Source organism: Gadus morhua, chromosome 3, assembly GCF_902167405.1.
Source record: "Gadus morhua chromosome 3, gadMor3.0, whole genome shotgun sequence".
NCBI classification, from domain to species: domain Eukaryota; kingdom Metazoa; phylum Chordata; class Actinopteri; order Gadiformes; family Gadidae; genus Gadus; species Gadus morhua.
This window is the reverse complement of record NC_044050.1, coordinates 6678657-6805460: the sequence shown is the minus strand read 5'-3', so window position 1 is coordinate 6805460 and position 126804 is coordinate 6678657. Positions and strand designations below refer to the sequence as shown.

The window sequence follows — 126804 nt, the reverse complement described above, 5'->3', positions numbered from 1 at the left end:
GACTTGAAAGATAATGAAATCAAAAGATACGAATAACACCATGTTAATTCTGCATCTACAGACCTTTTGACTTGTCATTTGAAGGATTTATGCTATTAAGTTGATAGAAAAATGTGCAATGTATAAACCATTTAACCCTCTGAAGATCTTTGTTGTAAAATAAATGGTGTAAAGGATATTTGTTTTTCTTCGGTAGTGTCTTCGGAGGTAAATAAAACAAAAAGTAGAACATTCTCCTAATCCTTTTGTGCTGTTGATTCTAATTTATAAGAAAGTGAACACAGTTTTTGTGTATGCTATTAATACTGTATTTTGTAAGTAATTATTTATGTACCATTTATAAATGAAAACGTAATCATTTTTAAGTGTGCACAACATGTTTACATGTCAGCACTACCTTGTTTTGTTTTACCTTGTTTTGTTTATATCTCCCTTGCATTGCTTTACAATTTTAAATTTTACTATAATTCCATTATATTACATAAGTGTGATAAGCTTTGCTGTACTTGCTTCCCAACTATGCTTTCTAAATATAGTATTACAATTATGTGATGTAATAAAAATGTATATATTTTAATTAATAAGGCAATAATATATAAGACAATTAGACAACACTATTAAACATTATTTTGAAAAATGTTGCCCATTTTTGCCCATAAGAGAACCACCCACCCAATGTTAGTATGACCTTATTCTTGACGCAATGAAATTATCCAGCAATTCTGTCATTCTACATTGTCCTACCAATCTATTAAAGCATTGCATGGTTTGGTTTGGTTTCCATTCTAGGATAATGATAGTGCTTACTGACAGTTGGGCTTCAGTTGTCAGCTTGCACTTCTCCCGAGTTGATGCAAGTATGATGTACCCACTTTCCAATTAAGATGGAAATCTTTTTCCTCTCGATAGAATCCAACCAATGTACTGTAATAATATACTGTGTACAGCCACTCAAAAGAGTAAACATAGTTATAATGATATCATGATATATCAGAAAAAATAAAGTAATAACACTCTTAGTGAAGTCATTTATAATTACTAGAACATAGGAAATTAATAATTTTTTCACATCTTCTGAAATTGTTACTCAATGAACAATTATCACTCACAGAAAAAAACAACCTTTAAATGTTGCTTTACATATTGCAGTAATATTCTTTACATTGCAACGTACTGGAAATACTGCCAATAATTTTGTTTAATTGCAGTACCTTATTAATACAACTTTGTAGGGTGGCATCCTGTCATCCTGGTTGAGAAAATGGCATGCATAAAGGAGATTCAGCCTTCTTTGAGTTCCTAAAATACGTGAAAAAAACATTTGAGTACAAAATGTCTGCTGGCTGCTTCTGAGTATTGTGCCTGAGTGGATTGACCTTGCTCCATCGGTCTGTCTGTCTGTCTGTCTGTCTGTCTTTCTGAATGTCTGTCTGTCGGTCTGTCTGTCCGTCTCTCTCTCTCTCTATCTATCTATCTATCTATCTATCTATCTATCTATCTATCTATCTATCTATCTATCTATCTATCTATCTATCTATCTATCTATCTATCTATCTATCTATCTATCTATCCTTGAACACAGCCTATGAATCATTTCTGTGCAACAAGCCTGTAGGAAAAGGTTAACAATTATAAATAGTGGTGAACTAAGTTATGTTTTGTCACCTTGGCACAAAGTGGAATTTAACTTTTCTTGCATGTCACACCATTATCTACATGTTTGTCACACAAAGAGTGTGTGTGATGATAGCTGGTTTAACCTGTGCCCATTGGTGGTGAACCTGGTAGAGTAGTGAACCTGGTAGAGTGGTGAATCCGGTAGAGTGGTAGAGTAGTGAACCTGGTAGAGTAGTGAACCTGGTAGAGTAGTAAACCTGGAAGAGATGTGAACCTGGTAGAGTAGTGAACCTGGTAGAGTGGTGAACCTGGTAGAGGGTTGAACCTGGTGGAGTGGTAGTGAACCTGGTAGAGTGGTGAACCTGGTAGAGTGGTGAACCTGGTAGAGTGGTGAACCTGGTTGAGTAGTGAACCTGGTAGTATGGTAGTGAACCTGGTAGAGAAGTGAACCTGGTAGAGTAGTGAACCTGGTAGAGTGGTGTAACTGGTCGAGTAGTGAACCTGGTAGAGTAGTGAACCTGGTAGAGTGGTGAACCTGGTAGAGTAGTGAACCTGGTAGAGTGGTGAACCTGGTAGAGTAGTGAACCTGGTAGAGTAGTGAACCTGGTAGAGTAGTTAACTTGGTAGAGTAGTGAACCTGGTAGAGTGGTAGAGTAGTGAACTTGGTAGAGTGGTGAACATGGAAGAGTAGTGAACCTGGTGGAGTGGTAGAGTAGTGAACCTGGTAGAGTAGTGAACCTGGTAGAGTAGTGAATCTGGTAGAGTAGTGAACCTGGTAGAGTAGTGAACCTAGTAGAGTAGTGAACCTGGTATAGTGGTGAACCTGGTAGAGTGGTGAACCTGATAGAGTGGTGAACCTGGTAGAGTAGTGAACCTGGTAGAGTAGTAAACCTGAAGAGTAGTGAACCTGGTAGAGTGGCGAACTTAGAGTTGTGAACCTGGTAGTGTAGTGAACCTGATGGAGGAGTGAACTTGTTTGAGCAGTGAACCTGTTAGAGTGGTGAAACTGGTAGAGGAAAAGGCTGCAAACCAGCCAGCTATCACAACAAAAACCTTTTTATAACAAACTTGTAGGAATAAAGTTTAGCACATATAAATAATGGTAGAAGTTAAATTCCACTTTGTGCCAGAGTGACAAAACTAAGTTGGTTAGTATTATTGTTCTGATCCTTGACTGGCATAGACCTTTTCGGTTCACCACTACCAATCTACTGGCTGCACCACTCTACCAGGTTCACTACTCTACCAGGTTCACTACTCTACCAGGCAGAGGTGAGGGTAAGTCATCCATGTGCAAGTCACAAGCAAGTCTCAAGTCATAACCTTCAAGTCTCAAGCAAGTCCCAAGTCACTGTGGTGAGAATCAAGCAAGTCACAAGTCAAGTCATTGCTCAGGTCAAGCAAGTCACAAGTCAAGTCATACAAAAATCTGATGATCTAACCCAGTTTCCACATTTAAAAATCGGTAAAGAGAGTGGTTCATAAGTTGAGTTTTATTTCAACATTAACAATAACAATTTCTTAACAATAACAATAACTCAAACTATTCAAAACATTCCAAAACCATTATGTGCATAGTTTGAAAATGTTTTTATGATCATTACCTCCAACCTATGAACAGAATCAAATAGAACCTCTAGGTAGCTGTATACGAGAACAGTTCAAGTCAATCACTCAATCTTCCTACATGTTGTAGAATATTATTTGCAACGGCAAATAAAAATGTCATGGCATCAGACATGAAAAAAAGGAATATTTTAAAAGTAATATATCACACATACTGTAGGAAGGGGAAATAGTAATACACAAGCCTGAAAGCTGGCAGCAATCTTGCTGCCTCGAAACATACATCGACTTACAATGCATTGCATTTGCAAAAAAAATAATTAGACAGTACTTTGTCACTGAGTTCTGAATGATGCGGTCACATTATCACCCCACCATGGCTGAACACACGTTCAACAGGTGCACTTGATGCAGGGACTGCCATAACTCTTACCTCCACCTTGAACAAAAAGACACTTACAACCACTGAGTTAGAAGTAGCCTACTGACATGAAAATTAAACAAGTCAATCATCTGTGGAACGGGCAGGGCTCGAAAAACTCCAGCCAATGATTTTCAGAACCACCGAGTGGCATTGGACAGTACGTCAATCAAACGGTCGTACTGCACTCCCCTACCCCCGCTCGTGACCTCTTCGTGCACGTGCACGTACTCAAAGCTCGTGACCCAGAGCAAGCTTCTGTTTGTTGCTATCCTGTGGTAGCTACTGGAGCTAGTTTACTAGCTAATCCACATTTGGACCTAGCACTAGAATACAACCCTAAACTCCAACCTAGCTAGCCTGGCTCACTCTCGCGCATCTGTGTTCGCGATCGTGTGTGATTGCACGTCCATGTACTTGGAATGGGTGGAGTCAGAGTCAGCGTTGAAGGAGAGGGGGGAGGACCATTTGAGTTGCGTGTTTTCAAAATCTGCTGGCGTATCGCAAATCACATATCCAACCGTTAATCTAAAAAAGTCATTTTGAGTCATCTGTCTCAAGTCTAATTCAAGTCTCAAGTCATGAAGACCAAGTCAAAGTCAAGTCGAGTCTTTTATCAGTGTTATTCAAGCAAGTCTCAAGTCCTCAAATTTGCGACTCGAGTCTGACTCGAGTCAAGTCATGTGACTCGAGTCCCCCATGTCTGCTACCAGGTTCACGACTCTACCAGGTTCACTACTCTACCAGTTTCACCACTCTGCCAGGTTCACCTGTCTACCAGGTTCACCACTCATCCAGGTTCACCACTCTACCAGGTTCACTAATATACCAGTTTCACTACTCTACCAGGTTCAACACTCTACCAGGTTCAACACTCTACCATGTTCACTACTCTGCCAGGTTCACTACTCTACCGCTCTACGAAGGATCATTTATGAGCAAATAGATGGTATTTAGCAGAGCAGAACCTCTTATTCGGCAATTAGGCTTTAGAAAAGCCCATTACACTGATACCTGTCTGCTCTATCTTACAGACTTCCTCAGGAAAGAGGTGGATAAGGGGAATTTTTGTGGCATGGTTTTAATAGACCTTCAAAAGTCGTTTGAGACAGTCCAGTATGATATCCTCTTGAACAAACTCAAAGCTCTGGGATTTTCTGATACATCTCTCCAGTGGGTGAGTTCATACCTGGTTGGCAGAGAACAGGTGGTGGATGTGGATGGGACCTTGTCCACACCACTTAAATTAACATGTGGTGTTCCCCAGGGGAGTATTTTAGGGCCTCTCTTTTTTTTGTTATAGGTGAATGATATGCCGTCAGCCATAGATTACAATCTGTTTTTATTTGCAGATGACTGCTATTGTAGTCGCTTATAAAGAGAAATCAGAGGTGGAAAGGCTGCTTAGCGTAGAACTCTTTAACCTCAGTGCTTGATTGACAGATAACTAGCTGTCTCTCCACCTGGGCAAAACAGAGTCAATTCCTTTTGGGTCCAGAGACAAACTACTGTCTCTGGACCACTTACTTAGGCTGTAGATTAGACAACAAATTATCAGGGGCGTTTATGGCCCAAAGAGTTATCTCAAAGGTGAGCCAAAGGACTAAGCTCCTGGCAAGAATATCCAGCCTCTTGGATAGTGGGTCTGGATCATTGTGGCCCACGCCATATGCCGGCCGGCCGAAACGGCTACCGGCTTGCACAGCTGAAGGATGGCGCTGGAGAAGCGGGAAACCGCCAGCCATCTCGCGGCCTCCTCCGGGCCGTAAACCTCCCTGCCAGCCGACAAGGAGACCAGGGCAGGGGAGAGCAGGGCGATGTTGTTGACCGCCGCCGCAGACTGCAAGGCACAGATGAACACCCTGTCAGTCAGGCCAGCAATCTGCCTCTGGAGGCGGTCGGGGGGCAGCGGCTTCTCGATAGGACGCCATCCGGCGCCCGGACAGAGAAGCGCTGCCAGGGAAGGCTCCAGGTGAGGAATCCCCCTTGCCTGAGTATCAGCTCACCCTTCCACGTTGGTGAAGTCAGTGAAGGCCCTCACCGGGGCCTTCGAAGTAGAGGGGTCCCCACCCGCAGCTGTGAAAAGGTGCTGAACCGGTGGGAACAGGGGGCACTGGGTAACCCGCCGGGAGGAAGACAGGGAGCGAAAACCCTCGCCCTGCATGTCATCCGACATGGGGGCGAGGGGCGGGGCTGGCATAGGGATGCCCTTGATGGCCGCCGCCTCACCCATGATCTCACAGAAGAGATCGGCCATCTGGCGCGGTCTCTCTCTCGGGACGATAGTGGCTTCGGTGGAAGGCCCGGAGCGGGAGAACTCGGACGCAGAGCCAGGAAAGACGTCGTCCAAGGAGGCGACGTCGTCAACCTCGAAGCGCTCGTCGGCGTCCTGGGCGTCCGGAACTTCTGCCCCGAAGGTGTCGATGGCCTCAGCGAGATCCACCGACGGGGAGAAAAAGAGGTGCCTTGAGAGGAGCCCCTCTTCAGGCAGCGCGTGGCAGGCGGCGCAGGAGGCGGGGGCACCCAAGGCAGCCGCGGCATGTTCAGCGCCGGGCACCTGAAACACGCCCGGTGTCCGTCACCCGGAGCCAGGGAGGCGGGACAGGAGGCGCACTGAGGCACCAGCTCTTACAGGAGCGCTCTTCAGTGGCCCAGAAAAGGGCCGTTGGTCCGTGGCCTCGCCCACGCGGCCGCCACAGGTCATCTGAATGGAAGTCATCTTCGTTTCCCGTTGATCATTACAAAGGCTGAAAGAAAAGGGAGGATGGGCGGCAGTTTGCGCCGCCTTATATACACAGTGCCGTGGGAATGTGGGCGGTGCCCACGTTGATTGGTGCATAGTTGAAAATTGTCAGTGCGCGCAAGCACGCGCACGGGACAAGCCCATGAGGCGAAGCCTAGACGGAGTAGCCTACATGAAATAAAGCAAACCAAACACTGTGAGTGAAGATGTCCGTCAATGAGAGCTGACTTTAACGTCATTCTTCTCAGCCACTCCCTCTGTTCGCAGATTGGACACACAAAATTTAGACGGAGAAAACCCGCGAATATGCCACAAACCCAGACGTATTACTGAAGGGAAATGAAAATTAGAAAGTACTTAGTGTAACGGACCTATTGTGTATCCACATGTATTGCGCCCCGGAACCTTTTGTTTACGTTTCACCCGGTACCCTTTTAGAGGCGCACAGCAGCATTCACGGCAATGTGTGTCTCGCACGTAGTCGCGTCGAAAACGTAAGTTTAATATGTCTTAAAGCCTGTACTTTGGTTATATAAATGTTGGGTTCATATTGAAACAATTTGTATGTAAGTTTTATAGTTCGTGTGCCTTACACCGGTCGTATTCCTTCGTTTTATGTCCGTGAATAGTGTATGAAGCAAGCTAACAGCTGACCCATGAATGTCCGGTGAATGCAACTTTTCCCTCACAATTTTCCCTCGTCTTGCACCCTTGGCAAGCGGAGCGAGGTATGTTGGTTTATTGTAAGCCTTTAGTGTGATTATGTTTAATTTTGGTGTCTTTATGTAAGTGAAGCAAATAATGCACACGTTTAAGTTTTCTTTGTTGTGCTGAAATATGTTTTCTGTCATTCTTTTATTTCCTGTATTGGAATAATATTTGAATTCAAGTGAATATTGTACAGGTCTTTCAGAAGTTTATGCAGTTTGCACTCAAATGAATGTTATCTTAAAGGCCCACTATGCAACTTCGGGCATTTCTTCGCTGTTTTCTTGGTTTTGGCACACACATTTCTCTACACAGCGCCCCCTACAGCTTCGTAGTAGATATTTTACAACACTGTCGTAACAACTCGTTGACGACCCTTCCCCATGCACTTCTACGCGAGCCATGTGCATTTTTTTTCAAAGAAGCCGGCGAATGCGTGGAGCCATGTCCGAAGTAGATGTTCATGAAGTGTAGGCAAGGTTATACATTTTTAAAATGGTGTATTTGTATTGCAATAAACATATATCCATCCTTTTTTATAGTTGACGGGGAGAATTTATATCCTAGATTATAATTGTTTTATCTTAGGTTGAACAGAACAATCAGTAAGAGTGTTGGCCAACATAATAATCTAAATAAACAAGAACCTGGATTCGGGGATTCAGTCTGTATCTGCGGGACGAGACAGACGAACAGCAAAACACCCATGGAAACAAAGGTGTTTATATGGTTGCAACCAAGCAAGCTAAAAACATACAGGGCTCACAACAAAACGGTCGAGAAAACAATTTTTACAGGGCTCACAACAAAATGGTTGAGCAAACACATTTGTACAGAGACTATCAATATCAAGAATACCACGAAGACAAAGTTCACCCAAGGGTACTTTCAATTTCAAAAGCAACACGGCCAAGTCGGCGTCTGATTTGCAGTCTTCTTTTTCTTTAAGTTCACTCTATTCCTGAAAAACTTGCCCAACGTTTACTCGTGTCTGGCCTCTCTGTCGGTCAGTCTCCCTTTTCTCTTCTTCTGTTCCTTCGTCGGCTGATCTATGATGAATGTAACAATCCCTTAGTTACTTGTGTTTATATCGAGCCGGTTCCGTGTTTGGGGGTCTGTGCCGTAAAGCAATTTGTTACTTCGCGAGACCCGAGACTCCCGCGAGAGTGGGCGGCGGGTCGCCGGCAGAAACATATTCCTTTTCACCGCCAAGATGCGCAAGGGGGAGTCGAAACAACCAACAATCGAACAAAAATGTATAATTAGAACCATCGCAATGACTCTTAGCCTGTTATATTAAGGTAAATCAAGCCAAAAAAGTTGCATAGTTCCCCTTTCACTCGTGTCTGATCTCTTTTCTGGTCCATTCTTCTTTTGTTCCACCGACAGTCGCCTCTTGGGTCCCTTATCAGTTGATTGATCCATGATGAATGCAACAATTGCCTCGCAACTGGCTGTTTATATCTAGCCGGTGCCATGTTTGGGTGTGTGTCTGTGCCGTAAAGCATTTTCGAAACTACAATCTGACTACATTTTCGAGGCGCGATTGGATACTTCCGCTGCGTCACATCCGGATTGTGTCGGTCCGAACAGAGCAAGTTGCATGTGCGCTTTTTCCTTGGAGAGGTGACATGGGGCAATGACACACTAAACGACCCAGAAATGGTTGCAGAACCATCAGAATAACTCTCAACCAGCATAATTAATGTAATTTTGGCTAAAAAAGTTGCATAGTGGGCCTTTAAGAATAGTGTAACTTTCTTTTATTTGTGAACATGGAAATTGTACTGCACTGATGTTCATATATTTGTGTAAAAGTGCAACCATTTTGTGTTACTTTTTCTAGTTTCACGGTGCTACATCACAAAAAGAATTCTACAATAAAAGGTTGCACCCGTCAGAGACTCTCCGGTTCTTTTGTTGTCAAGGGCTGCTACACTTAGGCTACCCTTTTGGTAGGGCTGTTCTAAATTAGATTAATCATTAGCAAATGTACAGCAGGCCCACTTCTGGTTCCACCGCTGGCTCATTATCTCTGGAGATGTATATGTGTGTTTTGACAGTGCTTAGTGTCAGTGTTAGGTAACCACAAATGTCGGTGGTTGTTAAACAGGAGAAGGAAGGTGGATGTTAATCCATTATAGCATGTCAGTGAAAGGTCACCGGTTGGTGAATCATAGAGTTGCTAAATGGAGACAGTCAACACTGGTGGTTCTGAGGGGGGCAGTGCCCCATTTACTTGCTCCCATCCCCTTCCCCCTGTTACCCCCAATAAATGCAGATTTTGAAAGAATGATTACAGATAATTATTTGGCAAGCAATGATACATAGCTTGTATCATTGCAGAAAGAGGCCACCGACACATCTAGTGTGGTCTAGTCGTCCGGGTCTTTTGCAGTCTTCAGTGAATTGATGCCCTGATTGGGGCAGGAGCAGACGTAGACTGTGTCCTTTTCCATTCCATTCGACACACAAAGACTGTGAGTGCAGGCCTTTATAATGTACCAATCTCACTGCACTGATGCTTATGTGGCCACACACCTCTCCAAACACACACACACACACACACACACACACACACACACACACACACACACACACACACACACACACACACACACACACACACACACACGTTATGGCAGTCCATCGATTACGATGATGACGTTGCTCCAAATAGAAAGGAAGGACAATTATTGGGGTGTGTTGCGGCGATGCATAGCCAAGTAGCTGTGCAGGCCTATGCGGGATCCGCAGATTTTGCCACAAGAAAGACAAGGGTATGTGGCACTGGAGGGTGTGGGCACTGCAGCACGCTGATGCCTCAGTGCACGTCGCTGTATCCTCCTCTCTGTGGCTTGCTCCTGAAGGTGAGTAGTTCCCTGGTTGCAGGAGGAGCTCCAGGTGTTGCGATCAGCTTCCAGGGACTCGAGTGCAGTCGGTGGAATGTTGCACTGCTTCAGGAGGGTTTTGAGGTGATCCTTATAACGCTTTTTTGGACCCCCAGCAGATCTCTGGCCATCCAGAAGTTGGCCATAGAGGATTTGCCTGGGCAGGCGGTGGGAGCAGGGCGATGCTTTGTGTGTGGGTCCGGTCAAAGACCTCGGCATAGGGCACCCAGTCTTCCCAGGACACACCCAGGATCCTTTGCAGGCCACGGATGTGGAAGGCCTCTAGGGTTCGAAAATGCCTCTGGTAGGGTGTCCAGGTTTCCGAACCATACAGCAGTGTGGAAAGACAGACTGCCCTGTACACAGCTGCTTTGGTGGAGGTCGTGAGGTTCCTGTTCTGGAAAACCCTGGCGCTAAGCCTGCCAAAGGCGGAGGCCAGACCGATGTGGACCTGGACGTCATCATCGATGTTGCAGGAGGGGGACAGAATACTGCCTAGGTAGGTGAAGTGTGGGACGATGGCAAGGGGATGACCATCGAGGGTGAAGGTGGGCACACACGTTTGGGGGGTGAACTCCTGAGCAACTATTTGTGTTTTCTTGATGTTTATTTGGAGACCAATGGCGCAGTAGATGGATGCGACCACATTCAGCGCACGCTGTAGGGATTCTGGTGAGTGGGCGAGGAGAGCACAGTCATCTGCATACTGTAGCTCTAAGATGTGTTGGGTGGTGGTTTTGGTGAAGGCTTGGAGGCGCCTAATGTTGAAGAGCCATCCAGTCTGTACTGTATCTGTACCCCATCAGAAGGGTCCAGGAGTTTGTGGGAGAGGAGGGTGACTGTGGAGAGGAATAGGTTGAAGATGGTTGGGGCTAGGACACACCCTCGCTTGACCCCCACATCCACACTGAAGAATGGAGATTGTTGGCCACCAACACTCACACAGGCTTGCATTCCATCATGAAACTGCCGCAAGATGTTTCTGAACTTTGGTGGAACCCCCAGCTTCCCCAGCACTTCCCGCAGCAGTTCCACTTCGCTGTTGCCTAAAGCCGCACTGGGTCTCCGGTAGGATGTTATTGGTAGCATGAGATGCTAGTCGAAGTAGCATGATCCGTGCGAGCACCTTACCGGCAACTGACAAGAGGGAAATGCCTCTGCTATTACCGCAGTCTGCTTTGTCTCCTTTGCGCTTAAAGATTGTGATGATGTTGGCATCCTTCCAATCTTGCGGGATGACTTCAGATGACCAAATGTTAATGATCAGTTGGTGTAATCTGCGGGTGAGGAGGTATCCGCCATGCTTCAGGATTTCTGCCGGGACTCCATCAAGGCCTGGGCTCTTGTTCTCCTTCAGGCCAGCGATGGCTTTTCGTACCTCAGCAAAGCTGGGGGAGGAGTCCAGATCAGTGACGGTTGGCAGGCATGGGAGGTCGGCAAGTGTGTCCATCCTAGTTGGATATGAGGTGTTCAGCAAGGTGTTGAAATGCTCAGCCCATCTGTCCAGGATCTGTTGTTTGTCCTTGTACAGGATGGTACCATCTGCTGATCTGACCGGGGTTATGTTCTTCCTCTGTGGGCCATAAATAGCCTTGATGGAGTCATAGAAAGCGTGGGAGTTGTTGGTGTCCACGAGATGCTGTATCTCGTGGGCTTTCTTTGTCCACCAGTCATTCTTCATGGCTCTGAGGGTACGCTCGCTGTGTTTCAGCCCGGATGTTGTTGAAGCGGGCCTTCAGCGAGGTGGATTGGGGGTTTGAAAGGTGAGCTGCAAAGGCCTTGTGTTTTGCCTGAAGTAGGTTGTGGATACCTGGTGCACTGTTGTCGAACCAGTCTTGGTGTCTCCGTCTGGTGTACCCTACAGACTCTACTGCCGCCCGGTGAATAGCGGTGCGTAGGGTGCTCCAGGTGGTGTTCACGTCCGGATCAGCTGGTGTTTCAGGGATCTTGGACAGCTGTAAGGCGATCTGTTCCCTGAGCTGGTTGACTGAGCGCGGGGACTTCAATGCATCACAGTTGAGCTTCCTGCAGGGTGGTGTTTTCCTCAGTGGTGGACGGAGTTCCAGGGTGAATTTGGCTCTGATCAGGCGGTGATCAGTCCAACAGTCTGCTCCACGCATGGCTCTGGTAACTCGCACCTCCTTCCTGTCAGCTTGGCGGACAATGATGTAATCAAGGAGGTGCCAGTGTTTAGAGCGGGGGTGTTGCCAGGAGGTCTTAAATTTGTTCTTCAGTTGGAACAAGGTGTTGGTGATGACCAACTGATACTCAGAGCAGAGAGTGAGGAGGCGAAGACCATTTTCATTGAGTTTACCAACACCGTGCTGCCCAAGCACATCCTTCCATAACACACCGTCAGAGCCCACTCTCGCATTAAAGTCCCCGAGGAGAATGAGAGAGAGAGACACACACACACATACACACACACACACACACACACACACACACACACACACACACACACACACACACACACACACACACACACACACACACACACACACACACACACACACACACACCATTAATTCAATTCTTGATGTTCATTATAGATATCTACAATTGTCCATTCAATCTTCAATTCTTACTGTTCACGATCGAATTATGGAAAATTTGTAATTATTTTGGCCTGGAATTGTTATTAGTAATGTCATTTCAGATATCTAGAATTTAATTCCCGATATCTGAAATACTATAATAACTTGTCACTATAATTCCTTATATAGATATTCAGAATTTAACTGTAGATGTAAAAAAGGAATTTCCCTTTGAAATGTAATTACTACCTGCGGTTTTCTATTAACATGTGTTGAATGTAAATTGCACTTGTGAAAACGAAAGGGCAACTAGTCAGCCCTCCTAAGTAAATGTTAAAAGCGCTAAATCCCAGGGATTCTCTCGCTGTAGCCGACATCACAAGCATCACCTCTCTTTTTGTATTCACATTCAAAGGAAGGTTATTATCTTATAATCCCTTGCACATAGAGTAAGGGAAACATGATCAGACTGATAAGGTTAACAGCCTCTCTCATCCATAAGCTTTGTGTAGCACATTGGATTCATTTTGTGAATGAAAAGAATGTTGGTATTCAATCGATTTATTTTAGCTAGAGTTTCAGCGATATTGTGTTGACTTTTCATTTTGAGTTTGACAATAAGGCAAAGAAGCTAAAAAGCAATAAAAAAAAATAAGGAGAAGGTTATAATAAGCAATAGTTGTGTCAGTAGTCAGGGCTCTATGCGTCAAAACAGCCATGGGGTTCCATCTAATACAAACAAATGGATGTCTTTTAAAATTGAATTCTCTCGGTATCCGATGCACTTTCAGAACCGCAAAGTGACACTCTGATAGAAAATATTGAACACATAACATTCAGCTATGACACTTATGAGTCACTGCTACAGGTAAGCAGGCATGGACAAGGCAGGTTTATCACATGAGGCCTGTGTTTCCCCCAGCACTGTATGGTTAAGGCGGCTGCCTTAACAACAGTAGGGCCCTGCCTTGACTACCAATGTGTAAAAAAAAAAACAATAACAAAGTGCAAAACTCTCGTAGGGAAAGAAAACATACTTTCATCAACTACAAAAAATAAAGAAAAATATTTATTTAACTCCTTGACCACCTTGACTTTTTTGAATACATTTTCTGGGGGATACAGTGCATGAGGCATATGATAATGAGTCCAATGCAGTCCAAGGGATAATGGACTGCACTTACATGTATTGTCTTTAACTCCCAGCTTCTAACTTTTTCTATCACTACAGTGACAAGCCGAGAGCTTAATGTTTCAAAATTCTTGATAGGATAATTGGCTGTTATATTTGTCTGTTTTGAATTATTTTTTATAGGGAGTGCTGCCCGTTCATTTTGTCGCGCCACACATCATAATCTGTCGCTGTGCAAGTTTTGTTGAATTTGTCGCGCCACAACAAGATAACCACCATTGCATGTCTTTACCTTTTGTGGAAGAGGGAGAGATGTCGGAGGACCCGACGCAGTATATTCATAATATTGTAGAAGTAACAGTGTGGTTCCGGTGTTACACGGAATTCTGCGACCCACCGAAAAGTCTGACCCTAGGGGGCGCTGTTGCATATTTTCTGCAATTTGTTTTGAGTCTGAGTTTGAAGTGTAGACAGGCATGACAAAAAAATACATAAAACATAAGATCTCCCCCCAACCAATTACCTTTTTATTAAAGGTGCTTAATTAATACATTTGATTGATTTGATTAGCACTTTACAGACCAATACAATGGATAGGGCGTTTAGTACGGTCCTTCACCGTTGCTTCTTTACCCAGAAATAATGACAATGCCATCGCGAAAAAGTTAGCAATGGTTGTGGGATGAGTAGTTCCTCCACTCTTCACAAAAAGTAATGTACACAGTCTTATACCTTTAAAGGTATATTGCCTTTTCTCTGATTATTTTTTTGCCTAGAATAAGATGGTAACGACTACCTTGATGAACAATTGGCTTGATTCCAGGCATAAAACCCTTTAGGTAATGAATGAAAAGTCAATGGAGAAAATGCAAATCCATCCATGGTGATGTCGGACAGAAGTTGACAAGTAGGAGATAGGTGTGGGCGGTAAAACAACAATCTATATGCCCGCCCTGCAGGAGAGGGAAAAATGCATCTATAGTAACCTTTTGTATCCCCTACACCAGCTCAACCCAGTAACCGGATTCTTAAGGAGTGTTTTCGGCTGTCCCTTTCCTGTCTCATGCTTGAGGCAGCACATGCAAGTGGCATTGCATTGAGGACTAATTCTGGATTTCAGATTCTTCTTCACATTATGTTTATTGTATTTATTCTGATGTTCGGGGTATGGTGCCTGGATCTGCACTAACCAACGTCTCATCCGTCCCTATGTCCCCAGCCGCCCTTTGAGTTCCACTGTAATGAGGGTTCAGCCACTTGCCTCGATATAACTCCCAAACACCTGTCGCTGCAGAAAATATCGCTAGATTTACTTTTGAACTAGAAATGAACAAATGTATTTACATTTCGAGGACTCAGTCTTTTTGATTTGTATACTTAAAGCTATATCTAGCGTAGCTGCAGGCAACAAGGACGTTAGCATTAGAGCGGTGTATTGCAACCCTAACCCTAACTCTCAATTGTTCTGTGAGGCATGCAATCAATTCAAGATTTAACGCTTCAAAGACTTCACAAAATTCCTCGTAGGCCTACATGAAAAACTTAAATTTTTGTTAAACCAAAAGGCATGCCAATCAAAAGAGGATGACCCGAGCTGTCCATTGAGGTACAACACTTTAAATACAATCAGATAACTTATATTTCCATAGACCAAGAGGACCCTAGAGGTCGCATGCTAATGCAAACGTCCTCTTAGCTGCTTGCGGCTGTGTCGAACCCTAGTGACTCTGAATCCTGTCCAGTTATTCTAAGCGCTTGACTCTACAGACTCTGCGGTCTGGTTGTAGGCTTTGAATGCTCTCAAAAATTAAAGTTTGATTGGTATATTATTGCCTCAAATATTTAGGAGAATAGGAAAGGTCAGCTGCATCATTTTTCTGAAGAGTTACAAAAAGTTTGAGCATGCCTTCAGCACATCATTAATTAACAAATGTCAAAAAGCCAGAAGACCAACAATATTCACTACTAATCCATGGCGTGTGTAGGAGAATGCAATATATATTTATTTAAAGTAGAAGCTGCGCCTGCTCAGGATTAACTTTAATGACCTCTGATTGGCTGACATGGTTTCAGGGTGATTAAGCATTGATGCCACTGACTTGCCGGCATCACTGCCCTAGAAATAACGAAAACCGGAAAGCACTTTTACAAAGCAGGGTTGTTGTATGAATGCTCAAAATTCAATCTACATTAAGAAAAGTATTTTTAATGGGAAACAGTATCTCAAAATGTATAATTTTACATAATAAGAACGATGCCACACATTAATATGATAAAGCGTCACAAATCTCTTTGAATAAATCGTTTTTTAACAAAACCAATCAAGGCTATGAAAACCTTTATGGCAGAATGTTCCTGTTTGTCAACAGGTAGGTGAAAACCTATAGAGAGATTTGAATGCCCTTAAATTAAGCAAAATCAACCATTGGTACTGCATTCAAATGTTCAAATATTGCAGCAGTTTGATAAAAAACATGTTCATGGCCAAAGCTTGGAATTAACATGATATTGTGGTCACACTGACAGATCTGAAGACAAAGAACTGTTATGTTATTTTATCTGTTCAAGCATTATCAAACAGGAAGGTGTGATTTACCATTATTGGCATAACAGTGATGCGGTACGGAACGACGAGTTGTGTTAAACAAACCCTCATGTAATATCGCTTAATAATGAATTCCTAAATGCAGGTGGAACACATTAATGAATTAAATGAAACATCTCTTTTCAAACACAGGTTTACATTATAGCCTGCTATGAATTTCTATGGGCTTGTATGGCTTGGTATTTGCGAAAAGGAATGTGTGAAGGTGATGGTATTTCCTGAAAGCTGTTCTACTGTAGACTTCAGTGTCTATCCAACGATAAACAGTAAGATTTAGACATTCTTAAGACATTATTTTAGATAATTTGCTTGGATTATTTTTTTAATAAGATATTTTGATGAACAATATTGTCACTATCGATTCAAATTATTCACATTAAGCATACTAGCTTTCAACCATCAAAATACATGTCCTTTTCATATGCCAGAGTTGTAGACCAAATCATTGCATATCAAAATATACCCCAAATCCATAAAAAAAAGTTTATAGATTAATAAATAATACATTCTTCTATTTCATGCTGTGAACCGAGAACATTGAGTTTGTGTACAAAGCGGGGCAACGCAAACGTCTAACAAACATAGGTTATCAGCCTGACGTCTGAAGTATTGTCCCCTTCCTTGTATTAGTGAGAAGAGAGCCAAATCAATAGGTTTGATTATAGTGTCCATCACCGTTAAATTGCTTGAATACTAAACAAGGCACTTAAGAGGCACATTGAACCAGGAATGGGGGAGAAGAGGTGACAGCATAACAGTGTGAGAGAGGACGTGTGTCCTGCTGGCATTTCTGTGACAGCAAGATTCTGCATTTGCGCTATTATGCTTTCTGAGCTAATTATTCCTACAAAGAAACATTAAAATGCTTGCATGCCAAACGAGTCATCTTGAATCTGATGGGGAAGAGTGAATGATTTGTGACTATTTCAAACAAAAGCGTCGGAACCTTGACAGAGACAAAAAACGAAATATTGCAGTGATCATAACATGGCAAGATTTTAAAACAAATTCAAAAACAATTATGGGATGTAGTAGGACTGGTCAATGCACACTGTGTAGAGGGTGGATTAGGCATTTAGTGTAATTTGACAATTACTTCTGGTGCTGGACTGGGCGGTCCTGCTACATGAATTAAAAAAAACATAGCAGACCGACAATCATATATATTAACCATATCACCATATATCATATATACATTTAAAATAGTAGTAGACATCTGCCTGGGAAGGCACACTTCTTGAAGCTGCTCTGTGAGACTTTTAGAACAATATATTAATGTAGAGCATGAAGTTGCCAAAGAAACGCACGCATCAAAGATCTTAGCAGAGAGAAAGGACAAATCGAAAGTCGAGGAGTGCTCATACTCACACACGTTCACTCGGTGGCAAGAGTTATACTAAGACTGTCAGAACAGATTAAGGCACCAAACGTGACATATCATGTGAATGTGCTGAAGTCCTTGAAGCTGGCTGCTCTCCATCCTCACGTGAGACAGCCTCCTTCCTGTGAGCATTAGGCCACACGATCGGGAATCGAGTTGTATTGCTTTGATTATTCACCCTTTGCGTGATTGGTTTGGCGTAGGAGCGTGTGTGTTCACACGCATAATCATGGGTTCATGTGTGTGCGCAGTCGCACACGCATAAAGGGGTGCGTGCACCAGTGCTTTCATGTGCATAGGCTTGCAAGCACGTGTGTGCGTGTTCATGCTTAAATATTCAGTGTTGACTGTGTGGTATTTGGGCAGTTTTTATGGGATCTCTTCAAATCTTCCGGTATCGATGTTCCTCAACAATTCATTTGAAACAGTCAACCTCCTCTACAGTCCAGCAGAGACTGTCCACCTCAGAAAACCTCAGAAGCTAGACTCTGTCCACCTAAACCTCAGAAGCGAGACTCTGTCCACCTAAACCTCAGAAGCTAGACTCTGTCCACCTAAACCTCAGAAGCGAGACTCTGTCCACCTAAACCTCAGAAGCGAGACTCTGTCCACCTAAACCTCAGAAGCGAGACTCTGTCCACCTAAACCTCAGAAGCGAGACTCTGTCCACCTAAACCTCAGAAGCTGGACTCTGGCACTGTTTTCTTGCGCCCCAGGGAGTGGGTGCTGTGACGTGGCCTCTGCAGGGTGCCGTGGGACAGCTTGTCCGTGGGCTGGCCGTGGGGGGACGCGGTCGCATGGGGGATTCCGTTGCGGTGAAGTGAGGCCGTCCTGCGCATCGTCGCCTCTGTCTTAGAGGGGATATTGGAGGAGCTTTGGGAGCGCTTGATATCTGCTGTGCCGCGGGCCGCCTTCCCATTGGGCAGCTCAGCACCGGGATGGCCCGCACCATCCGAGCGCCGTCCTTCACTGGCGGTCGCAGTGCCTCCTGCCTCCCCATTGGACAGTGACAGCCTGGAGGAGCTGCTCCTCCCTGTGTCTGCGTCTGCATCCCCTGCCGGCCCGCAATGCCTCGTCCTCCTGACGTCCTTGTCCTTCTTCAGGAAGTTCCCCTTGAGGAACGAGAACATCCCGTCGTTGCCCTTGGCCTCCTCTTCCTTGCCGGGCTGGGGTTCCCCTCCGCGGGACCCCTGCTCCCCCCTCTGGGCGGCGGGCCGCTCTGCCCTCCCCGCCTGCTCTTTGGTCCTGCTCAGAGAACCCTGCCGGAGGCTGGGCGTGCTGACGCTGTGCTGGACCCCCGCGCTGGACCCCCACCTGGTCTCGACCTCCTCCGGGGGGCCCCTGGAGGACCCCTGCTTCCCGCTGTCCTTCCTGCGGGTCAAGGTGGCCCTGCCCAGGGTGGCGGTGCAGGCGGCCGTGCTCGTGGCGGGGCTCTCCCCCTTCCCCTGGCTGCTCTTCCCGCCGCGCCTCAGGCTTGAAGTCTTGCCGCCCGACGTGCGCCTCTGGCCCTCTGCCACCTGCGACCCCGGAGACTCTGGACAGCCGCCCTCCTCCGGCCTGCCCATGCAGTTGAGCCCGCCCACGCCGGGGTGGCCGTGGCGAGCTTTGTCCTTGGCGGCGGGCTGCCCCGCCATCAGACTGACGATGGGCTCCTTGGTACAGCGCGGCCGGCGCCCGGACTCCAGGTACTCCACCAGCTCGGCCGGCCCCGGCGGGGGCTCGGCGGGGGGCGCCGCGCTCTGGGGTTTCCGTCGGTCCTTGGAGCCGAAGGACCAGCGGAGGGGCAGGACTTTGTTCAGGGTGTCCCGGGCCTTGCTGGGGCTCCTCATGCTGACGCTGCGGCCCTTCAGACCCCTCTCAAACGGCCGGCTCTCAAACCTGCCTGATTGGTGGAAAATAAAAACAGGGAAAACCAGAAATAATTAAGAATTTAAAAAAGAAAAACATTGAGTATATCCGGCATTTCACAGTACAAATATTTGTAGGATTTTTTTGTGATAACTTAAGAGCATTTGAATTACTACTGTGTTTTGTTCCTTTTTGGAGCTTGTATAGGAAGCATTGTAGGAGTAGAGTTTAACGGGAAGAGTAGGCGGTTTCTATCCAAGAGACACGTTTGTTCACGTTTGTGTTTAAGAATATTGGTGATAAGTTGTGTTGTTATTAATATTTTTATACATGTGTCTAGTTGTGCTACCCCTACCCCTACCCCTATTTTTCTCTTTGTGTGGCTGCAGCCTTATTATCAAACTCAGGGAATTTCCAATGCAGTCTGTTTGGAACCACTGGCAGCAATGAACAGAGAGCGGGCAGTGGCATCACTTGTGAGGTAGTCTCCATGGCAGCGGTAAATAACAGTTTGGGCAGAGCTGACCACCTTGGTGAGTTGGAACGTAAAGGGATTAAATCATACTGTGAAGCGGAGCAAGGTATTTTCTTATTTAAGCAAATTAAAAACTGAAATTGTGTATTTACAGGAAACAAACGTATTAAATAAGGACCAACCAAAACTCTGAAGAGGAGGATTTACACAAATGTTCCACTCTGACTTTAATAGCAAAAGTAGAGGGGTGGCCATTCTCCTGCACCGAGTTCGCGAGAAGGGACAAAAATGGTCGCTATGCAATTGTTCAAGGGAAATTATTGAATAGGCCAACTGTGCTTGCGAATGTGTACACCCCAATTAGTACAAAGCTCCAGTACAAAGCTCACCACACATAATACATCTCCAAGCTCCCCCCCCCCCCCCCCCCGGTACACCAAACATACTCTGGAATTTAAAAAAAAATTGTCTACCAAAAATTCTGAATCGACCATTGATCATTGCTTTTGAAACTTCGGTTTTCTCTGAAAATTTGCTCCCTCAGCATACATGGCGTCTACTAAGACTTCTCTAGGTAAAGACTTTGTTACTTCATAAACACGCACATAGATCTATTTCTCGAAACTAACGAGTCTCCTGAGATAAGTTATCGAACGCTGTGGGAAACCATGAGGGCATATGTGAGGGGACAAGTGATATCCTATAACGCCGGTGAGAATAAGAGGAAAACCAAATGGGCTAGCGAGTTGATTGACAGGATTAAAGTAGGAACCAATTACCAATTAACCAATTGGACATCACCCTCTGAAAACTTGTACAGAGAGAGAATTTCCCTTCAGACAGAATTTGATTCCCTGACAAACAGTAACGCTATGGATCTTCATTTGAAATCGCGACATAAATTTTATGAATATGTGGAACCTGCCAGTAAGCTCTTGCTCAATCAACTTGGGAGGTCGGCAACAGCAGGTCTTATAGTTGCGATAAAATATAGAGAGGGTAATATTGTTACGGACCAAAGGGACATTAACGCTCAATTTAAATCTTTCTATGAGGACTTATATACATCAGAAGCGTACTACTTTAGTATATTGGAGATGCCAACTTTAGATGGAGAGGACAAATCACGATTGGAAAGGAATATAACCTTCACTGAGATTGATAGTGCATTTAAAAAAATGAAATCCGGAAAGGCTCCAGGCCGTGATTGGTATCCAATTTAGGTTTAAAAAAATTGCTCCCAAATTGCTACCATTATTGTTTTTGACGAAGTCTTGATTGAAAATACACTCCCCCGGACTATGATAACAGGCCTCCATCTCATTATTACAAAAGAAATATAAGGATCCCTTGCTATGCGAGTTGTACCATCCAGTCAGTCAGCTATGTGGAGACTAAAACATTTCAACAAAGGTGCTGGTAGGTAGACTGGAGAGAATCATGCCTAACTTGATACATCCTGATCAGACGTGTTCTGGAGTGGGTAGGCAGTTGTCGAGCAACCTTCAGCGTGTATTCAATGTTCAATGTTTATTCAGCATGTATCAACCTAACAATGTCAAGTCAGAGATTATAATAGCTTGAGATGCCGAAAAAAGCTTTTGACATGATTGAATACAGCTACCTGTTCAATGCACTAGAGAAGTTTGGCTTTGGCCCTACTCTCAAGATTTGATATGCGACACCGCAACCCTCAGCAAGAACAAATAAGATAATCTATTTTCCCCTTCTCCCAGGACGAGACAAGGGAATGCAATAATGCAATAATGTAAAAAAACACTTATCTCTAACAACCCCACAGAGTACCTGGATAGATGAATGTCTGAGCATGGATCCAGCTGGCAGGGTTCGCTGTCAAGGCTAAGGCAGGGCTCCAGAGTGCGACCAAAATATTTAAGGGTGCGACTAATAATTTTTCTAGATCGCACCGTTGCACCCAACGCTGCCCGGGGGAAAACATACATTACCTTCGCAATCGCCTCGTCTCTCTGTGTCTGTCTGTGACGGAACTCGCACTCGGTAGGATCATATACTGTTCTAAAACAACAAGGGAAAGTGCTCGGTCGGGTCCTTGGTTCTGATTGGCTGTGGTTCTTTTCACTGCTTGTGTTTTATTTTTATTTTTATCGAGAGCAACCTGAGTGCCAGAGTAACTGAATCGGAGAAAGAAAGTAAACGAGACAAAAGCCGAGTGAGGCGAGGTAAAAATATGTTTTTTCATTAAAAAAACTAGGCCTACTGTTCCAACCAGCCCTACTACTGGGAGTCTGGACCCCACGCGACACGCACAAACTTAAAAACGCAATAAACGGCAGGCGTGTTAAACAATCCATCTGTCCTAAAGGACAGGGCAGATCCGTCTTCCATCTAATAAGCCATTTCTTTTAAAACATGATCATTGCACACCAGGTTTATGTTTTGCACTATTGTTGGTAGGACCACATGAGTCTCATGCAGGCCTTTATTAATCTGTACCCTATATGTTTCAAAACCTTTAAAAACATATATGGAAGACAGACAGCGCGGGTCCGCCATCTCCTCTCCCGCTGTCAACCAAAGAGCGCTATCATTTTTAGTGTTGTAGTGCCGGAGGAAAAGGAGGACGTAGGCAACTTAATTATAACTGTTTAATCAAAAGAAACTGATCAGAACAAACAGTCACCTCAATACTCAAAATCCCAGAGGCGAGGTGGGCGTATGGCCCGGCCCCCACGACTGTAGGCAAAGTCAGGAGGTGCGGGAGGAGGCATGACATTGTCCATCACATCCCCATGTTGGGCGTGGCGGGGGGCCGCGACGACCGGAGGGCCGCAAGCTGTGGGGGCTTGAAGGGGTTGGAGGGGGGAATGGCCACGGCGTGGCAGGGGGGGGCAGTACAGGAGGGCGGCCCCTGCGCGGTGGCAGAGCCAAATCCGGGGGGAGCTCAAGGTCCAAGTGAGCCGGTTTGAGGCGATCAACCGACACACACTCAGGCTTACCCCCCATGTCAACCATGAAGCTCTTGGCTCCTGCTTCGATGACACGGAAGGGTCCGTCACAGGGAGGTCGTAGCGGAGCCCTGTGGCCGTCGTGGCGGATGAAAACGTAACCCGCAGACTGCAGCTCCGGGGGCACCCGTGAAGCAGGGACGCCATGCTGCGTGGTTGGGACCGGGGCGAAGGTCCTGGCGCCGTCCAGCAGGGAGGCGCGCTGAGCAGAGGCGGACCAGGGCTCCGTCGACTTGGGGATGAAGTCACCAGGGACCCGCAGCGGCTGTCTGAACACCAGCTCGGCCGACGACGACCGGAGGTCCTCCTTGGGCGCTGTCCTGAGCCCCAGCATGACCCACGGCAGTTTGTCGAGCCAGTTGCTGTCCGTGAGGCTGGCTCGAAGGGCGGCCTTCATGGAGCGATGAAAGCGCTCAACAAGTCCGTTAGCCTGCGGCTGGTAGGCGGTAGTGCGGTGGAGCTTGACCCCCAGATTCTCCGCCACTGCCTCCCACAGCCCCGAAGTAAACTGCGGGCCACGGTCAGAGGAGAGGTCAGCAGGAGTGCCGTAGCGGGAGACCCACACCGCGATGAACGCCCGGGCCAGGTCGGGGGCTGTCGTTGAGGAGAGCGGGACTGCCTCCGGCCAGCGCTTCCTCCTGTCCACCATGGTGAAGAGGTAAGTGAAGCCATGCGAGGGGGGTAGGGGTCCCACCAGGTCCACGTTGACATGGTCGAACCTCCGCTCTGGCACCGAGAAGTGTTCCAGTGGGGCCTTGACATGGCGATGCACCTTGGCGCGTTGACAGGCAGTGCAAGTGTCGACCCAGGCCCTCACATCTCTCTTGAGTCCGTGCCAGACAAACTTCTCTGACACCAGCCGCGAGGACGGTTTCCGACCTGGGTGAGACAAGCTGTGTACCGCCTCGAAGACGGGGCGTCTCCAGTTGGCGGGGACTACAGGCCTTGGCTGACCCGTGGAAACGTCGCACAGGAGCTTGGCTCCTGCATCACTGAATAGCACCTCCTCCAGACGCAGCCCCGTGTCCGACGACCTCAGAGCTTGAACGGAGGGGTCGGCGGCCTGGTCCACAGCCATGCGGGAGTAGTCCAGGTTCAGCTGGACTGCACCGACCACCGCCCTGGAGAGACAATCCGCAACCACGTTGGACTTCCCAGCCACGTGCTGGATGTCTGTGGTGAACTCAGAGATGTAGGAGAGTTGGCGCTGCTGGCGGTCGGACCACGGATCCGCTGTCTTGGACATGTGTGAGCGGCTTGTGTTCCACGTAGGCAGTAAACTCACGGCCTTCCAATAAAAAACTGAAGTGTCTGACCGCGAGAAACAGCCCGAGGAGCTCCCTGTCGAAGGTGCTGTACTTGCGCTCTCTGGGAGACAGCTGGCGGCTGAAGAATGCGAGTGGCTTCCAGGCATCCCCAACCCACTGCTCATACACTGCGCCCACGGCAAAGTCCGACGCGTCCTTGGTTAGAGCAGTGGGTGAGGGGTGGGCCAACATGGCCGCGCGGGCCAGGGCCGCCTTGGTGTCCTGGATATGCGGGACCGGGTAGCGGTCAGGCTTGGACGCGTCGTTAAGGCGGCGGTAGTCCCCACATGGGCGCCACCCACCGTCTGGCTTAGGGACGATGTGCAGGGGAGACGCCCAGGGGCTGTTCGAGCGTCGAACGATTGCCCACCTGCTCCATGTGCGCGAACTCTGCCCTGGCGACGGACAGCTACTCCGGGTTGAGGCGCCTGGCTCTGGCGTGGAGGGGAGGCCCATTGGTCTCGATGTGGTGCTCCACCCCGTGCTTCACCGTGGGCGCGGAGAAGGTGGGCCTAGTAAGGTCAGGGAATTCTGCCAGCAGCCGAAGGTACTGGTCACTTTCGGCGAGCGTGTTGGACAACCCGTTGTAGACCGCCTCCCCCTGCTTACAGGCGAAGGAAGCGAAAGTCTGTGAGTTCACCAGGCGCCTGTTTCCCACGTCCACTAAGAGGTTATGGGCGCACAGAAAATCTGCGCCAAGGAGGGGAAATGTAACAGCTGCGACGACAAAATCCCAGGTAAAGCGTTGCCCTCCGAAGCACACGTCCACCGCTCTAGTGCCATAGGAACGGATAGGCGTGCCGTCTGCACCCACCAACTGCGGGCCGTGCTCCCCCTTCGCCACCTCCGATCCCCCTGACGGAATGATGCTCCACTAGGCACCTGTGTCACAGAGGAATCTGCGACCGGAGACGGTGTCTTGGATGAAGAGCAGCCTGTTGGTGACACCAGCGCTCAGGGCTACTACTGAGCGCTGGCCCTGCCGTTTCCCGTCCGTCCAAAGGAGCAGGGCGAGCGGCAACGTTTGGCCTTGGCGCCAAAATTGGCGTGGTAGAAACAATGGCCCGCAGCATTACCCTGCTGGCCAGAGGGTCCGGCGTCGTCCTTCGCCCTCCTGCGACGGTCCAGTGGCGGGGCAGCCGCGGGAGCAAGCAGGTCTGGGGACCGTTGAGGCATGGCCAAGATGAACCGGTCCGCCTCCCTGGCCAGGGCGCGGGGGTCCAACGATGGTGGTGTTAGCCAGCGCCGTCCTGACCTGAGCTGGCAGCGTGCGCATAAACAGCTCCGCGAAGAGGATCATGGGGTCTTCTGCACCGAGCAGGTTTAGCATCCTCTCCATACGTGCAGAGGGCCTCTCATCACCCAAGTCCGACACGTCAAATAAGCGGCGCACCCTCTCTGCGGTGGAAAGCTCGAATGTCTCCAGGAGCAGGGCCTTGAGGCGCTCATACTTGTTTGTCGTCGGGGGGGCGGAGAGAAACCCAACCACACGCGCTGCGGTGGAGCTGCCCAACATAGCCACAGCATGGTTGTACCGGTCGTCGTCGTCGGTAATGTCGCTTTTATTGAAGTGTGCCTCCACTATAGCGAACCATTTAGCAGGCGTTGTGTCCCAGAACTCCGGCAGTTTAAGAGTGGGGGTGCGCACGGCCTGCGTCATCCTGACAGGAGACGGTGATGTCTGCCGCCGTGAACGTCTTCCTCGGGCGGACATGTTGAGAATCGCAGTGTTCTTTGTTTTTGTAAACAAATAAATAACAAAAAATCACGTCGGGGTCACCAGTGTAGTGCCGGAGGAAAAGGAGGATGTAGGCAACTTAATTATAACTGTTTAATCAAAAGAAACAGATCAGAACAAACAGTCACAGTGCATGGCTAGATCGCTGTGTAACACTCTAACGCGTCCCCCTAGCCCCCCGTGACGTCTAACCAGTTCCCTCCCACTCGATCCGTAAGAGGGGAACACGAGCATATACTGTAGTCACTACGGTGTCTATCATCTCGGCCCCGTTCATTGTGACCATGGACCTATAAATAAAAGGACAGCGGAATAAAACATGGCGGGAATTCATTCCTATGAAAACTCATTGGTGGGTTCCGGATTTAGAAATATTCTCGTTCTCTAGCATTGTAAGCATTGTAGCATCATAAGGTCTGAGCAAGTAGCCTACCCACGTAATGAATTGTAACACACCAACATTGTTAACTGTCATACATAACTAAACAAGCAAAAGAAAACTAAACACCAACCCAACTAAAATGTTTAGGTCAGACTTAACAATTAACAATATTATAAAAATGACATAGGTCTCCCATAAGCATTCAGATAATCAATACGTCCATGCCTGTCATAGCCATTTCAATGATAAGTGTGTTTTGTGGTTTCCACACTGGCTAGCGCAAATGGCATATGGTTCCCACAATAGGTTATTAGAGCTCATCAGCACAGGTGGAGGTGATTGTGAGGCTGGATGAGCAAACCGCTTTTGAACATGATACCGTAATGCACCCGAACTTTGTCTTTGGATCTTTTGAATAAATGGATCAATAAATGGTCAATTGCAATGATCGCACGGAGAGGAACGTGAGAGTTATTGAGTGCACACGTCCAACAGCTGAACCAGTCTATAAATTCATTGAATTGACTTTAAGTGATAAAAAGTCACCACTAAAAACCATCAACGTCATTCATGTTGAGTAAAAGGAAAAACCTTGGACACGAGAAGTTAACGGAGCCATGCACTGAGCCTTCTCGGATGCCGGGCCGAAACAACATTTGTTTTACTATGACTCCTTTCAGCTGCCCACCCCTCCTTCTCGGTTAATAAAACGCTTGGAATGGCGTTTTGAAAAGAGAAAACTTTTATTTTATTAGTACATGGTATAAAGATAATTATGAGCCTTTAATTGATATCCACATTTTTTTGCAGGGACACAATCCTGTTCCCCGCTTGTATTGAAGTGAATGGGGATATCTACTTCTGGGCCCCATGAATCGAGGGACCCGTCCACCCTAAAACAACTGCAATACCAGGCTCGGTCACTGAGCACTGGTGGATTGCGGAAATATGCATTGCTCCAGGGGGCTTTGATGACGCGTCAAATCACCCGAAGTATATCCAGAGTTTTGGAGTTAGCATTCAATTGCAGCAAAATCACCAATAAATATATCATGAAATATAGTGTTGGAGCACAATGTTGTTTTAGGGCTTTACCTGCACCTGCACTGTGTTTAATTACCTGCACTGTGCAGGTAATTAAAACATTTCCAAATAAAAGGACTTGTGCAGGCTGCACAAGTCCTTTTATTTGGAAATGTTTTACTTTGCTTAATGTTTTAGTTTGAGATATTCAATTTCACCTCAGTGAAGAACTTGAAACACTTTATTATTATTTTTTTTATTTAATTGTGCTTAAAATAAAGACAAGCATTTCTCTACACTTTTTAGCCAGTAAGTTGCGAGCTGGAACTGGAAGTACATTGGGCAGGTACGAGTTCACGGGTGCTGAGTTGAGGGTTTGACTGCCGTTCCAGGGCATTTTCACAGGTAGAAGGTTGTGAAAACACAGGTTACGGGTTGCCTGGAATGCACCATTATTCTTGTTTAAAAATGATTCACATTAGGTGAAAGTTATGTAGAGCGATAAAAAGGTGACCATATGGCTTTAAAGGCATCGCAATGAATAGTTGGGGGCACCTATATTTTGAGCTGGTGCACCGAAGAAAATAAGCGCACCAGTGCATCCAATGCAAAAAGTTTGTCTGGAGCCCTGTAGGGTATGATAATATTCAGAGTGTAGCTTCCCGATCTCTAGATCATTTAATGAGTCGATGGGAGTAGCTAGGAATGGATTTATCGGAAATGGATTTTCGAGATTGGGTAAACCGCAATTACACAAATCATCAATTTGCATTAGACATGGGTTGTGCAGTTTAAGGTTCTGCATAGGCTGCAACTTTCTGTGTCTTTCTGCCTTCTCTTCCCTACTTGCTAGACGTCTGATACTCTTTAGTTGGAAGAAAGCTCTGCCACCGTCTCACAGGCGCTGGGTGGAGGATGTTATGTACCATCTTAAGCTGGAACGGCTTAAAAGCACTGCCCGAGGCTCTACCCAGAAGCTCCATAAGGTCTAGCAAGCATTCCTTATTATTTCATTCAGTGCTTATTTCATTCAGTGCTGTTTTCTTTTTTGTACTTTATTACGTGTATTCTATTGTATGTATGTTAAAAACCAATAAAGGAGGAGCACTACACAAAACAGTCAGGGCAAAGACACGGGCAAAGAGGTCGCAAGTGACGTTACACTGCAGAGAAGTCTCCTGCGAGTATTTCCTCAAAAAGTATTGCAAGTGCTTAATCTTCAAGAGGCCATTGTACTTTTAGTCAGACTGAACATCCACACAAACATGAAATAGGCTTTGTCGTATAACCTTGACATTTTCCATTAAATGTTCCATATTTTACAGGAAAGAATCAAGGTTTTTCAAGACGTGTGGAATCACTGATTGTGAGCATTGTGTTATATCATTGGGTACAAACAATCCAATGAAATAGATTGTGTATGTGGAACCTTGTGGACCTCACCTTTCTCCTGCTTCGGGGAGTTGCCCTCGTAGACTGGGGGCTCCGGGGAGTCGGGGAGGGAGTCGGGGAGGGCGGCGGAGTGGCGAGACGCCACACTGCTCCTCATGCTGTCGTCCGTCAGCCGGATCAGCCAGTGGTCTGACATGGAGGAGCTGGTGGAGCCTGGGAGACGCACATGGGGGAGAGAGAGATGGAGACTGAGAGGCAGGGCTGAATGAAATTAGCTCATTTCAAGGTTTTGAGCTAAACTGCAACAATGATCTGTACTGAGCTTTGGGATGTGCAGCAGTGAAAGCCTTATTTCAGCAAGTAATATAATAACATAAGTATCATCATTATATAGTATGGATAGAGCATTTCAAGTGAACGGTTTGGATTCATCCACTGGCTTCCTCCACACAGCACGTATGGGATATTGCAGTTTTGCTTTTTGAAACGTTATTCCAATAAAACATGTTTTAACCAGAAATGAAAAGTTTTCGTTGCAACAGCCCTATTTAAAAATGTTACACGGTGGCATGCTTTACTTGTTGTCGTATTGTTTTTTAATTATAATTTTAATTGCAGAGAGGTCTCCCCTTTGCACCTCATACCTTATTTTCTCTGTACCAAGGAACAAATACAAGATGGTCTTCAGAATTAGTGTGCGTGGATTCTGTTTGAGTTTGAGCTATGCGATAAGTGGGCCATATAATTGAACAATCAAATAAAAGAGGAGCATAAAAGAGCCAACATGGCGGAAATGCTATTCAAGTGCAAGGGTGATGCGATCACAAGAGATGAGCTCAGAGTGCGTCAGCTCACTCTTGGCATTGACTCAATTGTCCTTTGTGAATGTGTCTCAAAGGAAAAACCTGTCGGTGAGTAACGGATAATTCCAGTAGGTGTTGAGGAGTTTAGGGGGGCTCGAGATTTGGCGGAGCCAATTCCAATTGATAAGCAAAACGGGGGATTTTTAAGATTGTGCCTGCAAACAAGTTTTGTATGATGTGGCATTATATTATCAGTGTCTCCTATGCTTTTACTCTGTACGCAAAGATATAGATCGATATTTAAAGGAATTTTCCCCCAGGAAGATAATAAAGATTTATCTATCAATCTATCTATCTATATCAATTTATTATTTTCAGTTTTTATATTATATGAACTAATAACAAAGAAAGTATATATTTAATATTTTTATATTAAATATCAAATACACTTTTCTAAAAACATTTTAATTTCCGTCTTATTTTTCTTTCTATACAAATGATTCATGTCAGCCAAAAAGTGCCTTTTGTTGTAGCAAAGTATGTATTTGATATAAAAGTGCTACAAACGATGAGATCATGGAGGAATGCACCTGCTGCTGGGGGCTGTCCACATTGAGCGATCCGTGGCGAGTAAGGCCCACTTAAGGCAGCCACCTTCTGACTATGATATAAACTGAGCTGTAAAGCTGACAACACGCCTATTGGATCCCCCATATTCAGGAGGAAGATACAGTGCGGTAGATCAAGCACACAAATGTAAAGTGACATCAGAGCAGAAAAAGGTTGTGGACAAAGAAGGAGGAAAGGACAAAGAAGCCAACTTCCCAGATCCCTCCAGCAGGAAGTGATGAACCTGGTGTGCTTTATGTCTTCTTCTACTTGTAAGGTCATCTCTATTTTATACTTTTATTGAAATCAATGTTAAGTCTTCAAGGGACTTGGACTTAAGAAATTGCTATTTTATCCTGTGATTATCCACCCTTGCTAAAGTAGAAATTCCCATAAAACATCTTCAAACATAATACTGGATTGTCAACGAAATAGTAATCCTACATTGGACAGAGCTCGCACAAGTCCAGCCTCTATCTCGGGAGAACTTTAACCATGCCTGAAATCCAACGTAGGAGTGAGAATGAGTTAGAGTGCCTTCAATCAAAAAATCTTGGCTCACTTTACAATTGAATTAGCTAATGCAGTTGTCTCATACCCCCAACGGAGCTACTTGCAGACCAGGGGGGGATGGTGTTCCTCCTCTGGTAGAACAAGATGTAGGCCCCCCTGGTGCACACTTCCTCCTCTGGCACCAGGTCAACACTGCTGTCGTCGTAGCTGTACCACTGGCCGTCCACAGAGTTCCTGCAGTAGGCTGCAACAGAGTAACAGGAGGGGACACACCATCACGATAACGTCTGCAGTTCCAGTGGTGAGGGGGATCTCCTCGACATTCATTTGAATGAGACCATCTTAGAAACGATTATATGAGGACATTTAAATTTGTATTTCCTTTGTCTTTTTGTGAGGACTCTAGCCTGTTGAACATGAAAAATGTCATTTTTGGTGTTGGTGTTGGGAACATTTTCCCTGATTATGAATAATGCAAGTTTTTTTGTCATTGGGTGTGAAACTAACACCGTCGGATTTCCATCTCCTGCATCTGCCATGGTTCCCATGACACCCTCACCTTAAACCATCTTTCCCTGCCCTTTAATTTGAGTTAATCCAAAAACATTTTTTTTACAGAAATCATGACAAATCTATTCTTTAACCTTGTGGCCGCGAAGACAGGCCCTGTTCTAACGAGCAACGGTTTCGTGATGAGGGCGCGCTCTTTAAGCGGGTATTATTAATCCAAAAACTGTTTCTAATGTCGATTCTACATTCAGGTTAAATCATCCACCTTCCACTGCTGTCAGGAACCAAGCGCTGTTGAGTTCCCAGGCTGTCTCTAATAACCGGTCGGTGGCTGCAGCAGTGCAAAAGACGCAGTATCGACCTTAGAGGACTGATCCCCACAGAGGGTGGGGGGGTGGGGGAGGGGGGTTGCCGGGTGCGAGTGTGTACCAGTGTAGTGCCCTCCGTGCATGCCCCCGTGGTGGTTGCACACGGCGTACAGGTCGTACAGGTAGTCCTGGGGCAGGGCCGGGCTGGGGGATTGGCCGGAGGGGGGCTTCCACGCCGGCGGCCAGGGCCCCAGGTTCAGGCTCTTCATGCTCTGGCTCCTCTTCACCACGTGGGGGGCCATGTCCAGGCCGGCCATGGGGAAGCGCACCAGCGTGGACAGCTTGTTCCGCCTCTCACCCACCTGTCAGGGGTGTCAGGGGCCACCGTGTCAGGGGCCACCGTGTCAATATCAATCCCATACCCATGTCATTTTCCCGATAATGACCGGAGTTCTAGACATTATCCCTTACATATATATTTTGCAGAGTAGGCCTATAGTAACAAATGTGTACAAAGTTACATAATTATGTATTAAAAAAAATGTCGGGTTAAAATCGGGCTCGGGCTCATAATTACAGTTAATGTGTCGGGTCGGGCCGGGCTCGGACAGAACATGCACAGGCTCGGGCCGGGTCGGGCTGGATTTTCTGGGCCCGATCTAAGCTCTAGTATGGAGGGGGGGTTCTCCCTGGAGCTAGTCGCACTGTGTGTGCATGTGTGTGTGTGTGTGTGTGTGTGTGTGTTTGGGGGGGGGGTCCTACCTGCCGGAAGCGCTTCAGGTGGAGGATGAGGATGTCTGGGAGGGTCCACAGGCTCATCTTCACCATGCCCTGCTGGAGCTGCTTACAGTGGGGGCAGCGCCACGCGTCGTCCGGGGCAAGCTGGAGGACACGACACATCCATTAGTCATCAACGCATCAGTCTATCAATACACCTAAAGTATAAAAGCATGGCAGGTGACACATGGAATTGTTATGCAGACAGATGCTCTGCCCCTTGTCTCTGGATCAGAACTCTTCGTGGTCGTCTCCGCGGCAACGGTCGTGTCCTCAGACGGTAGAGACACTGTTGAGTCTGGCTGGAGATGGAGTCCTTGGGTGTTTTACGAAGACACATAACACACCCCCCCCCCCTGGACTCAACACCTTCTGGACTCCCTCCCCCTCTCCATCCCTCGTTACAGTACAGTATGCCGCGAGTCATGTGACGAGCCCGCTAGCTGCGTCCTCCCCCCGGTGTCTGAGCTGGGACACCTCGCCTCCCCGACACCCTTCCCCCCTCCCACATGTGTTTGTGATGTTTTTAATGTGTTGCTGATGTGCTGAGGTGTTTTTTTTCCTAATCCCTATACTTTGCCCCCCTAAGAAGAGCCTAGTTTGGAAATTACCTTTTTTTTCCCTCGTTTTCCCTCTTGTTTTCCTTTTCTTATCAAAATAATAGGGGGCGCATGCGTCCCGACAGTCTCTATGTCCTGTCTCCCCACACTTTCTTTTTATGTTTTTTGGACGGGATGTAACTGGTAATTTCGTGACACGTGCAATGACAATAAAGTATCTATCTATCTATCTATCCATCTATCCATCTATCCATCTATCCATCTATCCATCCATCCATCCATCCATCCATCCATCCATCCATCCATCTATCTATCTATCTATCTATCCATCAAGCTATCTTTCTATCTATAACTCAACAATAGCCTCTGGCCAGACCATCCCAATAAAAGCTGAAGCGAAGGGGGATCACAGGCTTATAAAGCAATTTCATTGGCCTTTATTCTGTTTTGTGACAAACCCCAGGCTACAATCCTCATCTTTCCTCTCCACAATAGTGTCTTTGAATATCCCCACACCTTTGCCTGTATGTTCTCAGTCAGGTTAGCAAAAAAAGGATTAGGTCTAGCCAAGAAATTGCGTCCAAAGGCTTACCTGGCCCTGGTAGGCTTGTGATGCATATTCATAATCTTGTACAAATATATGGACAGATAAGTCAACATTAATAATAAACAGTTCTCCTTAATGCTGTAGAATGCTCAAATCACTTGAATGGGCCTTCCCAACGTTCGACCGCTTTCAAGAATGGGGATTTTATGCCTCTGATTCACGAATTTCGTAGCACTCCACAAGGAGTCTGGTATCAACCCCAGCGTATTTGGTTGCTAAGCGACGTCAGCTGATCTGAAGCGTTCAACATCTTTGGTGAACTATTTCTCTGCTGATCAACACTAAGAATTGTAACAAATAAATTGTAAAAAGACACACTGTGTGAAGTTATTTTTTCGTTTCGGAAAGTAGCCGTGTAATAAGCGGGATAATGTATAGAACGCCGGTCATTATCAGGCCGGCATTATCACCTCCCCGAAGTGTGTTGAGACGGCGTTGGGACCGCAAAGGCATCAAGGAAAGAGGGTTCTCTTCTACCTCGACAACCTACTTATTCTGAGCAACTCAGAGGAAACTGCGGAAAAGGACACCATTACGGTGATAAACTATCTCTCTTTCATGGATTTTGCCATCAACTGGGGAAAGAGCTCCCCGCTCCCCAGACGGCAGATAGTCAACTTGGGGCTTTGCCTCGACTCAGCCACCATGACAGCGATGGTCTCGCCTCCTCGACGAGACGGCATCCTGTAGGCTCTCTCCCGCTTTCGCGTTCGCAGAAACGTGACTGCACTGGCCACAATGCGTTAGGGTTGATGACAGCCGCCCATCCCGTGGTTCCCCTGCATCTGCTCTTAATGCGCAGACTCCGGCGCTGGTTTGCTCGCCAACGGTTTGACCCCATGCGACACAAGCTCAGGATGCTCCTCTTACCCCGTTCTGTGTCACCCGACCTGGAATATTAGGAAAACCCCCCCGCCCTTCTCAGGGGTGTTCCCCTGGGCAGAGTGACTTCCTACGTAGTGGTCTTCGCGGACGCCTCGTTGACGCATAGGGGAGGAGCGTGTCTCTCCCACAGCAAACATAGATGTGTTGGAACTCGGCGCTGTGAGGAAAGTGCTGTTGCATTTCTTTCACCTGGTACGTGGCCGCCACGTTCTGATCAGGACAGACAGCGTGTCGGCGGCGGAGTACATAAACAGACAGCGGGGAGTGCGCTCCTCTGCTCTCCACCGAAAGGCGGTCAAGCTCTCATCATTATCTCCTCAGCCTCAGAGCCCTACTTCGGGGCGGACCTCATGTCTCGCGGCGGTCACCACGAGTCGAGTTGCGGTTACATCCCGACATTGTCAGACTGATCTTGCAGAGGTTCTGGACGGCTCAGGTGGACCTGTTCGCGTCCAGGGAGAACACACACTGCAGGTGGTGTTTCTCTCTCAACCCTCGGGATCTTCCCCCGTTAGGGATGGATGCGTTGACACACACACCTTGGCCGCGGGCTCTCTTGTATGCAATTCCCCCGCTCCAGCTCATCCTTCCTCTTCTGGAACGGGTCAGACAGGAGAGATTGTCCCTCAATATAGTGGCTCCGTAGAACCGCTCAGCTCTGTGGTTTCCAGAGCTAGCGTCGCTCTCGCGGACGGCGCTGTGGCCGGTACCGTTCAGATCGGATGCACTTTCACAGGCACACGGGACAGTGCACCACCCGCCCGATGTTTCGGGACGGCTGTTGGTTTGGCTCCTGAGAGGTTGATCCTGCAGGGCAAAGGTTTGCCTGTAGCGGTTATCAACACTATCCAGAGTGCTCATGCAACTTATACTTCTTCCCTCTATGCGGTGAAGTGGGGCACTTTCTCTAATTGGTATGACAGGAACCACGCTGTGCCATCTCTATGCAAGGTTCGGAAGCGTGCTTGCATTTCTGCAGTACTTATTGGAAAAAGATTTGGCCTTCTCCACTATCAAGGTGTATGCAGCAGCTGTTTCGGCTGGCCATACAGGCTGTGATGGTAGACTGGTCTTCAGCCACTGGACAAGAGATTCTTGCGTGGGGCTAGACGTGTTAGGCCTGTTTCGCGCATGCTGTTTTGCGCATACACCACGCTGGGATCTCCCCACCGTGTTGAGCGGGTTGTCCAGAGACCCTTTCGAGCCTCTGTCTCAGGCCCCTTTGGATGCCCTATCCTTTAAGACGGCACTCTTATTGGCTTTGGTTTCTGCCAAGCGGGCCGGTGAGTTGACCGCTCTGTCTGTCAGCCCGAGCTGCTTGTTGCTGAACGAGGACAGCTCCTTTGCACTACTCAGACCTAATCCTGCGTTCCTCCCAAAGAACATTAACAGTTCTTTCCGGTTGAGGGATATTGTGCTTAAGGCTTTTCACCCCCCGCACATCATCTGTGCCCGGTGCGGGCGCTGGCTTTGTACGTGAAACGCTTGGCCGCGTTCCGCTCCACACAACAGTTGTTTGTTTGCAGCGGTTTTCTCGCTGGATATGTGAGGGTGTTTGCTTAGCCTACTCTCAGCCGGGCTTAGCACCGACGTTGGGCGTTAAAGCTCAGTCGACACGGGGCCTGGCCGCCTCAACGGCTCTACTCCGAGGCATTTCGGTGGAAGACAAGGGCCCCTATTATGGCTTAAGAATATAGGTGTGTACTTTTAAGCAGCATCGTTAGGATCCTCTCGCCGGCTGGCGAGTTGGATTGGACTGCCAGTATTTCTCTCCCGCCGTTTTTCAAATGAGAAACGGACTAGAGGGGTTTTCCTATTGGCGAGTTGGACTCCATCCTTCATGGATTCCATGAAGCACGGATTGAGCCAGAGTTTTTACAGACTCACTTTTTCTATTGATCATCGCCTTGCTAGGAGGAATATTTTTTTATAAAGCTGTTGCGTTTTGCACATCCTCGGCTTTTTTGAGTCTGATGTGCCCTGGTGACTTCGGGTTTTTTGACTGGGGTCCAGCAGGAGTACATTGATTGGGCTCCGCTCGCAGCTTTGCCTTAGCCCATAAGTCAAAGCCTAGACGGCGTAGCCTACATGAAATAGAATGATAGTTATGATATTATAACTCTACTTCTATGATTGTGGGCGTAACCGTTTAGTTTCCCACCTTCTGTACCAAATGTTGAAAGAATAGCGTGGAGGATGAACAGCGGTATGTCCTGCCTTATATACACAGTGCCGTGGGAAATGTGGGCGGTGCCCAAGTTGATTGGTGCATAGTTTACATTTTCAGTGAGCGCGAGCACGTGCAAGGGACAAGGCCATAAGGCAAAGCCTAAGCGGCTACGGCTACAATCATAGAACTAGAGTTATAATATAACTATCGTTCATGTGAATGCCCACGCACTATGCCTAGCAGTGTTATGGAGGATAAGAGGAATAAAATAGGCAACCTGACAGTCATTGAGATCCAAATTTGAATAAAGCTGTACAGCCAGCAAAAGAACAGCCCAACATTATAAAGATCAGGAAGAGCAAACTTGGGAAAGAAATTATGAAGGTATTTAATAATTGTTCAGATTAGGGCAGCCTTCGGTATACATCATCTTATCATGTCTCCAGTATTTTTTAAATGCATTGTTTTTCATAAAATTGAAGAGCAATTAACAGCTGTAACTCTGCGCTGTGATGAGCTCTGACACTCACCGTAAGTCCAGCGTCCGTTCTTCAATAAGTTCACATCGATCCTTCCTACAGAATCTATTGCCCCCCTTTGCTGCTGGCCTGTGCTCACACTAGGCAATCTCAACTGGGCCTGAGTACTGTTGCCTCTTGTCCAAACGCCATCAAGTTGTTATACGCTTCCGCTGCTTAGTAGATCAATGGAGAACAACATAGAGAACACAATTGACACTTTACTGACTTTGTTGTTTATTTGGAGCCGATCTACTCTGATACAGCCCTCTCTCACTGAGCGTTTTTACACTGCCAAATATGCAGTTTTATGCATGCTTTTTTCACGACACAGTCCGCGTGTTTACACTCCCCAAGGAAAATTTCCTGTTTGAGCTAGAACCCCAATTTACCCTCTCGGACCCTGCACACAATGTCGGTTTATTGGGTTTCATTCTGTTGTAAATGCGACTGATCCGAGGTTCCGGGGGGGGGGGGGGGGGGGGGGTTGGGGTAGAGGTGTTGCTGCAGAGGCAACGCAGCGATATGATCATGAGCAGTTCTAATTGGAGAGAAATTGAAATCCGCAAGCTCCTGATCAGATGAGAGAAGGGGATGCAATCGTATTAAAGAAAAACGTTGAAGGATGGTGCGATCTATGAGAGAGACGCAGAGGAACTGTCCTTACGAGGCTTTTGACGGGATAAAAAATAAGTGGTCAGCAAAATAAAGAATATGTTGGCGTTTTTGCACTTGTAAATAGTTAATCACGTTAGTAGCCTACACTCAGACGTGAACTTATTCTTGCATGCAGGTGTCTACATTCATAAAAAAATAAAAACAAAATTCGGGAGTATGCAAATTATTCTAAAGAGGTCTAGACTCTGTGCGCAGCCCCACCTTCTCCAGTGAAGTAAGAAAGCCTGCGCCGTGACGAATGGGGGATTTTTGATCAAACACTCAACTTCGCTATCGCACCAACGTGAACCCACTCTTGAACCGCTTGCCGCCATGTTTATTGTTTAATGGGGTAGAAGGGTTTCATGGACTACACGTCATCCAGCTCAGGTTGCATATCCGTGCGTGTGCGCGTGTCGGCTCATTAGCATCTGTACCGTGGCCTGAGCACTAGGGATGGGCACGATTAATTGACGATTGACTAATTGATCAATTAAGAACTTCTTTGATGACGTAAATTTTTCATCGATAAAACTAATGCTAAAAAATATCTTCACACGGTGTGTCTTTTTACAATTACAATTCGTAGTGTTGTTCAGCAGAGAAATAGTCCGCCAAAGATGTTGACGGTGCTTAACAACCTGACACGCTGGGGTTGATGCCATCTCAGGTGATAAGATACCAGACTACTTGCGGAATGCTAAGAAAAGATGTGAATCAGGCAAAATAATCCACTTTCCTTGACAGCGGTCCAGTTCGTCCAATAATTGTATGCATGTTGAATGTAGCGGACTACACTACCTCTTCTATTCCGCATGAAATTCTATTCCAATCAGAGAATTTTATTCCGATTAGCCAGGTTTACATGGACACTTCTGATCCGATTAGATTTATAATCGGTAAAGATCAATACCTATCATACAATCCAAATGTACTGTATATATGGCATTTACAAAAGTGGTAAGCGTATGTCCGTGTGTCTCTTGCGCATTCTTGTGTATTCTGATTGAGGCGTGTATATGATCATTTTCTATTTCGATTGAGCTGTTCTTCCACTTCTAATCGGACCAGAAGTGTCCATGTAAACGCGGGAAGATTAACGATCAATTTAATTGCATTTTGAATATAGCATCTAAATAGTTAATTTTTATCTAAAAATATTAATGATTAATCGAAAATTGATTGTTAATTCTCCAGACGATAGACTAAGACAATTTAATCGAATGTCCATCCCTACTGAGCACACCTCTCCGAAGTGTGATCAGGCCATGGAATTGAACTGTACTTGAGTATGGTTGGCGTGCTCACACTAGCCAAACGATCTAGACTTTAGGGGCGCACTAGGTGTCAAACGGACTTGGGAACCGATGGCCTAGTGTGAATGCGCCCTTAGTCACTGGACCAAGATCAATGCCATTCCTGGTTTGTAGGTATGAAGCCTTGAGGGATGAAGATCAGGGGTTCTCAAACTTTTCACCACTAAACAAATAACTTGCCATTACAGTTATCCTATTTTTTATGTTTTACTCTCAACCTCATTTGTGCCCCCCCCCTCTCGATGTCTACGCGATTTACGTGAATGACCCAATTGACCAAGAAAACGGCGATTGTCGCCGAAAAGCGGCAAGTTTGTAGGTGTGTAGATGTTACCACGGTTACTGTGCTAGTGTGAAGTGTCACCTGGTCTGATGCCTTGAGGGATCTAGTCTCACGAGGCTAGATGTTACCGTGGTTACAGTGCCGGTATGAAGTGTCAACTGGTCTGAAGCCTTCAGGGATCTAAATGGTCTCACGAGGCTAGATGTTACCGTGGTTACAGTGCTAGTGTGAAGTGTCACCTGTTCCTCTTTGGTGTACAGCTGGAAGCACTCGTCCAGAGTGCAGCTGTGTTGCTGTAGATGTTGCTGCTGCTGGCTCCTCACACTCTCTGCATCCTTCACTACCTCCTCCTGGATACTGCCAAACAGACTGACGCGCATACACACACACACACACACACACACAAACAAAGACACACACACACGACCATAACAGAGTTACATTGTGTAATCATCATATAAACATAAGCTGTGGATCTCAGTCCCTCAAGTTTGCAGTTGCATGCTGAGGCCCCACTCTCACTTATTCATTCATTTGATGTGCATAGTTTAAATTCAGTTTGTGTGTGTGTGTCTGTGTGTGTGCGGTTTGCATGTTTATGAGTGTGTGTGTGTTGCTCACCAGTCCTTGACCTTGTGCTCCCACTCAATGACCAGCTTGACATGAGGGGTCCCCCCGGTCCCACACAGCTTCAGCCCCCTATGCCCCAACCAAACACACACATGGCCGCACGCAAACACGTAAGCACACACACACACACACACACACACACACACACACACACACACACACACACACACACACACACACACACACACACACACACACAGTAATTAACTCAGTATGTGTGTGTGTGTGTGTGTGTAAGTGTGTGTGTGTGTTGTTACGTATTTTAAGCACATAAGCTGTCCCCACATAGCCACTAGGAAGCGAACACACAAGCTGTAATATCTACCCCAGCCACAGAAGGCAGCATCTTTAAGACAGACGCGGAAGCCGCAGCTAAGAAGTCACATAGGCCACGCCCACTTCACATAGGCCACGCCTACTTGGTTCATTGGCAGCGCCTGGAGCCAGAGGACGCCAGAGATTCATAGGCGGACCCGCAGAGAACCTCGGGCCTGAGCACCGGGGCTCGAAGTAGCTCTCTGTATTTTTTCTCCACGCGTGTTAGATACAATTCCCTCCCTTTGGTTTCATAGTTACCATACCGAAATACTTTAACAAATAAAGTGAGTTAAAAGCGACCCGTTTCAAACTACTTTCAACAAGAATGCGACAGTGTGAAAGGCTCACATGGGTCTTGAGGGACCCTGATCCCTGGTAACGACAGTTCACATCAAGCCTCTTGGTTTAGCTGATCACTAGTGGACGCTGGTTCACACCATGCCTAAGAATGCGCCTCCAAATACGCCTGATTGACCACTTGATAGGGGGGATAAGTCTAGTGCAGGGGTTCTCAAAGTTTTGACAACTGAGGGCCAATTTAGGAACCCAAAATTTGACTGAGAAAAAAAAAAGGCGGGAAACGCCGTCAGCATCCCAGTGGTCAAAAAAAACATTGTACCGTGGACCTCCGGGTGTGAGGTCAAGTGAGGTCTAAATCACGAAACTCAGGGTTCCACCTTTCAAAGTAATGTACAGTCGGATTAAAACTAACAAATGTAAAAGGATTTAATTGAAAGCTAGAGGGAGTCGACTTTTCTCTTTATATTTATTTATATTGTTTAAATTAATATTGATATAATAATAAAAAAATATATATATATTTTTTATTATTATTATTTTTTTATAACTTACATAATTATGTATGTCATTGCGGGCCGCCAGGAATGATTCCGCGGGCCGCCATTGGCCCGCGTGCCGCACTTTGAGAACCAATGGTCTAGTGGGTTGTATACTCAACTAGGGGGGATAAGTCTGCTGGGTAGTTGACTAAACTAGGGGGGATAAGTCTAGTTGGTAGCATACTCAACTAGGGGAGATAAGTCTACCAGTAGACTTATTTCCCCTAGTTTAGTCTACTACCCATTGGATAGTAGACTAAACTAGGGGAGATAAGTCTACAAAATCATGAAGACCTGTTCATCTTATGTCGCCTCTGTGAAAAGAGTCTATTGTTGATTCCGATTTCCTCTTCTTCTCTTTTCATTCACTCCCTGTCCATGGCTGAACAGGGATGTCAGCCTTCATAACGATATGACATCAGCCTTGTATTGAATGAAGGAACGATATCCCCAGTCTACAGTTGTGTATATAGCAATCCAAACTAAAGAAAACAAGCAGGGAAGTGATTGCCATCACAGTGGTCATTGTATGCCTGAGTGATAACACCTCCATGGATATCAATCACCCTGCCCTGCCAGGTTTAACCACCTATACAATTTAGCTTGTACAAGGGTACAAGCTAGTGTGTGCATTCATGCATGTGCACATGTGTGTGTATACTTAAGCAATAGATCACGCCAGGCTGTGGTATGTGCTCATTATACCACTGTTAAGGGGCGTTGTCCGGCCCCGACGCGCAGCGGAGGGCCGGCGACCCCCTTCACAGTGGTATAATGAGCACATGCCACTGACTGAAGTGATCTATTGCTTTTATACAACGGTTACTATTATGGCGAAACGAAAGTCATAGACACACTGCATTTAAAAAGAAACCAAGAAAGTCAAAATAGCCGTTTAATTAAAGAATACAAAAAAGTAGTCCCTCCTGGCTGCCGCTATGCATCGACGGTCGCTATGCAACACACTTTAGCGTCCCTCCGAGAGAAGGCTCCGATAGAGCGGTTCGCCGGCAATTTATCCTATGGAGCAGTTCACTCGCCGTGTGCCTAAGCTTTCGTTAGTCTCTCCGTCGCCTTGCTCACTCCCGGAGTAACAACATTTACACGCTCTCCATCATCCAACATATGTTTTACTTTATAACTGTTTCTACTTCCAGGCGCGGAGTGATATGCAAACTTTCACAAAATGATCGGGCGTCATAGCAGTTATGTATACGCTCATTATACAACAGTTGGGAACCAATCAGATCGCTGGATTTAGGTCCCCCGTTGTATAATTTCTCTCATACGTTATCATCATCCAAATACCGATTACATGAGGTAACGCAGATCCATGCTAAAGTGCAGTAGTCAGTCGTCAAATGTTTCCCTCTTTCTAAAACTTTTCGTTGCATAATGATGTGCTCCAAGTGTGCCAATGTTTTGTTTACTGATGTGAATACCTGTCCACCGCAGGGTGCTGGAGGGGCCGTCCGTCTTGTGGAGAGAGGTAGCTGTAGGCTGCAGATCCACCCACCACTCGGATCTTAAACAGCACGCCGCTGTTCTGTAGGGGCACACAACACACATCCGACACGCTTGTAAGCTCACATGTACATATATGGGTCACCCCATTTTTATGCAGATGATTTTTTAATTTTGAGCAGCAACCCTGAAATTTACTCATGCAAACCCACAATCTGCTTTAACACGGTTCAGGTAGTTAGCCCTGCTTTAATAACATTTAACTATGGCGAACACCGAGCTGACAGTTTGTTGGGCTTAAATGAGCGCTGTCATTCCAAACTTCTTATTGATGCTCGGGTGTTGTTTGTGTGTTCATAACAACTTTCTTGCCCATCTTATGCTAGAAAGAAGCTTTGTACATATCTGCAGCCTTCACCTCACCATGTGCATTGGACTCTGGTTAACACAGGAATGCAGCCTTTATCTCACCATTTGAAAAAGAAGTATGAAAAAGTTCAGCACTTTATTGACATGATGGTTTCTATTGAACCTTTTTCAATTTATTTTTTTATTACGATTAAGCTTTTACCACCCTTTCTTTTTACTATTGAAGTCAATGGGCGGACGGTGAAGGGTCGGCCCATTCTCTGAGGCTTCAACTCTACTAACCTTGTCAATTTTCAACCGTTGACCTTTGTTCAAACCTTTTGACATATCAACAGATTTCAATAATTTGAAAACAGAATCTTTTTTTCTGAATCACATTTTAAGTTTCATACCAGCTTTGTATATTTTCAGTTGTCACATTGAGACCAACTGTTGGTTAAAGGTTGGGTATGCGATTTGCGAAACGCCAGCAGATTTTGAAAATACACAACTCAAATGGTCCTACCCCCTCTCCTTCAACGCTGACTCTGACTCCACCCATTCCAAGTACCTGGACGCGCAATCATGCACGAGCGCGAACAGAGATGCGCGAGAGCGAGCCAGGCTAGCGTAGGTTTTCGTTTAACAACATGGCACTACATTCAGCTGTAAGTTGCACCCAGTACCACGGGAAGTAGGGGTTTTGGGGGTGCTGCAACACCCCCTGTCCGAGGCCCTGTCTTATCACAGAAAACCATCATTTCTAAAAACTCCGGCCAAAGTGGAGATTTCTGAAAACGCCGGTTATGTGTTGTCGTGTCAACGGGGAGAAACGGGATTTTAGGTTCTGAAGCGTCACATTATGCACCAGGAAATGCTTAACGTCATGTGAGCGCTCGCTGTACCGTATTGGTCCGAATATAAACACAAACCCCATTGTAAGACGACCTATATTTGGAAAAAAGATTTGAAGACGAGATCTTGTTTTTATGAATAAATAAATTGTATTCATTGAAATAATATACGAAAATAAAAAGGCATAGAATAAAACACTGCATTGCCACTAAACAGTAGTGAAAATAGGCCGTACTGATGTGTACACCAAAGACTATTCCTGACACTCCTCTGCCCCGCTGTGTTCGCTCTGGCTGTGGTCGCTCCGAACTGTTTCGGCCCGTGGCAAAGCAAGTCATCCTCGCTGATGTCCAAGGCATTTTGAGACGCAGCATTTATTTAATGCTCATATGACCTAGTGCTGAAAAAAGGTTATATGAAAAAGTGTGAGGGTAGCGGTGGTGCGCTAAACTTGTTCTGCGAGCAGCTGGATGTGAACCATGGTGTGAAGGAAGTGAACACAACGATCGATTTTCAACTGTGCGCGCATGCACTGGTGTAATTGAGCTGCGCTGCTATATATCTGTTTATGATAAGGATTTCAAGTAATTTTGCAAAAATGGCCAAAAAAGCAAATTCCATACCCAACCTTTAAGGCCGTTCTAGCAATGTTGCCAGATTGGGCAGATCACCATCATTCCAAATCACATCAGGATTGATACATACAATTTGGGCTAGTTTTAAAAAAAACTGGCTGGATATTATAATTATTTTTACAAACATCAATCAATACCGATAGACGTGAGGTTGACCTTTCGATATGACCAAACAATGTTAGTATTAAGGGGTGGGAGATGGGCACCTTTCCAATAGTAATTAGGGAGAGAGAGGGCCAGCAGACATGTCATTCAAACCTCTGCGCCATTGGATTCATGTTGTATTAGTGGAGTTTGCGTTGACTGGACATACAGTAGTTCTACCGTTCATGTTCTTTATGTTCTTGTAAGAATATTTTAAGTTCAAGTTCTACATAAATGTAAGATCATCTTAAGCACGATTATTTTGAGGGTTATTTTATTTAAACCCACCAAACATGCATTTTCTGTGGCTGCGTCCCCCCACACCATCCGCCGCGTGTGCGCATAACGTAGAAGTTATTAAGTCAATGAGGGCGCATTCAGGTGTTTATTGTGCTCACCATTGGTCTTTTACATGCCTATTTTGTGTGTTGCGTATAAATGTCATCTCATTGACTGTCAGTGTGTTCTTTACACAGACATTTTCAGGTTTGTGTGTGAGAGATAGCAGAGAGCTTCCTTGTATACCACATAACGTCTTTGTTAATAACACACACGCGCGCGCGCTGATGCCGGTGACGGAGCCCCGCTAACCAGCCCTGATGCCGGTGACGGAGCCCCGCTAACCAGCCCTGATGCCGGTGACGGAGCCCCGCTAACCAGCCCTGATGCCGGTGACGGAGCCCCGCTAACCAGCCCTGATGCCGGTGATGGAGCCCCGCTAACCAGCCCTGATGCCGGTGACGGAGCCCCGCTAACCAGCGGTGTTGCAAGTGACGGAGCCCCGCTAACCAGCCCTGATGCCGGTGACGGAGCCCCGCTAACCAGCGGTGTTGCAAGTGACGGAGCCCCGCTAACCAGCGGTGTAGCAAGTGATGGAGCACCGCTAATCATGGTTGAGGGAGACGGTGGGATAGCCCGTTACCGCGGGGCCTCTGATCTGGCTGTTCTTCTGCCAGCCATGGAAAAGAGGCAGAAAAGGACGAGAACAGGTGCGTGTCTACTGGGCGAAAATGGGACCAGAACAAACAATCTGCCTCAGAACGTCATTACAAACATCAGAGAAGATTCTTCTCAAGGGCACACTTCCTGCTCTGCAACGGGTAGTATCTGCCCAGAGAGTGGCTGTGCTATTCACCGTATTGCCGAACACGAAAGTTGTTAAATGCACAGGGAAGCAATGATTGTATAAATTACTTCTAAAAGAGTTCTACAGAGGGTGTAGGGAGGTATTTGGCAGAGCGGGGACTTGCTTTTAGGGGTGATAGCCATCAATGGGAATTATTTGGCTAGCATGGAGCTCATCAGTGAGTTTGATCCTTTTTTAAAAGCTCAGAGAAGGGTCCTGATTGCCTATTTTATTTGATACATACAGACATCACTGAATCAGTTACCAACAATGTTTGCCAGAAACATACCGACCATATCCCACAGAAGCTTCCAAGGGTATTATAATTATGCATCTGAACTGTGCCTTTTAATTAAAGTGTGCATTGAACAGAAACACTCAAGAAACTGTCGGAAGAAATGATAAAGGTGTGCTTTCACCGCAGGACATCCCCTAGTATGGTGCTAAAGGTGTTGTGTGTGCAGCTATCAATCAGGCCTGCTCCAATTCACATCCACCATTTCCAATTGACTTAATATCAACACGACTACTCGATGTAGGTAGTGATGTATTTTAATTTGACTTAAAATCTAGGGGTAGGTTTCTTTCTCCTCCTGTTCAGACAATGGGTTGTGTTTGAAGTTGACATATTATACCACCAGGTGTGAGTGTGATTAGCTGTTACAAGCTGTTTTGAAAATGTGACTCTTCTGACATCACAACTGGGCCTGTGTAAACGGATATGTAGTCCATTGAAAACCTGAATTAACTTGAATAATCAGTGAGGCTGATGAAAGCTTTGTTTGCGAAGTCTCGCATGAGAAGCACTTTTGCAGTTTCAAACACAAACAATGGCTCCCCGGAGTGACAAATCACTTCACTATCCAGTGCTAAACAATTTAAAAAAGACCCATAACTACTAGCATAATAACTGTCATTCCGATGCTCCTATGCTTCCATGTAGTGGGGGCAGTCCTCGTGGTGTGTCGTCACGATGTACAACCCCTAAATGGAAATCAATGCGGCCTTTGCAGCTACCAATAGTGACACCAGCCGACACCCGACACCTCACCTTTAAAATTGTGAACCAAAGTGAACCAGTCTGTGTTATATCTGCAAGCTATTTTTACGAACAAGGGTTAAGGCCTTTTTATGGTCCCATGTTCCCGCAACGCAATGACCACGCAGACGCTTCGACGTAGTCATGAACATTTATGGTTCTGCGTCGGGTTTTAGTAAGCGGACCAATCACAGCCCTTGCTGCTGCGTTGCCTCGACGGATGGTTCAGATTTTTGGGAGCCGCACGTCCGGCCCTTGCGGTGGACGCAAGGAGGGTCCGCAAGGATGTAAGTGGTCCATAACCCCCTTGTGTTGCAGGAAGGTGGAACCATAAAGAGCCCTTAAGTCACTACAACCACGTTTCATACATCATTCAAACAAATGCTGCACAATCAAAAGCATAGCAGAGGCAAAGCATTCAACACACACTTAAATATTTGTACTGCAATATGGCACAAACATTTGAAGACCTGTGCGATATGAAACCACATTTTTGACTGCTTGTATGGGGATTCCTTTTAGCTCGCTCTAAAATTATCTCAGGCAGCAGTCATGTAATGCAAGTCAACAGCCACTAGGGGGAGTCATAATACAATATTACAAAGCTACCAAGCTCCGCAGATGTCGACAAAAACGTTCTGCCACTAACACTGGAACCACACATCTGTGGTAAACAGCGATACAGACACACTACTGTGGACTGTTGCAGTGAACTTTTTTTTCCTTGAAAACTCCAACTAACGGGCTCTGTTGTCTTTCAGATATTGAACATGACACACACACCACAGATCCTAGCTTAACAAAGTTAAGACAAATGAAACGATTTGGCGAAAGGTCAAACTCTCCAACCGTCCCAACAGGGACACCGCATCGCACCCGCTCCTGTCCTGAAGGCCTCAGATCAGAGGAAAGGGGAGGGAAATCCGTCCGTTTGCTCTTGTTAGGGTCTGGGCAGGCATGGCCTGTCACTATTGCCACCATGAAACCATTACTAGGAGCTAGCAGGGACCATTTAACAAGGAATGGCCTTCACACACAATGAGGTCATTCTTTTGAGTCATCTGTTTGCACAGTAGTCGTAGTAGGCTAGTTATACAGAAAGTCTGGGTAAGAAAGACTACATCCTGAAGAGTTCTGCTTCACTTACACGTGGAGACGAATCACATGAGAGTAGTCGATTTACGAACATTAACATACCATTATTTATTTTGAGGAATAAAAAGGAAAAGTTCAAAACAACGTCCGCCATGTGCCTATATAGTGCAAGCTGAACGAATTGTGTATTTTATTCTATCATTGCTTTCTATTATCATCGCTAGACATGCTTTTGATGTAAAGAGGTATGCAAAAAGAAGAAACAAGTGATGCATTGTATCCGGATACATTTTTTGTTTGATCTGAAAGATTGTATTCAGTGAGTGAAGACTTCTCGAGAGTGAAGCAATCTCGCATTGCAAGATAAAAGTAGAATGATGCTGAAGACAAAAGATTTTAATACATTTGAATTACAATCGCTTTTCCCCATCTAAAAGGCTAGAACAGCAGATGGAGCAGCCAGCCTTAGTTATTGGTTTAAAGTGACTCAGTCAATGACTCTCTGGAGAGCTGCTCAGAGCTTCTGCCTGGTTGGCTGTTTACTTTGTGTGTGCTGGGAAATGGGTTTAGCTTGTGTGTTTCTACAAGTGAGTGTCTTTGCCTACGTGTGTATGTGTTTGTTTGTCTACCTGTGTATTTGTGTGTCTTCACGTGTGTCTATGTGTGTGTTTGCATGTTTAGATGTGTATATGTGTGTGTTCGTGCAAGCAGGCTCTGCCATAGCATGGGACCTGTGTGTGTGTGTGTGTGTGTGTGTGTGTGTGTGTGTGTGTGTGTGTGTGTGTGTGTGTGTGTGTGTGTGTGTGTGTGTGTGTGTGTGTCTTGTCTATCCCTGTCCTAGGCTCTGCCTTAGCCTTGGGCTTGTGTGCATGTGTGTCTGTCTGTGCCTGCATGTTTATCTATGTATATGTGTGTGTGAGTATAGGCAGACTCTATCTTAGCCATGGACCTGTGTGTTTGTGTGTGTTTACGTGTGCCTGCATGTTAATCTGTGCATATGAGTATGTGTGCGTGCAGGCAGGCTCTACCTTAGCCTGGGACCTGTGTGTGTGTGTGTGTGTGTGTGTGTCTTCCTTAGCCTAGGACCTGTATGTGTGTATGTGTGTGTCTACCTTAGCCTAGGGCCTGTGTGTGTGTGTGTGTGTGTGTGTGTGTGTGTGTGTGTGTGTGTGTGTGTGTGTGTGTGTGTGTGTGTGTGTGTGTGTGCGTGTGTGTACCTTAGCCTGGCACCTGTGTGTGTGTGTGTGTGTGTGTGTGTGTGTGTGTGTGTGTGTGTGTGTGTGTGTGTGCGTCTACCTTAGCCTGGGATCCATTCAGCATCAGGTAGTAGAGCTTGCTTAGGATGCTCTGGTGCAGATGCTCCCAGGAAATGTCCCGGTCCTCACGCATCAGAAAGGGCGGTCCAAACCTGCACACACACACACACACACACACACACACACACACACACACACACACACACACACACACACACACACACACACACACACACACACACACACACAGAATAAATTAAGAGGGGATAAAGAAAGACTGGAATTAGAACATGATAACCATAAGATGATCAAGGAATTCCTGAAATTCTGATTAAACCTGCACGTTGAGACTTTTTTAATGCAGGCAATTTCTAGCCTGGCTATTGCCAGACCAAACTCAATCATATATTGCTCGTTGGTTGGAAGCTGCTGTCAATTTCTTCAGCTCAAGAGGCATTATTATCGGGCCTAGTTCAACTGACTCTGTACGCAATTTGCTGCTTGCCGCTGCTTCCCTGTCATCATTGTGTTATACCAGCCAATAGCACGCCAGAGGGGGAGAAGCCAGCTTGGTGATTGGCTCCCGCAAAATCATATTGGAAGCAGAAAGAAATGCATTGCTCTTCTCGAAACTCTTCTGCAGGGCGAATTCCAATAGCTGGCAGAATTGGCGGGGCTCTCTTTTTTGATGAAAAAATATTTGGACCAGGAAGTTTCACAACAATAAAACGCGACCATCCAGGGAATGTTTCTCTATAAATCATTTTATCCTGGTCCATCCCCACCACGGGAAACGTACAAAGTTTAGGTTTAAGTAAATTGGTTTAAAAGAATAGAATGCAATAAATAACAGGAATGCAGGTGTTTGTTGGTTTTGAATAGATGAGGGTTTAACGACATCATTGCGGTTAAGTTTGCCGTACTGGCGTTGCTCTCCAAGGCAGGAAAGACCGCTAGTTTGCAAATGGCAGCATAAATGGCAGCCCTGCCCACATTTCATCGCTTCATCTTCAAATCAATGGAGGCACATGGTTAGGGTCAGAGTGCTAATTTAACATTTAAATGGTAATTAATAGTATGATTCTGATTGCCGATCCACATTATTCACACGGACACTCGCACTCACACACACACACGATAACACTGTGGTTGGGACAAGTCTTACACTTGTATGGGTCCATGACCCGGGGGGGTTAGCATTGGGAGTGTGAGAGTGTAACCATTCAGCCACGGTGTATGAGTACTGGGCCAGACTGGAAGTGAAATGCGGTGACATTAAGGGGAACGGCCATGAGACCGTCTGCCACACTGTCTCCGACCCCAGCCCTCCTGCCGGGGACGCTGCTGCAGACGTGTGCAATCAGTGTGACGTTGGCTCAGCTTCTACACCATGTAATGGTGGGGAGCGGGTCCCTGGCACCCCCAGTGCTACTGCAGAGCTCCCTCACCGTGTCATCATGAGATTAGGACCCCAGCCGGCCGCAGAGGCCGGCCAAGAGTTTTGTTTCAGGAAGAGTGTTGTGCCCTCTGTACTAAGGGGCACTTTGAGGTTGTGTGTTGACGTGCTGCTGGGTTCTCTGTGTTGGTATTTGTGTAATGTTCTAGTGATGTACATTGGTGGCAATTCAATTCCTCTCAGGAGGACAAAAAGCAAACATTAATCGGAACTATTAAGAGAATTTATGGAATGTATAATGCATGTCAAAATAGCGCGACCTGTAAATATAAACCTATATATAAGACAAACATTACTATGACAGCTGAATGACTGAAAGACCCTTCAGGTCACCCTGGACAATATAACAGGGGTGCTGGAGAAGCCAGCAGTCTGTCTCGTCCGGTCTTCTTTCTTCCATTCCCTGGTGTAGATGGCCCTCCAGATGGCCCAAAGTTAAATTCTGACAAGCCCTAGCCTGGCCTATGAGAATATGCCATCACTTCATGGTCATTCTATGGAGGGGGTCTCCCTGAAGACAAGAATCATGTCCTCAGCTCTTTCTGTAGTCTTAAACACCTGCCCTGAACAGGAGAGCAGAAAAGTGTGAGTCTTAAGTATAATTAGTCTCTTCCCTAAGCACCCATCTTCATGCATGAAATGCTCCCATCTCAATTGGGAGTATAAAATCAAAAGGTCTAAAATCGATAATTGTCTGATCTATCATCTTTGGTGTCTTTAAATACCTTGATGGTACTGGACGGTTCAGCTCGCCAGATCGTCATCAAACAGACGTCGAAGCCCATAACAATATCTTTCCTCTCAGAGTTCAAACCACATGACATGATATTCCACACCACCGTTGAGTGGAACTCTTGTAATCTATTTTTCTTTTGAACGTGGAAATGTTACCTCAGCACGCCCGAGTGAAATGAGTCTACCGGCCCTTTTATGAAATATAATGTAAAGTGTAAAGAAAAAAGTGTAAAGAAAAGCACATTTGTAAATAAAATAAAGATATCATAATAGATGGGCAGGAAGAGGACTTTACCTTTCTCCACCCTGCAATACAGGATGGGTGATATATCATTTTTAAATGATTGCTAATATGCATGTTTAAACCTTATGTAGTTATTAAAGTAAATCCATGTGTGGTTATCATTGGGCATCCTGGCTGCTGTGCTGCGGTGATGACAAAACGCTCCGAACAAAAGACAATTAAACAAGCCCCAAGGATCCAAAGTCTTCATCAGCCATGAAGAGAACAGCCACACGCATGCCGTCAACAAGAAGCCTGCGTGGATCCAACGCCCCCCCCCCCCCCCCACACACACACACACACACACACGCCCTCCTCACCTGACTGCCTGCGGGCCAGACCCCGCCGTGCTGCAGAGGAGCAGGAGGACCTTGGTGGAGCCGCCCTTGTTAAGGAACTCTGAGGAGAGGGTCCCTGACCTCTGGCCGCCGGGTCCCGGGCTGAAGGAGTACGGGGAGGAGGGGAGGCTGTGGTGGTACCCTGGAGGAGGAAGAGAAAAGCACCGAGTGAGCACCCAGGGGACTCTGGTGTACGGACTCATTCTTACCTCCACCTGGAGCGTGATAAGCAGCCCCTGAACTTATCTTGTTCTCTCCCTTCCGATCGCTCGCTCCTTGTTGATCGGTCTTTAGAGAGATTCTACAGCAATCCCTGCAGGCGTTATCTTTTATTTCATCAGCAAAGCAAATGTGCTACTTCTTCTGTTTCTGCTACGTCGACGACATCTGCGTGCGGCTTTGACGCGCCGCACAAAGTACCGTCGCTGGTGGTCTGGATCATTTTATAGACCAGCTTTTGAGGAGAACCATTAGTGACATCACTACTGGATCAAATGGAATAGAGCCAATTTTGGAAGTGCAAGGACCAGGACAAGGAAAATTCTCATTTGTTCAATGGGTCCCCTTCAGCAGATATATTGAAAAATAAATGACATTGGATTAGAGTAGATTGACTATTTCTCTTGAGAGTGGGAGGAGGCAGTTGAAATTGTAATATAAAGCATATGAGGCAAGAAAAACCAGAAAATGGCATGAATAAAATAAAAGGCAAAAATCACATCAGGGAATCGTGATGAGGTCACAAGAAGTGTGACATTGGGTGCAATCACACATCCCACACATAGAACCCTCAAGGAGAGTGATGGTGGTGGTGGTGATAGTGGTGATGGTGGTGGTAGTGGTGGTGATGGTAGTGCTGGTAGTGATGATGGGTGGGGATGATGAGATTGTGAAGGGGGATGCGGGGATCAAAGCTAAAACAGTGGTCCTGGCTGTCATGGAGGGGGGCTGGCTGGCTGCTGACTAGCAACGGCCGAGCTGTCAGAGGTGTACATAGGTGACAGATGACGCTAGGAACCAGCACACGCGTATACATTCTTTCTCGCTATCTCTTTGCCTGACTCTTTCTTACACACACACACACACACACACACACACACACACACACACACACACACACACACACACACACACACACACACACACACACACACACACACACACACTCTCTCTCTTTTCTAAACCCTGTCCCAGGATACACTGGGTTTGGATATTGATAGATCTCCACATTACCCAGGATGCACCTGGCTAACAGAGGGTGCGAGTGTTCATCAATAAACGCCCTGTTTGATCCTGCCAATATCCCTATTGAAGTGCAACATCAACAAAAACATACTGTGAGTGTCCACAGTCCAACGCTCTCTTAGGGGACAAGCTTTTGAGACTATTTGGGGGCAAATTGGCTTGTTTGCTGATGACTAAGGGCCTAATGGATTTCCTGCTATGGGAAAGTGACTGAGATGAAGCATTGTATCAAGACACTTGAAGGCTTTCAGGTCATGTATTTTTATCCAAACACACGCACACACTTATGTGACCTTGGTGCCTTTGTCTATTTACCTTCACAAGAACACTTAGTGCTAAGTTCTTGCTCTGCAGTGTTATCCTGAAATGATCCCTTCTGTACTTCTAAAAACGGCTTCAGATCACAAAGCAACAGGTGTTGCGTGTCCAGCTGGTCTTCTGAGGGGGGTTGGTGTAGGTGAGCGAGTGTGAGGGAGAGTGAGAGGCGCCTGAAACTGTTATTGTTTGGAGGGAGGGAAAGAGGGGCAGGAACAGGGAGAGATGTGAGAACCAGGGAGAGAGGAGCAAGATATAAATAATACCAGGAGAAAACATACGGCGGGTGGGTGGTTGTGTTTCTGTGCGTATGTGGGGCTGTTTTTTTTCTGTCCTTATGCGTGCAATAAGGATAGCAGGTAGAACTGGAGAGCAAAGACAAAACGGATATTGGGGTTTGGCGATGGGCACAACAAGAGCTTGTCCTGACGAAGCTGCACCTCCTCATGACAGATGTAGACGTGACATTCACGTATATGACACACATACGTGGAGCGAAGCAGATGTTGTCAATGATACTGAACATCTGCATATGGATTTCGATAACATGAAAGGGCCTGTCTTCTCCGTATGACGGTGAATTATTGCACAGGCTCCATTATCCCCTTCCTCTGTTGAGCAGTCAGCAGGTGACGCTGCGTTTGAAGTCCTGCCGTGGACGTCAGCAGCTGAGTTCGAGGTGTGCATACAGCATGTCTGTCTGGAAACAGCTGCTGGAAGGAGGCCAGAAGAAAGGCCCGGGCATGGAGGGAATAGGACCTGTGGCGGGATGGACTGACTCCCAGACCTCTTTGCAAGTGGTTTTGTGTCCAGGATAGACCCGCTGTGATTTACGCGGCCAGGTAGGGAGCATCCCTGGAGGAGTGGTGGCGGTGGCAGTGATGCTGTTGCTGGCAGTGGGGCAATGGTGGTGGTGTTGGTGGTAGTAGTTGGGCGATGGTGGTGCTAGTGGGATCGATGGTGGTGGTGGTGGTGGTGGTGGTGATGGTGGTGGTGGTGATGGTGGGGTTGGTGGAGGTGTTGGTGGTGGTAGTGGAGGGGATGCTGATAGTGTAGGGGGATGCAGGGATCAACGATGGATCAGTACTGCCGGCTGTCATGGAGGGGGGCTGGCTGCCTGCTGACTAGCAGCAGCCGAGCTGTCAGAAGTGCACAGAGGACACAGATGACGCTAGGAACCAGCACACGCACACACATTCTTTCTCGCTAACTCTTTGCCTGACCCTTGCTTCCTTTTGCACACACAGACACGCACGCATGCACACACACACACACACACACACACACACACACACACACACACACACACACACACACACACACACACACACACACACACACACACACACACACACTCTCTCTATTGAAATCCAAATCCCACAATGCACTGGGTTCGGATTTTTATAGATGTCCAAATGACCCAGGATGCACCTGGCTAACAGAGGGTGCGAGTGTTCATCAATAAACGCCCCGTTTGATCCTGCCCATTATATCCCTCTTGAAGTGCAACATCAACAAAAACATGGGGCACAGGATTTCTTGCTATGGGGCCTAATTGATTTCGAAGGGTTTTTCCAGAGCCGGGCCCCCTAGTCGGGCTCCTATAGCCCCGTAATGAGGTTTCTGCCCAGACACTCTGAATGCAGATCCCTTATTATGACCCGGCACTGTTCCAATCCCCCCATTGTTTCACTGAGGATGAGTCAGAGCTCTCCCTGACGTGATCCACCCCATCCACTTCCCAAGCAGGGAGGGAGGGAGGGAGGGAGGGAGGGAGGGAGGGAGGGAGGGAGGGGACAGCTAATGAATCAACCATTCATTCAATATAAAACACCAACACTTGACAACACTCCTTTACTTTACGACAGGAGTTTATTCTCAGCTTAGCTGTTGGATCAATTGATGGCTTCAAACTAAGCACGGACTGTTCTTTTTGTGCGCTGCCCCAAACCGACGTGTCAGGCTGGTGGACTGAGCTGTCCATCATCCAAGACTTCATCCTTCCACCCCTGCATTGCTTTGACAACAACAACACTGCTTTTGTCATTTGTGGCCTACTACACTGTTGAGATGGGGGGGACTTCCTGAGGTTCAATCCACCATGGTGGTTGGGTTGGAGAATAAAGACTTGTTAGGCGAGAACGAGTCCCTCCTGTCAGACCAAATGTGCTCAAGGTGCTGCTCTGGAGCTCCCAGAGCCCCCACGGTGTCAGGGATCCTCCAGGGAGAACACTAAAAAGCATTGGAAAGACGCAGCAGGACTCTTCTGGTCTTCCCCTTTTCGTCTACCAGTTGCAGGCTAGCTAGAGTCTACATGTTGTAGTGTACCTGTTGTAGTCTAGTTGTAGGTGTAACAGGTGTATTTATAGTCATGTTATATTTCACTAAGAGTCCTTTTATTCCTTTAATTCATTATTGTTCCTTTATGTATAAATGTATATTTGCTTTGAACGCTTTTATTTTAATACGTTGGGTTGTGTGTAGTCACTTCCTGTTTATTTCCTGCCGTGCTCTCCAGTCGGAGAGTTGCCCTGCTGGAGAGAGGTAGGAATGGAGAGTGCTTCCGGTTTATTAGTGTTAAGTTATAAAACATGGTCAAAACACAAAACAAACCTAAATAATAATATTTTGAGGTTGTGGTTCTTAGTTGCTGACAAAAAGACGCTCTGTTTAGTGGGTAAACATACTTTTATATTCAGTTCAGCAGTCTTTGTTTGATATCGCGCTTTTTGTGTCCCCTTGTTTAGAGTGCTTGTGAGACGGACAGTATGACGTATTAATACGTACTGACGTTTTTTTTTAAAAGAATAAAAAAAGAATAAAAGCTCCCGTGGCAAATCAGCAGTTGTCTCCCGGCTCATTAACACAACGCAGAATTAGCCGATGCAGTCAAGGCCGGCTACATAGGCTACCTGTACCCTACCTATAGTCCACCTGTTGTAGTCTAGTTGTAGTCTACCTGTTGTAGCCTACCTAGTTGTAGTCTACCTGTTGTTATCCACGTGTAGTGACATGTAATGTTTTCTAAATTGTTTTATTTTTACATTCATCAGAAATTGCATGCCAGTAGCCAATAGAATCACAGGACCGGTGTGTTCACCCAAAAGACTCCAGAGTGGCTTCTAGAAAGCTCTGTTATAGGCTCAAAGCTTTGGGTTTAGGTTTTGGGATCTCGGTTCCAACTCCTATATTTAGGAAAAATAAATAACTAGAATTCATTAAATCGAATCCTCCATGGACCCCAGGTCAGATGGGGGACACGCAGGCGAGCAGGGAGAGGGGCCAGTTTGATGAGTTACAAAAGATTCCTCGATGGAGAAAACGCATCAAACCGCCGTTCAATCCGTTAACCAAAGCAGCACAGCGTGTGACGATGTGGCACTGCCTGACCATCGAGCACGGCATTAAGTTTCAGTAAACACTGTCGCAGTATTTTTGGGTTGTGCTCTACTTAGATGAGCGATGCCCCGTGTTAAAGACGTTCATTTCTCCCCGCAGACTGCTCATGAGAACAGGAAATTCGATTTGTCAGAGAGCATTTAAGTATGATTTACGAAATTTGTGTGTGTGTGTGTGTGTGTGTGTGTGTGTGTGTGTGTGTGTGTGTGTGTGTGTGTGTGTGTGTGTGTGTGTGTGCCAAAATTATCCCTTTGGGGCTATGTATTTGTCAAGCTTTCCTGTGTAGTGCTAATGAATTTATTAGCAACTCAACGCATTGGGAGGGGTCGCTTTAGTGTATGCGTGTGAGTGTGTGTGCGCGCCAGGCGGTTGGCGAGTGCTCCATGTTTGATCTCTGTGTAGGTGTCGACTGGGTCAAAGTGCTCTGTAGGGTGACAGAGAATGGCCCCTAGATGAAAGAGTCAGAAGAGCTTCATCCACCAGCCTGGGAGGTTTGTCTGGAACAATTATGTCTACTGCGAAACAATTGCATAAGCCACAACATAACTACAAGTCAGCTGATTATTGAGTCTGAGCGGGCAGACCGTTATTTCCGGCCGACTATGGCCTCGCTGAGACTTTTAGATATTACCTGATCAGGGCCCGGTTTCCCGATAACCTCCACTCTTAGCGAGCTACGAAGACTACTACGTTTAGACTTTTCAAAGTTGTTTAGCGCTATAGGCGTGGTTCCCGAACGGTCTCTTAGGATTCTTCTTCGGAAACACATCTTCGTACACTGCGCTGTCCAGAAAGTGCTGAAATCGATTGCTCATAGTTCGATTTTCCGTTTAATGCGCAGGTGCATGCACAGGGTTCTAAAAAATATTGCGGTCTTTGTGAATTAAACATTGCTCGAAATCCTTCTAGTAGACCTAAACATTTATTTAACCATAGGTGAACAAACTAACATATCCTACACTGATTTAAAAAATATAGAAAAATATAGAAACAGCGGAGGAGATTGAGGCAATTACATCCCTTATTACATCTGTCGCAGCCGTTCAAATGAGGCTATTGATTTTCTGTTTACAAAGGTGTCTGACTTGGCTACCTGTAGGGGTCTGTGTGCGGGCTCTGCACACCGCCCGGCAAGTTTCTATTTGTCAGGTGAAAACTAAATGTCAAGGGGATGAGATGGTGGTTGAGAAAAGTCTTTCAACCACTTATTACATTCACTTGTTGCTTATAATTGTTTATTCGTTTCCCAGTATAATTTCCTTAATTTAGTAGACAGTTTTGTTTATTTTTGATTTGTAAAATATTAGGGTATTTATTGGAATTTATTTTGTGTTTGTGTGTCTCCAGCAAAAAAAAAAGAAAGCTTGAAGAAGGTTTCGGGAAACCGTGCCCAGACCAGGACTGGTCTCGACAGGCCCAGATCTGATGTGGCTCACACTGTGATCTGATGACCTGGACCACATTCCCCTGGTGGTCAGGCTCGCATTCTGGTCACACTGCATAGGAGTGTGAACAGCAATCTGGTCACAATGTGGGAAGACGTCATTACTTGTGACGTCATTATCCCAATCCCTGTGCCTACACCCAGCATCGCCCGGAATTCTCCTCCGTCCCCTCGGCAGGTAAACACGGCTCCACACCGTTTATTACCGCTACAGTGCTATTTGAGAGACCGAATATCTGTTGAATATACAATATATTTCTGAGTTTTAGAAAAACAACCTTCGAACTGCATAAAGTTCTGTAGGGGTGTGAGATTTATTTTGATTGCACCACCACAGCAGCGCAATGCTGTTATACATTGGCCTTTCAGTTTTGGTTTTTATTTTTGTGGGAAGGTGAAATCCAAACACAGAATCGGCCACAGAGTTCGCATTCAGGTGTCAAATGTGAACATCAGACCCGTGTACAATCTGGCACATTGCATCAATACAGTTGAATTGAAAAGATAAATGTAACCAAGGCCTATTATTGGTACACATGTAGAATTGGAAAGTGCCGTTCCAGGTTATATTACAGATTACAATGCAAGCCCATTGTCCTTTTCCTGGATTCAACCTGCACTCTGAAAAGGCCTTTTGCAGTTTGTGTGGCGACAACATCAAATTCTATGCCGATAACCTGGCACAAGGCAAGGTAATGTTTCAAATACGACTTATATTTAAATAAGGCTTAAGGCTCGGCCACACCAAACGAGTGGTCTTGAGTGTGGCACTCACCTCCCGTTCACTTTTTTATTGGATGCGGGCTCGAAACGGTGGGCAAGGGATTCTGGGAAGGCTCACAGGCGGGCGCGTAATCGCGGCGCGTGTAAAGGGGAGGGACAAAAGTTGACACGAGTTGACACGCGTTTGGTGGGCCATTAGGCTATCCACATTCTATTCTATTTTCATTGTGTTGAAAGTGATGGACAGCAAAAAGAGAAAGAAGAAAGGAGAAATAATTAAAAATAAAAAAGTATGTAGCGAAATGCTCCAAAATAACTGATAGATTACGAGCATCGAATAAAGAAGCTGCAGGTGAAATGCTCGTTAAAGCAGGGAGCTTGGTATTTAGCATTAGTTGCAAACATGCTAAGTGTCATGATTATGTCACATTTCAAATAAAATCTTTCCCCAATTTGTATTTTAATACTAGCTTGTCAGCTTGGCTATAAAAGCTAGTTAACCGTCAGTATCAGTGTTATTTATCAGTACAAAAGTTGCATTTTTGCATAGGGAACTATTGGTTATGGCGCGTAGATGCGTTACACGCACTAAAGCAGCATGTTAGGTGCATTACTGTGCGTTCACACCAAACGCGACATTTGTCGCCCGTTCGCGTTGTCACCGAAGTTTTGTCGCGCCACCAATCATAATCTGTTGCTGTGAAGTTTTTCTGTGCACCACAACAAGATAACCACCATTGCATGTCTTTACCTTTTGTGGAAGAGGGAGAGACGCCGGAGGACCCGACGCAGTCTATTCCTAATATTGTAATGACCACGGAAGAGGCAGTGAATGAAGTATTGATTAGACAGAGATTTATTAGATAGGCCTACCTAATAAACCGTTAGAACACACAAGACCGGAAACATAGCAACGCCGGTAAACAAACCCCGAGAAGCCCAATCCCTATGAGAGCTCCCCACGCTACGGCCATCCGGAGGCGCACAGAGCTTTTGGCCATGATATTATATATACCAATATTATATCATATACTATTATATATAGAGCTCCGGGAGTCGCAAACGGCAACATTCACTTTCACCTCCATGCTGCAGTTCACCCCGGACTGCACTGCACTGAGTTTGACGGCTGAACGCTGATTGGCTGTTACGTTACACATGTGACTCAGTGGCCACGCTGTTGAACGCTGATTGGCTGTCATCATTGTGTGTGAAATTCGCGCCAAAATTGAAATATTTCAACTCGAGCGAATTTGTCTCGCCACAAATCCTCGTGAACGCGCTCGCCTGTGCACGGCGAAAGTGTGGCGCGACAAATCAAAACTTGTCTCCGGTTTTCTCTTGCGAAAAATTCGCCCGATACGCGTCTATACGTTCACTTTGTATGGGATCCTGTCGCCCCGTCGCGTTTGGTGTGAACGCACAGTAAGGGTGATTGTAGTGTTTTAAGGAGCCCAATTTATTAGGGCACCAATTTGGGGCGATACGAGGTCCCTTTGCCTACGTTTTGTGTGATGCTGGGGAGATCTGAAGGCCGCTGCCAACTGTGGAACGAAAGCACAGAGCCGAATGTATTGGGCAACTGAAGCGGCAGCAGCTTGTAGTTCCAGTGGAAGCACGGCGTGCCTCGGGAAGAGGCGCCCGACAGCAACCTGCTTTTAATTTGTCATCCTCATATCTGTATCATGTCAATCAGTGCGGAATAGTGTTGGCTCTGCTCACTCGTTGCGCTCTTGTTATGCCACCACAGAGGCATATCAACCGTTTTGCTCCAGCCACTTAACGTGCGTTTGGTACCCCCAATCCGAGTGACCGATGACGATGCAAACGTTAAGTTTTAAGCTCGTGCATGTTTCCGCACGTGAAGACTTCATGCCTGTCTACGCTTCAACCTCGTGCATGATGCAGAAAATGTGAACAGCTCCCCCTGGGGTCACACTTTTCAGTGGGTCGCAGAATTCAAAACATTTGTAATGGGGGAAAAGAAAGCGGTCCATGGTCTTCATGATCACCTGAGATTGGTGCAGGGGCTTCCCGGCTGTGAAGGGGAGGGGCCTGGAATGCGTACACCACGTCGCTATCGGTGATGGATGTGAGATCGTCTTCATCCGAGAAGCTCCGCTGGAAGCCGGTGGTGTAGAGCTCTGATAGGATGACCTGGAGGAGGGGGCGCAGTCAACGATGATGGTGATGAGGGTGATGGCTTTTAAAATAATTGAGTAATTCATTAAATTAAACAATAAAAATAAGAGTGAGAGAGAGGATAAAAATGTGAGAGAAGGAAGAGCTCAACTCCCATTAATGTGCTTGTTTGGAAAGTCACAGGAATGACATTATAAGAATGAAGCTTATCGCACCAAATACATGCGTCGCTTCGATTGCAAAGAGCAACTTTATTTACCCCTCAAGTGGAACAAATGTTTCTCAACCCGAATGTTGACTTTGACTAGAAGATAGCCAATTCGCCTCAAGCCGGGGGAAGTTGAACGTGCTTCCTCGTCTGTGACCAAAAGTTCCCTTCTCAAATAAAAGGGATTCATTACATTGACTATTTTTGGGTGGCCTGCGTGATCACAGCTCCCTCTGTCCTCATCAATGCTACCACTGTGGCCCCGCCGGAGCCTGGCAGCAGTCAGGTCCTGGCAACAGGAATAGATCACTATCAATTTATTTTTTGCCATTTATTTTAAGCCTTAGTTTTCCACCATGTTGAGTTGTATGATAAACTTGTGTGGTCCCTTGCCTCTTATCATTTATATTTGTATCTTTTTGTTTCACTTTGTTTTTCACCATAAGCTCCAAGCGGAGGATGTTCCTCAAGGTTCTAGTTTAAGGAGTCCCACCCCGTCTCATAAACGAAGAGTAGCGGTAGTGAACACACCAGCGTCTTTCTAGAAAGGCTTTTCAACTAGAAGGAGCTGCTTCTTGCTGGAAAGTCTCCTTGGAGGGTATCCTGTCAACCGCGCATCACAGACAGCCTGATAATGACAGCCAAAAATATTGTGTGTTTACAATGTTTATAGACACGACAATCTTGTGGTGTTGCTACTGGCACGCCTTTTGAACAAGCCACTATTCCGAACAAATTGGAAATGTTAATTTATAGAAGTGTCTCATGGAAAGCAGAGGCTAACCAAGCAAATCCCCCTCATGCGAGTCATCTGAATATGGGTAAGATAGCCAAACGTAGAAATATATCTCCGCTTATCTCTAATATAAAGTGAATTTTACAAGTTAAATTGATTACTATCATTATTATTCATATTATTGTTTTAAAGTTGATATATTCAAGCATGCCTGCGTCAACTCACTGAAAAATGTTACATGTCACTTCACCTCACTAGCTTGCTTTGTCACCGTCACAAAACCAGAGTAAGAAAACAACAAACACAGCGAGCCAGTGACAGGTCGGGAGACGGCTCAGAGGTGGAGGAATGAATCAGCGCAGGTGGAGCCTCTCCTGCCAGTCAGTCAGGGGTGGTGCTAGCAGACAGACGGAGGGGGGCTTGGGCAGGCGTCGGCACGGAGGACAAACAACATCAGCCCCATTCCTCGCTCAGCAGGGGGGGCGCTTCTTAAAGCCCCGAGCTGGAGATAATAACGGCATCTCTCCCCCTCTGCTCGGTCTCTCAAGCACAGACACACACACACACACACACACACACACACACACACACACACACACACACACACACACACACACACACACACACACACACAACCCCTCTCTTGCTTCGTTCGCTCACCCACCCAGACAAACACACACACAACCCCTCTCTCTTATTTGTCGCTCACCGATCCGATCCATGATCACACAACTACTCTGTTGCTTTTCTGTCTCTCTCTCTCTCTCTCTCTCTCTCTCTCTCTCTCTCTCTCTCTCTCTCTCTCTCTCTCTCTCTCTCTCTCTCTCTCTCTCTCTCTCTCTCTCTCTCTCTCCCGCTCTCTCTCTCTCTCTCTCTCTCTCTCTCTCTCTCTCTCTCTCTCTCTCTCTCTCATATTTTTTGGAGCTCTATGATCGCCTGTTGCCATGCTATTCATGGAGACAGCAGACCTGCCAACCTTTACCTACACACTCTTTGACATAGATAAACTGATGTCTGTTGGGAGGGTTATACCTGGTCTGGGCGGAGTTTGCCCTCCTCTGCCACCATGGCTCTCAGGCACCTCAGGGTACCCATCAGAGGCACGGCCAGACCCACCCGCAGGTATCGCTGGCCCTTGGCGCTGAACACTAGGGTCACACACAGCGGCCTGAGACAGAGAGCGAGAGCGCGAGAGAGAGAGAGAGAGAGAGAGAGAGAGAGAGAGAGAGAGAGAGAGAGAGAGAGAGAGAGAGAGAGAGAGAGAGAGAGAGAGAGAGAGAGAGAGAGAGGGAGGGAGAGAGAGAGAGAGAGAGAGAGAGAGAGAGAGAGAGAGAGAGAGAGAGAGAGAGAGAGAGAGAGAGAGAGAGAGAGAGAGAGAGAGAGAGAGAGAGAGAGAGAGAGAGAGAGAGAGAGAGAGAGAGAGAGAGAGATGGCGAGAAAGAGGGAGAGAGAGAGAGTTAGTTAGATTAATACATGACATTTAGGACATAACATGGATGTTCTGCAGGTCAGTGAAGCCAATCACATCATCCCACCATAAACAGCTTTATCATCACAGACTAATTAAGGGAAGTGAGAGGTAGGGAGAGAGAGAAAGAAAGAGAGACAGAGAGAGAATGAAAGAAAGAAAGAGAATGAAAGCAAGAAAGAGAGAATGAAAGAAAGAAGGAGGGGGAGGAGAGAGAGAGAAGCAATAAGGGAAGGATTGAGGGATCATGGGTTAAACAAAGACAGAGATCGAGAGAAAGAGAGCAAGGAAAACAAGGTCAAAATAGTTTTCATTTACATTTTTGTATTGTATACTATACAAACTGTGTGTGTGCGCGCGCGCGTGCGTGCGTGCGTGCGTGTGTGTGCAGATGTTTCACCACTGAAGCACGCCAATGTGCCAATACTTCAATGTTTGGGAGGTGTGATCAATACCAAGGTCAACATGTGTGCAAGCGTGATTTAGGTGTGTACCACAAGGTACCAAGAAAATATAGCTGTATTCTCCACAGACAACATCACCTGGGGGGTAAATAGATTGTAGAATTCTTACTTTGGTATCTAATGCAGTGGACCTTCCCACACTGAATGAGAAACTGTATTTGTATGCAGTATGTGTATTATTTGTATTTTAATCAGCTATTATTTAATTGTTGCTTGATAGATATTGCTTAAGTGCATTACTAAAGTGGTTTGGTTGCTAGCTTGTGTTTTTTTCTTATCTTAAATAATAATATCTTATTCAACACTATTCAACGTTTATCGCATGAGGAATCCAATACCCTCCATTAATTTCCGAGAAAATCCCTTCTGTGAGCTGACTTAACCATACATTTAGAAGGCTGTTCTTCAACGAGAAAAACAGCTACAGCTACTTAATGAGAAATGGGTGAAAGGCACTTATTTTTCCTCCCAAAATGTATAAAACTTCGGACAAGGCATTCTCGTTGCCTACATCTTAAGCATAGTTAAAATCTTGATCATGATAGGTCAATAACGTTCCAAGACTGTGCAAGACTGTTACTTTTTCATTTGTTTATAAGATGTAGCCCCTCTGATATGGTGTGTTGTGTTTCCGCTCACTATCTCAGACAGCCAGGCCTGGCTACCACACGGCCTGCTGAACTCCCTGATGCTGCCCGTCCTTCAGCCAGGCTGATAGACTACTGCACTGAGAGAAAGCCGGTTTGTGTGTGTGTGTGTGTGTATGTGTGAGTGTTCTATTCAAATCTTGCATCGTGTTTGCTGCTTGGCAAAAGCATGTCTGTGTGTGTGAATGTTGGTGTGCTCATTCACTTGCATGTAAAGACATGTTTCTGTTATTTTTCTGTGCATGTGTGCATGTTTATATGTTTGCGTGTGCAGGTGCTTGTGAGTGCGTGTTCTTGTGCGTGCAGCAGCAACAGCTCGGAAACGGCACATTTACAAACCCCATTCCACACTTAACACTTATTTATTCTATTATTGATTTATAAGCTGCCATGCATTATCATTTTTGTGTATTCAGTGTATCTTCTGTCTAGAACATTCCCTGCCTTGTTCATGTGTTCGGGGCCACTACACCGTTACAAAATGCTGCAGTGACAATAAATAAACAGAAATCTGTAGAGATGGAGAACATACTGACATTTGTTTACCCTATCGACGTGCTTCAGAGAGGTAAACACAGATTAAACCAATAAAACAAAGTCAACATTTAACAACATACCACAACATAAAACACAACAAGATATTCCATTATATAACATATCGCAACGTATTACTACTTATAATAACAACACAAGTTATAGATACCTGGTCTGGCGTAGGGGGATGGGCAGGGAGATACAGGAGAACGGGTCGAAGGTGTTGCTCTGTTTAAGGCAATGGGGGCATGTCAGTGAAGACCTGCAGAAAGAGAGAGAGAGAGAGATAGAGAATATCAAACATACTTTGTCTTTTTATCAAAATGACCTCCGTTCATTTCATTGTGTTGTATAAACATCACTGAGGTTGCAAAGTAAGACATTTCATATTTTATATTTTATATTCTCCTTCTCAGATGCTGCAATGTACTAAAACCAGGCTGATGTCCATTTCCATGCCAACCTGACCAAAGTCACAGATAGAAGGAAGGAGCTCGTAGGCCAAGTTACCTTCCCCATTAAAGGCACAGCCGGCAGTCATCTAGGACAGAACACGATGGAAAATGTGTTTTCATGTGAAAATACATTATAACAGTAGTATTATTTACAAGGCTTGTGGTTACAGTTACACAATAACACATCCACCGATATAGCCACATTCACACACACACACCTTATGTATTTATTGTGTATTATCACATGCAATTTCTGTCTTAATATAAATTGAGATTCAATTCAATCCAATTCCATTACATTTTTGGGGGCATTTTCCAAATGTAAGTGTTTCTGTCTTCTTCTGACAACACCCTCCCATACTGGGGGTGGGAAAACCGCATATCTACCACTGTGGCTCTGGGGTATTTCCGTCATGTATAATATAGAAATAGAACACTAGAAGTATATATAATAAATATATACAATATATATATATAATACACTCAGTGAGCCTGGCTGATGAGCAGCAGAACAAAAGGAAATCCACAAAGAGACAAGATAGAGAGAGACTGGGGAGAAGAGGGCATATCTAAGTCTGGCCCCATGCGGAGCAGAGCTAAAGAGGTGAAGGGAGGGTGAGACAGAGAGCTTCTGCGTCCTCCCAACCAGATTACAAAAACAATGGTGGAGTCTAAGACGAGAAACAAAGACGATACGGTTTGGCCCGTAACCCAATAACCACATTCGGTGGGAAGCACAGTGTTACTGTTCTCACACTGTGCACTTTCTTTTTTTGACTTTGTGAACGTTCTACCTCTTTATCTGTTGTTTTCATTGCTAAAATTATGACATATTTGTAATAGTTGATGTTGAATACAGAAGCGTCAGCCTGGACGCTGACGGGCATGACACTGCCCTCGTATTGAATTCCACAAATGCAATTGCTTCTAAGCCTGTAGGATTGGGTAAGGGTACTGTTCCATCAGGCACTGTAAGCAGAAATATGTATCTTTATCGAAAACAGAAAATAACAAGATATGATCTTGCCTAGGCTAAACCCTTGTTGTTGATGCAAGTTTCCTTAAGTTGCAAACAAACTGTGGAGAAGAGATCAGCACAACAACCCAGAACATCGAGATATGGTAACTAGTACTGTCAAGCGATTAAAATATTTAATTGCGATTAAACGCAAAAAAAATTATATTCTAAATATCCCTTGATTTCGTGCTGCTAGCCTTTTAGTGAGATCAGAGAGTGTTGAGAAGGACAATAATAAAATATATTTGGTAAGATGGATATAAGAAGAGAGACCCGCAGTGAATTCAACCCGGTCCACTTGACATCGGGTAGGTGCATGACAGTGGTAGGCCTACCGTAAAACTTCAATAGCCCAGGCATTTATTTGTTTCAATCACTGAACTTTCGAACAAAACTCTTGCTCAGCAAAGATGGGAAACACTGTAACATTTATTATTTTAACCAGTATGAATATTCCTACCGTACGTAGGCCTATACACATTACCAGGCTATCGAATAACGCCCACACACACACACACACACACACACACACACACACACACACACACACACACACACACACACACACACACACACACACACACACACACACACACACACACACACGGTGGCGGAGTGGTAATCGGGAGAGTCGGGAGAATTCCCAGTGGGCCGTTAACGTTTCGGGGCTGTCGGGCTGATTACTGCGGGATAACAATATTGCGTTCATAAAAGTTCCTTGCAGCGCCGTCCGGCAGCCTAAGCTGTGCGCCCGTAACCTCTCACTCACTCAACAGACGCAACACTCACAAACTGTCAACGTCGCAACCAAGTCGATTTTCTCTAGGGGAGGGGAGTAACTGAGTGGCCCCTCCCGTAGTAGTACAGCCCAGGTGGGCCTTGAACTGCGATTGGTCAGAAAGACAGCTAATGACTACATTGAACTCTCGTGCAGGCTCGAACAGAGTGATTCACAAACCACACACACTTTTAAGGAGTTTTTCACCCGCTCCCTATCCTTGCTTGCCCCAAGTTCTTGCGGCGTGCTTGTTGTTTTGTTTCCAGTGTAGCTAGATCCGGAATGGTGTTGTCGTTTTTCTAATGTGACTAGTTGTTGCTAGACAGCAGGTGAAAAAACGACAACGTTTACCAAGCCAAAACAGCATTAATCGCGCGATAAAAAATTAACGCCGTTAATAAAGTGATTATTAAGGTATGCCGGTGACTTGTGATTGCAAACATTATGGACCACCCTGAGCTGGAGTTGAACTGCCCTAGCCTCCAGGGGGAGCCAGCACAGGTGTTGGAACTGGAACGTACCCACATGATCCCTTGATGTGAGCCCCAGCACTACCCTGACCAACCTATTCTGAGAAACTTGCAGTTTGTCTTTTAGGTCCGTAGTAAGACCACCATACCTTGAGCCAAGGCCGTAATCAAAGCAGCATAAAACCAGTAAATTAGCTAGCAGTCTGAGGCTAACTGCATTAAGGAATGGAGCTTTCCTAGCTAGGAATCTGGATCGGCCATTTACCTTGCTCATGACCTTTGAAGCCATGCTCCCCCCATATAGGTTGCTGTCTAAACAGCATCCTAAATAGTTACTGAGGGCTTGGCAGGAAAGAGCTGCCCACCAAGGCTGATACTGGAAAACTCTTTCTTGTGCAGTCTTGGCTTAGAGCCAAACACTGAATTCAGTTTTGGCCACATGAAGAGATAATTTACTGTCTAATAGCCAGATCCTGATCTTACTGAATTCCTCTTGCAAAATGGCATGCAGCTCAAGCTCATTTATGTTCTCATTGCAGGCGGACTTCATGTCATTGATGTAGTTAAAAAAAACAGTAATGGCCCCAAGACGCTCCCTTGTGGAACTCCACAAGTTACAAGTTGTACCTTGGATATATGACCTTGGAATTCAGTCTTTTGGGATCTACCCGAGAGTTAGGAAACAAACCATCTTAAGGCGGAATGGGCACATGCCCAAGGCTGACAACTTGTTGTACAGTAGGCTATGATCGACCGTATCAAAGGCGTTCTGTAAGTCAATTAGGATCATGCCACATAGTTTGCCGACATCTGTTTCGCCCCTTATGAAGTCAGTTAGGTACAGTAGACATGAGTCAGTTGAATGTGACTGTCTAGGAAATCTAGGATGCTTATCTAAGACAAAAAGCAATACCAGTTCTTGTATTACGCTCTCCATTGATGTAAAAGAGGTAAATAAGAAGGAGGATATAGCCAATCACAACACTTATTTTACCTCAGTTGCCCATAAACTTGTGGAGAAGCTACCACTCAGCCCAAGATTGTAAGGGCCTGAACACATTCAGGATTTTTATGCTAAGATAGGTGTGACTCCCAATAGTTTTTTCTTCAAGCCAATTAGCTGCTGCCCATTGACCAATGAGCTGTCAGACTGAACCACAGCATGGAGGAGAAGGGATTGTTGCCGTTTGCTGACTCCTGGAGCTCTATATCTATATAATATAATATAACATAATAATATTATATACGGGTATTTATATATTCTATCTAATATCACGGCCAAAAGCTATGTGCGCCTCGTATGATATTATGAATAATAAAGTGTCTGACGTCTCTGGTACTTCCACAAGTAAAGACTCGTAGTGGGGGATATCTCGGCCATGGTTGAGAAGAATTGGGGGGAAGGAACTTTGGCATTGACTCTCTGAAGTCCATGAACCGCGACATGGAGAAGAAAAGGATTGTACTCCGGGAGCTGAACTGGCGCCGAAGCTAGGTGGAAGCTCCAGCGGACTAGCAGCTCCGGTGGACAAGCAGCTCCGGCTGGGGTAGCTCGGCGGCAGTCCGGCAGCTCAGCTTCGGGAGTACAATCCCTTTCTACACCATGTCTCCTCCTCCCGACTTCCCTTCGGCGGCAGCTCCGGCGGGGTGAGCTCGGCGTCAGAGAAAGAGATTGTACTCCCGGAGCTTAGTTGCAGGGCTAGCGCCGAGTTCCAACCATCGGAGCTGCTCGTCCGCTGGTCCACAAAATGTTAGCGATGCTCTGATTGGAGGGGAGTTGGGAAGTGGGAGGTAATATTCAAATGTGCCCCCTTCCTACGTAGGAGGGGGCGCCGAAACTGACTCGCTCGTTTGGTAGCTGCTTCCAGAAATGCGTATCTCACTCAAAAAATCATGTACAGACTTATTTCAAAGTTTGTATGCGTGTGGGAGCACCATCTACCCACAAAAACACCATCTACCTTAAAAAAACGAAACCGCACACACTTGCAAACATGCACAACTTGTTATGAGTTACACATTAAGCAGAAAGTCAGCGGACACTGAGTTGAATGGCAACGGTGTTTGCTAGCCTACTTGATATGCAAGTTTTACGGTTGGCATTAAATTACTCGACTTACCCGAAGAGGCTGCTGTGAAGGCTGTGACTGATAAATATCTTTTTAAAAAATAATTACAAATAATATTAATTACTCGCTGAAAGCAGGCAGGCTCGCATCATGGCGCAACATTACTGCCAAAGTCATATTAATTAATATAACTCAGGTGCGCAAGGCAGCCACAGGAGACGCCAACATTGTTTTCAACCGCTCGGTGCCGCGCTGTATTAATTCCCAAATTTTGAAAGGAAAAAGTATTTGAAGCGAATAACGACTCTGTTTTTGATTTGTTTATTTGGTTTTGAACAGAAAGTTTTGGATGCATGCATCGGCTTTGAGTTTGTTTGTTTGTTACTTTAAAATGACATTCGCTCCCAACACACACACACGTTCATTCACGTTCACCCACTACAACCTGCCGATCTTCAATCCAAACAACATCAAGTAAGCGATGCCACAGCGCGTTGACAAGTCCGTCCCGAGTCTCGAGGCGCCCATAGGCTTTATGGTTTATATGTTTGAAAGCCGTGACACACTCTTTTACCAGTTGGCCTGAAATACCACACCTCGCAGTCATGGACCTATAAAGAAAGGCAGTGGCTTTTTGTACGGCGACCGAGCTTGTCACGTGACCGCACTTGACCTATCAGTCTGCTCGGCGCTAACCCTAACCCTAACCGGGCCGACCGTAATTATAGTAATTAATTATAGTAATAACCCTAACCCTAACCCTAACCCTAACCCTTACCCTAACCCTAACCCTAACCCTAACCATAACCTGCCGTGAAAATAGACTAATTTTTACGGCACGCCGTACGAATAGCCTAATTGCTATTCTTACGGTCGCCGTACGAATAGCCACTACCATAAAGAAAGTGATAGTCGTACCATGCGTGTTTAGCGCAACATTGAAAAGGGTCCCGTCTGAAACAGTGTCGCGCAGCGCTGCGTGCCGAACGTTGTGTAATCAAATACACCAGTATGGCGGTATATAAAAAAATCATGTCCTAACGAAAATACACACCGTTATTCAGTGTGAACCGGTATAGCGCCCGGCACTTACGCAAGTTGACGCCGCAACACCATGGGGGCGGGGCAGGGGGCATTAAAAAACGCCAGGCACCGTTATGAGGCACCGAAATATGCATTCTTATTCGATCCCGTTACAACCGTTTACGTCGGAACCGGTTCCCTACTGGAGCCGAGTTTCGGTGCTCAACCCTAGTCAAGCTCCCTGCGACTGGCGTGGACAAGACCGACAATCTCCCCATAATCGGCATAACTGAAACTCTCCACATGCCCCAACTTATAATAGTTTTCACCTCTTTTGATGCTTTTATCCTCCCCTTGGAAAAAAACGAACATTATCAAACTTCTTCACGAAAATGTTTTCTTTGGATGAAAAATTATCATTTAAATCCACAAACAACATATGTGTAATCCGGGGCACATAAAGACTGGGACCAGAAAAGAGTTACTTTCTCTCCATTGAAACTCATTCATATTTTTCGATCTCATAGGTCCCATGGGGTCTACCGGAAGGGGCGTGACTTCGCCACTCTATGGCCAGAGGACCCGCATCCTTTCTTAACTGGCAAACAAAATAATCTTTGAGTTTAACATGTTCTAGAAAGGTTCATTAATTGACAGTCCTAATGACCTTCTAATACTTTATTACAGAATGGAAGGGGAGATTTGGAGGTACTTGGTCAGGGCTTGGTCAGCCTACAAGGTGTGGAGACTGCGGGGAAACCACACAGAGAGGACACTAAAGAGCCATCTCTCATTCATCCAGTGGACGCAATGGTTGGCGAATGACCACGAAGATGGTCCCCTAGGCAGATTGCTGCATGAAATTCGCCATTCAAATTGTAGTGGTTAAAGCATTCTGCATTTTGGTCATCTGCCACAACACTGTCATGTGTTTTATCAAAACACCATCAGTAACATTTAAATTGAGTGTGGACGGCTCTTTTGTTTGTCAGATTTCTTTCAGTGTTCAGTGCCTGTTTGGGAGAAATGCATTGTTTGAAAGTTAAGCCTTTGTTTTTGTTTCATTTTAATATGCCTTTCGTCAACAGTGGTTTGGGGTTTTAAACTAAAATTAAAGTGCCTAGCTACTGGTGAACGACGTTGCAGAAAATATATGGTACACGTTTGTGTTGATTGCATGGAAAAGGGAATAACAAGTTACAAATTATTTGGTAAGAGCCTGGTAATATAATGGAAACAAACAAGACTTCCTTTTACAGTACAGTTTCAGCTTACTTACTGGACAAATTGTCATGTTTAACTTATTAACGTTGCAGAACATATATGGTACAAGTTTGTGTTGATTGCATTGAAAATGGAATAACCAGTTACAAATTATATGGTAAGAGCCTGGTAATACCATTAAAAAAAAACAAGGCTTCCTTTTACAATACAGTTACAGCTTACTTACTGGGTAAATTGTCATGTTTTACTTAGAAACGTTGCGGAACATATATGGTACAAGTTTGTGTTGATTGCATTGAAAAGGGAATAACCAGTTACAAATTATATGTTAAGAGCCTGGTAATACAATGGAAACAAACAAGGCTTCCTTTTACAGTACAGCTTCAGCTTAATTACTGGGTAAATTGTAATGTTTTACTTAATAACGTTGCAGAACATCTATGGTACAAGTTTGTGTTGATTGCATGGAAAAGGGAATGACCAGTTAGACATTCTTTGGTAATAGCCTGGTTATACCATCGAAAGAAAAAAAGGCTTCCTTTTACAGTACATTTTCAGCTTACTTACTGGGTAAATTGCCATGATTTACTTAGTAACGTTGCAGAACATATATGGTACAAGTTCCAGTTAACTGCATGGACAATGGAATTATCTAATACAAAAGATATGGTAAGAACATGGTAATACCATGGAAACAAACAAGGCTTTTTACCCAGTATTTAAGAAGATGTACCATGACACAAGAGGAAAACTGTTCCTGCAGAAGTTGTTACCAGGTAAGTATTGCTGTCATTTTTCACCTTAAATAAAAACAATTCCGTAGTTTCTGAGGTAAATCGAATAAACCTTTTATAAATGGGTGTAGCTATGAACAATAACTATATAAGAAAAAGTAATTTATTGGAAAGTACTATGTTAATTTCTAGATAGTATATAATTAAACTTGGGCCGTTACCAACATAAACCTTGGATAACCACAATTGTAACTTGAATTGATGGGCAATAGAAGTGTTGTGTCTAAGAATTGGTTGCCTACTTTCCTAGGAAGTACAAAATTATATCTGAGTTATTACTATAACAGTTACAACTACACGGTACTTAGTTGAGTTGATGGGTAATAGTGGAGGTTTTTCTTAGTACTTCAGCTGTAGTTCCTCTGTATTTACCATTCCTATTACCAGTGGTAATTACCCAATAATATCTATGATTTACCATATATTTACCGGGTAAATACTTAGTCATCAGGGGACTGTAAGAGGAAGGGTTATCGATGTGGTTAGTATAAATGGTTTATTTATGTTATTTTTTCTCTTCATTCTAAAAAAATTATAGACTCCTTGCTCTCAAGGTTACCTTCAGCTTCTCGCTGAAGATCAGCTGGGCCTCAAGCCCATTGAAACCCAATGCTAAAGAGTTAACGTGGCGGAAGGCATTTCTCAAAGGAGATGTTTTTGCTTTACTTCCAACCAGATTCACCAAGAGCGAAGAGAGCAAGAACTTAGTTATTAGTTCATATTGGCTGAGTTCACAAATGCACTCAGTCACATTCTCTCTCTCTCTCACACAAACACACAGACATACACAAAAAAACTAAATCCCTCATCAAAGGCAGAGAGAGACATTACCTTTATGTCTCTAGCAATCTCTATAATGTATCTAAGCAAACCACTTTGACTTTGTTTTTCAGTTTAACACACTCAAACACACACACCCTTGACACACACACACACACACACACGCACGCAAAGATAAATATACACATACACATGCAGTGAGAGGAAGATCACTTGGTCCCGGCGCTGCGTCCTGGTTTGTTGTGGTGTGACCCGGTGCAAAACAAAACAAATCAAAAGGGAAAGTCAGATCAAAGCAGCGGTCCCGGTTCAAAGCACCGCACAGATGCATTCTAGGTGAGGCGGGGCGGGTGTGGGGCGGGGAGAGGGTACCTCAATAACGGAGCTGAAGGGAATAGCAAACGAGTAAAGGTCAACCAGGAGCCATGTTTTGATGGCGGGTGTTTTATGCTTTGAGGCAGACCTGGTTCTGCCTGGGAGGAATACACGTCACAGTTTAAGTTATGTTCTGCCATTAGGGGCGTCTGCTCAGTATTTAGTTCTAAGTCATTTTCAGTAAGGTTAATTAATTCACCTGTGCTAATTGGCTCATTAATCCCCCCTTGGATATGCGCAGTGTTTCAGTGTTTGGTTTTTCTCAAGTTTGTATGCTGCCCTTTTAATGCAGGGAAACAGTTCTTAACCTGCATTAAGAGTTTTTTATTAAATATTGTATGCATTAATAACCTAACTCCATGACTTCAGTTAACATGAACACCATTAAGAAAAAATAATTATTAAATTATTACTAGACCATAGGGCTGGGCGATATATCGAATATATGCGATGTATCGCGAGATGTTCTCCAGGGGATGTATAAAATGCCCCTGTCACGAACATCGAATACAAATTGGCACGTAATCTGTTTATTTTTGCCGCCGCCGGCATACTCATTGTGCGTTCACACCAAACGCGACGGGGCGACAAAATCCCATATAAAGTGAATGTAGACGCGTATCGGGCGAATTCTTCGCGAGAGAAAACCGGCAACAAGTTTTGATTTGTCGCGCCACACTTTCGCCGTGCACAGGCGAGCGCGTTCACGAGGATTTGTGGCGCGACAAATTCGCTCGAGTTGAAATGTATTTTAATTTCTCGTGATGACAGCCAATCAGCGTTCAACAGCGTGGCCACTGAGTGACATGTGTAACGTAAACAGCCAATCAGCGTTCAACCGTCAAACTCAGTGCAGTGCAGTCCGGGGTGAACTGCAGCATGGAGGAGAAAGTGATTTTTGCCGTTTGCGAATCCCGGAGCTCTATATATAATAGTATATAATATAATATAATTGTATAATATCACGGCCAAAAGCTCTGTGCGCCTCCGACGTCTCTCCCTCTTCCACAAAAGGTAAAGACATGCAATGGCACAAACACACTCACTCCCCCCGCCGGTTGCGGGTCCGCGAGATTCTCATGGACGCGCGTGTGTGACGTAGTCTGGACGGCGCGCTGCTGTAGGTGTGTGTACCTCCGACCGGTGAGTGAGAACGGGACTCTCTAAATCGACGCCACTTCGACCTGGGCGGGACTTTACGTCCTACGTCACTCGCTATGGGTGTGCATGTGTGCGCGTAGCCGTCACTCGCGATGGGTGTGCATGTGAGAATGTTATGGCATTTACATTTACATTTACATTTAGGGCATTTAGCAGACGCTTTTATCCAAAGCGACTTACAATAAGTACATTTGTCATAAGAAGTGCATCAATATATCGCTGTCGGTACAGAAAGGATGTTCATAGAACCAAGTGCAAGTACCACAATCGCTAGGTTAATCAATTCCCCGTATTACAGACATGATAGCAGCTGCTGCAGTTGCTACACAGTTAAGGGCTACAATACAGAACAATACAATACAATACAATACAATACAATACAATACACTACAATACAATACAGTGTACAATGGTGGTCCGAAGAGGAAAGGTGGCTATGCAGAGTCGAGGTGAACTCTGAACATGCGAGTCTTTCGGAAGATAGTGAGCGACTCTGCGGTCCTGAGAGCGGCAGGGAGCTCGTTCCACCACTGAGGCCCCAAAACCGAGAAAAGTTGTGACTTTGCTGATCGACCTTTGCTTTTAGTGTCTATGGGTTGGTAATAACGGTTTTGATGATTTTTCTGATGGAAAAGTGGTCTTTTATTTCCATAATCTTTGTTCAGTGAACGCATAAACCCGTTTGTTAGTTAGCAGTTAAACAAAATGCGATCTCTTTGTTTACAGTTACCAATGACCAACTGATGATTGGGGGTTCGATTCCCTAGTGATGCAAGGTTTTTTCTTTCATTTTGGACTGCACACACATCGCGAGTGACGGATAGTCGCACAATGTACACACATCACTGTCTTTACAATTTCTAGGCAACCGAAGTTTAAAGATTGTAAAGTGGTTAACTCTTGAATCGCATGTACTAAGACCTGATCGGTTAGTGGTCAGAGAACAACTCATTAACGCGGGGATAAGGGGTTCGATTCCTTAATGAAGCCAGCTTTTTTCTTTCATATTGGACTGGATGTTTGTATGCCATTTTGCATAACTTGTAGTTTATGATGAAGAAATGTTACTGGGGTTAAGGTTAGGGTAACGGTAAGACACAAAGTGTTTTTGCAACACAATATTTCTTACAATAACAAAGTCCAAAGTTTTGATGACTCCAGTAGGAAACTTAAGATACCTAGAGAAATGTGTGAGTGCTCACAAAACATCAACAAGTCATTAGTGTGGTACAGGGTGATCATTTCTGATATACAGTACAAAAGCTGAAACTATTAGCCAGGAGTGGGAAAGATGCAGACGCAGACGTCGGAAGCAATAAGACAGTTTAATAGAAATAGTTAGGGTTAGCTGGTATGGCGTTATCTGGTATGGCTATAGTCTAATGTTAGCTTAGTTCGTGTTGTTTCGTCATGTTAATCGCTGGAAATAGTAAGTCATTTGTAGAAATATAGCCTATCATCACAGACTGTAGGAATGTCACCCACCCTCCATCGCGTACAACATTGACGCTCGTAATCCTGTAGTGCAAGGGAGTTTGTGCACAGATCCCTGAGACAAACGGCTACGCCCACACATGCACACCCATAGAGGAGATTCAAGAGGAGATTCAAAAAATATCGAGATATATATCGTGTATCGAGATATAGTAAAAAAATATCGAGATATTCATTTTGGCCCATATCGCCCAGCCCTACTAGACCATTAGTAAATGATTACTTGACCATTAGTTAACTGTTAATTTACTGTTAGTGAATGCTTAATAATGCATAAATGAATGTTAATTAAAGGTTTATTAATGTACCCTTATTTTAAAGCTCACATGCTAAGGTTCTTGCATTTATCTTGCATCGTCCCCCTAATCTCACTTCATAAACCAAATGATCCTTTGCTGTGTTGTTGCTTGTGTGTAAAGTGAGTATGCTGAATGCCCATGCAGTCTGCATATTAACAAATAATTGACCTGCACTCGTTGCAGAGGCAGCGTTCAGGATTTTACCCTTAATCTGGTTATTTTAAATGTTGCATGGATATATAAAGAAATGCCAAAAGCATGGTTTCACAAAACATAACAACACTAAAGATAGGTAAGACGTTCATGTCGTACAAGCCCTGAAGTCGGTCTGAATCACCAACGGCGGCTTGCTTTGCTTCAACATTATCAAGAACCAGAGCGACGCAGTGCAGAGTACCCCAAGCCGTCTCCCACCAATTCTGTTCCCTACTGGAACACACCGCAACACAGACCCACCGATGATAAAAGGAGGAATACTTTTAAAGAGTCCTATCCGTCAGAAAGAGAGACAGAGAGGGAGTGAGACAAGCGGGGCTTTCACATCTCTCAGGACATGAAAAAATTAAGAGGTCCGGGAAGAGAAAAGCAAAAAAGACAAGGCAGAAGACAGATGATGTGCTGGTGATGGGAGTGTGTGTGTGTGTGTGTGTGTGTGTGTGTATGTGTATGTGTATGTGTATGTGTATGTGTGTGTGTGTGTGTGTGTGTGTGTGGGTGCCCACATCACTCGTCTCCCTGCCAGACAGTGTGTACACTCTCACTGCAAACATTTCATCAGATCCGACGACACTGAGGATCACTCCATCGCTGTGGAAATACCACCAGGAAGTAGGCTGACAGATGCTCGTGAATTGTAGGGTTATCTCGGTTTCCCGCAACGCAATCAACGTTCCCTTACTTCCCATTAGCTGTGTCCCCAGAGCGAGGTGTAGAAGAACATGACAAGAAGGGCTACAATAATGTCAAAGAGAATACATTTTCAGATTTCATATTCATTTTGCTCAAAGAATTTGTCAAAGCAATATCCGGAACGTGCAACATAAATGGATATTGCCACCTCCGAAATCCCTCCCCCTCTCTCTCCTCTGAACCTCATCCTTCTGAAGTCCCTCCCCCTCTCTCTCCTCTAAACCTCATCCCTCTGAAGCCCCGCCCTCTCTCTCCTCTAAATCTCATCCCTCTGAAGTCCCTCCCCCTCTCTTTCTCCTCTAAACCTCATCCCTCTGAAGTCCCGCCCTATCTCTGTCAGCTCTAAACCTCATCCCTCTGAAGTCCCTCCCCCTCTCTCTCCTCTAAACCTCATCCCTCTGAAGTCCCTCCCCCTCTCTCTCCTCTAAACCTCATCCCTCTGAAGTCCCGCCCTCTCTCTGTCAGCTCTAAACCTCATCCCTCTGAAGTCCCTCCCCCCTGTTGCCTCTAAACCTCATCCCTCTGAAGTCCCTCCCCCCTGTCGCCTCCAAATCTCATCCCTCTGAAGTCCCTCCTCCTCTCTCTCCAATGAAGCATATTTGAAGCACCCAGCTCGAGGCGTTGCGTCTTGAGATGACCACGCCTGAGGAAGAGGAGGTGGGATGAAAACTAGGAGTAGCAGCACGATCCAAACTTCCAGCGCTGTGAGTCAACTGCGCTTTCCCTACGCCGCTGTGGTAGCAGATGGCTGGAGTCAGAAGCCCAGTGTTTGATTCACCAAATCACACACTTTCCTCTCAACAGAACAAGCTCCCTAGACTTCCTAGAGGTTCGACCTACATCCGAATCACCGGGAAGAGGTGGGCCTGATTCCAGGTGGTCACACCAACCTCCTTTGTTCCAGACTCAGACTCAAGGAGAGTCATTGGCACTCACTGTGTCTTACCGCACAGATAGGACCAGGTTACAGAAAGGTGAAATAACCATTATCTGTTTAATACTGCACCAGGCCTGTTTCAGTCAGAACCACAGCTCCCGCTGAGTGGGACACACCAGACACTGACCCTGCAGGATTCCTCAGGTCGTCAGCACTCCGGTCTGTTCTGTCATCCACCTCACATGACCATGGGGAGAGAGAATCAGCCGCCAGCACAAGATCACAGGCCCACTGCCTTCTACACATATATACTTTTCACAAATAAGTCGATGTGAAAAGTACAGGCAGTTAAGCGAGATACAGTGTATTTTGTGCATGTGTGTAGGTGTGTGATTGAAAATGAACCATTTGCGTGTGAGTCAAATGGATTGCTTGCGTATCCTTGTGTGAAATAAAAGGCAATCTAGTGTTTGTGCCCCCATAGCTCTGTAGTGCACGCACACACAAAGACACACACACACACACACACACACACACACACACACACACACACACACACACACACACACACAAACAAAGAGAGAACAATAATAACGATGCCTGCTGTTAACTCACAACCCATTACGAATCCCCTCTCCCATGTCATTAGCCCCCTAGCAACCGCGGTACATGGGCCCCAGACAGGGGCACATTTGCAGCCCAGCACACTCTGTTCACCTGAGGCTGCTTGCTGCACGGACCCCAGGCACCGCGCCCACCACCTCTGGCCTCATGTTGTCTCTCTGTGCGCGGCTACGCAGCCCTCAGGTAAAAGCTCCATACAGTTCCTCCACTAAAAACATCATCGTACCAGAGGCGATGCAGCACAGCTGAGCAACTGCGTGGGTGACTGACAGCGTGTATCCACGATCCTCTAGGTAAACCGATCCAGTCAATTCACACAGAACAAGTTCACATGTGGAAAGGCCAATTTTCCAGAAGCACACTTGTTCAAATATCCTCAGAAAGCAACGGCTGGCGCGCAACACCAAGCTGCACAGATGGAGTCTGTGTTTCAGGTAACCCACCTGCCCGCGCGCCCCGTCTATGTGCCGGGACGCTTCCCTGTCCCGTGCATCCTGGCCGTCCCCCGTCCCAAGCGCAGAGACCGCCATGGATGGCTAAAGACGATACACATGAAGATACACATGTGTGTGATTGTGTCTTCTGATTCCTGCCTTATTCAACAGTATGTGTGTGCGTGTGCGTGTGCGTGTGTGTGTGTGTGTGTGTGTGTGCGTGCGTGCGTGCGTACGTGCGTGCGTGCGTGCTGTACTCTGTGCCAATCCACATTTCATGTATGCGTGACTAAATCATGTGTGTACATGCATGTTTAATTTATGCATTACATACATGACACGTCATTTCATCAGCTTCCCACTGAATGCCCCCCTCTGCTTTACTGGCACAGGAAGAAAGACCAGAGGAGGGAAGTGCTAAACATAGCCGAAGATTATTAAAAGTGCCTGTTTGTGTGTGTGCGTGTGAGTGCATGGGATAGAGATGTGTACACATTGTGCATGTGCACTCTAATATTTTCTTCTCTTTTTGTGTTCGTACATTTTGTGCATTTGAGGCTGTGAGTGTGTATGTTGCTATATTACCTGTGTCTGGGTGTTTGTGTAACTGTAATTCTATATTTATGCACGCATGCGTTTGTTTATGTGTGGGCGGGCGGCTGAGAGATTCTCACACTAATCAGCGGATGAATTGCCAGCTAACGTGATTATAGCACATATACAACCCAGAATGTCATAAATGGCAAACTGACATAGCGATCATTAGATGTGTTCACCCACACCCTCTCTTACCATGAAAGAGATCCTGTTTGACTCCTTACTGGAGGTCAAAGTGCAGAATCAGGATCACTGCCTCTTGGGAGACGCTTCATTAATAATTAATTCAGTTGCACGCTCATCTAACAAGCTATTGGAGTGGGTGAGTGGGTGAGTGGGTGAGTGAGTGAGTGAGTGAGTGAGTGAGTGAGTGAGTGAGTGAGTGAGTGAGTGAGTGAGGTGAGGTGAGGTGAGTGGATGGTAGAGTGAGTGAGTGAGTGAGTGAGTGAGTGAGTGAGTGAGTGAGTGAGTGAGTGAGTGAGTGAGTGAGTGAGTGAGTGAGTGAGTTCACACACATCCATGACCAAAGCCAGATCACATTCCCCCAAAAGCATCAACATGGATTTGATGGAAACACGTTTGAATTAGTCAGAGTAAGTCCTGCATAGGAAAGTACGATCTGCAGGGATACAGACTCATGCTAAGCATTTAATCCATGATCCGCTGACGAGGAGAATAGGAAAACCCAATGACTGAGAGCCTGGTTGACCTCAGAATGCTCTGGTCAGGGCTGAACCAGTACCAAATGATCTCATGGTAGTTATACTATGGCAGGGATCCCCAGTTAGTTCTCATAGTGTGCAACTTTTAAAATCCCTTGGAAACAATGGGCCACTCCAGCCCCATCGGCCATCAAGCAACCCAACCGATCAGCTTTAAAACTCAACCCTTGACAGGCCTTCCTGTAGTCTTCTTGTTGTTTTGTGGATTGTTGTTTTAAAAAATGTTAATGCACTCAATTGTATGCATTTTGAGATCGAAACGAAAAGTTATTTACACATAAAATGTATTAGTATAATACTGTTATTTGTATATTTGATATCAGATAATCTTCATAAGCAAGATAATCAAACAGAAAAATATATATTAAGTATATATAGATAAATAAATACAACAAATAAGTTAGCCTATACTAAATAATTATTCTGTGGGCCATAGATCCGCTCGACGCAGGTCGGGCCTATTGGGGACCACTAAGGGATCAATATTAAGAAAAGGAGGAGCTAATCCATTTGACTCTGAGAGACAGTGAGAGCAACAGTGAGAGAGTGAGCGTGTTTGAGAGAGATACTGTGTGTGATTGTTTAATTCAGAAGGCTGCGTTCACATGGTTTATATGGTCTTAAAGTTAAGTAGCATGACCTGTTAGGGAGAAGTAAACCTTCCACTGGATACAATTTTGATTTGGCTAAATGATGATTCATTTCAAACCAAAGCCAAACTTTAATATATTATGTAAATGTCACAACAACAAACCCCTGCATTTTCTTTTCAACATAACAAACTGCTTTACAATTGTTATATCTCACACACACACAAATTCACATGCCACACACACACCAATGGCAGCGCCGGCCACATGATATCAACTACTAAATAGCGATAGCAGACCCAAGGGAGAGAAAGGTGAGACTGAGGAAGAGAGTGTGTATGTGTGTGTGTGTGTGTGTGTGTGTGTGTGTGTGTGTGTGTGTGTGTGTGTGTGTGTGTGTGTGTGTGTGTGTGTGTGTGTGTGTGTGTGTGTGTGTTCGGAGAGGGGCGAAACAGAAACCCATGTATCCATGTCAAAATGTGCGGAAAGCCAGAAGCTTGTTTTAAATTTAAATCCTCCTCTTAGTCCTTCACAGTTCTTAATGACCTACTTTCAAAGAGCGCCTCATTCTTCCCATATCGGAGGAAAGCACAAGGTACTGTCCACAGTATATAAGGTATTGAGAGTAAAACATCATAGGGCCCATCATGTCCCATAAGGGTCCCTTCTGCATCACAGACAACGTGCTCGAACAGACTGCCGAACAAATCGATTCTTCTCAGTTGTACTCGTTACCGAGAGTAAACCAAATATTTTTATTGAGAGAGGCCAATTGAATCTACCCTAGTACGTTCTGAAAGAGTGGAGATGGTTGAGGAGGAGGTCATGAGTTGTAGTGTTACCCCAGTCTACCGCAACGCATTTTCCATTCTAGTACTTCCTCTGAGCCGTGCACGTCAATGAACAAACAGTCAGTCCCCAATATGACAATGCAATGTCAAAAAAGAGGTTCTGGAAATGGATGTCCCTCGGTCCCTCCCTCTCACTCGCCTCTCGCCGCTGAACCCATGTCACTCAAACAGATTTCGCTCCCTCTGAATCTTCTATGATGCTGAATCGATTCACAACTACCAAGATGATATAGGCCTATATTCAGCGTTGGGGGTAACAGGTTACAAAGTAACGCGTTACAGTAACGATATTACTTTTTTTGGGTAACAATCTCAAGTAACGCATTACATTTAAAATATCGGTAACTACACTACTTTACTAGACTATAGTGTTTGCCTGCGTGTAAAAAGTCCTGATCAGTTGTGGTGCGTGCATGCGTGCTGCCTGTGTGTCTGCAGCGCCTGCTTGCCTCGACACGTTGCTATAGCGATCGATTTGAGTGACGTAGCTGCTTGTGCGAAGGAGTGTTCAAGGGTTGGAGCGCAGAAGCAGGTGCCACAGAAAGACAGGCTGGTTGCAGGATTCATTGTAGAAGACATGCTTCCCCTGTCGACTACTGATTTGCCCAGATTTAGAAAAATATTAGATAAAATACCTGCGACTCGCAAGCCAACATCCGACAGGAAAACATTTTCCCATAACCTGAAAAAGTGTTATACCGACATGGAATCAAAGCTCAAAATAATTTTCGAGTCCTCCCTAAATCATGTGTCCGCCAACAACAAAAGATACTTAGGATTCCTAAGTAACTTTTTTCTCAAGTTTTAAAGTAATGCTGTCTACAACAGTGCACCGTCATTCCTAAGTTAGGAATGACGGTGCACTGGATCCGATACAGACAACATTACTTTAAAACTTGAGAAGGCTGCTCTTGCCTGCAAGAGGGTGAGAGGAAGACACACTTACGATGTCATAGCTGGCGAAATATATTGGCGAAATATATCCAGCCTTTGGACCACATAAAGTAACAGCATGTGTCACCGCCGCTTAAGTGCATTTCTGTTTTAATTGTATGGGATAAAGTGACCTTTTTATATTTTTCATTGACCACTTAATTTTTGTTCTCATGTTTTCCAAACCCCGTGTTTTGAAACTTGTGTGTTGCTACTGATTGACCTCACCATAGCCTACTTTATCCTGTTGTTTGTGGATTTTACAGTGAGGCATTTCTTTGTGCAGACAGGGATATTGTTCTTTCATATGGTTTATATATAGATTTATACAATAAATACTAAGTGATGATAGGGCTACGATGTTTGTCCATGTATTTACAGTAAATTAAGAAACGGGGAAGTAAAGTAATAATTGGTGAAGTTACTTTTCAAATGCAGTAACTAGTAAAGTAATCTCATTACAATTTACAGAAGTAACTAGTAATAAGTAACTAATTACTTTTTTTGAGTAACTACCCCAACACTGCCTATATTTCTTATAGATTTTTTTTCCAAGTTTTCCTCTTGTCTTACGTTTTCTTTTGTGTGCTTACATTAGTACCGTTAATGTCACTTTTGAAAATATATAATGGACAAAATCACACCCTCTACTCCGCTTTCATGCAATCATTTGCCACAACCCCTTTCGTAGCACAGAGTGAACTGTGAGTCAATCCTGACATTATAATCCCTATGTACTGAATCAAAAAAAATCGTATGGAATCGAATCGTGATCCCAAGTATCGAAATCAAATCATGAGACCCCGAATGATTCACATCCCCCGTTGTTAGGGGACCGACCAAACCCTGAGGCTGGGGCAGGGGTCTGCTCCACTCACCTGTACTGGGCCTGGAAGTGTTCCTGCACAAAGCTGTGTCTGGTGCCTGGCTGGTTGGACAGAGGCAGAGCCGGGGGACAGGCAGGCTCCATCACCACCACACTGGGAACCTGGAGGGAGGGAGGGAGAGTGAGAGGGAGGGAGGGGGAGAGAGAGAGAGAGAGAGAAAGAGAGAGAGAGAGAGAGAGAGAGAGAGAGAGAGAGAGAGAGAGAGAGAGAGAGAGAGAGAGAGAGAGAGAGAGAGATTAATACATGACATTTAGGACATAACATGGATGTTCTGCAGGTCAGTGAAGCCAATCACATCATCCCACCATAAACAGCTTTTTCATCACAGACTAATTAAGGGAAGTGAGAGGAAGAGAGACATAGCGAGAGGAGAGATGAGGAGAAGTAGAGGGCTAAGAGATCAGATTTTTCTAATGACTCCAGCAAAGATTTAGTCGGCTTATCTCAGCCAATCGAGTAAACACTAACTGGATAAAATCTAATAAAATGGACTGCATTTATATATATTGGCCTATCACTTTACAAATTGTGTAGATTTATGAGTGCAATCTTTATAAATCCCCTACTATGGTGGTTGAAATTCCAAATGCTTTAACTGAGCACATCCACATGAACACTCCCAACGCTAAAGTTTAACATCATGTTCTGTCTGAGGGTAGGTAGCTCTTCCTCATACTACAGGTCGTTGGTTCCTTTGGCTCAGCGGTCACCAACACAGTGCCCGCGGGCACCAGGGCGCCCACAAGGACCACATGAGGCGCCCGCAGGCCTGTTCTAAACATAGCACTACTCATTCTTGAACAACTCTTTCCCACCTTTTTTAAGTCATTGTTGATAATTATTGTGAGAAATCATTAACATGACTTAATTAATTAACATGTTTTCACATAGATGAGTATCATTAATCATTAATATTAATATATAACTAAAGGCAAACTGAGCAAATTTGTTATTTCAGAAGAGTGTATAGAACTGGGTGCCCTTCGCATGACTCAGTGCCCATGAAGTAGCTCTCAGGTTCAAAAAGGTTGGTGACCCCTGCTTTACCTCATGGTTGTAATGCCATGTTGCTGGAGGGTGAGCAGCAAATCCCAAGGAGCTGATCAACCCCCAGGATACCACGAGATATATACAGACATTTTCAATGCAGGTAAACCGGAAGTGGAGAAGTCGACGCACAAATGCAGACAACCAGACACCAAGTGTGTTGATTCAAAGAGAGCAGCACGACAGGCAGATGCCATCGGTGGGCTCAGGGTCTAGATCTGCTCCAAAAGGCCGGTCTCTCTCCCATATCTCACCCCACCACGGGGAAGCTCTGACCCGTCAACCTCCGCATCAGGGGATGTCCAAGGGATTCCTGGCATCACCTTCATCATGGGACAATAACGGCCCCACGTGGCCGGAGACTATGTGGCCGTCAGGCTCTTGGAACGCCGTGTTGGGGCCCTTCCAGAGCCCACATTAAGTGTGTACAATGCGCTTTCTGTTATGTCCTCTGACTCTGACCAAAACAGGAGAACACAAAGGAAGATTTCAAGACCAATTGCGGTAGAAGGCAAAGAGACCAGACTTTTGTTTTGGAGATAGTAACGGCTGTCAGTGGGAAGGCAGAAGCTAAAGCTTTCAATCAGCGCTGGATCCAGGCGGGACACAGAGGGACGTCAAAGCACAGCTGGGGGGATGCCAATTACTAGAAAATCATGTGTGTTCAAGTTTGTTCTTCACACATACATTATGCAAAAATACTTGATACGGCTCGACACCAATTATATTACCAAACGGGAGTGTCTTTAGTTTTTGTGTGAGTACATACGTCATCTCTTCTGCATAATTCAGTTGTAATATCTGTAAAAATATATATTTATGTAAAAAAAAGGAAATTGCCAGAAGAATACATATCCGACAGGGACTTATGTAAGACAAACACATTCTTCACAGTCTGCAATCTAATGAATTTAATCCTACATAATACACATCCATTCCTGGTCTCGCCTGCACTATAATGCACATCCAGTTCTGGTTAATCCTAGATAATAAACATCCATTCCGGGTCCATCTGCCAAATACTATAATACAAATCCAGTCCTGGTCACTCCTACACTCACGTCCTTCACTTAGAATTAATTTAAAAGAGGCAGAAAAAAGTCATTTTATTTTAACCATAATTCAGGATCCAAGAAGATTTCCATCCTAACAAAGGGTCATTAAAGAAATCGAACAGAACACTATTGTGCCGGTTTGTGCGCACATGTGTGCGCGTGCGTGCGTGCGTGCGTGCGTGCGTGCGTGCGTGCGTGCGTGCGTGCGTGCGTGCGTGCGTGCGTGCGTGCGTGCGTGCGTGCGTGCGTGCGTGCGTGTGTGTGTGTGTATTAGCGAGAAAAGAGAAAGACGGAACAGGGATCAGGTGTCCGGTATGAGTGTGTTTGTTGCCACGTGTGAAACGCCTCAGAATTGTGTTTGTTAGAATGGGTCTAGGTGTGCCTTCCAAATGACCGAGACAGGAATTATAACACACTGATGCAAGAGGATGTTCCCTACAGAGCCACAACCAATCAAACCAGATCATAGTCCTGATCAACATTACGGATGAAAACAAAATATATGCAGAGTCCAGATGTTGTTTCCTTATCATCACAACCAATAATACAAAACAAACCTACTTAACGGGATAAACACCTCATCATCTCTGTATAAATTCATGTCAAAAGAAAAGGCACAAAATAACCACTCACAGAATTATAAGCCAAGTACAGCAGCATTTAGCAGCAGTACCAATAAACAAGACACCGTACAGACGCGACTAAACTAGTGCAATCGGCAAGGCAACCGGATTTAAAGCAGGCTGGTATTCATCCCACAGCCGGGACGGTCCTTGAGTGTAACTATCTGGAGGAACACTGTGTCACCACTGGTGTGTCTAGGGTCAGGCTCACAATTAAGGTTGAGCGCTGTGAACATGAAGGGCAGGGATATTCATGGGAATACCGCGCCATCTGACATTTTAACAAGGAACAAGGCGATGGCTCGCTGTGGCTCTCTCTCTCGCGCGCCCCTCTCTGACAATGGCAAACATATCTCAAGACCCTTGGAGACGGACTAGGTTACACCGGTCTCCATGGAAACGCTGGCCTCGATCCCGGCCCAGTAGACATTTGGGAATCAGGGGGGGAACTTTTTTTGCACATGGGAGAAGAGAGAGCCAGCACCGCATGGACCTGAACCAATCAACCATGGTGTTTTTTTAAGAGTGTTAAAGTAGGTATGAAAAAAATAATCCACAAGCAGAAGGGCTTCAGTGGAGTCCGATAGAGCACCGTCTGTAGCGCTCCACAGACCTCCATCAGGACCAGAGAGGGTCTGGTCAACCTTAAGGACAACGTGCCTGTTCATCTTCTGCATTAAGCAGCTCTGTGGCCGCCGAGCGGTAACATGCGGCATTATGTATCTAGTCTGAATGGCCTTTTCTTTCTTTTACCTCACTGTAGCTTCAAGGAAAAAGCAGAACGATCGTCACAGACAGAACAGCGATGCCGTACGTTCTTGTGTCGGGATCCTTACAATTTACTTTGATTTTGTATTATTGTTTTACATACATACTTATAGAATTCTCGTTGAATTCATTGTGTAATTGAAAGAATAACGTGATTTTATTCCAGAATGAGGCTAGGCAATTTAGCTTTAAGCTCAAACTGGAAAAGCGGCTTTAAATGCAAAGGGACACATAACACTCCCACACAACACCTACTGAATTCAAACCGTGGAGGCTGTAGAGTAACATGCTGGTAAATAACGTGTTTAAACCAAACCTCCCAAGGCAACATCGGAAGACATAACAGCAGGTAGAAATGGACCTCAGGCCGCTGTAACAGGAAACAAGCCCACATATTCTTTAAAATGTTATCATTTCATTTTTACTCCGCCAGGTATTTTGTTCAGCCAAATTAATTTGCATATTTGTAAGAAAACACCGGCCATTACCATCAAACTATGTAATGGATGTTACATTCTTTGGTAGAACAAAGGTGAACAAGAGAGGCAAAGACGGGCCAAGAGAGGCCCTTCAGAATGCCCCCCTCAGCATAAGTAGGTCAACAACCACTTAGATGGATCTTAGAACAAAGAGCAGGTACCTCCATTCAGGGGGAAGAGAGATAAAGCACACAGAGAAGGGATAGATAAGTGAAAAAGAATGAAAAGAGAATACGGTGCATATTGAGAGAGAGAGAGAGAGAGAGAGAGAGAGAGAGAGAGAGAGAGAGAGAGAGAGAGAGAGAGAGAGAGAGAGAGAGAGAGATGAATACATGACATTTAGGACATAACATGGATGTTCTGCAGGTCAGTGAGAGAGAGAGAGAGCACTGGTAGGAAAAGATAGGGGGAGGATTCAGAGAGTAGAGAGAGAGTAGAGAGCGAGTGTACGATTAAATATAGACAATTCGAGTTAATGGGGGAGAGAAAAGGAGCGGGTGAAAGAGAACACTTTGGACACTACTGATTATACAAAGCCTCTTTATCAGGGACCCCACCGAGGAATGGAGTAGTGATGTTCCCTGGCATTGTCTGCCCTGCCAATAATAGATCCAGCGGCCAGTCACAGCCATAACAAGTGCATGCTAATATCCAAGAGCCACAAAGCTGTTGCCAGTAGCCACACTGAATAAATCCACCGTCTGCATGCCAAAAACTCTCCATGCCAATTCCACACAGCCCCCATGACCACCGGCTTACACTCACAAACAGTGTAATTCACTAGTAGTTAGAAGCACATTGAATTCATAGTAAATCTGGGATGAATTATGCATCAGATGTAGCATGGTGACGAACAGCTTGGTGAAAGGTTTTGTTGACTAAACATGTTTGCTAGCTGGGACCAAGTGACCAAAATGCAAGTGTTGTTTTGAGATAGAGGCGTACTGGTTCTACTAATGTTTACTTTACGCTGCAAAGAACAACAGAACCTTTTATTTGAATTCGCCCAACTTTTCATTTGCAGGTTGGTCGTGTTTTTGGAAGCGTATTTGGTGTGATCTGATTGTATGGAACAAAAATCAGATGGGCTGAAGTGCAGAGATTGTCATAGGCAAATGTTTCCAAATGTTGAATTATTTCAACATTTGAATTGGGATATGTGAGCAGATATAATGGTACAATATAGTAACATCATGATCATAATATGGCGTTCCATGAGCCTCAAATGCTCTGTTAACTAAAGATAGAGGAGTCAAGTAGGAGGCAAGAGGTTAAAGAATGTATCTGACATAAATAATCATTCTGGAGAATATCACACACGAAAATACATACGCAGACATACACACAGTAGTTAGTCAGTTGGCAGACATTTGAATGTCCAAACGGTATTGACCTATAATTCCTGACTAGATCGAGACCGCATGGAGTGGAACCTGGGTTCCAGTGTCAAGATAGGAGAGTTCACAAGGTCGTTGCAGGGTCAATAGGGATGTTGCATCGTCACACACACATCGTCTCTGTGCGTGCATGCTTGCGTGCAGGGCTTGTGTGTGTGTGTGGTAGTGTGTGTGTTTATATGTGTGTGTGTGTGTGTGTGTGTGTGTGTGTGTGTGTGTGTGTGTGTGTGTGTGTGTGTGTGTGTGTGTGTGTGTGTGTGTGTTTGTTTGTGTTTGAGCTGTGTGTTTGTGTGTGGGGTGTGTTAGTGTGTTTGTGTGTGTGTGTGTGTGTGTTAGTGTGTGTGTGTGTGTGTGTGTGTGTGTGTGTGTGTGTGTGTGTGTGTGTGTGTGTGTGTGTGTGTGTGTTTGTGTGTGTGTGTTATTCTTGGTGAATGTAAGGCATTCATTGTGCATTGTATTTTGCACCACTCACATTGAGTGCCACAGAGGTTACAACAACCCTTCATCAACGTGTCCTTTAACTGGAACTACATCTGGCTGCCTGATGTGTCATCCGCACTGTGTGCCATCAGACAAGCTGAGCACCGTCAGTACCATATTATTCCATTAACATCCACTTACGACTCCTTAAGTCGTGAAGGATAGCTTATCATAACCCCCCAACATAACCCCCCCACGCACACACAGAATAATAAAGCCTGCTGATGGAACAAACAGAGAAACACAAACAGATCCTGTAAAACAAAGACTGAATGCAGTGTTTGCTAAGAGGAGGTGTGGGCGGTATTCACCCTGGAGCAGTACACTACACCGTGTTCTTTCCTCAGACCGCACCTGCCTCACAACACCTCATTTGATCCCTGCAGAAGACTGAAGGAGCAGCAGCCGGCGGGGCCTTCTCGGGCTCACCTCTAGGGGTCTCCGGGGCCCCCCCCGCAGGGTACAACATATGTTGTTATCATCACAACTCCCACCGCCTCCCACTGAGTCCTCGCAGAAGCCACAAGCTAGCATCCACGTTAGAGCTGCCTCCCCCACACTCTCCTTTCACAGCAACCTCAGGGGCCAAAGCGGGCCCCTCACACTGTTTCATAGTGAATTTGTATACCTAAAAGTTTTTTCGAGTTTGGAGAGCGAGGGACGCTGAGAATCCCCGGAGCAGTGGGAAGTGGGAACAGCTGTCTGCAGGGCCTGCTGCAGATGGGTCCTCAAAGAGTGGAATGGACCCCCTTCAGAAACCTGCCCGTGCCTGAAAGCGCTAGTGACAGGTAGCTCCTCGCGCTGGCAGGACGGCGACTATCAGAGGAGAGGGAGAGAGAGAGGCTGACGGTCTGATTCCGGCACCTGCCGTCTGCAAAGCAGTTGCTACGCATTGGAAAGTGAAACACTTTATTTTACCTCTCTTTTCTTTTTAGCCACTTTTACGCACATGCAGGCAAGCACGCACACACACCTCCAAGTCTGGTGGCCACCCAGCTACATCTTAATATAATCTCCTCCTTGGTGAAAATAAGGTAATTAAAAGATCCTGTTGCCATAGCTGGAGAGAGTCTGAAAGGTTCACTTATCAGCAGTGTTTACCTTCATAGATTTTCTTTTAAAAAGGTGTCCTTGGGCCGGTTTCCATGTTTTGTCATCACGTCAATAAACTATCATGGGTCTTTTTGTACGTGTATTGGAAACACTTGCGGTTCTCGAAGAAATGTAAACATTGTTTCCAAAGGACAGACTGCGAGGGGAGTCGCAGTCCTGTGTGAATAAATACAGTTCTTGACTAATGAAAAGTAAGGAGTATTAGGAGTTTCAAGTATGGCAGCATCTAGTATGGTCGGTATGGAAAAAATTAAATATGGTCATTTTTGCCTGAAATAAGGTTGAAATTGATATTGCGACCAATTTCGACCATCACTACAATAATGTAGGAATGATGTGATGGTGCTTTTTTCAAAACATTGACATAATGAGAATTTTCATAAATCATCGTTGGTAATGTGGACGTAATTACTGTCTATAAAGGAATATAATAAAACAGCAAGACAAGTCAGTTTTAGCTGTCCCTTAACTGTAATGCAGCCTTTAAAAAACATATCACGATATCAATATATTTCCCAGTCCAACTCTATAGACAAGGATTTCTATGTAAAGCATATGAGTGTGTGTGTGTGTGTGCGTGTGCGTGTGCGTGTGCGTGTGCGTGTGTGTGTGTGTGTGTGTGTAGGAGATGAGGACTTCTGTGTGTGTGAATGCGATGAGAAAGTGTTAACAGAACAGCTGACTGCTTCCACAGATATACCACACACACACACTTCCCTCTGCCTTAAGGAGGAGACTCAGTTTGAAATAAACTCAACTACAGAGCAGAACTATGTGTGTGTGGGTACAGTGAAAGGTTGTACATTTGGCAGTCCTAGGTATTATTAGAAGTGCCGTTCTTTTGGAGAGGAGCAGAGACAGAGAGACAGAGACTGAGACAGAGAGAGGGAGGCAGAGAGAGATAGACAGATAGACAGACAGACTGAAAGACAGACAAGGATTTAAACCAGTAACTGTAGCAAACTAGACATACAGGCCCATAAGTGTATCTGCCAAGTGGTTTTGCCTCAAGACAGCCATCGATGCCCCATGGCAAGTTACAAACAAGCCTGGTAACTAAAAATAAACCAAGGGCATCATGAAATCTTTCCAGTAATGTGTCAAACACACGCAGAGAAGACGGGGAGGAGAGAGAGAATAAATTGAGGAGAGTGAGATCGAGACAGTGTGTGTATGTGTGTGCGTGTGTGTGCTTCTGTTGAATAGCTGTCTGGCCCGCGGTAAAGCAGCTGACTAATGGTGATTCGCTGAGCCTTTGGAGTGGCTGGCGTTAGTTCTGCCCATTCAACGGCCGGCTTAACGGGAACAAGGCCGACCGGGAGATAACAGCCGATTCCACAGTCAACCAGTGACCCGCGCTGGTTCAAACTCCCCACACATACCAGGAATGGACAACAGTATGATTCCCCTCTTGTTCTACAGTGATAGGGCTGGTAGTACCTCGGTTTTAGAGGTAGATCTGCTAGCAGTTTGGCAGTAGTAGTAGTAGTCGTTTTGGTGTATTAATTTGTGTAGTGGTATTACTGGAGGTGGTTCAGGCCATCTTCTGAAGTGCTGCATCACCAACATTCGCTCTCGCCCTCACTCTCTCCCCCTCTCCCTCTCCCTCATATGAGGGAAAAGGGGTAACTGCTCTCCAATATTACATGGCTGTTTCCATGGCAGCACTGGTCCAGCAAAGAAAATAATAATACCCAAAAGCAAAAACCAGAGCAGAAACATATCCGCGATCTGTCGCTCCACACTCACTGTGTGGGGACTCACAGTGTCACATGATTCTGTGAATAACAAAGAGCAGACAATGCTGATCCCGTGCACGCTCAACCGGTGCGGCCGCTAAGAAGTGTCACCCGTCTGGTTTCCCATGCCCTGTGAGACGCCGAGAGAACAAACACCCAGAACTGTCCCAACAGGAAGTGAAAGAAGGGAGGGTTGAACGTGACTCCCAGCCGGGGAGGCCCCGACATCGTCATCGGCATTCAGACTCTGCTGACATCAGTCACCTGCGGGACAGGTTGTCTCAGCACCCAATAACAAACGCCACTTAAAGACACAGAGGGTGAGAAATATGCATGTGAACATTTGAAGTGGAAGATTCTGGGCACGAAGTTGCTCGTACAGGTTGGGTTGGTTTTTCGCGCTTGGTTTCCGTAGCAGCCGCGCCCGGCAGTCAGACGCGTGCATGAGGTGATCACAGCGAGCATGCTTCACCTGCTACGAGCAGACCTGCGGGCACATTTATGAGCGAGAGAGGCAGAGTCCACACCCCCCCCCCCCAGACACAACGCCTCTACCAGGTCAGACCGGGACGGCACATGAGAATCAAACTAGGGACGGAAGCACGGACGCACGGACACACACGCACACGCACGCACACACACACGCACGCACACACTTACACACACAGGACAGAGGGAGGTCCCCGTGTGAATCAATCTCGTGCCACTTCCACTTTTGGTCGTCCTTCCTCCTCCACTGTCTCCCTTCCACTGTCTCCCTCCCACTGTCTCCCTCCACTGTCTCCCTCCCACTGTCTCCCTTCCACTGTCTCCCTCCAACTGTCTCCCTCCCACTGTCTCCCTCCCCACTGTCTCCCTCCCACTGTCTCCCTCCACTGTGTCCCTCCAGCTCCTCAGCAGCTCTCTCATCTCCAAACGACCGTTTCACCCCATGAGAGGACACGTTCAATTATTCATGGTATCCCGTCCCCCCCCTCCCGGAGTGACCAGGCCCTGCCCCATGCACTCCAGACCTGGGGGGCTCTCATGGGAGGCCCCTCCCCCAGCTGGGCAGGGGGTCCCGGAGAAGAGAACTTTCTCTCCGATTCTGGGTTTAGTTGACGTGGGGTCACTATTGATGAGTAATTTTCTCTTTTTTCTCAAGAAAAGGAAGCCAAATGTCACGTTCTCTATTGTGATGCAGAAGTCACAAGGATGTCAGGATTCGCCTTGCCTTGCCTTGCCTTGCTTTGCCTTCCCTTGCGCGCGTGCATGCGTGTACGTGTGTGCGTGTTCGTGTGTGGGTGTATGGGAGTGTTTTTGTGGTTTGTGTGTGCGTGTAGGAATCTCTCACACACCTGGCTAGACCTTCTCAACAGGTCTAGCCAGATGCCTGCTTCATAGTTTACCCGAGCACCTTTCTGTTCCACTGCATGTTTTCATAACAAGTTGCATTCTGTTTACCAAACCAAGTGACTTTGTTAACTTTGGAGTAGACTTAGGAGTGGTCAGGAAATGAGTGATGTGACATTCTGAGCCGACCCCCTGTGCTGGTAAGCCCCTTTCAGCAGCTGGTGTCCACTGAATCAGGCCTAGTGTTGCAGATTAAAAAATCATGAGACTCGCTAGCAAGCTAGCAGCTAGCTCTGCAGAGAATGGCAAGTACTGTGATGGCACACAAAGCATCCCATTGGGAGAGCACTTGGGATGCAAGCCCGAAGAGACGCGTACAGACACATGTGCGCGCGCGCACACACACACACACACACACACACACAAACCCACACACACACAGAAGCAGAACAGTAAACACCTATAAATAAACATGCATTGTGTGTATATTTGATAATTATATTTTGCCATGTTTCCCGTTGCCACAACCTCCCTCTGTGGCTGCGGCGGACCACTGCGGCCGCTTGTACCTCAGACAGAGGGGGGCTTTGTCTTCTATTTACATCGTTTTTTCTTTATTAATTTTAATTGAAAAGAAAAAGTCATTCAAATGTCACGATGTCCTTTGCGATGCAGAAGTCACGAGGATGTTAGGATGTGGTGTTGGCCCGGTGACAGAGCACACAGCAGGGGACATCTGGGCGGACACCATGGTCAACGAGACGAACAGCACCAAGCAGCAAAACACCTTCATGTATCTTAATGCAAGCCTAACCTAAGGCAATGGGAATGTGTGTGTGTGTCTGGGGGGGGGGGGGGGGGGGGGGGGGGTCAGAGGTTATCATGTCGCTGTGGGGGCAGAAAGGCACTCCTTGCATTGTTGAGCTAATTAGACGTGTGTGTGTGTGTGTGTGTGTGTGTGTGTGTGTGTGTGTGTGTGTGTGTGTGTGTGTGTGTGTGTGTGTGTGTGTGTGTGTGTGTGTGTGTGTGTGTGTGTGTGATAATGTATGACACAGATAACAGCGGGGGGAGTGACCTCTGAGCCACATCTATTTTTTGTTGTTTTACTGATCCAGGATTTAGTGTCTTACTTAAAATACCAGGGATCCTGCCTCTGACAGGGGAGGGGTGAAACATCTGAATGAACTAACGTTTCTGGGTTGATTTGGCACTGTTTGAAAGCAACTAAATAGTGGGATCCTCGTTTTTTAAAAGTCAGAAAAACACTGTCAGCTCTCTCTCTCTCTCTCTCTCCCCCCTCTCTCTCTTTTTCTCTCTCTCTTTCTCCCTCTCTCCCTGTCTATCCCTCTCTCTCACGTGGAATGTGTGGCATCTCAGAAATGTCACTTGGCAGGTTGCCTGGCTGGCTTAGCCTAGGGCAGGGTGGTGCTGCCAGGGCTCTGGGTCGTTTGATCTGGCCTGTGTGTGGCCAGGAGAGCTGGAGAGCGGAGCGCTGGTGGGATTTGTGGCGGCGGTGGTGGCGGTGGTGGTGGCGGTGGTGGTGGTGGCGGTGGTGGCGGTGGCGGTGGTGGCAGTGGTGGCGGTGGTGGCGGTGATGGTGGTGGTGGCGGTGATGGTGGTGGTGGCGGTGATGGTGGCGGTGGCGGTGATGGTGGCGGCGGTAGTAGTAATAGACATTACTATTACACATAGTAATGTCTGGCTACAGTCCTTTTAGGTCTTTCATGTGTCACCCATGATAATAAATATCCTTCCTGTGGTTTCAGTCACAACTATTTGTTCCAGCATCTTTATTCTCTGACTGTGATAAGAGTCATTGGGTCTAGTTACTTATTAAAGTCACTTTGTACTAGTATTTCCATTGCCAGGAAAATTCCATCTAATCCCAAAGGTTTCCTTGGCCATGGAAACGATAGCTACTGCTCATTGCACAACCAGTCCTGTACTAAACTCACAACGGCCCTGTTTACACCAGCAATTTGAATCCCTCTTCAAATCAAAATGTGATTGTATAAGAGAAGTGTCTCTTGTACAAGGATGTTACAGAGAAGTAGGCATAGCATCCTCCTTGTTATGGAAATTCAATCTGGATTGAGTAGAGACCGCTTGCCGTCTAGACTAGAATCTCTAGTGGAAGCGTTGTTAAGCCACATGCCTAGCTTGTAGGTCTCCGGTTGTCAACCATAGGAAACAACAACCATAGGAAACAAGGGGGATGCTACGCTCCCTTCTCTGCAACATCTTGAACTTTGCTGCATTGTGCTGGGCCTACTTGGACAACTTATTATAAAATCTGCATTGGGATCTATAGCCAGCAGGACTCGGTCCCAGGGGAAAACTCCTAAACTTTCTCGTAAACTTCCCTTACGCTCAATAGGCTGATAAGATTGTGATAAATTTTTCCTTTACTGTGTCCAAAAAAGCCCTTTCCTTCTATAGAAAACAAAACAAACACAAATGACAAATCTGATTTACTAATGAGGGATGTTGGCTTCTCAAATAAAACACACACACACGCACAACCGCACAAACAACAAAACGCACACACACACCTGACCTGACTCCCTACCTGTTGTCTTCCACAACCACCACCACACATTCTATGCTAGAAGTATTCCATCCCCTGCTCCTTAAGAAGAGCATGCCTTGGTCCACCTCACAGTCAAACCTAAGCCTTTTTCCCAATTCCACAAATTAGTTGGAGCCTAAGGCTGGGAATGGTAAAATTTGTAATTGTGTAAGAATAGGAATAGGAATAGTCCAAATAGGAATAAAGGGTGCACGTTTCGGACAAAATAGGATATTAGAACAATGTTCAAGAATATTTCAATTTCGATATTAATTTCGATATCCTTAAACACATGTAAAAATAACAACAAAAAAAACATTAGAGACTCTGCCTACAGAGCAGGACATGTTTAACTGTGGTCCAGTATAAAAACTGTAAAGACCAGCTCTACAGAACTGCAGGACATGATAGAAACAATAAATAAATATCAAACACAAGTACAGCATGAGGCACTTTCACCATGATCTCACTAGCTGAAGTTTATGGGTTAAGGAAACTAGCATGTCGAGCACGACACGTCAGTTCAATGCAGCTTTTGTGATGGACGCACAAGATCTGGAACACAGGTTCTGACATTGACACTTGTCATCGAATGTAAACTCTGTGGCTGTTACTGTGGTAGGCCTCCACTTTCCCACAGAGTCACTTCCTGGTAAGCTGATTATGCTTGAATGGCGCTTGGAGGAAAATAAACTATTATGTTGTTCTTGCATTTTGAACTTGTATTAAATGGTCAAAAGCTTCACAATTACACATACATTGCATACATTGTTGTGGAGAGGCTGTTAAGATAGGTTAGTTCCCCAACAGGGAGGTAGAGTTCCCCATGCATTTAACAAGCATTACCATAATGACCGCTCGCCAGGAAAGTCCTGGCAACAAAACTGAAAGAAAAATCTACATTTATATTTACATTAACATTAAGGGCATTTAGCAGACCCTTTTATCCAAAGAGACTTACAATAAGTAAATTTTTAGAAAAAAGAGACAAAACTTTATATTGCTGTCAGTACAGTAAGTATGTTCATACAGGTTAGCCCATTCCCAATATACAACAAGCTTGGATAAGTTACTACACGATGCAAAGTAATAAGTGTGTAAGAGGGGTGTTTTTAGGAGGGTAAGGGAGGGGCAGTGGGGGGAAAGGGGGAGGCTAGGCAGAGTCCGGGAAAACTCAAGTGAACAAGTGAGTCTTGAGACTCTTGTGGAAGCTGGTGAGCGACTTTGCAGTCCAGACATCGGCATGGAGCTTGTTCCACCACTGCGGTGCCCAAACAGAGATGACTTGTGACTTTGTAACGACCTTTGCTTGCTCTTAGCGATGGCAGTACCAGGCCTCCAGCTGAGGTAGTTGAGTGCTCAAGCCGGGGTGTGTGGTCTGACTAACCCTTTTTTTTTCGGGGCAAACAGTTAATGCATAGCCTGTAGTCTGCCCACGTTGTGCTCAGATCGCTGTCCACACACCTATGCAACCGGAACAGAATACGGGCCTGACCCCCTCGGGATGTGGTCTTGCTCATCAGATCATAATGTGAGCAAGGCCCGATCTGGGAGTGGACAGGGCTGACACAGTAAATGTGTCATGGCCTGACCGGATGATAAAGTAGCATTGAATCAACAAGTTTAACCAAGGACTGTTTCTGTTCTCTCTCCGGCCCGCAGCAGGCCCACACGTCATGTGCGCTCACACTTGCATGTGGCAGAGCACGGCCAATGAGGCTTGATCATTATAAAGTGGTTTGAAGCTGCCTCTAAATGAAACACAACTAAGCCTCACAGTCAACACACATCACTCCATAAAATAAACAGAATATAGTACACTTTAATCCCATACTTTTCAGTTTGATATTGCGCAATGGGGTTTTGCAAAAGCGGTAATGAGTGAATATATCATGCACACTGATTAGTAGTGGTACAAGAAGTGTCCCAATAGGAATTATTTATACCACATTTATACCATGCCCTTGGTGAATACTCGATTCTGATTGGCTGGAGGGGTGTTAATTAACTTTCGTAACCATGCGTCTGTGAGGTGTTGGTAACATAACACGCGGCTTGAGTCATCCCCGCTCTCTAAACGAACATCATTTACTCAACCTCACATCAGCTGGCCAGTGTTCAGTGGGCTTGTTGACTCATAACCTCATAACTCATAATCAGCCGTTAACAAGACAGCTAAAATAAAGAACACTCCTTCAAAACACCCAACAATACAAATCTTCCTGAAATCGTCAACCTGTAAAAGACTTACTGCTCTGGCATTGGCATTCTCACTTCTGCTGGTCCACTGACACAGTGGTCGCTTAAAATTTGTGGATGTAGGTCCAATAAGGTCAAAACAAGTTTGTTTAACAGTACCTCATTCATCTTTTTTTCCAGTCGCAATACAGAGGATGGTAGGTTTATCAACCTTTGAAATGTAATAATGCGTTCATAATGTCATGGCACTGGGGCTGCGCTGGCAGATCTTAATTCTATCCTTTGGGCTGAGAACTTAGATGGATTGGCTTTTAACAGCCAGCACTCAGAACCGCTCACCAAACGCCCCAGGGTTAAACATAGTGCAGTCGGCGCTGTAGAAACGAAAGGCTTTAACTTCAGCGTTTCCTTTCAAGCTCTCCTTTCTCTTAAGCAACGAAAAGTCAGGATAGTGTAGCTCATCTTTCTTACCCTGCAAGAGAAGATTAATCTCAAGAGAAAATATTCTTACAAATGCTGTTGGCGCTGGAAAGGAAGGTAGCAAAAACATTGGATGTAGGTATGTGATGCTGATGGTTATATGTAGTGGCTGGAGTGAATGAAGAGCAACTTTAGCTTTACCATTTCGTTTTTAGGTCTGTTGCCTGAAGACTGCATTACAACGTTATCAGTAAATAAGACAGAATTAATTTAATAAAAGTTATAAGTTCAATTCTGCTGCTGCTGCCGCTACTGCTACTGCTCCTATTATTTCATATCATTCATATTTGTTATGCAATTATACCTATTGGCCAGGGTTAGGGTTAGGGTTAGCCCACGAGAGGAGTGTGAAACATTGATATGCGTCAATAAATGAGGGATGCAGCGCAGCACTTCTGTTGTCCTCTGCCTGATCAGGCATAGTTGACATGCAGGACGCTGCGTTTTATCAAGAGGAAAGGCCAACCACAGCCCCCGACATCACAGTGAGTTCCCACTATAGCCGATGTGTATGAAGAAAATGAAGGCAATTGGATCCAACAGGTTCCATTGATATCTTAGAGCAAATACTTATGCATGTCTTCTGTGTCCTCTTATCAGCTGTTCCCAAAGGACTAGCATAGTAATGAGATGAAGACGAGACGTGAGCAAAGCTAATGTAAATAGATGTTGTTGTGCACTTGCTAGAGTGCTTTCACTCGCATTTGTGGATTCAATTTGCGGAGAACAGATAAAGATTCAAATAAAGGAACATTGTGTATGTGCTGTATAGGACTGTAGAAATTGCAATAAAATATGGGAAGAGACAATTTTTCACCTCAACAAGCAACGGCGGGTCGTTCATTTTGTCGTCTAAAAAACGTTAAATTCGAACATCGCACCAACCGGCAAATCAACACAGAAATCACGTGATACTTAAAGAGACAGTGTCCCTATATCACAGAACGAAAACATGTCAATAAAACAGTATGGTGAATTATGTCAACAGCCCGCCCGACGCCATCGACACTGGCCTTCCCCCATCGCTGATGCTGGCTTGGTGAGGAACGGCCACCCCCCTCCTCTGCATTACCCCATCGACGATGACCTCCAGCCTCATCTCTCCCATAGCCACAACAACAACTCCAGCTCCACTGTCTCCTCTCTTTGCAATTTTCCAGCTGAATTTAAGAAACTGGAATATGTTGGCATCAAACTTGCATCTGTGTCAATGATAGCATCGCCACGTCATGGCCACAGGTTGATAACACCCAAGCGGAGGGCGCCCCAGCCCCCCCCTCTGTACTGATAATAGTCCTGAGTATTACTGAGACAAAAAAGGGTTCAGCCGTAGACAAAGTATAAAGGAAGTTTCACATAATCTGCTGAACCCAAGGTTGCCTATGTCAAAACATGGCAACTTTTGCATTCATGCTGTAACCACTAAGAGAGTAAACAAAGGGAAACTTAGACACACTGCTAACCTCACATACCTATTGCCTCCAAACCAAAAACAACCTTAAAGCCTATCAACAACACCATCAGGATGGCTCTACTTAATGTTAGGTCTCTTAATAACAAATCACTTTTAGTTAATGATTTTATTACCACTTCTAAACTGGATTTTATGTTTTTAACTGAAACATGGCTTGAACAAAATAACAGTGCAACCGTTCTGATAGAGACAGCTCCACCCAACTTTAACTTTTTTGATGCGTAGATCTGGAAAAAGAGGTGGAGGGGTTGCTGCTGTATTTAAAAATGTATTTCAGGGGAAACTTTGTTATTTGGTGATTTTCCATCATTCGAATACCTTAGCGCTGTATTGAAATGCTCCCCCAGATTTTTTCGATGACTTCACAGAATTATTGTCTAGCATCTCCACAGAATTTGACTATCTAGTTATAACGGGTGACTTTAATTTTCATACTGATGATTTGAATGACAAGTGTGAAAAATGTGAAAGAGGGTACTCATTGTAAGGGGCACACTCTAGACCTGGTTATCACAAAGGGCCTCAATGTTTCTGATCTCTCTGTGACTGATCCTTCCTTGTCTGACCACTTTTGTGTTTTCTTTAACATATCTTTTATTCTCGACATACAGACAAAATCAAATACTGTCCAAAAACGGTATATCAATGAAGATTCTAATATACTTTTTAAAAAGGCCATCTCCTTGCTACCACCTCTCAACCCATGTTCTGCTGATGATCTTGTAGGAAACTTTAATTTGAAAATTTTGAAAGTCATAGATGTCATTGCACCTTATAAGGTTAAAACAATTTCTGGAAAGCAAAAGGCACCCTGGAGAACAGCACAGAAAAAATAATGCAGGAAGGCTGAACGCATCTGGCGTAAAACAAAACTTCTTATTCACCATGATATCTATAAAGAGAGCCTCCTTGCCTACAATTTAGACTTAAAAAGTGCTCGAGAAACATTTTTCTCCAATATCATTAAAACCAATGCTAATAATGCAAAAACACTATTTGCAACTGTTGACAGACTGACCAACCCCCCAACACAAATTCCCCCTGATCTCCATTCCACGCAGAAATGCAATGAGTTTGCAGCTTTTTAGACTGATAAATTGAAGGCATCAGACGCGCCATCAATATCTCCACTTCAAACAAAAATGTTGGACTACCACCCTGTTCAGGCAAAAGTAACGTGGCAAGGATGGCATGCTTTAATGTTATCGACCCTCAAACTCTTGTGGAAACTGTGAAACAACTAAAGCCATCCACCTGTTGCCTTGATACTTTACCTACCAACCTCTTTAACAATGTTTTCGACTGCCTAGAAGTAGACATATTGCAGATAGTTAATAACTCTCTCCAGTCAGGCAATTTCCCAAAAGCTTTGAAAACTTCAGTTAGAGCCTAGATGCCTCTATCATTAACAACTAGGGATGGGCGTGAGGAATCGATTACTCGAGTACTCCTCGTTACAAATGAACTCGGTTGGTGGACAGGCAAACTCGAGTTTGCATATACACACGCAAACAAAGTTTTCTGAAGCAAATGTATCAATTTTCTGTGCGGCGCCACTAACGCATGCCGTGGGCACAAAGCAAATGAAATGTATCAAATTTCTGTGTGGCGCGTTCCGTGCCGTGTGCAGGCACGCCAGAATTCAAAAAGTTAAGAGATGGCGGTTAAAGCTAAGCGCAGCGAAGAATTGAAATACTTTAAAGAAATAGCAGATCATAAGATGAAATGTAAAATATGCCAAGCAAAATCGAGCTACCAGAGTACTACAAGTACTATGCGGCAACATATGCTCCTGAAGCACAACGGTGAGTTCGGAAAGCAGACCCGCAGCAACCAAGTGTGTCGGCTATTTTCACCGCCGCAAGATGCAGCTGTAATTCCGGCCGTGTGGAGAAGATCACAACGCTGAGTATTTCCATAGTCCATTTGCTGCCGTTTTATTTGCAGCTTTAAATAATTTGCAATGGTTAGGCTACTTGTTTTGTTTTTGGTTTTTTTAAACTGTTACAGGCCTTGGTTCAACGTGAATTAAATTGTGAGACGCATATTTATTTTTGTAAGGAAAATGTGTTTTGAACGTTTGCAAAAATAAATAACGCATACTCTAATAACTCTGACTGTTTTGATGGAGAATAAGCATTACATGTTGGTTGGTAATATTGCCGTTCATCATCAGGCCTATTCCTGCTGCAGATGCGATTGCGTTGCATTCTAAAAATAGATTTGATTAAACGAGTACTCGATTGATCCTCGAGGAATTCCTTCGATCACTCGAGTTTGGATTTTACTACTCGTGCCCATCCCAATTAACAACCAATATCAAATCTACCCTACATAAGTAAAATCATTGAGAAAGTAGTCCTCCAGCAACTTAATCACTTCCTGGCATCAACTGGTTGCTATGACACCTACAGGATGAGCAGTGATCAGGATTTCGACCCCTGATCAGGATTTCGACCCCCGCACAGCACTGAGACCGCCCTTATTAAAGTTGTAAACGACATCCGTCTTAACACAGACTCTGGAAAAACCTCAATACTAATCCTACTTGACCTCAGTGCTGCAGTCGACACTGTAGACCATACAATACTTTGGGACAGGTTAGAAAACTGGGTGGGGCTTTCAGGCACATTCTTAAATTGGTTCAGGTCCTACCTACATAATAGGAACTACTTTGTTTCCATTGGCGACTTTGTATCAGAATCAACCAACGTGACATGTGGAGTCCCACAAGGTTCGATCTTAGGACCCTCTTTATTCAACTACATGCTCCCACTAGGGCAAATCATGCACAATAACAATATTGACCATCATTGCTATGCTGATGACACGCAAATCTATGTATCGCTATCACCAAATGACTATCGGCCCATAGATCTGCTGTGTCAGTGCATTGAGCAAGTGAAAGACTGGATGTGCCGAAATTTCCTTCAACTAAATGAGGACAAAACAGAGATAATTGTATTTGGTTCTAAAACGGAAAGGCTTAAAGTAACCCAACACATTCACTCTCTGTCCCTGAAAACCTCAATCAAAGCCAGAAATCTAGGGGTTATCATGGATTCAGATTTGCATTTCGACAGTCACAGCAAATCAGTTACAAAATCTGCATATTATCAGCTTAAAAATGTAGCAAGACTTAGAGGGCTCATGTCCACAGAAGACTTACAAAAACTTGTACATGCCTTTATCACTAGTAAGTTTGATTACTGCAATGGTCTCCTTACAGGTCTCCAAAAACTCTGAGGAAGCTTCAGCTTGTTCAGAATGCTGCTGCTAGAGTTCTAACAAAGACCAAAAAATTTGAACATGTTACACCAATTCTTAAATCGTTACATTGGCTTCCTGTAGGTCAGAGAATTGATTTTAAAATCATGTTGCTAACCTATAAATCCCTACATGGTTTAGGCCCAAAATATTTAACTGATATGCTTCCACTACATAAGCCTTCTAGACCACTAAGGTCCTCCGAGACCAATCTGTTAATTATCCCCAGAGTAAACACGAAAAATGGGAAAGCAGGATTTAGTTACTGTGCAACAAATACCTGGAATAAACTCCCTGAGGATTTAAGACTTGCCCCAACTCTGAGCACCTATAAAACAAGACTGAAGACTTTTATGTTTGCTTTAGCTTTCTGCTAAATCTTAAATACATTGCACTTTCTAAAAAGCTTTTTTTAATCTTAATGCTACAATGACTTTTTAACTTTCTATTTTACTCATTTCTTTGCATATGTTTTCTTTTACTTATCTATTATTTTATTTTAATGTATGACAATGTTTATATGTGAAGCACTTTGAGTCTGCCTTGTGTATGAAAAGTGCTACATAAATAAAGTTGCCTTGCCTTGCCTATAGAGTCCACCAAAAGACTACACTTTGTTGCTCAAACGTAATATTACTCTCCTCTTTGAGCCTCTCCAAATGTCTTGCGATATTGATATCCCGCCCTGCCCCCTGCGGACTGTTTTGGTTGTTTTATTTTTCTTATGTTTTGTGTGTATGCTATGTGACACTGGCAGAGAAGTTTAATCTCAATGATGATTATTATTTTCAACTAACTAATAGTAGTTGCCTTGCATTTTAAAATGTCAATGCACTTTTCAGCCCTGAAAAAAGCTATTTAATAATTGCTTTGCATGCATATACTACTACTATAGTATACTAAACTTTCCATTGAACAATTACCCCTGTTACCATAAATTGACTAATTTTATAATGTAATCAAATGCTCACACACTAGCCGCTTTCAGACACACATGCAAGTTCTGATATTCTCCTGATGGGCTGTATGTGTGAACAACATATCCATATATGTGAACAACATATCCGGCATTTTTAGCCTGAAAATCTCCTGAATAATACTACCCCTGAAGTAGTATTTTCTCTGTAGTAAATGTAAATTACCTTATACGTGAATGAGGAGTAGAAAGTCGGTATTTCTCGCACCACTTCAGTGGGCGTGTTGCTGACGCTTCTGTATGTCATTTAGTGGCCCCCTCAATGATATGCCTTTTGTTCACTGAATGGTTAAAAAATATTTAAATGTTGGCACTGCTTTTTAGAGTCATTTGTGGTGTGGGAATTATAGGCAAAATGTTATTATATTATGCGCTCAGAAATTTGTAACATCATCGACTGGGGTTTCCACATTATTGCTATGGGTTTAATTACAACTAGAGGTTGAGCGCGCACAGCGCGCAAAACACGCACGCGAAAACTCTAGCATAATATAATATTTTGTCACACAGCACTAATCTTTCAGCGTGGCTATGGGCTCACCCTAGATGCCATATGTAAACACGACCACTGAAATAGAAGAGCCTCATTTATCCTCCTTTCCTCAACAGCAGAGACAGACTAGCATAAGGGACAATACCGGTCTGGGTGATTAAACCATCGTAAGCATCTCTCCTCTCCTTCACTAAAGCATCCATTACCAATATCATTTGTCAAAATGGTTCCTTGTACCAGTTCTGTCGAAGAGTATAACTCCTGTTACATTATACCTGTCACAAATGTAAACAACAGATGTTTTAGGGAAGCCAGGATAGACTGAATGGACTGATATTGTTCTTTTATTACGCCCGGATTCACTGGCAGACTAACGAGAGGCAATAAAAGATGCTTCAATTACAATTATTGTCTGTGTGTTACAGCCTTTCTTAGCACCGAAAGACACTTTACAGGAAAACAAAACAAAGAAAAATAAACTAAAGGGAATGTATTAGCTGTGAAGAGTGTAGGCTGTTTCAATATGTGCATGCGTATGTGTGTCGCAGAACAGTTAGCAGTTCATTAATAACTACAGATCCAACAGGGAGGGGAGGAGACAGTGTGGGGGGGACAGTAATTACCGTCTCATTCTAACCCGATGGGAGATGACGAGAGGGGACTCAGACCTTATCGTTGGAGAATTTCAAAAGCCCTGTGACACACACATGATGACCTTGCATCAAAAAATGCACATTTCACCTCCAAAGCAAACTGTAGGCAAAGCGATGATATCAGAGAGAGAGAGAGAGAGAGAGAGAGAGAGAGAGAGAGAGAGAGAGAGAGAGAGAGAGAGAGAGAATTGGTATAACAGAGTCCACAGTGTGTTGAGAGCAATGACTCACAATCACAAGACAGACATTCAAAACTCTTCCCCTTCCCTTTGTTAGTGTTAGGGTGACTGTTTGCTAAATGACACACTTGACTGGAGCAACACATACTAGCCTAATTCTATTCAGGCATCAGAGAGGGACGCTTTCCTTGATGGTGACTAGAGCCCTTTGATAACGAGGTCGGCCTGTTAAACGGATGGCCGGCCTGACCTCACTCGTTGAGATAAATTGATCCCAACAGAACAGTATCAGGGCAGTGCCCTCCTTACGGACAGATGCCTTTCGTTGGGTGACCCCATAATGGACGTTCACTAATGCTCGTTCACTAGAGCCTCAAGAGGACAAGCACTAACAGTTAGTAATCGAGTGTAAGGAAATAGGCAATTGTGTGGAATTGAGGTACTACTATTTCAGTGTTGATAAAGGCAACCTTTATCAACAAAGACAACCTTCCCTGTTAAGGATCTATGGGCCAATCACAGACTTCACAGCCAACCCTGTGAGTTATGCATGGCCAAACCATGAGTGTGATCATTTCAGGATGTCAGCCTAGATCGATAGTTTTGCAACAAAAACTATCATTACCTTTGTGAACAAGGCAGGCTCACATTTGTCTTGTAATTCAACTGATGGATTGCACTTGCAATACGCATGTTAAAAATGCTGGTTGTTGCACTTCGCTGCTCAGACTCAGTACAACAGCCCCAAGCACATGTAATGTTACCAAAATATTTTTGTGATACTCGCTGTCACATTAATATGTTTAGTGTACGATTGACAGTAATAAAAAACACACTCCAATTTAAGTAACCCCCTAGGATTCTGGTCTGCACAAGGTCGCTTGCTCCAGAGTTTCCCTAATGAGTCGTGCTCACGTGCAATAGATAAAATACAGGGCTTATTGTCAGACAGTTCTGGCTTCACGTGTTTGTCCAACGACGTAGTCCGGTCGCTTCTTGTGAGCGATGCATCCTCAGTGGTCCCCAAGACGATTTTGGCTGACGACAATAGGAACAGGGGTCGAGGAAAACCTCTTGAGATTTAGGCAGGAAGTGCAAGCAGAATTGCTATAGCCCATGTACTGTATGAATATGAAGGTAACATGCGACCATATGCATCTGCCATCGGATGCTCTCCTGTCCTGTCAATTACCTGTCAAACAACTGAGAATCTAGGATGATATATCTACATTATTCATGCTTTTATATACCACTCTGCATTAAGTAGACCTAAGACAGCAAAGAGGATTGCAAAACACAAAGCCAGTCCAGAAATCAATAGAAATCAAATCATTTCAGCCAAGGTGAGGTAACAATCAACCAGGTCACTCCTGATCCATGACACTGATTCACAGACTTTTACACGTTTAGAAGCTAAATGTATTTTACTCCGCATGGTAGCAATGTATCAAGACACATGAAGAGGGTGACTGACCGAAGCTGCTAATAAGCTCCGTTAGATGCCAGCTTAATGTTAACTTCCACATTAAACAGCCAAAACGCCAGCAGACCAAATGCTATGGCCTACCTTAGAGGATCCGTTGGTCTTGGCGCTGGCATCTTCATGCACCCTGTCCAAGAGCCAGAGCAGGAACTCCAGAGCATCATGCTGTGAGTTCCCCCGGAACTGAGAGGCGTACTTTGACACGATGCTCTGAGGAGAGAGGAGACATCCATCTGTTATTATTGACCAGAAAATGATCCTGACCTGGGAACAGAAACGCATATTTAACAGTAATTATAGGGGACTGAGCAACAACACCGAATGTACTAAAGTTAGTTTGATTATAAATGTGAAAACTGAAAGCTCCTTCCACAGCAAAGGGAAAGAGAGAATTCCCAAATATTGCATTTAAAATACTTTTCTCTGGAACCTGAGTGTATATGTACTGTAACTGCGTGGATACGAACCACGTGATACACCTATCCACCCACATTTATCATAATGAAAACAAATAACCATGGCTGATTCTGACTTCCACACTCGCCCCTCCTCAAACCCGACCACATGGAACAATCATTCTCCAACAACCGTCTCCATCCCCCTATGAGCCCGAACACCCCCACCCGCCCACACACACACACATGTGCGGGCTGGTGTCTGGAGAGAGCGTGTACAGCCTGACAGGAGACATGACAGACTAATACCCACATCAGTGCCATGGTAAAGACTTTCTAACCTCCAGCAAAAGTCATCTCTCTCTCTCTCTCTCTCTCTCTCTCTCTCTCTCTCTCTCTCTCTCTCTCTCTCTCTCTCTCTCTCTCTCTCTCTCTCTCTCTCTCTCTCTCTCTCTCTCTCTCTCTCTCTCTCTTTCTCTCTCTCTCTCTCTCTCTCTCTCTCCCTCACTGTGACTGACAGCGTGTCTGGGCTCATCCCACACCTCATTAAAAAAACCCTGGCGTCATACAGCCAGCGTCTAAATATATCCTCATAGAGGAGGCTCCCCCCAACGCCAAGGGGACCGCTAATGAGTTTCATCACAATCAGGCCCAGCCCAGGGGCCAAGGACAGCAGGGGAGGATGGAGGGATAGAGGGAGGAAGAGAGTTTAGGGATCGACTTCGGAAGAAAGAGAGAAAGAAAGGAAGGTCATGACCTCCTTGCTAAAGTGGCAGCGAAAGGTGAGGCGCTCTTTCGATGAACCCTTCCTCCAGGACAAGATGTCTGCTTGTTTGGTTAATGTCCTGTCTCACCAACCTTGGCTGACTTCACCCCATTACCCACTCCGACCTCGGTAGGTTTGTAAACAATGACAGAAGATTGCTGGAAAGACAGTAATGTACCCTCCACACGTCCATATGCCAAATGACCCTACTGCCTCACCGCACCGACCCCATTCACCCCTCTGGCCCCGGCAGCAAACCAGACCTTCTGGAATTCCTAAGAGGCAGAGAGTGTCACTGACAAAGTATGGCAGGGATTAACCTTAACAGATAGCCCAATCCCTCTCCCCCCCAGCTCGCTTTCCCGCTCTCTCTCCCGCTCTCTCCCGTTCTCTCTCGCTCTCTCTCTTTCTCTATCCTTGCGTCAACATGGCATTTAAACGTTCACATTCAATTACATTTCATGATCATACATTAATGTAATAAACAAGTTATTGGATGTTCTCTGTGATGAACCTCGGTGGATTATCGTGTGGGATTTTAGACTCATAAACACACTTGCATGTTGTGGTAGATGTTCCATATTTAGCTACGTTCATATTTTGCAATATTCTTCTCCACTGTCTTTGTGCAAAATTGCTCCCTTAGGTCCCCATCTCTCTCCTCCATCCTCCATGACCTGTTCAGTGTTGGTTTCAATTCTCTGTACTAACCCACCCCAGCCTCCAATGCCGCCACGTCCCTCCATGGCATCAACACCTCTCAGAGAACAGCCTTGTAATCTTCTGCCCTCCATCCCCTCAAAATGTGAATCCTGCAGCCTCCCCTCTTGGGAGCAGCCAAGAGACACATTACTGGCAACTAAACTGCATTACAACGTTACATCCCCTATCCCCCCGTCGCCTTGGTCTGGGCTCTCAGGAGACATGTGGATACCCTTGTGGATCGCAAATTATTGTTTATTATTACAAATTATTACTCTTTTGGATCCTACTAATACAAAAAGATAAAAGTAGAAGGTCAGAAAGATGCAGCAGAAAGTGCAGCAGGGCCATAGTTTGGCTGCAGTATTCAACAGTGGATTGGTATATCATAAAGGAAGAGTTTGAGCATCGGTGAGTAGGCCTCCACGGACTATTAGTGTGCAATAGCCAGATTACTGTATCTAATGCCCCATCATTTAACAGCTATTTACCTCCTATCAGCCCTGTGTGCACACACCCATGTGTGGGCTAAAGCGTACGAGAGTGCCACTACATGTGACTACAAGTGCTCATATTCTACACCCGCACGAGGGCTGCCCAGCCATTACCAAGCTCTGCCTATTTCCTCTTCCATTTTCCCTACTATTACTACGACTACACTCCTTAAAGACTAGCTAATCACAAGCTGCGTCTTGCTCCAGTAAGATACATTAATGTATTTATAATAAATCGGTTACGATCACCTTAAGTCCCACAATGTTGTTATAACAAAGCAAGCACTACAGAACTCTACACCTAAGGCGATGTGTGACTCAAAAAAATACATTTATTATTACGTTTTTAATAGAGCTTATTCCAACAATGAAATAACCTTCTTAACTATATAATTATATGAAAGAATTCTGAGCAAATGGTGATGTGTGTCCGATACAACAACACACAGACTGTATTTATTTTATATATTGTAGCATTTAAGAGACATTTGTTTTATAAACATTTAAATAATTATTTTATTTGAATATAACAAATATATAAATATTTGTCCTCCTTTCATATTGTGTACTATATCATATACACAGCAACACAGTTAGATTTCACATTGGCGCTATTACAACGACTCTCCTACACTTCAAGCAAAGCACTTCTAACTGGAGCGGCTGGGCTCCCTTCACGGGCAAACGCCTTCTTGGGCATGTCGTCTGGCGCGGTGTTCTGGCGGATGGGGGCTCCAGTCTCTATTCAACGCAGCTGGGCGCTCGCTTCCTTTTTCCTGCAAGTCGGTTTTGGAACACCTGCGGTGCATCCATCAGCCCAGGTTGTCCCCGACATGCAGCTTGCTTCCCGTTATAGAAGCCGAACAGGGCTTATACCACCCACATTACCTCAGCCCTCCCCACCTCCACCAACTCCACCAAATATGGGATTTACCGGTGCTCTGCAGAAATATGGGTGAGAGTGATAGCCAGTGAAAGGTTCAGTCCAGAGAAGGGCTGCCTGGGCGATGGACTTAGCGGAAACTCAGAAAATATGCTACTGTGTGCAAAAAATCCCAAGACCCAGAAAGCCTGGAGAAGTTGTGTCTGTTAAGGTATCAAGGGGATTGGGGGGATGTGTGTGTATATAAATGTATGTACTACGCATGCATTTTGTACTGCAATTGTGTGCAGGCATGTTAGTGTGTGTGTGTGGGTGCTTGCGTGTATGCATGCGTGCGTTTGGTAATGCATGTGTGTGCAGCGACAGCCGTGTTTAGTGGTTATGTGGATGCCTGCATGCATGCGGTGATGTATGTGTGTACAGGAGTGAAAAGTGTGCATGTGTGGGGTAGGCATGTGTGCGGGTGTGCCTATGTTTTGTAATGCATGTGTGTGCAGGCATGTGTGTGTGTGTGTGTGTGTGTGTGTGTGTGTGTGTGTGTGTGTGTGTGTGTGTGTGTGTGTGTGTGTGTGTGTGTGTGTGTGTGTGCGCGTGTGTGTGTGTGTGTGTGCGTCTGTGTGTGTGTGTGTGTGTGTGTGTGCTTCTGAAATTCCCATTCATTTTCTCTTGGAAACAGGGTGATTGGGGGGGTTTGTGGGTGGTGTCTACTCCGTGGGCAGTCCTCTGAGGATAAATCACAGAAGGTACTGATGGGCCGCTCCAACTGTGTGTGTTCTCATTCAGACTTTAATAAGACACACATTCCATGTTCCTTTATTGGTCCTGGTTACATCTCAACAATTAAAAAGGCTAATCTGTCTTTGGAGAAAGAAGCATTTGACATCATGTGCCGCTTCAACAGCTAGGCATACATTTGGGCCATTGTGTACTGCTGACAAGCCTATAGGGGGGGGGGGGGGAATTCCTGTGACATTTAACGTAAGCTCCTATACGCCTGATTTTAAACAGAGTTTATGAGACATAAACTCTTTTCGTCAGTTTGAATACTGGTACTGATTAAAGAGACTTTCCAACAATCTATTTTACTGGGCAAGCATTACAAAGAGAGAGAGAGCAAAAGCTCCAGCAAAACCACCCAACGATGTACTCTATGACAGGCTGGCACAGAGACTGTATGGCAGGCTGGCACAGAGACTGTATGACAGGGTGGCACAGAGACTGTATGACGAGCTGGCACAGAGACTGCATGACATGGTGGCACAGAGACTGTATGACAGGGTGGCAAAGAGACTGGATGACAGGCTGGCACAGAGACTGTATGACAGGGTGGCAAAGAGACTGGATGACAGGCTGGCACAGAGACTGTATGGCAGGGTGGCACAGATAATGTATGACAGGCTGGCACAGAGACATCAGGACAGAAGCTAGGGCACAGGGGGTGCAAAGCATAACAGTAGGAGTGTGTGTATAATACACCTTTATCCATTGAGGAATGAGAACCAAAGCGCTCCTCGGCAACACGGAGATAAGAACTGAGAGACAATCAGCGAATGCCCTGCCTGGCTGTCACACACATCCCGCTCTGCCTCCACAAAACCATTCAAGTTAAAAACACCATGCCCTCCTTCTCTCTGCTGGCTGAGATATAGCCTTTCTTGCACACAGCCTTTTCATCAAAAAAAGATTTATGGATTAATTTATTTATTTTACTATTATTTTGTTATTTGTCAGATATGACATAAAAGCACATATTTATGTCATTTAACATACTTATGTATGTCTATCAAGCATCACAAAACATATTTAAAATACTGACTATGTTTCTTTAATCACAGACAACCTTTGACAGGGTGTCTGTGTCTCTGTTGGTCAGTCCTCAGTGTTCGTGATGTTTATTTTAATAATAAAATGCATGGTAAGGGGCCTCTTACGATGTTAAATCAATACAATGTCAGCAATACTTTATTGATATAATAAAATCCAATTCCCCCCCCCCCACAAACACATGCTCCCTCTTGTCATGCCTTTCATTTCTGTCCCGCCCTCTCGCTTCACTTCCTGGCTATCTTTTCTGAGCCACCCACACACTTCAACGTATACCAACAGCTATGTCTCAGTGGGGGGGCTGCTCTGTCTGCATGCTAAATGTGCTCGGATTCAGTTTTCGCTACAGTATACATCCTTGCTCAAGATGCACCCAGACAGAAATCCCTTGGTCAAGGGGGGGGGGGGGGGGGGGCAAGGCAAGTCTTGGCGATCCGGCATTCTCCGCTGCTGCACCAAGACTATGAAACGCCCTCCCTGACCACCTGAAGGCCCCACAGACTACAGCTGTTTTTAAAAAAGCCTTTTGCTAATTTCCCTTTTACTGTTTATGCATTATATGTTTTAACAACCCCTTTTATTTTATTTTTTCTCTCTCTTAAACTCTGTAGCACTTTGAGATTTCTGAATGTAAAGTGCTCTACAAATTAAATATATTATTATTATTATTATTATTATTATTATTATTATTATTATTATTATTATTATTATTATTAAGTGTGCAGAAGACGTTCTCAGTTACCACTACCTCCAACAATAACGGCAATGAAGAGAGACCCCATGGGGGCAGAGGAGACAAGTGTGTCCATTTCAGTTGTTGTGGTCCAAAGATTAAGGATAATTCAATTAGAGATCAAAGAACAATCACTCAGTCACATTGTTAGGTGATCTACACTTGAGCCACAGGCCCTCCCAATGACAAACTACACAGTTTGTTTAAAATGTTAGTGAATACAATAAACTCTTGAGATTAGCTTAAATGGTTCACACATGGCCCTTCCTCACATTGATGAAGAGCTTCACAGGGAAGAGAATGCAGCCCCCCTCCTGATCTCTCTTTTAGCGGACCTAATGTTGCAGATGCAGGGTGGGCAGACATTACTCAAGGCAGGCTGTTGGAGCACCTTAAAGCCATATTAAAAAGGTAATTATTCTAATTCAGTGAGGTAGCACAGCATTACAACAGCAGGCTTCCTTTAAAGTCCCTCTCGGGGAGTTATTCATCTTTCCAGACGCAAATGGAATGTACGAATAATACTTATTTTGGTAGGACTAAAACGGTTTTATTATTATTATTTTTAATAAATAAAAAGCACTTCTCAATTTGCTGTTATTTCCAAACATATTTAAGCTGCTCTACCAGCTGAAATTTAGCGATATTGGTTTGGGGGTTTGGGAGGCCTGCGGTCGGTTTAACAGCTTCCTAAATGACAGGGTTGGAAATGGAAAAGGGTTCTGCAGAATCAGGGCCAATGGGAGCTCAACAACCGCGGCATGGCTGCAGGATTGCAGGCCGAACCACACACACCTGCAATTTAGTGTTTGGCTTCATCATGTGGTTCACACAGCAACCAAGCACTGGTGGAAGAAACAAATTATATAACAATCCTGATTTCAAAATCTCAAGGACTTTGATGTGTAATCAAAATCCCTGTTAAGGGGGCACCTTTGCTAGGTTGCTAGGCTACAAATTCACAGTGTGACCCGGTTTGCCTGAATATCTTGCACAGTTTGAAGTGTTCTCGGCCCTATTCTTTCTGCATCTCACGATTTGTGCAGATTAATAATAGTCCCCTGGAATGCTTTGAAAGGTGCACTTTCAACTCTACTTCAGCCTCCTGCGAAAAGGTCGCCATAATGTACTCATGATTAAAGTTCTGACTGCCAGGGAGTAAACATGTTAGTCATTATATATATAATAATAATGATTATTATTATTACATTCCCAGAATGCATGTTTGATGCTAGGCATCCAAAAGAGAATTGTGTCGTTGTGTAGGTGAATTTTCCTGCAGCAGGGAGACTAAGAGCCCTGGGAGCCTAAAGGAAGGTTAAATCACTGGACCAAAGGGGTAAATCAAGGGTCGGCCCGGCGATGTATCGGGTCCGGTCAACCTCCAAGGTGGTGGGATTTGTGGGCGGTCGGGAACGAACAGCCTAAATTGGGGATGGAGGAGGGTCATCCTGTAACCCTGAACTAAGACCCAAACACCAGTTCCCTTGCATTACATGATAATAAGCGTTTGATCTTTGAGTGTGACACAACAGCAATATTTTGTAGACTTTCTGGGTCAAATTTTAGATATTTATAGTCACTACAAAGGAAACTGTAAAGGAATATATCCAGCCTGTTGTTTTTTTTCTCCTTTGCAGATATAAAATAAACATTGTGAGCCTACCTTGTTTGTTCATCATTCACATTTTTCGGCACCCTAGAGGCCTAATACTAAGGCATTAACTTGCATGTGTTTATGTTACAAAGGAAATGATAATTACACTATAGGCGTCAATATTATACTGAAATAAAATGGCTAGACCTTATTTGGACCACAGGTACGCCACAGGAGTCACTCAAAAGCCCACTAGAGCCCCATAGCCCAGTAGCCTTTAGTTCATTTCCGAGACCAGCGATTCTCACCGCACCTGTCCGACCACTGCTCGGCTCCGCCCCTAAAATTCCACCTGCGAACAATTTACGGAAATGGAAGCAAACCCTATCTGTGCCGATCATCACTGCACGTATAGGCCCACTATCCCACAGGCACGACATGTACCGGTTGCACACACATGTTGCACTAATAGGATACATATTTAAAGTGTGTATCTTGTACTACATTGCAAGCCAAATCCGAAATCCTCTTAAAGCAGAGTGCTGCACTGGAACCGATAGAGCTAGGTTGGAGGAATGAGACGATGAGCCAAAGCTGGATCTTTTTTTCTTTTTTTCGCTGAATAATTTGTGTATCCATATCAGTTATGAACCGGGTAAACGTGTGCTTGTAAATCATGGGGTCCCACTCTCACCTTAAAGTCCCCAGATATCTGCGGCGTGTACTCCAGGGTCCACAGCGCCCGCACCAGCGACGCCAGCTGCACGGTCACCTCGCCTCGGGCTGTCTGCTGATCCCCGTCCTTAACCACACCATTCACCACCCCTATGCTGCCGCTGCTGCGACGACACATGTCCGACTGGTACTGCTCCAGCCCCAGGTACTCCGCCAGCAGGTCCGTGTTGCTCAGGCACTGGACCACCGCGTTCATGAAGCAGGTGTTCCCGTGGTTCTTCAAGCCCAGGACGCCCGGCGTCTTGTCGCCGAAGCACAGCGACAGCCGGTCTTTCACGGATCCGTGGGAAGAGACGGTGGAGCTCTTCTTGAGGCCGTGGACCTGGTCGTTGTGATTCCCTGAGGTGAAAGTGGTGGTGCTTTTCAGTGTGGAGGAGCATGCCGCGCTCTCCCCGAAGCCGCCGTCGTCATCCTCGGCTTCAGGGGGCCCCGCGTCGTCGCCGAAGTGCGCCAAAGTTCCCAAAGTTTTCAAGATCCGGCTCATAAAATGACCGACGGATCTCAGCGACTTTCTTCTGAAAAGCTTCGCCGATTTGTATTTCTTCTCTTTCCGCCGAGACGGCTTGGATTTGGTCGGCTGTTTCCTCGTCTTATTCTCCGTTCGGTTATCCATGTTTGTTTATAATGGACAGACAGACAGACCGCGGGGCTCAAACCAAACGGCGATCTCTGCACCTGTCTGTCACACGGCAAATCCCTCCCCCCTCCTCCGGAAACCTCACCATTGAAGTGTCATCGAGTTGCCGTAAGGGCACATTTTACAAACCTACTACTACTACTCTCCGGTGTGCTCCCGAGATTTCAATCCGTGGCGGACTTCCACACTGACCTCCTCCCCTCAAGATTGTTCCTCGGGTCGTTCGCTCCGGATAAACACCTTCACCTGTAAGTACCGGACATGAGCCTTTTCCCCTTCCCTGAAGTCGACTGGGCAATTAACTCCATGCACTACCTACACGGCAGCTCTGGTGCTGCTGGAGAGGGTCTGTTGTGGCTGGCGCGGTCTTCCACTCTCACTCCCGCCCTCCTGTCAGTCCCACGCCGCTCAACTTTCTGTTTCGCCGATCCTCTTGGTTGCCCGCCCTCCCAAACGACCAGTGCAATGGACATGGGACAGGAGATTGGACCATCCCACGAGGAGAGAAAATAAAATGTGGGATTTTTCTTTCATTCTAAACTATAGGAGCTGCATTTCAATGCATGGCTGAATTTATCTAAATTTAAATTACATTGCATTAACGTTTTCTGAACCTACCTATTGAAACAACGATTAAAAAAATGTTGTGCCTCTGGATCCCCTAGCCAGTCTACTCCGTCGTAGGCCTAATGTATAAACTGAAGGAACAATGTTTTAAATCTATCAACCTGGCTACGAGGTCAGTGTTCACGCCTGCCGAGCAATGGTGACTGGCTCCCCTACTGGGATGCAGATTAATTACTACCTGCTCCAGGGCCGTGCACAGACATTGGGAGGGCCTGTGGCTCAAGCACTTTACATGAGGGCAAAGGGGGCAGTGAAGGCACCCCTTTGTGCAGGTGCCTCATCGACTCTACTATGTATGACCAGGGATGTCCCTAGGAATTCTGCCCCCCCCCAGCCAAAAAAAAAAAGCGTTCAAAAAAAATAAAATTATATATAGCCTACATTTTTAATGTTATATATTCATTCTCATTTTATAATCATTTAATATTGGGTGATACTGGGTCAAAATTGGGTAGTCATTATCATCAGAAGAAAATGAATAACAACATGATAAACCTACCTACTTACCTAGGCTACTTTGTACACTAGATAGTTAGTTAGTATTTAGTTACACATTTACCTGGGTTGTAGGTACTATAGACAGAAATAAGATAATAGACTGTGACAGTGCTGCTTCTACTTAGACTGTCCTCCTTCTCCCCTTATTCTATTTCAACCTCACTGTCTTCTTCTATGGGTTCATCATGGCTTGAAGAGGGCCCTGACTCTAAGATACATCATATAATTCAGAATATGTCTCATAATTATCTGAACATATTAAACAATGTTGTCACCAGTCTATTTGATTGGATTGAGCTGGGCATGACTAAATCTGTATTTGTATGTTTTGATTTGCTGCATTAGCCTACAATAAATAGCAGCTATTAATCTGATGTAAAACTTAAAAGTCAGCTAAAATGTAAGTATCCTTAGTTTAATGTCTGCCAATATTGTAATGCAGCCAATCAAAATATTCAAAATCTGTTTACATAAATGTTATTATCATGCTGGCAAGCAGTATGGAATGTTAATCATTGCATTATCTCCATTTATAACATGGTCTGGGTGAATACTCGGTTCTGATTGGCTGGAGGGTGTAGGATAAAAAGTGTTATGCTGCTATCCATTTGGATGGTACGCTGGTACGAACGACCAGCTTCAGCGAGAACGTGACGTATTTCTCTTGCTCCAGCCTTCCAGTTTGCCATTTGTGTTTCTGTCGAGCCACGAGGGGGAGTAGTACCATGCTAGTCATCATTAGCAACATAGCCTCTTTAGCAAACCAGCTTCAAAACAAGACTTTACATTGAATTGCACGCAAAGCAAGACCGTGCAATGCATATATTGGTGACCGGATTAAAGCAGCAATGAAATCAAGTGTGTAAGAGGTTTTAAAGACGATATTAAAACCACCAACGTGGTACAAATAGAAAGAAAATACATCTCATCCCCCATTAACTATGGGCGCAGCCATCTTCTTTGCGAGTTGTACAGCTCTGCTCGCTCTACTTCGAAAGCGACGAGATACTACAACCAAAAGGGGGCGTGCCTCAGTGAAATGCCGCAAGAAATCTGGGAGATTTTCGACTTTACCACTTCGTAAATCCAAATGGATAGCAGCATTACTTTACACCTAGGAAAGACGTTGACCCTATAAAGACGCTTTGGCCATGTTGCTTGGCAACGCCTGCATACGGGAGATATTAAATAGTCCGCTCGACTTGCACAAATAATGTAGGCTTTTTGTAGATAGGTAGGCTATTTGATATCATGTGAATGGTAATGCAAATGATCTTTTCAGTTTTATCATCCAGTGCAGGCTGTAATTATTTTAGCTACAGTAGCGCTAGCTGCTAGGCTAGGCTTGTTATCAGGTTGTTGGGAAAGTTTCTTGGTAAAAAACTGGGTGACGAACTGTCGACCGCTTTGAGCTCTTTCCTCTCTCTCTTTCCTCTCTTTCCTCCCCTGACAACCTGACTTCTTAATTTCACCGACCGGGATACACACAAACTGACTTTAGAATGCTAGTTTAAGACACTAGCAGTCTGCACTTGCTTCACAATGATCTGCCTGGCTGCTACTTTGCTCTGCAGTAGCGTAAGACTTGGGCTGTACCAAATAATGATAAACGAGAGGGGTGATAATAGGGTGAAGACTTTGTAATGATTTTGTAAAAATGTAAAAAAAAACGTTTTTTAGGGGTCCAAGCCAACAGGTTGGATCCCTATTGTTTTTTTTGTTTTGTTTTTTTGCATTAAAGGTCCCATGACATGCTATTTTATGTATTCTTTAATATAGGTATTAGTGGGCAACTAACACAGTATTCAAAGACGTTCCCGAAATTCAGCCGTGGTGCAGAGTTACAGCCAGTCCGAGCAAGTCGCACATTGAGCTTCCCCCAAATGCGCTGTTTTGATGTCTGTAGCTATAATGCAAATGCGAGGCGGATCAAGGAGGAGGGTGGGGGTGTGGCCCTGAGCAGCTTGCAGCCACGGTACCATGCGCTCTGTTTACAGTGGATGTATCGCAATGGCGAGGCGCACACAGCCATTAGCCGTGTTCTGTAAATATTCTAGAACACACGGGAGTCCTGGAGCTCTATATCTAAATATTATCATATAGCCTACATAGATATCTATATCATATAATATATATTATCACGGCCAAAAACTGTGAGCCGATATTATGAATCTCAAACGACCGCGTTGGGTTCTCCGACGTTCCTGGTTCTTCAACGTCCACATCAATGTGAAGTAGACTGAACCGCGACAAGGAGGAGAAAGGGATTGTTGCCGGGCAGCGCTTAGGCACCTCCGCCTCCGGCGGTGGTCCCTCAGCGGGGCTCAAGCGGGAGACATTCACCGCCAACCATCCCTTTCTCCTCCATGTCGTGGTTCATGTTCTTGAGGGAGTCAAAGCCAAAGTTCCGTCCCCCCAATTCATTCTCAACCTTGGCTGAGATAACCCCCACTACGAGTCTCGTTGTAGAAATACCAGAGACGAGAGTCCGACGTGTTATGCGCCATAACACCAAAAGCAGAACGGTTATCCAAATAACAAGGAAGTGTATAGAGCTGTGTTGAAAAAATCGATTTTCCGATTTTTAATCGATTCGCATATTAATGACCGATTATCGATTCGTACGTCCAAAGATCGATTTTTTTAATTTAATTTTATTTATTTATTTATTTATTTTAATTTTATAAGTTAAAAATGTATATTCATGGGATTCCCCTGAACACTTAGGGTGCTGCATATTCTTGAAAACAAATCTTGAGTGTGGTTTTAGAACAGATTTGAACATGCTCATATAGACGCCATTCAGTGCTTTTACAGTTTAAAATGTTCTGTTCTTATGTTCGCACTTTAAAGAAAAATGCTCAACGTTTACATTTTATCCTTCCAGTTTCAGTACTTCTCAGTTTATTAAGTGTGAGCAGTTTTAAAATAAAAATGCTTTTGGTAGCAACCGCAATAAGGTGACGGTTCCTCTCCTGGAACCGTCACCTTATCGTGGTGGAGAGGTTTGCGTGTCCCTGTGAACCTGAGAGCTGTGTTGTCGGGAGCCTTGTGCTCCTGGTAGGGTCTCTCATGGCAGAGTGGTCTCAGGTGAGGGGCCAGACTAAGAATGGTTCAAAAAACTCCAATGAAGAACGAAAAAAGAGAAGATGTGACCCGGCCCGGAGGAAGCCCGGGGCCCCCGTCTGGAGCCAGGCCCAGACGGAGGGCTCGATGGCGAGCGCCTGGTGGCCGGGTTTGCCACGGAGCCCGGTCGGGCACAGCCCGAACAAACTACGTGGCACCCCCCCTCTCTTCATCCCATGGGCCCACCACCTGTGGGAAGACCCGTTGGGGTCGGGTGCGCAGCCACATGGGTGGCAGCGAAGGTCAGGGGTCTCGACGGACCAGACCCGGGCGGCAGAAGCTGGCTCTGGGGACGTGGAACGTCACCTCGCTGTGGGGAAAGGAACCGGAGCTTGTGAGGGAGGTGGAGCGCTATCAGTTAGATCTGGTGGGGCTTACCTCCACGCACAGTCTCAGCTCTGGTACCGTACTCCTGGATAAGGGTTGGACTCTATTCTTCTCCGGAGTTGCCGAGGGCGTGAGGCGCCGGGCGGGTGTGGGGATACTCATAAATCCCCGGCTGAGCGCCGCGGTGTTGGAGTTTACCCCGGTAGACGAGAGGGTCGCCTCCCTGCGCCTAAGGGTTGTAGGGGGGAAAACTCTGACTGTTGTTTGTGCATATGCACCAAACAGCAGCTCAGAGTACTCGGCCTTCTTGGAGACCCTGAATGGAGTCCTGTATGGGGCTCCAGTAGGGGACTCCGTAGTTCTGCTGGGAGACTTCAACGCCCACGTGGGTAACGATGGAGACACCTGGAGAGGCGTGGTGGGGAGGAACGGCCTCCCTGATCTAAACCCGAGCGGTCGTTTGTTATTGGACTTCTGTGCTAGTCATGGATTATCCATAACAAACACCATGTTCGAACATAAGGGTGCTCATAAGTGTACCTGGTACCAGAGTACCCTAGGCCGAAGATCGATGATCGATTTCGTGATCGTGTCATCTGATCTGAGGCCGCATGTTTTGGACACTCGGGTAAAGAGAGGGGCGGAACTGTCAACCGACCACCATCTGGTTGTGAGTTGGATCAGGGAATGGGGGAAATTTCCGGATAGACCTGGTAAGCCCAAACGAGTAGTGCGGGTGAACTGGGAACGTCTGGAGGAGGCCCCCGTCCTAGGTATCTTCAACTCACACCTCCGGCGGAGCTTTTCTGGCATTCCTGTGGAGGTTGGGGGCATTGAGCCGGAGTGGGCGGTGTTCAAAGCCTCCATTGCTGAAGCTGCGGTGGCTAGCTGTGGCCTCAGGGTCTTAGGCTCCTCAAGGGGCGGTAACCCTCGGACACCGTGGTGGACACCGGTGGTCAGGGAAGCCGTCCGACTGAAGAAGGAGGCCTTCCGGGATATGATATCCTGGAGGACTCCTGACTCGGTTGCAGGGTACCGACAGGCTCGAAGGGCTGCAGCGGCTGCCGTGTCGGAGGCTAAGCAGCGGGTGTGGGAGAAGTTCGGAGAGGCCATGGAGAAGGACTTTCGGTCGGCACCAAAGTGTTTCTGGAAGACTATCCGGCACCTCAGGAGGGGGAAACGGGGAACCATCCAAGCTGTGTACAGTAAGGATGGGACTCTGTTGACCTCAACTGAGGAGGTCGTCGGACGTTGGAAGGAACACTTTGAGGAACTCCTGAATCCGAATAACACGCCCTCTATGTTGGAGGCAGAGCTCGAGGTTGATGGTGTTTCGTCGTCAATTTCCCTGGTGGAGGTCACTGAGGTAGTCAAACATCTCCGCAGTGGCAAAGCCCCAGGGATTGATGAGATCCAGCCAGAAATGCTAAAGGCTCTGGGTGTTGAGGGGCTGTCATGGTTGACACGCCTATTCAACATTGCGTGGGAGTCGGGTACAGTGCCAAAGGAGTGGCAAACCGAGGTGGTGGTTCCCCTGTTCAAAAAGGGGGACCAGAGAGTGTGTGCCAATTACCGGGGTATCACACTTCTCAGCCTCCCTGGTAAAGTCTACTCCAAGGTGCTGGAAAGGAGGGTTCGGCCGATCGTCGAACCTCAGATTGAAGAGGAACAATGCGGTTTTCGCCCCGGACGTGGAACTACGGACCAGCTCTTCACTCTCGCAAGGATCCTGGAGGGGGCCTGGGAGTATGCCCATCCGGTCTACATGTGTTTTGTGGATCTGGAGAAGGCGTATGACCGGGTCCCCCGGGAGAAACTGTTGGAGGTGCTGCGGGAGTATGGGGTAAGGGGGTCTATCCTCAGGGCCATCCAATCTTTGTACTCCCAAAGCGAGAGCTGTGTTCGTGTTCTCGGCAGCCAGTCAGTTTCGTTCTCAGTGGGTGCTGGTCTCCGCCAGGGCTGCGCCTTGTCACCAATCCTGTTTGTGATATACATGGACAGGATATCGAGGCGTAGTCGTGGTGGGGGGGGGTTGCAGTTCGGTGGTCTGAGGATCTCGTCACTGCTTTTTGCAGATGATGTGGTCCTCATTGGATCATCGGCCTGTGACCTTCAGCACTCACTGGATCGGCTGGCGGCCGAGTGTGAAGCGGCTGGGATGAGGATCAGCACCGCTAAATCTGAGGCCATGACTCTTAGCAGGAAACCGGTGGATTGCTTACTCCGGGTAGGAAATGAGTCCTTAGCCCAGGTGAAGGAGTTCAAGTACCTCGGGGTCTTGTTCGCGAGTGAGGGTACTATGGAGCGTGAGATTGGCCGGAGAATCGGAGCAGCGGGGGCGGTATTGCGTTCGCTTTACCGCACCGTTGTAACGAAAAGAGAGCTGAGCCGCAAGGCAAAGCTCTCGATCTACCGGTCGATCTTCGTTCCTATCCTCACCTATGGTCATGAGGGCTGGGTGATGACCGAAAGGACGAGATCGCGGGTACAAGCGGCCGAGATGAGTTTTCTCAGAAGGGTGGCTGGCGTCTCCCTTAGGGATAGGGTGAGAAGCTCAGCCATCCGTGAGGAACTCGGATTAGAGCCGCTGCTCCTTTACTTAGAAAGGAGTCAGCTGAGGTGGTTCGGGCATCTGGTAAGGATGCCCACTGGGCGCCTTCCTTGGGAGGTGTTTCAGGCACGTCCAGTGGGGAGGAGACCTCGGGGAAGACCCAGGACTAGGTGGAGAGATTATATCTCAACACTGGCCTGGGAACGCCTCGGGATCCACCCGTCAGAGCTGGTCAATGTGGCCCGGGAAAGGGAAGTCTGGGGCCCCTTGCTTGAGCTGCTCCCCCCGCGACCCGACCCCGGATAAGCGGATGACGATGAGGATGAGGATGAGTAGCAACCGCTTTTGGGTGAATTCTTAATTATTTTCAAGCATAATAATAATGCACTGGTTAGTGTCCCAGTAGGAATCCACTGTTGCAGATATAGTCACCTCAATGATGTCCTCCATTTATTGTCCTGAATTATCTTTCTTGAAGGTAGATTGACCCTTAACCTTTTCATCAGTCTTCCAGCCATCAGTAACTACCAATACTTGTAAGATTTACTGTTTAATATTGATATAATACTAGTTTTAATATGTTGCTTCTCTACACAGTCATGAAGTGAAGGAAACGGTTCAAATACATTTCTCATTTTAAATAACATTAACCCCCGTATCGAATCGAAATCGGATCGAATCGGAAATCAGATCAAAATCGGATCGAATCGGATGGAATCTGAGAAAATCGGAAAAAATCGATTCTGAAACTTAAAAATCGGAATCGAATCGATTCTTGAAATTTGAATCGAAACCCAGCTCTAGAAGTGTACAACACTTGCAGTGATGTTGCTAGGTACGCGTCCTGCGTCCCTGACGCATTAAAATCTGAAAGGACGCACTAAACTCACTATCCATGCGTCCCGGGGACGCATCTCATTTTCCCCATGAAAAACGATACATTGTGAACATTAAACAACTCGTGTTTAAATCACAGTAACTGGCCAAAGAAACCATCTTGTGAGCAGATCGGACAAGCGCTGTTTCAACCCTCTGCGCATCTACTCGGCGCAGACGTGATCCCCTGTACAAAGTATCGCGACATGCTAATTTAGCAGCTACCAAAACAACTAGCTCATCACCGCTGATTTCATTTCAACAATTAAAAATACGAACTTCATAGTAAATAAACCCACGTTTCCACTGCTCGATGCTGTGCTCATTCGTGTCGAATGAGCAAATCAAACAGGATTTTTTTGCAATCCTTCTGATTGAATATATGTACATTTATGACAAAATCGTGAGGACTAGGCTTGTGACACACACACACACGCACACGCACACACACACACACACACACACACACACACACACACACACACACACACACACACACACACACACACACACACACACACACACACACGTGGCGCTCGCGCGGTAATAGCTCATTGGCGCCACCTAGTGATCATTATGTGCAAATGCACAGCCTCTCATTAAAATGACTTAGGGGTCATTTGACCCCTCTTGCGGCGCTAGGAGTAAGTAAAAATGGCCCGGCGTTTCTAGTGTTAAACATGAACGGTTGAGTACTCCAGCTCTAACCATATCATACCATCATCAAGGAGTTTAACACCATTAATTTAATTTAAGAAATAGAATAATATTAAAAAAGAAACACATTTTTTAAACTGGGGAGTCGGGACCCATTGAATTTCTCAGGGACCCACCCAACTCGCCACCTGTGGGTCCCGGGGACTCACTACATTGAAAACCTATCAACATCACTGCACTTGTGTTACAGTCCTGGAGCTCTATATCTAAATAATATCATATAGGCCTAATACATAGTTATCATCCTAGTACATATTATCACGGCCAAAAGCTGTTTGCGCCTCCAGACGATATTATGAATCACAAATGACTTTGTCGGGTTCTGCAACGTCTCTGGTTCTTCCACTTTCACATCAACCTGAAGTCGACTGAACCGCGCGCTGCCTGCTGCCGGCTGCCCGCTGCCGGGCGATGGTGCCTCGCGGCAACCGGTGGCATGTCGCAGTTCATGTACTTCAGCGAGTCAAAGCCAAAGTTCCTTTCCCCCAATTCCTTCTCAACCATGGCTCAGATAACCCCCACGACAGCCTCGTTGTGGAAATACAAGAGACGTCAAAGAACCGACAAGAAACACTTGTTACAGCGTTACAGTGTGTGTATTCACACACACACATGTGGCGCTTGCACGGTCGAGTCTCATTGGCGGGTCAACGTCTCTGGGCGGGCCAGGCAGAGTAAGGGGAGGAGCTTAGATGCTTGGTGACGTCCTAAACACAGACATTCCAAATCAGCGCGCTTGAGCCTCTGTTTTTTCAAAGGCGAGCAGAACAGCTAGTGCTCGTTTTACACCAAACGCAAGTTTTAGCCACTGGGGGACCATAGGCAGGCTAGGGGAACTCATATTTATGTTAGAAAACCTCATAAAGTGAGATTTTCATGTCATGGGACCTTTAATAATACCACCAGTGTCCTCTGGGGCGCCCCCGTCAGCGCTGTGCCCCTGGAATCATCCTAATTTACCCCCCCCTAAGGACGTCCCTGTGTATGACAT

At 45.5% G+C, this 126804-nt stretch overlaps 1 protein-coding gene across 1 annotated transcript; it reads right to left on the bottom strand.

The window, feature by feature from the left end:
• Positions 1-15801: 15801 nt before the first annotated feature.
• Positions 15802-117835, bottom strand: usp43a (ubiquitin specific peptidase 43a). Its single transcript, XM_030352083.1, has 17 exons — positions 116414-117835; positions 108410-108535; positions 84511-84620; positions 65325-65417; positions 63075-63210; positions 60969-61113; positions 51813-51972; positions 49059-49170; positions 42499-42602; positions 39891-39968; positions 39509-39638; positions 32259-32378; positions 31618-31858; positions 30764-30922; positions 28805-28966; positions 18278-19483; positions 15802-18219 (listed from the first exon to the last, which is right to left on the bottom strand). Exons 1-16 carry the CDS (start codon positions 117065-117067, stop codon positions 18279-18281), a joined length of 3735 nt encoding a protein of 1244 aa, XP_030207943.1. The 5' UTR covers positions 117068-117835; the 3' UTR covers positions 15802-18219; position 18278.
• Between the last annotated feature and the right edge of the window lie 8969 nt (positions 117836-126804).

Bases quoted from the DNA above. Each gene is read 5' to 3' on its own strand.
- usp43a (XM_030352083.1), bottom strand. From the start codon at position 117,067: ATGGATAACCGAACGGAGAATAAGACGAGGAAACAGCCGACCAAATCC. The intron at 51,973-60,968 runs GTGATCATGAAG...TTCCTCCTCCAG, and splicing joins AGCCCCTGCACCAATCTCAG to GGTACCACCACAGCCTCCCC. The intron at 39,639-39,890 runs GTGAGCAACACA...TATGCGCGTCAG, and splicing joins GAGCACAAGGTCAAGGACTG to TCTGTTTGGCAGTATCCAGG.